The sequence below is a fragment of the Cryptomeria japonica genome, chromosome 10, assembly GCF_030272615.1.
Source record: "Cryptomeria japonica chromosome 10, Sugi_1.0, whole genome shotgun sequence".
NCBI lineage: Eukaryota > Viridiplantae > Streptophyta > Pinopsida > Cupressales > Cupressaceae > Cryptomeria > Cryptomeria japonica.
Window position 1 is genome coordinate 475,334,049 of NC_081414.1, and position 144,179 is coordinate 475,478,227.

The following is a 144,179-nucleotide window of genomic DNA, read 5'->3' on the forward strand; positions in this document are numbered from 1 at the left end:
CTGATTATCAATTATTTCCCTTAAATAATTACAATGCTGGAAAGGGTTTGGGTCACCTTGTATTGTTATCTCAATCCCATTAAATGGAAACTTAACACATTGATGAAATGTTGATGACATGACCTACATGGCATGTATCCATGAGTGACCAAGTAACATGTTATAGCCTATTTATTTGTCAAGCACTTGAAAAGTGACCTCAGTAGTTACAGGTCCTACTTGCACAGGCAAAGTAACCACACCTTTTGATGGACACTCCTCATCATCATATACCTTGATATTTATCCTTTTTGTTGGATCAATATGAAACTGTGAATAGCCCAAAGCTTTAATAAATTTGAGATTACATATATTGAGTCTAGATCCACATCTATCAATACCTTTTTGAATTTTGTCTTGTGCGCAAAAGCATGTAGATGTAAAGAATCATTATGACTAAGCTTGTCTGTTGGTACATCTAGTTCTGTAAATGCAACACAAGGAGAAGCTGCTAGATCCCCAACCATAGCTTGAAATGTGTTCTCATCGATGTCTCTAGAAACAATAGAGTCCTGAATTGCTTTATCTAAGATTTCTCTATGGTTTGGTGAAATACAAATCAATTCCAAGAGTGATATCTAAGCTAGAGTCTTCTTTAACTGATCCACAACATTATAGTTGCTTGTCGGTGGTGGTGGATTAGAAGCTACCCCTTGCAATGTGACCTTTGATCAGTGAGTAACAACTACACAATATCTATTTCTAGGGTTGATGGTGATTGTAGTAACTAATGCATCTCCTGCACTGAGGGTGTTGATTATGTAGTCGTATGCCACATTTGTGTAGTTTGCAGTATTGTTTTTTGTTGCAAAACTAGAGACTTTGCCTTTATCATGCTTGAAAAAAGGATCCTTAAGATAGTGTGATTTGTATTGGTAGATCCTTTATTAGCATCCATAATGATGTCACCTTGGTCTATGAGATCCTAAATCAAATTCTTAAGCTTATAGCAACTGGATGTCTTATGGCTTTTGGTGCAATGATAATCACAAAAGTCATTGTCATTCCAGCAAGTTGGTTTGAAGAAATCTAGTTCATATGACCTGATCTCTCACAAAGTAATCACATTGGTCTGTATTAGTTTCTTAAGTGCTGACTCAATCGGTTCACCAAGGGGTGTGTAATTTCTTCTTGGAGTGTTAACCCTTGGAGGTCTTGTATTAGTGGATTGCAATACATTTGCATTTGTTGAAGCTGTATTGTTCTCTTGAAACTGCTTTATGTTTGGAAAAGATGATTGAAATAGTCCTTTTAGTGACACCATTGGTTGAGCTTTGTTCACCACACAAGCATCCACAACCCCATCATTGGTCACATTTTTATTCTTGGACCAAAATTTTGGTTTCTCATTATTCACATTATTGGCCAAACCACCATACTTCAGAATGCCTTGTTCTATAAGTCCCTTCTCACATTTCAACTCTTTCTTAGTAATTTTCTTAAATGTGGATAGATATTGCATCTGTATCAGATACTTGATCTAACAGATTGAATTCTCTATAAAAAATGTCCACTTGTTCAATCTCTGGAATGTGACTTGGGCATCTGTCATAAATGGATCTCCCCTGTTGCAAAAATGATGCAAATGTTTCACTTTCTTTTTGTCGTGCAACACATAGATCCATTAAAGTCATTGGGGTGTCAATGTTGTGTGAGAAATTTGCTATAAACTGTTCAACTAGTTCTCCCCATGTAATTGTTGGTGGGAGGTGTGAGAACCATTTCAAGGTGGAACCTCCAAGACTTTTGGGGAATAACCTCATCAAGTACGTATCCTCATAGGAAACCTCAATGTAGGCGGTGAAAAATTCTCTGATATGATCCCTGGGTTTGCCTTTTCCTCTATATTTGTCAAATTTGGGAGTTACAAAATGAGGAGAAAAAGTTGGAATTTATAGTGCCCGATCAAAAGGATACAGACTTAAATCCTGCATTGTATACCTTTTCTTGTCATTTCCTAATTGAATATTTGTCATTTGTTGTCGAAGGTTTTGCACTTGTTGAGAAAAAAATCTCCATTTGAGTTAAAGGTGTATTTTGCATGTACATGTTGCCAACAAATGGATTAGTGTTGGTATATATCGGAGGTTGCTGAAATGTTTGGTAATTGTAACTTTGCATGCTTTGAGTCCAACTATGTGAAGTAAAATAAGAAAATTGTGTGCTAACATTTGGTTGAGTTATGGATTCACATTTTGATGACTATATGTTGATCCAATTGAAAGCGAAACCGGAGGTTGAGTTGTACTTGTTGGATTTGAAATTTGAGATACTTGTGTTTTACTCTACATAGGAGCACTTGATACCGTCAGTGCAATTTGGGTAGTGAAACTGGCATATGTTTGAGTGGTAACATTTACATTTGATGATGCCATGCCTGTTTGAATAATGATATATTTGTCATTAGTGAATAACACTTAGTGAAAACACTTATTCGATTTTGAATGCTTACCGAGCTCATCACTCAGTCCACAGCCTATACCGAGCATTCGGTAAAGCTTACCGATTAAACAGTTCATACCGAGCAGTAAGACTATTACCGAGCATATGAGACAAACAGCAGTAACCGAGAAGTCAGTTCTTACTGAGTTACCAGTGGTTACCGAGTGACACTATATCTACCGAGTCACCACAGCTACCGAGTTCCAAGCTACACTTCGGGACTAGTATGGACCGAGCTTCTACTCTTACCGAGAGCATGACGATGCCGAGTACTGTAGTGGACGCCGTGTATCAGAAGATCACCGAGCCAGCTTGAGGAACCGAGTATCTACTGACTCAGTAATATTTTGTTCACCTATGTAAGGCCGACTTAAGAATGAGTTTATGTTATTAATTTGTATGAGGCCGACTTTATGAAATGTAAATGTAATTATGGACGGTATATATATGTGATTTATTATACCATCTGTAATTGGTAATATGAAAAATGTATGTAAGATGTATGAATATGCGAAATTAGAAAGAGCAGAGCAGAAACTGCATTAAGGCAGCAGATCAGAACATTTTCGCAGAGTCAGTAAAGGAGCAGAATCGACATATCTATCTCAGAAGGAGATCAATACTCAAAAGATCTTATCAGCAATAAAGTTGTAAGTCAAGATCTACTGTTTCATCCTAACAGTTGAATCAGTTTGTAAATCCTTTTACCGGGTAGACTTAACAGTCTTTTGTAAATCTCTTAACCGAGTGCATACATCATTGTATGTTTGTAAATCCTCTAACAAGGTGGACCTAGCAGTCCAAATTTGCTTCTAATAGGGCAAATCATCAAAAGTGATCATTGTAAGCCTTAACCGGCCAACTTTTACTGCAGTACCAAAGTTTTGTGGGTACCATCCCCACCCCAGTTTTACTTTCTATTTGGAAGGTTTCTGGGTCACCAAATCTTTGTGTTAAGTGTTGTGAATGATTATACTTTCATGCATACAGTAGATTAAATGAATGAATGGTTTAATATATGCAAGTGCAGAAATGAATTAAAAGTTTTAAGTGTTACTGATTCACCCCTCCCCTCTCAGTAACTTGGTTAGTCCTGAATATTTTCAACAATGCCAGATTGCAATCTTTTAGTTGAAACTATTGCTGCTTGTGTTTAGGATATTTATGCACTTTAAGTAGTGTTTTGTGTGGAGCTTGAAGCTGCAACTTGTGTTTGTAAAATGTTTGGTGTTTGATTAGCACTTTGATTCAAAGTTACCCCTGGTGGCAAGATTGTTGTAATGTCAAAATTGGGGGTAATTTAGCCCCATTTTATATCAATAGGTAAATATACCTATCCCTGTCATGATTAATAAGTGCATTGAGAACCGTGAGGACCTGCAGATCTTGTTGGGTGACCTCAAGTTATTCGTGTGTCAAGTTTTATCGGATTTCTTTCATTGAAGGCATGTTGTTCAAGTTTACATTCATGTTAGGTTGACTATTTGACATGTCCATGTTCCAAGTGGGATTAAACAATGGGCACTGTTTGGATCCATCTTATTTTTAGCCTTTTTTTATCATGTTATGGGCATTATGAACTCCTAAGATGACTCTAAGATCTATGACAAGATATGATGCACCTAGGATGTAAATGGTGGACTTGACACTGATGAAGTATGATGAATGCAAACTATACTGACACCCTATTGAGGATGGGGAGGTTGTTGAGGACGTTGTTGAGGAGCTTGTTGAGGACGTTGTTGTTGTAGTGTAAGTCTTTAAAGTCTTTGTTGAATAATTTCTTGTGCGACTTCTCTCTCAATTATTTGAGCTTTCCTAAATTCGGCAAGCCCAAAATTACAGTATCAAATTCACATGTGCATGTCTATTTTAAGCACTAAATCAAAGTGTGAGATTTGTATGTGCATGTCCATTTTAAGCACTAAATCGAAGTGTGAGATTTGCATGCATGCCTATTTTAAGTACCAAAAATGAAGTATGAATTGCATGCATGTCCATTTTAACCACCAAACGAAATATGAATTGCATGCATGTCCATTTTAAAGCACTAAACCAAGTGTGAACTAAAAATCTAAGAGATCCTACAATCACACATGTTAGTAGTTTCACAAAAATATTGGACCAATTGAGCCTTCTCTATTTTCCTCCCCATAGACTATAGACAAAATACCAATAACACCAAAAAACCATAACAGAAAGGAAAACCTAGAAATAGAAAACTTCCTATTTTACTAGACGAATGCAAAAACCTATCTAGACGAATTCAAAATGATATCTACACTAATGCAAAATTTTGCTAATACCGATGCAAATTCTGACTGACGAATGCAAAATTATGTCAGAACAAATGCGATATAAAAGAAAAATGAATGCAAAATGAAAACCAGAGGACAAAACAAACTTAAGAAAACCTACAAAACAAAGGATTAAACTAGAATTTAGAATAGAGAAGATAGCTAGAATCTCAAATTTGTCCCCTGTATTGTCTTATATCTTTGAATGTATCCTAAGGCAATTTTTAGATAGAGGTAAAAACCAATTTGGTAATTTTGTTCTCTTTCTGTCAATTCCGCCTTCAAAGTTCTCTGGAAATTTTTCTGATGTCTTCTCTGTTCAGCCTTCCTTCGAGATCCTAAAATTTTGAATATCACTTTAGATGCCATAAGATTACATGCATGTTAGGTAATATATGAAAGTAATAAAAAAAATCTAGAATTATGAAAGTAAATGAAGGATGGAAGAAGAACAAAATCGCAAACACAGACGACAAAATTGACTGACTATAAATCTACCCTAAACGAATGCAAAATGAAAGAAAGATGAATGTGACATGGTGAATGGACGAATGCAAAATATGCAGTGAATGAATGCAAAAAGAAGTCTGGACAAATGCCAAATGATATGAGTGCCTGTGAAAATCTGTACAAAAACCTGCAAACCTACAAAAATACAGAAAAACACATGAAAAATCGGTAGCTGTAAGATTCACGTCGGGTCCACCAAATTTTTATTAGTAAAATTTGTTGACAATATGGATGAATTAATTATGTGTTGCATTGATGTTTTTTCATTGATGTCAACACTAGCTATTATGGTTGATTACCGACAGACATATTTTCGTTACCGATAGAAGATCTTGTGTTACCGGTATGGGTTTAAGGTTTAACTGACAAAGCTTTCACTGAGAATCCTTGACAGAATGTTAAGTGGTGCCAGTACGGCTTCTAGATGGAATTCAAGATGTAGAAGGTGATCCTTGATCATGCCTCAACTGATTGAAGATATCAATTTGGCACGGTGGACCCAGATTAGGTCTGGTACCTATCTAGGTTATGAACCGGTATCAAGTTAACGTTCTCTCTACACGTTACCGGGATGATTTATGGATTAGTTATTGTTGTTTTGGTCTAAAGACGACATGGCATATCATTGTATGGATGTATGTAATGATCTTATTGTAATATATTTTAGGTGGCTGACCTAATTGGTTTAGGCCTTAGGGTTTGTATAAATTGATGTAAGGTCTCATTGTAGATCATGGTATGGTATGGGAATGAAATAAGTGTGTCGTGGTCATGGAATGCAATACCATATGCGAAGGATATTTGGTCGATCATAGGTGATCGAATTGGGTTTAAGGAAGAGGTCAAAGGCCTCCGGTATTGAGCTTAACTAGGACTGTAATCAGGCATGGTAGATGCTATCTTTGGCAGTTCATTCTTCTAGATTGTTGTCCAATTATCTTGAGGTAGTTATAACCTCTCTATAGTTAGTGAGACTCTTTTGTAATGAGCAGTATGCTCTAGGCAGTGTGCCTTCCTGCATGTGCAGGCCCCTCATTGTATCACATACTTTCTGGAGAAGTATCATCTGAGTATGGGTAGGCTTCCCACTGTGGTTTCTCCATTTACTGGGTTTTCCACTTACAAATCATGGTGTTATGTGGTATGGTTGCATTGTGTTAATTCTCTGTTTCATTCTTAAGTTTTATTGCTTACCAATATCTATTTCTGCTATTCCGGTATTCAACGTTTGTGTGCTTCGGTTAAAGGTTATTAAGTGGTTTGATTGATATAATATGTTAACAACTGATTCACCCCCTGCCTCTCAGTTGTTCACTGATTATCCTAGCAATTGGTATCAGAGCTTTGGTCCTCCTTTGTAGAAGATTAACTGATTGAGGCATATCCTATGGTAGCTAATATTTCAAATCCACTGGTAACTATTTTCAGAAGAGAAATCCATAAGCTTGATGGAACAAACTATGGGATATGGAAAATCTTAATGGAGACTCATCTTAGATGTATTGGCAAGGACATTTGGGAGATCACTAAGAAAGGATATACACCTTATGATCCAGGATCTGGCAATCCTGCTCCTACAGACCTGGACAAGAATATTAAAAATGATTGCAGAGCTAGAGAAGCCCTCTTATGTGCACTTACAAACCAACAAATCATGGGATTGACTGATAAGTCATAGACAAAGGTCATGTGGGATAAATTGAAAACTTTGAATGAAGGTGATCCTATTGTCAAAATTGCTAAACTTGATGGTTAATGGGTAAGATATGAAAACTTGAAGATGGAAGATAATGAAAGAACTGCTACATTTGTGGAAAGAGTAAATGAGATTGTCATGGGAATTCAATGTTGTGGAGGATCTCTGAGTGAAGATGAAATAGTTTCCAAAGTCTTGAGAGCCCTTCCACTGGCTTACAAGATGAATGAAACTGCATTTAATGAATTGAGAACAATGGAAAACACTTCGGTTAACAAAGACATTTTGATTGGGAAATTATCTGCTTTTGAGCTTGAAGAATTTGGACCTTCTAGAGCTGCAAATTCTGAAACTACTTTTCATGCATCATCATCTATTGGCAAAAGTGATTGGAAAGCCTTATATGCAAAAGAATTGGAAGATATGAGGAAAGAGGATGAAGAATTTGAGCAGCTTGAAGCCTTATTTGCTAGAAGAGTACCTAAAGGACCGACAGGAAGTAAGTATGAAGGAAAAAAACCTTTTAAATGTTTTGCATGTAATAAGATTGGTCATTTTGCATCTAGATGTCCTGAAAGGAATGCAAGATTTGAAGAAAGAGTTAAGAAATCATTTAAGCCTAATCAAAATAGATATAGATTCAAGAAGAGAAAACAATGCTACATAGTGGATGAGGAAGGAGTATGTGATGACTTTAAGGATGAATCGGCAGCAGACTCTGCTAGTGGATCCAGCAATGGAAAGGAATGGGTATATTATGCTTTAAAGGAAGATGAACCAGAACCGGCTATCATGAATGAAGAAAAGGCCCTGGTAGAAAAAGTTGAAGACAAGGATGAATGGGTAATTGGTAGTGGATGCTCACATCATAAGACTGGAGATAAAAGAAAATTTATGTCCCTGTAAGAATACAATGGTGGTCAAGTAAGATTTGGAGATGACAAAGCATGTATGATCAAAGGTAGAGGTATTATTTCTCTGGATGGAAAGCATAATAATAATAATGTCTATTATGTAGAAGGTTTAAAGCATAATCTTTTAAGTTTTGGTCAATTGGTGGACAAGGGTTTCCAACTTCAGTTTAAAGATAGAAAATGCAAAATCATTAACAAAACTAGTTTGGAGATTGCAACCGGTAGTCAAACTAGAGGTAATATATTTCACTTGAACACTGGTAATAAGACATGTTTGATTGCTCATATTGATGAGAGTTGGTTATGGCATAAGAGGTTATGTCATGTTAATTTTGATTGTATTGTTAAGATCAGTTCAACAAAGGCAGTTAGAGATATACCTAAGATTATGAAGCCTCATAATCCGGTATGTAAGGAATGTCAATTAGGAAAGCAAGTTAGAACTTCTTTTAAGAGCATACTGATAAATCTAATTATGTGCTTGATTTGATTCACACTGACTTATGTGGTCCGGCAAGGACTAGAAGCTTTCAAGGTGATAGGTATTTCATGCTGATAATTGATGACTATTCTAGAATGATGTGGGTGACTTTTCTTAGGGAGAAGTCTGAAGCCTTTGAGAAATTCAAGATCTTTAAAGCAAAGGTGGAAACAAAAACTAGATTGAAAATCAAATGTCTAAGATTAGATCAAGGAGGTGAGTTCATTTCTCATGAATTTAATAGTTATTGTGAGACAAATGGAATTAGGAAACAGTTATATGCACCTCAGACTCCTCAGCAAAATGGAGTAGTGGAATGGAAGAACATAACCATTTTGGATGCAGCAATAACTATGATGATGGAAGCCAAATTTCCTCACATCTATTGGAGAGAAGTAGTGAGTACAATAGTCTACACATTTGATAGAGTTCACATCAAAGGTGAAACCGGTAAGACCCCTTATGAATTATGGTTTGGACATACACCTACTATTAAATATTTCAGAATTTTTGGAAGTAAATGTTATATCAAAAGGGATGATTCAATTGGGAAGTTTGATCCTAGATGAAAGAAGGATTATTTCTTGGTTATTCAATTCAAAGCAAAGCATATAGATGTTATAACAAAAGATTGCAGAAAATTGTGGAGAGCACAAACGTGAAAGTGGATGAGCAATACAAAAATCAATCTATATCATATGACAGGGAACCGATAATGGAAATGATCATAACTGAACCAGAAATGCCTCAACCGGTACAGGATACTGAGATAGTTACACCAATACAATCAGAAAATTCAACTGTGTCTGATGATCAGAATAGTGAACCCAAAGTTCAGAAGACACCAAGGTATGCAAGGTTAAATCATTCTGAAGATCAAATCATTGGAGATAGGAACCAGGGAATTATGACAAGAAGAAGACTGGCAAATGAAGAGGTATGTGTTATTTCTCAAATTGAACCAACATCTGTTATTGAAGCTTGTAAAGATAAACATTGGTTAAAGGCTATGGAAGATTAATTAGATCAGATAGAGAAGAATGAGACTTGGACCTTAGTTTCCCGATCTAAAAATAAGAATGTTATTGGAACTAAATAGGTTTTTAGGATGGAACTAAATGAGGATGGTCAATTTGTAAGAAGCAAGGCTAGATTGGTTTGTAAAGGATATTCTCAAATGGAAGGAATTGATTATGGTGAGACATTTGCACCTGTAGCTAGAATTGAAGTTGTTAGACTATTTCTTGCCTATGCAATTTATAAGAACTATAAGGTCTATCAAATGGATGTTAAATGTGCATTTTTGAATGTTGAACTCGAGGAAGAGGTATACATTGAGCATCCTAATGGATTTTACTGACATATGATAAAGATATGGTTTGTAGATTAAGGAAAGCTTTATATGGATTGAAACAAGCTCCTAGAGCTTGGTATGCAAGGTTGGATAAATATCTTTTGAAGCTTGGTTTTACTAAAGGCAATGCTGATAGTAATTTATATTATAAGATTACTGATGATGATATTCTGATTATTGAAGTATTTGTTGATGATATCATTTTTGGAGGTGAAGATAAATTGTGCATGGAATTCTCTAATAATTTGAAGAATGAATTTGAAATGTCCATGATTGGTGAGATGAATTTTTTCTTAGGTTTGCAGATTACTCAAACTGACAAAGGAATTTTTATCTATCAAACTAAGTATCTAAGGGAATTGTTGAAGAAGTTTGGTATGGATAATTCCAAGCCAGTAAGTACTCCTATGGTGACAAGTGAGAAATTATCTATCAAAGATACATCTACACCAGTAAATCCGACAAGGTATAAGTCTATGATTGGTGGCTTGTTACATCTAACTCAAACTAGACCAGACATTATGAATGCAGTAAGTATTGTTTCAAGATATCAAAGTAATCCTAAAGAAAATCATGAATGTGCAATAAAGAGGATATTTTGGTATTTGCAAGGAACAACAAAATATGGCTTATGGTATTCTAGAGATGATAACTTCACTTTATGTACATATACAGATTCAGATTGGACAGGAGATACCAATGATGGGAAGAGCACTTCTAGTGGAGCTTTCTTTCTTGGAAATAAATTGGTTTCATGGATCAGCAAAAAATAGTCATGCATTTATTTATCTACTGCAAAAGCTGAATATGTTGTAGCAAAAACTAATTGCACTCAAGTCTTGAGGATGAAGCAAATGTTGAAGGATATCAAGGTAAATTGTAGTGAACCGGTAGTTATCTATTGTGATAACTCTGCAACTATTGACATGTCTAAGAATCCAGTATTTCACTCTAAGATTAAGCACATATCAATAAAATATAACTTTTTGAAGGACAAGGTAAATGAAAAGGAAGTCAAATTGGTTTATGTGAACACTAAAGAACAAATTGTAGATATATTCACTAAACCATTATCCAAGGAATCATTTGAGTATTTGAGAGACAGGTTCAGGGTTTCTACCCCTCCGACAAAGACTTGATTAATGTGGTTTGGCATTAGTCTGAAATGTATTATCAGAGATACTATTCATTCTGGCACTGATGAGTGGTGCTACTACTTAGGGGGAGTAGTCAACTTTGAGATTTAGAGGTTTATATTATTGCTTTGATATTTTTGTCTAATTTGTGGCATTTATGTCAAAGGGGGAGAGATAGTGATGTGAAAAATAAATTTAGAACTTTACAAAGATATTATTCACAGGGGGGGAGTTATTGATATTCAGAGCTATATATAGGACATTTTTGGTTGTCATCCACAGGGGGAGACTTGTTTGGTATTTCTTGGTACTTAGATGTTTTTCACATCTAGTGTTGCCATCAATGCCAAAGGGGGAGATTGTTGGCAATATGGATGAATTAATTATGTGTTGCATTGATGTTTTGTCATTGATGTCAACACTAGCTGTTATGGTTGGTTATCAATAGACAGGTTATGGTTATCAGTAGAAGATCTTGTGTTACCAGTGTGGGTTTAAGGTTTAATCGGCAAAGCTTTCACTGATAATCCTTGACAGAATACTAAGTGGTGTTGGTGAGGCTTCTAGATGGAATTTAGGATGTAGAAGGTGATCCTTGATCGTGCCTCAACTGATTGAAGACATCACTTTGGCGTGGTGGACCCATATTAGGTCCGGTACCTATCTAGGTGAAGAGGGGAAAATAGATTTGAAAGGTAAACTGATCAAAACATAACAAAATAAACATGCAGAATGCTAAAATATCATAAAAAGACCATTTCACCTTGCTATTTTACCTTCTCCTTTGAATTGAGCTTGATGAAGTGAAGGCGCCCCTTGATAATGCTCCACTTGATGTGCTCCTTTGATTGCTAGATGTGGATGGCTCTCCAATATTGTGCACAAATGATAAGGATGAATGATAAGGATGAGATGATCAAGTTGCCAAGATGATTTCCTGGGCTCAAAAGGGTAGCATAAGCTTACTGGATTTCAAGATGTTGTGAATGAAGGGATGAAGCCCTATTTTATAGGAAGAGGAGAGGAAAATGAATGGCTAGGATGAATTCGAGATGAAGGGCTACGATTTACTTGTGAGCTCACACAAGCTCCAAGAGAGGGTGTGGAGACCAAGAAATATACCCTAAAGTCATTTCGTATCTCCACACTCTACAAGATGCATTGGAGGAATTAAAATTTCTCCAAAAATGGATATTATGGGGATTAGAAGAATAAAAAGGAATTAAAAATTCCTTGGGAGAAGGAAATGTCTAGAGGAATGTGAGATTTCGAAAATCTTACATTCATCTAGAAAAAGAGCAGTTAAAGCTAGTGGCTGGATGAAAGGACAACGAGTTGACTTTGTGGCTAATCATGATGATTAGCCATTAATGACTCATTAGGAGGGGAATTAGAGGAAATGTTAGGTGGGATTTATATTTGTAGGAGAATTTGACTAGGAGAGAGAATGAGTGGAGGGAATAAAAAATTAGAAGAATAATGTTAAGTGAGTTTAGGGAGTTTCTAGAAGAATTTATTAGGTTAATGATGAATTAAGAAGATGATTTGTAGGAATCATGTAGGTTAACTAATTAATTGAAATTAATTAGCTAAGAGGAAGCTTTGTGAGGATTTGATTTTTTAGAAGAATAAAGAAAGGGATTGATTTATTAAATAAATCAATCATATGCTATAGTGACAATATTAATTATATTTAATTAATATTGAGAAGAATTTTAATTAACATAATTAATTAATTAATTATGTGAGGAATTAAAAATAATTAAAATAATTATTTTCAAGTGTCTACGTTTTGCCCCTCTTTGAAGTGAGGTGTGATGACGCATTGATTCAAAGAATAATCTTGTTTTGATGTTGATATTGGTTTGATAGGATGCCCTAGCTCTTGATTTATAGATTACAGTATGGTGATGCCCCCTCGGGAGATCAATTGAGGTATTTGATCTTTGGAGTTTTGCGAAATTGATATCCCGATAGATTTGATTTGATTCAATTGATAAGATCCAAATTCAGTCTGGTTTCAAGAAGAATTCATCCTGTATAAGACAAAGATGATCAAAGTGTCTGGTTTCAGGAAGGATTCATCCTGTATAAGACATGATTGATCACAACGTCTGGTTTCAGAAAGGATTCATCCTATATAAGACATGATAAGAGCGTCTGGTTTCAGGAAGGATTCATCCTGTATAAGACATGATTGATCACAACGTCTGGTTTCAGGAAGGATTCATCCTGTATAAGACATGATCGATCACAATGAACATCTGGTTTCAGGAAGGATTCATCCTTTATAAGACATGATCAGAGCGTCTGGTTTCAGGAAGGATTCATCCTGTATAAGACATGATCAGCTCATCTGGTTTCAGGAAGGATTCATCCTGTATAAGACATGATCAGATCACAACGTCTGGTTTCAGGAAGGATTCATCCTGTATAAGACATGATCAGGTCACAACGTCTGGTTTTAGGAAGGCTACATCCTATATAAGACATGATCAGAATCAAAATTGATTATGTGAGGAAAAAAAAAGAAAAATAGAGGAAGGAAAATTAGGGTGGAAGGGATAAATGAGGAAGATATATGAAGTAGTCGTGAGGTATTTAGAAAGAAGAATAAGAGATGCGAGACTGCAGAGGAAAATGGGGGCAATTGAGAACTCCATGGGATTATTGAGTTTAGGATTTGATGAAATGATGGTGAGATTTTGTGCACAACAAATGTGGAGAGCCAACCTAGTTTGATGTTGCCCTGAGTGACTTGCACCACTGATTATAGAAATCAGGATGCCATGAGAAACCCAGGGTGTGGACTGACTCTGCAGACAAACAGGAATTTCTTGCACACAACAATGGAAGTGTTAAGAAACACTAATACAAAGTTGTGGGTTCATGCAAGGAAACCCTCAAACACACTGATACCTCTTGTACATGAGAAGGTAAGTGTTGATAAACACTAGTACCAGGTCGCTGGTTTATACAAGAAGGATCCAAAACATGCCATACTATGAAATATGCCCCAGTATGCACCTATCATAACATACCTAGATATGGAAGCACCTAGGCAGTCATAAATAGTGGCAGTCATAGGGCAAAAGATGCAAGACTATATGAAAAGATCTAACAAAATCTAACAAGTCTCTTCCTTGCGACCAAATGATACCTCTTGCCAAGAGTAGAACTAGGATGGACTTGGGATTGTTTCTCAAGACTTCTTGAAGCTTATATAGAGGCATAAAAGCTCAGTTTCACTGGGACATTTCTTGTTCATGACTTAGGCGAAGACTCATCATCATACGCATGTTTTATTGGGAGGCAAAAAAGAAGGAATGTTGTGCATGGGTGGGCTGGATGGGAGATGATTTGTAGTATCGACATGATAGACAGTGGATCCGATTATTTACCTTGGTGCATGCACAGAGGTTTTCACCAAGATACTTGCCCATAGCGCCACAAATTGTTTTTCTTTCTTTTTCTGATTTTTTTCTTTTTTTCTTAATTTTTTTTTATCATAAGGTGCTTGTTTGCTAGGTTTGCACCAAAGTGACAATTTTTTCAGGATCTTTTTTTTTTCTTTTTTTTATTTTTTTGACAATTTAAGACTTTCTGAGGACTAAGCATAAAACCTTTTGAGGTGCATGATATTCATCGGATCATCCAAAGGATCGCCTTCAGGAGTAGCCAACTAATAAGCTCCTGATCCATATTTCGCTGTGATTACATATGGTCCAAGCCAATTAGGCTCGAACTTGCCTTTCTTTTCTCTTTCTTGTAGATTTTTCTGATTCTCCATGAGGACAAGATCACCAACTTGGAATTCTCGGGTTCTGACTTTTTTATGATAACTCATGCGCAGACGGTTTTGATATACCCGGAGATGATTCAAGGCCTTGAGGTGCCTTTCATCTAACAATTCTAGCTCTTGTAAGCGAGCAATTCTGTATTCTTCCTCTGGTAGGATGTTTTGCAACGATACCCTTAGAGAGGGGATCTCGATCTCAAGGGGAAGGATAGCTTCAAAACCAAATACTAGGGAATAAGGAGTGGCACTTGTGGGGGTGCGGATGGAGGTGCGGTAGGCCCACAATGTAGGATGGATTTGGAGGTGCCAATCACGACCCGCTTCATTGACTGTCTTTTTGAGGATTTTTATTAGGGTTTTATTAGAAGCCTCAACTTGGCCATTGCCTTGGGGATAATATGGAGTGGAGAAGCAGTGTTGGATGTTGAATTTTTGGCAGAGTTCTTTGACATCCTGGTTTTTAAATTCTTTACCATTATCTGTGATGATAACTTTTGGGATGCCATATCGGCAGATTAGGTAGTTCAGGATGAATTTGGATATTTGCTTGTCAGTGGTGAAAGTAAGAGGGATAGCCTCTACCCACTTGGTGAAGTATTCGGTGGCGGTGATAATGAATTTATGTCTGTTGGAAGATGAAGGGTCGATTTTCCCAATGAGATTGAGCCCCCACTGCGAGAAGGGCCATGGTGTAATGAATGGCTGCAATTCTTGTGACGGTGCATGAATCTTGTCGCCATGCTGCTGGCAAGGGATGCATTTCTTCACATAGTTGTATGCATCTTCTTCCATTTTAGGCCAATAGTATCCTGTTCTCAAAAGTTTTTTAGCCAATGTGAGTCCACTTGAGTGTGCCCCACAGATGCCCTCATGTACTTCGCGTAATGCCCATTCGGCTTCTTGTTTATCTAAACACCTTAGGAGGGAACCATCAAAATGCCTTCTGAACAAGGTGTCTACAAGGATGGTGTAACGGGCACATCGGCGGATGAAAGTTTGTTGTTGGGTTTTGGTGAGATGTGGGGGAATGGTGTTGTCTTTGAGGAAAGTGAAGGTTTCTTGATACCAAGGGGACTCGGGACCAACAAGAACACACACCATTTCAGACTCTAGTAGGTCGTATGCCGGTATAAACAATTGCTCCACCAAGAACTCACACTTCTGATTGTGTGCTGGAATTTGAAGGAGGGAGCCAATGGTAGCCATTGCATCTGTAGCCCTGTTGTTTGTTCGTGGGATTTGATCAAACTTGATTGCCGTGAAATGTTGCTTAAGATCTTCAACCATGGTATGGTAGGGAAGGAGTTTATCATCTTTTGTCTAGTATTCATCATTGACTTGTTTTATGACGAGCTGGGAATCACCATAGACTTGTAATTCCTTTATTTTCCAGTGGATAGCCAAGCGTAAACCTATGATGAGGGCCTCGTATTCTGCTATGTTATTAGTACATGCAAAGGCTATCTTGTATGATTTGGGGATGTGATCTCCTTGAGGTGTGACAAATAATATTCCTGCCCTCGATCCATTTTGAGTGTAGGAGCCATCAAAATACAATTTCCATGTGGAGGATGTGGCAACAGTCATAATGAACTCATCTGGTAATTCTATGAGAAGAGGATGGTTGCCTGGAAGTGGAGCTTCAGCCAATTGATCTGCAATAACTTGTCCCTTGATTGCCTTTCTGTCCACATATTCGATGTCAAACTCACTTAGAAGCATGACCCATTTAGCCATTCTGCCAGTGAGAGCAACTTTTGATAGGAGATATTTAAGTGGATCAATTTTAGCAATTAATTTTGTCTTGTTTAGCATATAGTGTCATAGTTTTTGTGTGTTGAATACTAATGCCAAACATGCTCTTTCAATGGGAGTGTAATTGAGTTCATATCCTACCAATGTCTGACTGATGTAGTAAATGGCATGTTCCTTCCCTTGATCATCTGTTTGCGCCAGTAATGCCCCCAATGCCACTGTAGTAGCACATATGTACAAAATGAGGGGTTTTCCAGGGGTAGGTGGCATCAAAACTGGAGGTGATGCTAGATATTCTTTTAATTTTTCAAAGGCCTTTTGATAGAGGCAATCCCATTTGAATTTTGTGTCTTTACATAACAAATGTGCAAATGGATGGCACTTGTCAGCTAGCTATGAAATGAAATGCCTGACAGACTGGAGTTTTCCCTGGAGACTGCGTAGTTGTCTGAGAGTTTTTGGCAGAGGCATTTCCATAATAGCTTTTACTTTTGCGGGATCAACCTCGATGCCTCTGCGGGAAACAATGAATCCTAGTAGTTTTCCTGATGTGACGCCAAACACACACTTTTTGGGATTTAGGCACAGCTTGTATTTTTCCAATCTTTCGAAGATCTGTTTTAGAATAGGGATGTGCTCTTGTCTTGTCTTGGATTTGCCTAGCAGATCATCCACATAGTCCTCCATAATTTTGTGCAAGAGGTCATGAAAAATTGTTGTCATTGCCCGTTGATATGTAGCTCCAGCATTTTTAAGGCCAAAAGGCATGACCCGGTAACAGAAAGTACCCCATGGTGTTGTGAATGCGGTTTTATGCTGATCCTCATTTGCTATCCTGATTTGGTTGTATCCAGAAAACCCATCCATTAGCGATAGCATTTCATGTCCTGCTGTAAGATCCACAACCATATCTATGTTTGGGAGTGGGAAATCATCTTTAGGACAAGCTATATTTAGATCTCAAAAATTTGTGCAAATGCGGATGCCCCCAGCAGGTTTGGTGACAAGCACAATGTTGGAGACCCATTCAGCGTAGTCTATGGGTTTGATAAATTCTGTGTCTAACAACTTTTGAAGTTCTGCCTTGACCAAGAGAGCAATATGCAGGTGCATTTTGTGGAGTTTTTGTTTTACAGGTTTTGCATCTGGGCGGACGACGATATTGTGAACCACCAAGGCAGGATCCAACCCTAGCATATCGAAATAGGACCATGCAAAATTGATTTTAACCTCTGTAAGGAAGTTGATGAAGTCTTGTTTCTCAATTTCGGTGAGGGATTTGGCAATGAGCACATTTTTTGGAATGACTTCGGTGCCCATGTTGATGCTGTCTATTTCTTCTATCAACAAATTTGATTTGTCCTGTGGAAGGTAATCAATGGTAGGGAGGTCAAATCCCTCATCGTCAAGTGCCTTTTTCAGGTTTTCACTTTCAGATACGCCCTTTGTTTTTATTTCTTGTTCATCCAAAGGCGCCTCAAAGAGGTTTTCACCTAGGAAATCATATCTTTTTCTTTTATTATCTTTTTTGTGGATAAGGGCATTGACTTGACTACCAAAGTATCCCTTTTCATGTAGTTGAATACCCTCAATTCTATTACAATCTTCCATATTTTGTGCTGTTAGGAGAGCAATGAGAGCATTATCGTCGGCACAGATATCTAAAGTGAGTTTGTCTCATTGGCCCCAGTCAATGAGTTCAGGATGGACAAGATGTAGCTCATGTGAAGTGGGAGGGGTTACGGGGGTGATGGTATTGATGTAAGCATCGAAGAAGGTATCTTTCTCGTATTCATAAGGCATTTCATGGAATTCCTCTTCGTCAGCGCTTTCGATATCCAAAGAAGGACTAGAAGGGGCACCAACAATAGTAATCTTAGGCACCAGGGTGTACCCCAAGCCTCTGTTGTATCTGTAGGAGATAGGATTTATGGGTGCTTTTCTTCCTTTCTCCTCTGGTCTCAGACCGTGTCCTTTGTAACCCATTTTTTCAACTATGGCAAATGCTTTTGGGTACCTTTCTTTGGATATTCTTGTTGGATCATCGTCCTCTTCCCGGTACAGCCATGAAGAGATATATGCTTTGAGGTTCTCATTATCAAGTGGGCCCCATTGCTAGAAGGTGGTGTTTTGGCATTGCATGACTGGTTTTGGGTCCTTTTTTAGCTCTTTTGGTTTTCCAAATGATTTAGGAGAGAGAGGGAGGTTGCCTATTAATAAGACGTCCTCCAATTTCTATTCTCCCTAGCCATTGTCCAAGATCTTGATTTGATTATTTGGTTGGGATGATGTGGAGGCAACATTCGATGTGTCAGATGGAGGTGTTGGCGAAGGTCTATTTAGTGGGCAATGATACAGATGCTTCCCTTCTAATAGTTTACAATATTGAAAAGGTTGGGGATCACCTTTGATAGTGATCACTTTTCCATTATAGGGGAATTTGATGCATTGGTGATAGGTGGAGGGTATGGCCTACAAGGAATGAATCCATGGCCTCCCAAGGAGAATGTTGTAGGGGAGATCAAGATCGAGTACTTGGCAAGGGGTTTCAATTGTAATGGGGCGTACTTGAAGAGGTAAGGTGATCACGCCCTTTGAAATTCTTTCTGCATCATCATATGCCTTTATTGTTATCCTTCCTGATGTGTCTATCAGATCCTCAGAAAGTCCCAATTGTTTTATCAATTTGTATGTACATAGATTAAGCCCAGATCCACCGTCTATCAGGATACGTTTGACCTTGTGCTTGTGGATGAGAGCTTCAATGTGCAAAGGTTTGTTATGGTCCACATCTGCGGGAGCATCTTTGGAGTTAAATACAATGTGCTGTTGGGCAGCAAGGTTTCCAATGAGGATTTGAAATTGGGTGGCATTGATGTTATCAGGCACACGTGATTGGAGAAGGGCTTGTTCCAAAATTTCTTTATGGATCGGAGAAGTCTTGAGAAGTTCCAAAATGGAGATCTACGCAGGTGTCTTCCCAAGTTGATCAAGGAGGTCATATTGGCGGGTGGAAGACATGGGTGGGGGGTTTGGTGGGGAAGGAACTCCTTGGATGGTGACTCTTCCTCAGTGTGTAGTTGCATTACAGTCATTCTGGAAATGGGAGGTGGAAGGCGTGGCACCTTGAATGACTATTCTAGCCGGATTTGGTCTACTTTGGGAAGGAGGATTAACTCCTTGGATGGTTATGACATTGACATGATTGTTTGCAGGTTCAATGCGACTTACTAAAAAATCAAAACCGGTTACGTGATTAGCGTAGTCATAATCCATTGCATTAGATGATGAGCCTTTTCCTTTATCATGCTTTGGGAAGGGTTCCTGGTACATTTTGAGTTTGTCATTGTTATTACCAGGTTTTGCATTTGCTACCTCAATCTCACCTCTATCAATGAGATCTTGTATGTAGATCTTTAGTTTCATACACTTTCATGTATCATGTCCCTTGATACGATGGTATTCACAATACTCATTTTCATTATACCATCTTGGTTTAGGTTGATTGGGATCAAATGGGCGAGTGATTGGAAAAACCACTATACCTTCTTGGACAAGTTTTTGAAACACCACTTCAATAGGCTCAACAAGAGGAGTGAAATCTCTTGGAGTCCTGTTATTTGATCGGGGTGGTCATCCTTGGATTGAGACATTGTTGTGAGATTTTTGAGATTGATTTGAATTGTTTTGATTGTTGAATTGATGAATATTGGTGGTGGATTTTGGGGGAGCGGCCACAGTTTGGACCCGCTTTGCATCAGTTACACCATTATTGACCACATTTTTATTTTTAGCCCAGAATTTTAGCTTGTCGTTATGATAAGAGGAAGAACTTTGTGATGACTTCTGGTAATGTTTCAAGGTTCCTTCCTCCAACAAGACACGTTCAAGGGCGAGGCCCTTATCGGTCAATTTTTGGAAGGATTTGATACATTGAGATATTAAAGGTCTTGAAAGTTCAGACACCAAGTTCTTTTGAAATAGTTCAATTTGATGTTGTTCTGGCATGTCCCACTAGAATTTTTTGATAAGATGTCGACATCTTTGTAGGAAATTGGTGAAGGTTTCTCTAGGCCTTTGTTTTTTATTACATAGGTCCATCATAGAAACATCATTACCCATGTTGTATGCATAGTGGGCCACAAATTTTTCTACCAAGTCTAGAAAAGAGACAATGGAACCTCGTGGTAAAGATGAGAACCATGCCAGGGCGTCTCCCGTGAGACTCTTGGGAAAGAGTCTGCAAAGATAAAGGTCACTATAGGAGACTTCTTGGCATAAGATGTGGAATTCTTGGATATGGTCGCGGGGGTCTCCTTTGCCTTCATACTTGGTGAATTTAGGGATCTCAAATCCCGGGGGATACGATGCAACTGAAATAGATGGGTCGTAAGGACAAGGGAAAAACTCTTTGAATGAGTAAGCTTTCCTTTTATTAGTCTTTTCTTTCATGTTTTTGATGATATTCTTCATGTCTTGAATTTCCTTGATGAGGTCTTGTTGTGGACTTTGATATTAATGGATTGTATTTGCCCCAAGAATTGGATGAACCAAAGAAGGTGCACCACCACCAATATATTGATATGATGAGGAGGTGGGAATGTGGGATGTGATGACCGATGTCATTGGGGTTTGTGTGATAGTTGGTTGCGGTCTACCAACTGTTGTGACAGGATTGAATGTAGTCTGGATAAAATTTGCGACATTGTTGGGAGAAAGGGAAGTTTGTGGAATAGAAATATGTGGTTGAATAGAAGGAGGCGGTATAGAAGTTTGTTGGAGAATGGATGAGATTGAATTTGATAGTGGTATGGATGGTAAGGAGGAAGAAGGCGGGATGGAGACCATGGTGAGAGGTGTCGCGGGTGGCATTGATTGGGCTTGGATGATTGATGGGGCTGCAATTGATTGAGTTTGAATAGTAGGTGCAGCACTTTGTGTGGGAGCGAGGTCTCCTTGTGGTTGTTGGACGAGAGCAGATCTATTAAATTCTGGTGGAAGTTGAGCTCCATGTCCAAAAAGAGTTTTCAGAAGTGCAGTAGGATTGTGTTTAATAAAATTTTCTATCATTTCTTGGTTATAAGAATCCGCTAGGAAAGTTTGCACTTCCGAACAAAGTTCATCTTGGTTAACCATGTCAAGATTTTGGCTTTGATCTTGATCGCTTGGTTGCCCACTTTGTGTATGATCTTGTGTGGGATCTTCATATAGGACACCAATGTCTGGCATGCCATATTGTTGATCAGCCATCTTTTTCTTTTGGGATCGAGTTGCGACCATACACGATATTTGTGATGAAAAGACTTACGAAAAATGTGATGAAATGACTTAGAAAATTTGTGATGGAAGGATTTTAGAAACTTGTGATGAAAGGACTTAAGAAATTTGAGGATGAAAGGACTTAAGAAATTTGTGATGAAAGGACTTAATAAATTTGAGGATGAAAGGACTTAAGAAATTTGTGATGAAAGGACTTAAGAAATTTGAGGATGAAAGGACTTAAGAAATTTGAGGATGATTGATGAAGAAGGTATGGTAGTGATGGTTTAGAAGAAAACTTGATGACTAAGTTGTCTTTGGCATGAACATGAAGGATCTATTTAAATGGCAAGTTGTATGAAGGGATATGACCACCCTGATTTGGACGATAGTAGGTGTTTCAAAGGACAAACTTGAATGTTGACGTAGAGGATAAACTCTTAGCTTCTCTCTTAGGCTTATGAAAAATGGGACGGATGAAGTTTTGACGCAAATTTGGACTTGGTGTGGGTAATGACTTGGACAATTTGTTTGTGTCTTGACAAATATTTTTGCAAAGTTTTTGGGGATAGTGATGTGTTTTTAGTCCACTCTTGGCAAGTATCTATCAAACAAAGCAAACACAGTGATCAAATGCATATTATATCAAAGAAACTCATGCTCATATACAACATTCTTAAGGATGGCAAGGACAATAGTCATTAAATCCCAATTGGTTTCCCATCTACACTTACCCAGAGCGGACACTTAAATGCTTGACCCCACTGGCTCCCCTCCACGACACTCACTTCTCAGGGCAGCCAAGAATCTGTTGGGTCTCAAATCAACAGATTGGATAGGTTCTAAGGAAATGCCAACTCCTATGATCAAACCCTCCAATTGACTTGGCCAACATGTAGAGTGAACCTATTTGGTTGCTAACTCTCTCACTTTAGGCTCTGCAGGACCTAGGCGGGTATACCTATTCACTGAATGTCTCTGATAACCAGTGCTTTTTATAGCAGATGTATTATCCTAATCTGATATCTCCTGATCTTTGAAATGGCATGAGTTCCTTGGATGGAGATATAGCAGATGAGTTCAAGATTGTTGTTGTAGAAGCTATTCGATCTATGTTTCCTAACTACTTCTGTTTGCTTTTTAAAATAACAAATGGTGAAATATAATGATGAGTGTAATCTGTTTTGACCAGTGCCTTCTTTGCTGTTTGGGCTACAGAGTCATTGCACTTTCTTCAAGACTTATTATGCGAGCCTGTGAGATAGTTTTTTAATCTACCCTTTTGTAGACCTATCAGTTATTATTTCTTTTGAGATCAATTTGAATGCTTATATCATGTGTTGATTGAATGAATGTTAACCCTACCTTTAAGGGACCAATCAATGAAGTACTGCAAGGAACAATTACAATTCGCAAACAAAACTTTTGTTTCAACGTTATAACATGAAGCACAGATTTGATTTCAAGAATATGAATAACCTTATCACTTTAGATAATATCACAGACGATTGCCAAGACAAAGTGAAATAATCCACAACACATACGCAAAGAAAAGCAATAGTTCATAGCATGTATTCCATCGAAATTTGTAAAACTTACAGGCTGTCATACATCGCCATTTTCTTCTTATCTAATCTATCTCTCCCTTTACATTACAAAAATCATTCTCATATATATATGAGGATGAAGGCTTTTCACGAAGAGACACGACTTTTCAAAATACTAGTCGTTAACTTGAGTGTTTCTAAACTTAAGCAAAAAGAGATTTAGAAGTCCTAGATGATGAATATAGTCGTCGTCTCTGAAGGTTTTGATTCGAGGAGTGTGTTTTTTCAATTCATCTCCCAGTGACAAATATTTGAATATTATCTGGTTGACAGTAGGGGCCATATCTTTACTTCGATCTATCTCTGATAAGGCCCAATCCTTGACGCTGGTAAGCTCTTTTCGCAAATCCTCCAAAGATATCACTTCTCCTTCTTTGTAGACGGAGGGCATTCCAACAGGTTTCTCATCATCTAATTCTTTTAAGTCTCTTCTCAGCGTATCTTCAAGTTTGACATGATTTTCCATATACGCATTCCCCTCAGCCTTTTCCTCTGGTGTCATGGTATCGACATTGTTTAGTACTTCCTGCAATCGTGCTCTTAACCTTTCATGCTCTGTTAGCACTTTTATCATTCCGTTGTATACTATCCAATATGGTTCGACCTGTAAGAGCATGGTGTTAAACCGATGTCCTATGATGTCATTGACCAATTTGTCCATCTTTTGTTGGATATTGTCTGCGCGTTTATTGGCCTTTTCTGCTTGATACTTCCAGTACAGAGCATCGGAGACATTGTCCAAGCTGCGTCCCGCGGGGTATGAGGTGTATTCGCTGATAGGAGTCCCCGTCTCTAGTTGCAATACTTTTGCATGCAGCTTCTGATTTTCCTCCTTAGATTTTTCATACAGTCCCTTATATGTGACGTTCTCTCTGATCAAAAACTCTGTCTGGTCCAGGTTCAATCTTGCAACATCCAAGTTGAGCTTTGCAGTGACCCTAGGATCAGTTTTCCCAACTTGATGAACCATGAGGTGTCCAAAGGTTTCTTCAATGTCTACAATGATAGGCATCTTCCCCTTTGGATATAGTGCCCACTGTAGGAGAGCTTTCTTGTCTGGATCATATCCAGAGCCTAGGAACAATTTATCTACCTCCTGGGGCAACACCTGTTGATTCAAATCTTGTCTCTTCAGGAAGCCATCAAATAAGAGTGCTGAGTTAATATCCCAACCGGAGAAGATGATTACACCGGCCTCTTTTAATAGTTTCCTCCCTTTCTCAGGAGTCATGTCTTTCATGAGGACATCAATTTCATCCTGTAATCTCTTCATCTGTTCCTCCTCTGGTCTTCCAGCCATGCTTCGTTTTACATGAGCTCCTTTGTATTGGTACAAAAATGAGAGGAACTCCCTAGAAGAGGCAAATCCATCATCAGCAACAAAGTCTTCATGCTCAGTCATTCTAATATCAACAACATCCTTGATGTTAATCTCGCCAGTGTCCATATTCATTTCTACTTCAAAACGAGGGGGATAATCTTCCCTAGGAGAATCAGGTGGGATACTACTGGCAGTCGACTTTGGTGAGATGTGAGCTAGGGGCTGACTGTCCTTCTCAGTATTAATAAAATGAAGGAATTGCGAAGGCACTCTGTGCATAATTTCTGCTTCATGTTGAAGCAGCCTTTTAGCTACTTCCAGAGGATCTTGGAGATTTCCAATTAGGTCTCCATCTATCATTCCCCTTGCCCTTTTCCATTTGTAGGCCTCCCAAACTAACTCACTCTTTCCTTTTAAAGCTTTGGCCTCCTCTCATTCAAGGTTCTTGATTAGGTCATCTAGCATTTTGGCCACATGTATTCCAGCTTTGAGTTTCTGTGAGGCTCTGGCGGCTCTTATATATCCTTCAGGATCAAAATTCTCCCTAGGCTCACCCAGAGTCATACCATAATAGTCTAATTTATTCTGAAGTAAATGATAACTTTTTGAACTTTTGACAATGAAATCAGAAAAAACTAATAAACCTGGAACAATAGATTGTTTACCGAAATCAGTTAAGTGTTTAGCACTGGCAATAGACAATTGCCTTATAATCTCCAAGATAGCCACTCTGTTTGGTACCGTAATTGGAAGCATATGGGGTTGCCCTTCATATCCAAATACCCTTATTTCTGTGTGATTATCATGGCAATACCAATCACCTCAATTATGTTCAATCTGTGACTCTGGAGAGAAGTCCTTTGGTCTGAGAAATCTCTTGATTTCAGGAGACAAAGTGTAATCCCTGTGTTGCCCAAAAGCCGCACTGAGAGGTTTCACAAAGTATTCTTGAAAATGCCAATATTGGTTATTCATGAACCTCTGGTCCCATGCTGATACCCATAACTGAACCGGCTTCTTCAGACCATTCTTATCATAAGATCTAATGCTGAACTCATCTGGCTAGAAGTTAATTTCTTGTCCACAATAAAGAAGGATATGCATTAACATGGAGTATAATGAAAAATGAACATTCACAAGGTCTCCTTTCAATTTCTCCAGCCCATGATTCAAGGCATCTGCAACATAAGTGGCAAAATCAAATGACCTAGGGTCTTTTGATTGCAAGTCGGCACACAGAACCATAACCCCAATATCCATGAGTGGATGAGCCTCTAGGCCTAGTACTTGGGCTGCAGCATAATATGTATACTTGAAATATGGATGGAAGTGGTTGACATCAAACTGAACCTTGTCATCTTTGCCGAACTGAACAAATGACCCACCCACTTTTGGCCTGTGAACAGGTAGTCTCCAAGTCCTGTAGATATTTTCCAAACTAAAGAATTCTTGTGAAAGTTTCTTCATATCGATACTCTCCTCTACTTCCCAGTCCAAATCAAAAACCATATCAATAGTCTGTTTGTTAATTACTACTAATGTATTCCCTCTATAATCACATATGGTTTTGGTTCTTGGGTTGTAGCAATCTACCAGAGCTTTCATTAATTCTACATCTACAAACACATTTGGGACTACTAATTTGCCTAAGTTCTTCTTCCATAGATTGCTTATGGGTTCAGGTGCATCCCTTCTTTTGTAACCAAACAAAAATAACTCATGCCCTCTTATCTCAGTCCAAATGTCTCCTAGATTTTCAAATCTGTCCTCTAATCCTTCTTCTTCACTTTTAATCTTCTTGGACCTTACACTAGATGATGGACACTAGTCTAACAAATCCTGAGTCAGAGCTCTCCCTTCTTTCTTCTGTCTCTTGGGCTTCTCTTCAGGGTTCAGCTCTTTTCCTTTCCTACTCTTTTTAGAAGAAGAAGACGAAGGTTCCATAATCACAGTAAATAAGAGAGACAACACTTACTTGGTGGAATGCTCAATTCTTCTGGTTATCGTTCACAAGTCTCCGCAAGTTCTTCGCAGTTTTCAATCTTTTAGCATCGATCTGGTTCTTACGAAAATTCACTCAGTTCAACTGTAATCGTATGGGCAACTTGTGCACAGTTAATGTTCTGCATCTACAACGGCTACTCAAGTGTTTAAACTTAATTGCAGATGTGACACTCTTCAGTTGGGCCTTTAACTCTTTCGTGGGAAGTACAGTTCGCTCAAAAGTGCTCATATTTCAAGTTATCGATGAAACCCTTGACTTCGGCCGAGTGTTTAAATCTTCCATCGAAAGCTCATTTTCTTTGATACAATTGTTTCGGTGAAAAGCTTATGTCGAGAAGCCGCTTTTAAGACTCATCGAAATCACTCTTTCATCGATAGTCCCCTTTTTTGATAAGTCACATGTAATTTCCATCGAAATCATTCTTTTCGGTGAGTTTCTTTCTTCGGTGAAGGCCTATGTATGTTCATCGATATCCCTTTTTCATCGATATCTCTTTATCGATGAAACAATTTTGCCTTTGCTCGACATCATGTTCATCGATGAAAACTTGTATTTCGATGGATGCCTTTTGAGTTTCTTCGGTAATGATATTCCTTCGAAATCACCTTTTTGCCTTTTCGCCTTTTGTTTTCACTTTTTCGATGAAACTTAGAGTATCGATGAGTGGTTTTCTACGTTCATCGAAGGTAACCTTTTGCCGAAATACCTTTGCTTAGTGCTTGTGTCGATGAAAACACTCTTTCGATGAAACTTCCTTTGCAGTGCTCGATACAGTTTGCTGGTCGAAATATCCATTAGTCTTCATGCTTATGGAAACATACATTTTTTTTTTTATATATTTTTATTTTCAAATATAGTGCTCAACAGAATCAATTCCCATGAAAACTCCTCATGGTGAACTTTGTGTCTCTACTAAGGACCATAAGAATATGGGCCGCTTCAGAGGTCCGACCTCCTACACCAATGACTAGAGGGTTTTTGGCCACTATGAACAAGGTGTTTAGTAAGTCTTCCCGTTAGGAGCTACCCTTCGAAGTTGCGCAAGCGCAATTGAGGCCTATAGCCCAATGAAGCACCAAGAACTTAGTAGTCACGCAAGCATGATTGAGATCTCTAGGATCCTACTAAGCACCCAATGTGAGAGTGAACTCTCATATAGCCCCAACCATTAACCCTTTCGTAGTCAATGGCCTATTTATTATAGTGAGTTGGGAACCCCAGGTCCGGGTGTACACACTTGGGTCGTTCCCCTCTTACCTTCTCAAAGAGCAAGTTGGGAGGGCAGGCCCACTAGAGGTAAACACACAATCAAACAAGAAAAGGTTGGAGGGTCTGGATTTCTAATCGTCTAGTAAGATGAGAGCATACTTTCCTACCTTTACGCTTTTCTTAAAGACACATAAGACAATGGTTCATTCCATTTTAATTAATATCTAGGTGCCTAATTTAAATAAATGCACAATATTTGGTTGAATCAGCTAGGCAACCTGCAAAACCACTTGATTAGTAGTTTGAAAAATGGAGTCTTCAAAAAGCATCTTGCAAAACAACTTGATTAGTAGTTTGGAAAAATAGTCTTCAACAAGCGTCCTGCAAAAATCAACAAAATGACAAAAATATTAATTTTTTTTATTTTTTGGGAATGAATAGAAAAACATGAATAAATTTTTTTTTACTAATGACAAATGTGGATTTGAAGAAAGCTTTGATGGGTAAATGGGGTTTGACTAGGTTTTTACCACTTTCTGAGGGATAGGCAAGCGAAAAATGGGGATTTTGGAGGAGAGATGAAGGAATGGGAAAATTTGTCCAAGAGGGACAAAGAAGCAAAAGTTGAAGATGGATAATATGGGAAAAATTTGGAGGTGATTGGATGAAAAGGAAAGAAGTTATGGCAAACCCTAAAAATAGAGAAATATGGGATTTTGGGCTTCAAAAAGTGGATTTTTGAGATAAGGCCTCCAAGGAAGAAAATGTGGAAAATGGCAATGTGGAGAATCTGGTGAAGTTTGAAGGGAAATGGTGTCAAGATAAAGAAGATATGGCAAAAAAATGGAAAAAAATTTAACCCTAGATTTAACGGGACAAACCCTAAATTTAACAGAACAGAAACCCTAAATTTAACAAAATAGAAACCCTAAATTTAACAGAGCAGACACAAACCCTAGATTTAACAGAACAAACAATCGTACTAGACAGAATAAAAATAAAAAATGTCAAAGGTCCTACTTTCACACTTTCTTGCGGGCGGACAGATTATATTTAAACAAAGCAAATAACAGGAAATAAATAAATTAAATGCAGACTACAGTTAGTGCCTAAAATTTTCAAACAGATTAGCAAAGCAGACAGTAGCACTACATAGATAGAAAAGTGTCAAAGGTCCGGATTTCTAATTGTCTAGATAGACGAGCATACTCTCCTATTTTCACACTTTCCTACAGTCAGAGCATACAGTCGTGCTAAACAGAATAGAAAAGTGAAAGGTTTGGATTTCTGATTGTCTATATAGACAAGAGCATACTCTCCTACTTTCACATAGATTATACTAAAACAGAACAGACAACAAATCAAATAACAAATCAGATAACAAAGCCGTCGTGTTGCAATAGAAACATAAACATTAAAAAAAAAAAAACAGGAACAAAACAGAATAAGGAGGAGCTATCACGCAGAAATGCAGAGCCGCGATTCTGGAACCTGCGGAAAAGATATATATATATATATATATATATATATATATATATATATAGATATATATATATATATATATATTTACAGTCGCGCTATTCTAGAACCTGCGTCTCACAACTCACAAAAACCTAAAAAAAACAACAACATTAGTTCTCAGGGACGTGAGTCCCACCGGGCGTGCCAAAATGAAAAGGGGAAAACAGATTTGAAAGGTAAACTGATCAAAACATAACGAAATAAACATGCAGAATGCTAAAATATAATAAAAAGACCATTTCACCTTGCTATTTTACCTTCTCCTTTGGATTGAGCTTGATGAAGTGAAGGCACCCCTTGATAATGCTCCACTTGATGTGCTCCTTTGATTGCTAGATGTGGATGGCTCTCCAATATTGTGCACAAATGATAAGGATGAATGATAAGGATGAGATGATCAAGTTGCCAGGATGATTTCCTAGGCTCAAAAGGGCAGCATAAGCTTACTGGATTTCAAGATGTTGTGAATGAAGGGATGGAGCCCTATTTTATAGGAAGAGGAGAGGAAAATGAATGGCTAGGATGAATTTGAGATGAAGGGCTACGATTTACTTGTGAGCTCACACAAGCTCCAAGAGAGGGTGTGGAGACCAAGAAATATGCCCTAAAGGCATTTCGTATCTCCACACTCTACAAGATGCATTGGAGGAATTAAAAATTCTCCAAAAATGGATATTATGGGGATTAGAAGAATAAAAAGGAATTAAAAATTCCTTGGGAGAAGGAAATGTCTAGAGGAATGTGAGATTTCAAAAATCTTACATTCATCTAGAAAAAGAGCATTTAAAGCTAGTGGCTGGATGAAAGGACAACAAGTTGACTTTGTGGCTAATCATGATGATTAGCCATTAACGACTCATTAGGAGGGGAATTAGAGGAAATGTTAGGTGGGATTTATATTTGTAGGAGAATTTGACTAGGAGAGAGAATGAGTGGAGGGAATAAAAAATTAGAAGAATAATGTTAAGTGAGTTTAGGGAGTTTCTAGAAGAATTTATTAGGTTAATGATGAATTAAGAAGATGATTTGTAGGAATCATGTAGGTTAACTAATTAATTGAAATTAATTAGCTAAGAGGAAGATTTGTGAGGATTTGATTTTTTAGAAGAATAAAGAAAGGGATTGATTTATTAAATAAATCAATCATATGCTATAGTGACAATATTAATTATATTTAATTAATATTGAGAAGAATTTTAATTAACATAATTAATTAATTAATTATGTGAGGAATTAAAAATAATTAAAATAATTATTTTTAAGTGTCTACACTAGGTTATGGACCGGTATCATGTTAACATGTTCTCTATACGTTACCAGGATGATTTATGGATTGGTTATTGTTGTTTTGGTCTAACGGCATGGCATATCATTGTAATATGGATGTATGTAATGATCTTATTGTAATATCTTTTAGGTGGCCGACCTAATTGGTTTAGGCCTTAGGGTTTGTATAAATTTATGTAAGATCTCATTGTAGATCATGGTATGGTATGGGAATGAAATAAGTGTGTCGTGGTCATGAAATGCAATATCATATGTGAAGGAGATTTGGTCGATCATAGGTGATCGAATTGGGTTTAAGGAAGAGGTCAAAGGCCTCCGGTATTGAGCTTAACGAGGACTGTAATCAGGCATGGTGGATGCTATCTCTGGTAGTTCATTATTCTGGATTGTTATCCAATTATCTTGATGTGTTTATAACCTCTCTGTAGTCAGTGAGACTCTTTTGTAATAAGCAGTATGCTCTGGGTAGTGTACCTTCCTGCATGTGCACACCCCTCATTGTATCACATACTTTCTGCAGAAGTATCATCTAACCGTGGGTAGGCTTCCCACCGTGGTTTTTTCCTTTACCGGGTTTTCCACGTACAAATCATGGTGTTATGTGGTATGGTTGCATTGTGTTAATTCTATATTTCATTCTTAAGTTTTATTGCTTATCGATATTTGTTTCTGCTATTCTGGTATTCAACGTTTATGTGCTTCGATTAAAGGTTATTAGGTGGTTTGATTGATATAATTTGTTAACAACTAATTCACCCCCCCTCTCAGTTGTTCACCGGTTATCCTAAGAATCAGTAGTTGTAAGATTCATGTCAGGTTTACCAAATTTTTATCAGTAAAATTCACCATAGCTAACTAGAATAATAGGAAATCACGAATCTTATATAGCTAACGAATTCTAATAAATATCAATGAAAGTAAACATTCAAAACAATAAGGTTATAAAAATAATGAATCAAAACCCCCTGTTGCACAGATGCAAATCTCTTCTATTGTTCTTCTTCTTCTTATGGTATGATGGCTATCAAATATTGTGCTGCTAACCTACATAAAAGATGGCACAAGATTTTGAAGTTCGTGGTTATTGAAAATGGAGAATTGATGCTGAATTTATGGTTTTTTAGAAGAGATTGATTAAGATCTGGAACTCAAGTGAGCTCACATGTTTATTGATAGTTGAATTGTTGATTGAGAGGTGGAACTCAATTGATTGATTTGATGACTGGATAGATTGAATGGTTAATTGAGTTAACTAGGGAGATGACTGATTGAATGCTTTATAGAAAAGCTAATTTGGAGTTAGATAAGGTGATTGGTGAGTTAACAGATTTGATTGATTAGTTATGATTTTAGCATGTGTTGTAGGATTTTTATTTGAAATTCAATGTAGAACACAATATATCACTGAGAGGGGGGGTGAATAAGTGATTATAAATAATTTCAAACAATGTGTGCAACCGGTAGGATAATGAAAACACTAACAAGAAACCACACATAAGAGAACATCACATAACATCGGATATACGAAGAAAACCCAATGTGGGAAAAACCTCGTGAGAAATGCTGCTGGAGATCTACTGCTCCAATCTAGCCTCACAATGAAATAATAGTTTTACAATATTTAGGGCACCAACCCCTAAATATTTATGGGAACCTACCCAATGGAGAACCAACCCCTAATTTATTTCCTAAGCACCAACCCCTGCATCGAGCACCAACTCAGTGAAAAACAATGAGATATAAAATCAAGACAATGATAAAAACCTTGTTACAAATGAGTTTTGTAACTGCTGCAACCAATTCTCTCTATCGGTTGAACTCTTTTATGTCACACTGCTTCTTCTCTACCGGTCCTCTGTTCTTTCTGTCTAAATCCTCTACAACTCAGTTTCTACCTTGCCAGATCTCCTCTCACACTTTCTCTGCTCTCCTTCACTTTCTTCTGCTACCTTACCGGTTTAGTCTTTGTTGGTTTAATAGACTATTATGCTCTATAACAGTTTACCAGTTACCTTAAGCCTTGTCGGTTAAGCCCTTCTAGCTGGTTCTTCTTCTATCACTTAGTCACTTGAATATTTAGCTATCAATACTCAGACTAATCAACTCTCATTTAACAGAATCACACTTTCTCATCACTCATCTGACATCCTCAATTAGCTTAAGTCTTTGATTTGCCCATTTTTACACATGCTTTCCCACCAAAACAAAAACTCAAACTTTACGCACTAAGGGTTTTCTTCACCAAACACGATCCATATCAAATCGGATCTCATCTTCTTGAATCGACAACTTGCAACAGTTCAACAAAAAGCTCTATCCTTTTTTATTCCTCCTATAAATGTTTACTATATTTAGCAAACTAGATCCTATTCATCGGTCTTGATTTTATAGATCATGATAAATGATGTAGCTATTTCTTTCTTCAGATCAACAAGAAGATCAGAGATCCTTCTTCGATCATAATACCAAAAATAAAATCTCCGCCTTTTTATCTGCTTTGAACCACAATCCTCTGCAATCGATCCGTGATTTCCATAGTCTTCATTTAATACCGACCTAGTCAACAACTACCTCACCGACGCACCAGTCTTCTACCACTACATGTTCACCACCTGGAGTCCATGTGACATCTCTATCAATATCTATCTCACTTGATTGTGTCAGTTCAAACTCTATCACCAACCAAACATGCTACTGATATACACTAACTGGTTAACCTTCATATCGTTCACTTCTCTATTATGCCGATTAGGACATGTTAACATACTATCGGTGACAGTCCTCAATCATTTTTCCAAAGTGGCAAACACTTCACATCCTTTCATATTCTTATCCGAGTCCTTCAATTTGTCTCTTTGATTGCTTACCAGTTGACATACTTATCGGTTGACATCAACATGCCAATAATTTGCAATACCAGTAACATCAACTTGCATACTGGTAACATCAATCTGCATACCGGTAACATCAATCTACATAACGATAATATCAACTTGCATACCGGTTGACATCCCATACCAGTTGAAATCAATGACAACACAATGGAAACAATCTCCCCCTTTAGCATTGATGTCAATACACATATTATTCATAATCCGACCTCTTTCTCTCCCTTTGACAACAATGACAAAGGGTTCAGACAATAATTTCTGGTAGGTCAGATCATTGTACTCTTTCTCCCGGCAAGCCAGTTGAGACATTTGTAAGATAGAAAAATTGAATAGACAACTATTAAACTCAGAAACAAGGATTGATGATCAAGTTCTCCCCCTGTGAAGCTACTCTCCTCGTCAAATTGATTGTGACTTTGGTAGATAAACAAATTGAATAAACAACTTCCTAAAGTCTCAAACCTGCTAGAACTACAACGCAAACACCTGATCTCCCCCTGTGTCCAACATATGGTCCAAGAGTAAAAAATGTATGGTTGTGAACTCCCCCTGAACCATAGACCTCTATATAAATTTAAGTGCAGAAAGTTGGTGAGATAACTCCTAATATGTATCTTAGATATTCAAATGTGTTTACCAGTAGAGGTTTTGTGAAGATATCAACAACTTGTTCACTCGTAGGAACATATTCTACCTTCACTTCTTTCTCTGCAACCTTCTCCCTCAGAAAATGGTATTTCATGGCAATGTGCTTTGTCCTTGAGTGCATAACCAGATTCCTTGAAATGTTGATCGCACTTGATTTATCACACCAGATAGAAATCGGGTCAGATATTTCTATCTGAATGTCCTTGAGGGTTTGCTTCATCCATAACACCTGAGAACAACATGTAGCAGCAACAATATATTCTGCCTTAGCAGTAGATAAGGAGACTGAATCCTGCTTCTTGCTATGCCATGAAACTAACCGGTTACCTAAAAAGAATGCTCCACCACTTGTGCTTTTCTAGTCATCAATGCAACCTGCCCAATCGGCATCAGTGTTGGCTTGTAGAGTGAAATCTCCTTGCTTCCGATACCATAAGCCATAATTAAGTGTTCCTTGTAGGTACTTGAAGATCCTTCTGACTGCATTCACATGTGACTATTTAGGTGCAGCTTGAAATCTTGCCACCATACATACTGCCTACACTATATCCGGTCTTGAGGCAGCAAGATATAACAGACTACCAGTCATGAATCTATACAAGGTCTGATCCACTACCAGTGACTCATCAACCTTGCTCAACTTGCATCTAGTCACCATAGGGGTACTTACCGGTTTGTTTTCCTCCATCTAAGAATTCTTCAACATATCTCTAGAAAACTTGATTTGAGAGATAAATATTCCTTTAGATTGTACACATTTCCATCTATCATTTTTCCTTCTGGAACAATCTATCCGATACTCTTCTTTCTTATCTGATAACTAGTAGAGTCAAAAGTGAACTTATATCCTTTGTCTGACATCTAACTCACACTCAAAAAATTATGTTTTAGGCCTTCCACATAGTAAACATCATGTGCTTTTAATTTACCATCTATGTTAAGAGTAACTTTTCCTTTTATCTTGATGGAAGAGTTGTCTCCAAACCTCACTGAACCTCCATTCCAATCTTCAAACTTGATGAACTTATTTTTGTCTCTGGTAATGTGATTGGAACATCCACTATCTACAACCCATAAATTTATTCTTTCTGTATGTAGGGTAGTCTATACAATCAACCTTGATTATGGTTTATTCTTATTCTTCTCAACCCAAACGGGTTTGGCTTCTATCTCCTTTCTTACAACACCTTTTTGCTCTAGTTTTGGTTCCAATCTCTAATCCGGTACAAACTTCTTTTGCTTAATTATTCTGAGTTTTCAATTCTTTGCAATGTGGCCAAACTTTTGACAATGATAGCATTTCACATTGACATTGAATGATGAATTTGAAAAACTATTGTAGGACACCAATAAAATTGTCCTACATTCATAATTCCTATGACTAAACCCATTACATTGATAACAAATAACATTTATCTCCCGAAGTGCAGCAAATGGGTTTCTACTTTCAAAACTATGAGGGGGCTTACACATCAAACTACACTCAACAATTCTATATCCAAACTTATTACACCGATAACAATAACCATGGAATTTGGGTACATACCATTCTTGTCTCTTTGAACTGACAAACCTTTGTCTCACCAAGTGTCTTCTACTCATGTTGTTGACTTTAGTAAACCCATCATTATCAACCTTGGCCTTGCCTCTAGAATTTGCATTCTGGTACAATGAGTGAGCCTTCCGGTTCAAAGTTTGAGCATTTCGGTTCACAGGCTGATTTCTAGTAACTTCAGAATAGGTCTTCTTCTCAGTAACTTTGCTAACTATAAAGGTCTATTTTTCTTTACTTTCACTTGAAGAAGTAAACTGTATTTCCTTGCAAGATATGTCTTTGCTATTGTAACTCTGTCCTTATTCAAATTCTATACTGCCTACTTGAGAATACCCTTTACACACTAATCTTTGTTTATGCGGGACAATCTTACCTTCTTCATTTATCTGTTGGTCTAGGAACTAACTCCCAAGTCTTATTCTTTTCAATCTACTACAACTCTTCTTCCATTTCATCCTATTAAACATGGTCTTCCTTATACATGTAGCATCCTCTCCTTTTAAAAAATTTTGGGGGCAAAAAGGTATGACCAATGTGTAGCTCCCCCTAAAATAATGCATCTCCTTTAAGCCTTAGAAGATGTCATTTGTGCATTGAATGCATAGTGCCTGCCCATGGCCATATCCTCTTGTGTCATTTTCCACACTTTTTGGACTTCCCTTCTTTTCTCAGGTGCAACATTTTGGGCGACACCTTTCTTGATTTGGCAATTCTTGCCTTACAATACTTTGTAGTGTGGCCAAATTTGTTGTAGTAGTAGCATACTGTGTTCTCACCAAACAAATGATTAGAGGGCCTTCTATCAACCTGATTTGATCTTCTTCTCCAAATATTGTCATTGTGACCAACAACTGATGGAACAAATTGATTTCTTGACATTCTAGGAGCATTTTTCATTTTGTTCCATACATGTCTCTATTTCTCATATGCTCTGCTTCTTCCATACTGACCATAGTTGTTATACCTTACATTTCTATTGAAGGAGGAAGCGTAGGGTCTACCATAATTCTAGAGTGATTTTCTTCTACATTCATGACTTCTATGACAAACTTTATTGTATCTATAACATACAACATCTACATTTCTTGGAGCAACAAAAGGACTCTTACTATCATAGATGGGAGCATGTCTATACATGTGTCTACAACATGACATAATGTGTCTATATGCATTACATCTTTGACAAATTACATTTTTATTTCTAGAAAATGCACCTTGATCATTCCTAGACCCTTTCCTACATTCACTTGCCCTATGGCCATAAATTTTACATGAAAGACAATAACCTGAGAAGGATGGATTATTACTTACAAATTTATTTTTCCAATCAAGTGGAGATCTTGCAGGCTTGGTTGCTCCATTCCTTCTTCCTTTGTTGTTGATCTTGGGATGCTCATTTATAGCAGACATATGTCTTGGCCTTCTCCTATTCTTAGTTTTGTGTGCAACAATATTGTTTGATCTTCTTCTAGTAGGAGGTCTTCTAGACTTTCTTGTGCTCTCATATCTGATGGAACCATCAACATTCAGCTTGATTTTTCCTTTTGGAAATGCATTATTCTTCTTTGTTGTAGCAGTCTGAGTCTTCAAACTTTTAGCAGTAGTGGTCAAGTCAATCTTCTTCCTTGGAGCATTTCTGACTATGAAAGTTTTCCTACTACCATTATCATTTGAAGAGACAAAATTTATGTCACTTTTTGATGATTCCTCACTGGTAGAACATTTTCCAACCGCGCATCCTAATCTGATGGTATCTTTTGAGTACTTTTGTTTACTCAACATTTCATCCAATGCTTTGGTGCCACCATCATACTTCTTCCTCAATTTGAGCTCATCTGGACACTTCTCAAGCTCTATTATGAGCTTTTCTATTTCATCTTTTAGGTTCTTACACTCCTTTCCCTTTGTTTCCACTTTTGATTCCAACTCTTTACACCTGCACTTCTTGGTATCAAAATCTAATTTTGATCCTTCATTTACACTATTAGCATAATCCACTTGAGCTTTCAGATTGGCAATAGTTTGTTCTGATTCTTGAAGACATTTGTTTAATCTATCTTGTTTCTCTATAGCAGCATTCTTATACTTTTTGTATTATTTCCTTAGTTTACTAAGTTCATCAAGTGCACTCACTAGTTCTCCTTCAAGATCTACCTTAGCTTCAACTTCTTCTTCATCTTCTTCATCGCTGCCAAACACATCTTGAATTTTAGATTGAGTTTCATTATCATTCTTTGATGTATGCATCTCACTTTGTGTCTCTTGTGCCATAAATATATGAGTTTCCTCTTCATCTCTGCTGCAACAACTAACTAATCTACTTATATCAACTCCACATTCATTTTCTATATAAATCTTCTTGCTTCCACAATCTGATTCAGTGGTGTAAGGTTCTTCACCATAAAGTTTCTTCAGTCTATCCCACAAGCTCTTTGCAGATTTGCATCTGTCCACCTTTGAAGATACATCATCAGAAAGCCCACTAAGAATAGCCTTCATGGCTTCAGCATTGCAATCATAACTACTTTTTGCTTCAGGATCAATAGGAGGACTAGCAGGAATAAAGTAACGATTAACAACTGACATCCAAACATCATAACCTAACGAGGACAAATAGACTTCCATTCTAAAAGACCAAGTGAAATATTTTGAACCATCAAACAAAGGGGCAAGAATTGACTCAAACTTGACCATTGTGCTCATACACCAGAATCTACCCAAGCTAGAGAAAGATTTTCAACTAGGGAACCTATGGCTCTGATACCAATTGCAGAACACAAGATATCACTGAGAGGGGGGGGGTGAATAAGTGATTATAAACAATTTCAAACAATGTGTGCAATAGTAGGATAATGAAAACACTAACAAGCAACCACACACAAGAGAAAATCACATAACACCAGATATACGAGGAAAACCTAATGTGGGAAAAGCCTTGGTGAGAAGTGCTACTAGATATCTACTGCTCCAATCCAGCCTCACAATGAAATAATAGTTTTAAAATATTTAGGGCACCCACCCCTAACAATTTATGGGCACCTACCCAAAGGAGAACCAACCCTTAATCTATTCTGAGCACCAACTCAAGGAGCACCAACCCCTGCACCGAGCACCCACTTAGTGAAAGACAATGAGATATAAAATCAATACAATGATAAACACCTTGTTACAAATGAGTTTTGCAACCACTACAACCAATTCTCTCTACTGGTTGAACTCTTTTCAGTCACACTGCTTCTTCTCTACCGATCCTTTGTTCTCTCTGTCTGAATCCTCTACAACTCAGTTTCTGCCTTCTTGGATCTCCTCTCACACTTTCTCTGCTCTCCTTCACTCTCTGCTGCTACCTTACCAATTCAGTCTCTGTTGGTTTAATAGACTATTATGCTCTATAATAGTTTACCAGTTACCTTAAGCCTTCCTGGTTAAGCCCTTCTAGTCGGTTCTTCTTCTATCACTCAGTCACTTGAATATTTAGCTATCAATACTGAGACTGATCATCTCTCATTTAACAGAATCACACTTTCTCATCACTCATCTGACATCCTCAATCAGTTTAAGTCTTTGACCTACACATTTATACACATGCTTTCCCACCAAAATAAAAACTCAAACTTTACGCGCCTAGGGTTTTCTTCACTGACCATGATCCATATCAAATCAGATCTCATCTTCTTGAATCAAAAACCTGCAAAAGTTCAAGAAAAAGCTTTGTCCTTTTTTATTCTTCCTATAAACATTTACTATATTTAGCAAATTGGATCCTATTCATCTGTCTTGATTTTGTAGATCACAATAAATGATCTAGTTGTTTCTTTCTCCAGATCAACAAGAAGATCAGATATCCTGCTTCGATCATAATACCAAAAATAAAATCTTTGCCTTTTGATCTTCTTTGAGCCGCAATCCTCTACAATCAATCTGTGATTTTTGTAGTCTTCATTTAATACTGACCTAGTCGATAACTACCTCGTTGACACACCATTCACCTACCACTACATGTTCACCCCTTGGATTCCACACGACATCTGTGTCAGCATCTAACTCACTTGATTATGTCGGTTCAATCTCGGTCACCAACCGAACATGCTACCTGTATACAGTAACCGGTTAACCTTCATATTATGAACTTCTTTGTTCTGCTAGTTAGGACATGTTAACATACTACCAGTGATAGTCCTCAATCATTTTGCCAAAGTGGCAAACACTTCACATCCTTTCATCTTCTTATTTGGGTCCTTCAATTTGTCTCTTTGATTTCTTATCGATTGACATCAACATGTCAACAATATGCAATACCGGTAACATCAACTTGCATACTGGTAACATCAATCTGCATACTGGTAACATGAATCTAACATCAATCTGCATACTGATAATATCAACTTGCATACTAGTTGACATCAATGAAAACACAATGCCAACATTTAATTTGATTTTGCATTTGACTTAAATTTTGAATTTCAAAATTCAATTTTTATTTGAATTTAGATTTTTGAAATCATGAAATTGAAATGTACATTTATTTGAAATTAGATGAAATTGGAATTTGGGAAAATTCAACTTTGAATTTGAATTGGGAAGAATATTTGAAATTAGATGAAATCTAGATTTTTGAATCGTGGGATGGGTGCATGGAGCACTAGGGTTTCAGAGTAGGGACCAGTTACGACAATCAGGAAATGGAAGATGGTGGCAAGGCTACAGTGATTTTCAGCAGACAAATTTAGGGCAGGGCAAAGGTGTCCTTCATTTGGCTCATAAACCATATTTTGCTAATAATCCCTTCACCAAAATTTTTGGAGAAAAACCTTTTGTTCAAGCGGCTTCAAACTTACCTTCAGGGAAACAATGGTTGAATCATTTTGCATGTCTTGATGAAGATTACATAAGAAAGGCAGCTAATCGGGGATCCCAAGCTCATCAGAATATTTATGACATATTCTACAATTGACCAATTGTTCAACCAGCTCACTCATTACATAAATTTTTTTGCAAAGAACAAGGATATTTGCAGAATTATTCGAATCTTAACAACTATGAACGGGTAGAGTCATCCAAACAAGGGGCTCAAAATGTTATCAGAGGGCATACAGGCCATCGATCATTTATTTTTCAAAAATCATTTGGGCTAGAAAAAAAAATTCAAAATACTCTCAAAAAGTTTCAACCTTTGAAAGCTTATCGGCCAAAGCAAAAAGGAAAACAACCTATTTTTGATATTTGTGAAGAAACTCCATCTGTATCCCAACAATATTTGCAAAAGGAATATTTAGTTGAAGGGGATAATGAAATAGAACATCATGGTGACCATGGAGGTCCCTTCAATCCAAAATCTGTGCCTCTTGTGTAGAGAAGAAAACAGGTCAATCTCAAGGAGGCAAAAATACCTCTTTCCAAATCAAATCAGGTAGAGAACGCCTCTATCATTAATATTACTTTTCCTGAGCATGTCCTCTCTCAATCTGTATCATTTCTCCAAAATTCAGCTCTCATCAGTAAGTTTAGTTCATCGATCCCTTATCAATCTTTACTTTCATGGGCTAAAAGCCAATGGTCGGGTTTTCATGACCTTTTTTATGTTGATAGCCATTCGGGGTTTTTTGTCATTCTATTTTCTTCACCCGAAGATAGAGATGTAGTCCATAAATTCAAAGGTTGGTTTTGTCAAGGGGATGGTCTATTTACCATGCCTTGGATTCCAAACTTTAAGCTAGATGCTAATTTATGTAGATTTTACCCTTATTGGATTTCTTTCTCGAGTCTGCCTTTGGAATACAGAGATCCGGAAATTATGGAGATCGTGGCTAATCAACTAGGTGTTTTTGTTTCTCATGATCTTATACGCTTTGAAGTAATTCAAAGAGATGTTAGAGTTTGCCTACTTCTTGATTCAAATAAAACCCTTCCAAGGCAAATCTCTATCACATCAAAATGGGGTTTATGGTAGCAAGACATCGTGGTGGATAATGCAAAGGACATTTGCAAATATCAACATAAACTAGGGCATTTTACTAATGCTTATAGTGGTCTTGAGTGTTCAGAGATTCTAGTTTGTAAAAATCATTTCTCAAACCCTTTATTGTGCACCGTTCATCAGCATGAGGCAGATTTGCCATCTAATTCTATACAAGCATGTAGTGTCATCTCTGTGCCTCATGATGACTCAAAATTTGAGTTATCTTATGTTCACTGGCTTATTCAGCTGACCAATTTTTTCAACATGTATAGCTAGATTCAGTTTTTCTATATCTTTACATCTTGCTTTAGGCTCACATCGATTCTTCAAATATGTGATAAAACAACTAATGACAGAGAGCTTGTAGTTCAGGACCTAATGTATAATGAATCCCCGATTGATATACAAAGTTTAATGCAGAATTTTTCAGATTCAGGGGTAGTTATTTCAAAAATGAAGGACATATTCAGGGGTTAGCAGATGATATTTCTTTACATTAACTTCCACTATGATTGAGGAAATTGCAGAATTGGAAGGTGTTAGTATGACAAATGTAATGTGTCCTTACGAAAGGTAATGTGTTGTTGCCCAACAATTGATTTTTCAGTGGAAGGGAAACTTCCCTTGGGTAAGGAAACTCCTGGTCTAAGTAAATTTGTTTCCCAGTAAAGTCTATCTTTAATACAAACTTTTCATTTGTTCTTCACCCTTTCGGTATTAAGGACTCTTTTTCCTTTTATAGACCTTTAAACCACCTGCATATTGGATCAGGATTAAGTTTTACAAACAAGATTCAGCAAAATGTCACTCTGATCTCCCCACACTTAGATATCCCTTCACAAAAAATTATGCAGGTTGATATGGAAGTTCCTCAGCAAGATGATGAGACAAACAAGTAACTTTGATTATTCACTGTCATTATTGGTCGAGCAAAGTCCAAGTATGAAGACAAAAGTGTTTAGAACTCCTAAGAAAAGAGGTAGAAAACCGAAATCTATCAAGATTCAAGAGGAAATAGAGGCAGGTGTTCAGAGTACATTAGATGGAAAATTCAAGGTGGCAAAAAGAGTTACAAGGAGTGCAAAAGGCACTCCTTATTTGCAATGAAAGTGATTTCATGGAATGTTAGGGGCATTAATGCTCCTAACAAAAGAGGTATAATTAAGCTTCATCTTGATTCTACAAAGGCCGACATCTACATACTTCAATAAATGAAGTTATCGGAGGAAATGTATCTCAAAACAGTGGCTAAATGGACACAATTTGGATCTGCACATATGCAAGGTGCTAGGGCCTCGAGAGGATTTCTCACATTATGGAACCCTAAAAGAGTTCAAGTCCAACTACTAGATCAAGATCATAATTGGCAAATGTTGAAAGTAGTATGTTATGATATTACCTTTATGCTATTCAATGTGTATGGTCCTACCCCTTCTCAAGAAAAGAAAGTTTATGGGATAAACTGACTCAATTGCTCCAACAAGAAGAAGATCAAAATTTTCTCATAGGGGGAGACTTTAATGCAATTTTGTCTCATAAGGAGAAACAGGGAGGAATCTTCCCACCTCCACGAACTATGTAGGATTTTATAAATTTCACCACAGATAACAACTTATTGGATGTGATTCCCAATAATAGTCTCTTCACTTGGAATAATAGGAGATCAAGGTTTCTTTAGATTGTAGAGAGACTTGATAGGTTTTTTATACCTTTGGAGTGGTGACTCAAACAATTCAGTTATTGCTCCAAAATTATTCCTATATCAGAATCAGACCATTTTCCTGTTCATATTGCACTTGAATGGGAAAATCAAAACCTGATGCCTTGTTTTGGTTCTTCTTTTAAATTTGAACGTATGTGGTTTAGATATCCACACTTTCAGGCATTATTAAAGCAGTGGTGGGTATCTGCCCCTATATTCAGAGGAACAAAGATTTACCAATTCTTCAAGAAAATTCAGTTTATCAAGGTTAAGGCAAAATAATGGAATGGAAAGGTCTTCAAGAATGTATTTGAACAAAAAAAAATCATTGAACAACAGTTGGAAGAAGCTAATCAAAATATAATCTCCAAGGAATTGGATCAACTTTTGTACTCTACACAGAAGGGTCTTCAAAGTGAATGGGAAGAGGTTTGTAAGAGAGAAGAAGAATATTGGAGATAGAAGTCTAGAGAGATTTGGCTAAAGCAAGGAGACAAGAATACAATTTTTTTTCATGCATCCACAAAACAAAGAAAAGCATCAAATGTTATATTCTCAATCAAGCATGCAGACACAAGGTTATTGATTGAAAATTTGGCAGATATTCAAGATAAAGGATTTAGTTTTTTTAAGAATCTTTTAGCCCCTGTACCTTCTGATTTAGATTCTTCTTGGAATGATAAAGTTGAGCAGTTACTGCATTCTATTCCTCCTCTAATTATTGACTTGGATAATAGAGCTTTATTGGCCCCTTTCACCTTAGGGGAAGTCCACAAAGTGGTATTCTCCCTTTCCCCGGATAAAGCTCCAGGTCTGGATGGATTCACTGCTCTCTTCTTCCAAAAGTGTTGGGATGTGATAGGGATAGACCTTTTAATGGTAATGGAAGATTCCAGGAAAAGGGGTACAATGTTAAAAAGTTTCAATGCAACAAATATTGCTCTTATTCCAAAAACAACCTCTCCATCAACATTTGCAGAGTTCAGACCTATTTCACTCTACAACATGATCTATAAGATAGTAACTAAGGCAATTTACCTCAGACTACATCATCTCATACCTAAGATCATCTTGCAAGAACAAGGGGGCTTTGTTCGAGGAAGGGAGACTATGGAAGGGGCTTTAATAGCACATGAGGTTTTAAATTCTATCAATGAAAATCAACAAGAAAATTTTGTTGTCAAACTCGACATTATGAAAGCTTATGACAGGGTTAAGTGGGAGTTTCTCTTTAAGGTATTATCTAAATTTGGCTTCTTAGACAAATGGTGCAAATGGATCAAAGCCTATGTCTCAGGTGCATACTTTTCGGTTCTAGTAAGTAAATGGACATCCCTCAGGGTTGTTTCAGGGTACATAGGGAGTAAGACAAGGTGACCCTTTATCACCCTTCCTTTTTATTCTTATGGCAGATGCCTTTAGTAGAAGCATTAATCTTGAGTCATCAAAAGGGATTTGGCATGGAGCTAGTCTTCCAGGTACTTCAATTGTAGTTACTCACTCTCTTTTTGTTGATGACACATTGTTATTTGGTAAGTCTTCTCTAAAAGAAGCTAGGCATATTAAGCAAACTTTGGAAGTCTATTCATCAACTTCGGGTCAGAAAATTAATGTTGCTAAGTCTAAGCTTTTCATTTTCAATACAAATCTAATTTTGTCACTAAAAATATCCAAGATTTTGGACTTCCCAATGGATCAATTGCCATCTTCTTACCTTGGTATTCCATTCTTTATGGGGACAAACAAATCTTCTTATTGGTCTACTATTATTGGAAGAATCAAGGCACAAATCTTGGCATGGAAAGTAAGGTGGCTATCATTATCTGGTAGAATTCTTCTTATAAAGACAATGTTAACAGCAATACCAAACTACTACATGTATGTTCTCAAAGCACCTTCATTTGTCATTCAACAGTTAGAGAAACTTGTAAGAAATTTTCTATGGAATGATAATATGACAAATGAAAGGAAAATCCCCTTAGTGTCTTTGGAAAATATGTCATTACAAAAGTCTCAAGGAGGAGTAGGTCTTGATAACTTAAAACATCGCAACAAGGCTTTTGAGGAAAACTGATTTGGAAATTGTATACTAATCTTGCTTCAAAATGGTGTCAGATCATGCAAGCCAAATATTTGGACAACAACCAACCATCCAGAGTTTTGACAATTTTGGATCCTCCAAAAGGGTCAGCTATATGGAATTTTATGATTGATTCAAAAGTCTAGTAACTAAGTATATTACATGGGAAGTCAATAATGGTTTTAGTGTTAACTTTTGGACAGACTCATGGTGTGGGAATCCTCCAATTGCTCAAATGAATAATATGGAAGATATTATGAATATAGCTATAGCTCACTGGGGTATAAAATTGAGTGACTATGTGTCAGCTATAGAAATATTTTCAGGTAAAACAATATGGAAAGACCTGGCTCTTCTTCCTATATCCAATCAGCAATCCTCTTCCTTGGCAGATATCTTCTTGAATAGAATAGTTTTCATGTCTAATAGGGAAGATGTGATAATTTGGGCAGCTTCTAAATCAGGGCAATATTCAATTAAAGAAGGCTACAAAGCCACACAACAGGGATGTAGTAGTAAGGTGAGTAGTCGGGCATACTCATTTTGTTGGAATGATATTGTTTTGCCAAAAGCAGGTTGTTTCGCACGGTTAACATTGAACAAAAGAATCCTAACAACATATAGACTAGTAAAATTGGGCATCTCAGAAGTTTTCAAATGTGTGCTTTGTGGCTTAGAAGAAGAATCAGTGGATCACTTGTTTTTACACTGCACTTTTGCCTCTCAATGTTGGTTCTTCATCATGAATAAACTCCAAGTTCTTATGCCCTTCCCAAAATCACTTTGGGATATGTTTAACTCTTGGCCTCTTCTATTTTCATCTTCAACTTTCTCAAGCATTTGGAAATGTGCCCCTGATCTCACCATTTGGGCCATCTGGTGGGAGAGAAATAAAACAATTTTCAGAAAAGAATCCTCCTCCCTCGATTGAGTTTTAGCCAAGTTGGAAAATTCAATTGCTGAAATCATAAATTCTTCTCTCTAATTCCAAGGACAATCATTCATTTACCAAGTGGGATAAGGTAATTGCAAAATCATGGAATGGTATTATTATACCAATTGGGATTCCTCCGAATTGGTCATCAGCTCATGTTAAAGATCAATCTTCCATAAAATGGTTACCCCGAGCACCTAATTTCTTTAAGATCAACTTCGATGGCTCTTCTCATGGAAATCTAGGGAAGTTGGGAATTGGAGTTTGCATTCAAGATCATCACGGGAAAATATGTGCTTTCCAAGAATCTCCCATCTCCTCGGGTACCAACAATTTGGCAGAGGCAAATGCTTTACTAGCCAACCTGGTGTTAGCAAGGAAATGCAGTCTCTGCAACATACATTTAGAAGGGGATTCATTAGTTATCATCAATGCAATTACATAGAAAATGTCTAATACATGGCACTTATTGTATGTTTTAAAGCGTATCTGGGATTTACTTGAGTAATTTTCAGATTACATTGTTAGCCATACATTAAGGGAAGGCAATTCCATAGCTGACAAATTAGCAAACATGGGTTGTGATGGCATTTCAGTTGAGTCTATTAACTCTCCCATCAAACTGTCTTCATACCCCAATTTTCTTGAATTAGTACAAAAGGAAATTATAGCACTTTAATGCCAAATTATACCTCAATGAGTACTCACATGTATGCACTTAAAATGAAGCCTGCGGATTGTATGAATGATAGGACACTCACATGTATGCACTTAAAATGAAGCCTATGGATTGTATGAATGATAGGACAGTGTGAGTACTTTGAGAGGTTGATGATGTTGGCTCACATAGGGAAAGGAGATTTTTGGCTTCTCACACACTCCCTCAGCTATGCTAATGTCAGATGTTAATGCAAGAAATTTTGAGTGTGGTTTTTAATAGTATGACTAATTATTGCAACACAAATATTGCCTTGATGCAATCCTTCCGGAAACTATTTTTGCGTGGCAAGCTATTTTTGTTTATAAAAGGAAACTTGAATGCATTAGTTCACAGTTATCAGCCGAAGTGTTTGAAAGTTTTAGCAATTTAGTGAGTGGAAAATGGAGAATTTTTCTTGCGAAGGTTACAGGCAATTGCACTAGGAGTACATGCCATGGAACAACCAAGTGGTAGTGCATATTGAAGAGCCCTCTACAACATTCCATGGCTACATTAATGATGGGGACCTTGACCAACTATTTCATCTGCAAAACCCACGACTAAGGAGAGCAGTTAGAAACTTCATTGGTGAGGAGATATTGTCCCCTCAAGCCAAAAGAATTTTATTTACCTATCAAATTCTCAGTTCTTTTATGTCGAATGCTTTTGATCTTTTGCAATCAATTCCTCTACTCGAAATAGTGTTTTTTAAGTTGGTAAGGCAGAATGTGATTGAATCTTGCAAGTTCTATGAAGCTTTGGCCAACTATAATCTGTGGCAGGGCTCGGCTCTCCTAGGGGGTCTATTTCCATGACATTTCATCTAAACTAGTCATGCATACATGGTGCTCTATGACCGAATAAAGCATGCCCTTGAAAGGCAAAATTTCCACCATGTGAAGAATGGCCTGCAACAACTTGGCAGACAATTGGATGAGCACATTGTGCATAGAGTCAGGATTAAAGTTGGGGCTCTTATGATGATTTTGGAGCTAGAAAACATCGACTCCAAACTGCCAATATTGCAACCAAAGGAAAGGGGATGGACTCCAAAAAGGGTGCCATAACTTAATGCACCTTTGCATGACCTGGCCTTGGGTTGGACAAGTAGGTTTTCACAGTCCAAAGTGGCAGAGGAGTGGGGGAATATTGCATCGACTTCAAGGAGGGAAGCAAGGTCTCAACTGCCCACAGAGATAAATGTATGGGAGGTCATTCATCACCCACAAGAGGAAGCAGAGCCCGTGCGATAGGAGGATGACACTTCAGACCTCAATGCCCTCGAAAATCAAACCCTGGATAATTCCGCCATAGAAGAGTAAAAAGATAGTTTTTTTTTTGTTTTTTTGGTACCAAGAACATTTCCTTGATTCGATGTAAAAGGGAATTCGATGTCAACCGATATGGCATGCTAATTTTGGCTTCTTTTTTGATATTTTGATATATTATATCAAATTATACATAGCAACTATAGGCTTCCGAGAAAAATGTATATTTTGATGAAGCTTATTTTGTAAAATTGGGTGACTAGACCCTTTATAGCGTAGGTTTGGATTTTTGCATTTGTATTCGAGCTACGATTCAAAGTTTTCTTGCTAGTTATTTCTCCGATGAGCTCTCAAACTAGATTTTATAAATATTAATATATTAAGCGCTCACCACTTTTTGTTTAAAAAAAAATGAATTTGGGGATTTGGATTTGAAGAATAAATTAGCTAATTAAATAATTTAAAGAAACTATTTAATTATTTAGAAATTGAATTTAATTAAATAATAAAGATTATTTAATTAAAGGTACTAAATTCAATTTATTAAATAATAAATATTTAATTAATATTAGGAAGGGAGGTTAAATGATTAATCGATCAAGATAGAAATATAAATTGAGTAATTAGTAAGATGAAGCGTGATGATTATAATTAATTTAGAAGAATAAGAATTAGCTTAATTAAATAATTAAAGAATTATTTAACTAATAAAGATGAATAATTAGTAATTCGGCGATGAGACATTTTTAGGTGTCTACACATGTCACCTTCTATTCATTTCAATAACCTTTCCCCTATAGTTGAAGTGTCAATGAGATATGATTGTCCCTTTCCTAATGTTTTTCATGAAGATACATTTGAATAAGAGGATAATAACATTTCCTAACATATTTCAGATACTCTCTCTCCTAAAGATGAAGAACCTAATAAAGATCAAATCAATATCACTCATATTGCTGAGAAGCCTAAGGTTGTTGTCCACCTTCCTCAAGATGTATCTCAACCTCATAAAAAATAAAAAATAAATGTTGGGGATGAAGTGAACCATAAACTTGATTATCATGCGGTGCCTTACATATATAAAAATGAAGCTTTTACTTTAGAAGCTGACAACGACATACAAATTGAAGCACAATACACTTTGTTAGTTCCTACAATCCTTTCTCCAATTCAAAAAAGTACACCATCTTCTACTAAAGATGATCTTAAAGAATAGCTCTTGGAGGATGATTGGGGATCATTAGATTTCACACCTTCTTTTTGTATAAAATCTAAGATGCCTGAATTTGATACTCAAAATTTTTGTCCTAACACATGTTTGGATGTTGATTGGGCCTCTTTAAACTTCAATCCAATTCTACCTAAGAGAAAACCCTCTCTAGATCCTATCTATAGATGCAATGGACCAATTTTATGATGTTCACAATAAAGTCTTAAAATTCATGAGAAATCACACTTTTCTAATGAGAAGCTAGGTTTCCAACCTCTTCCTTTGTCAACATCCCTTCCTCCATTGTCAAGTAAATCCATATCCTCGCATTCCAATATGGCATTACAACAAGATATTGTTTTGTCTGATCTTCTTCATGCCAATTTAATTCCTCTTCTTTGGCCTAAATGAAGAACAAAACATAGACAACATCTTGAAAATTCTACTTTTTGAAAGTATCAACAAATCCATGGCCATTTTACTAATGCATGTTAAGCCTTGCAAATTAAAATACAACAATATATTGATTTAGGCATCATTAAAGTAACAGGTGACAATGAATGACATATTTCTAATAATCATTTCAAATAACATTCAAGTTCCTATTATGTTGCTCCTCACTATGTGGCATTGTTAGCTTATCTATTGGGGGCTCATTGTCATTCATGGTGGTAAAATTTCAAGTGCAATCATACTTAGTGAGCAACATAATTTAGTCTATTTATTCTTGTCTCTATGCTTGGGGGGCAAGACTATTTTTCTCTCTTTCCTCTTTCTAAGGATCCACTTTTTCCTTTATGAGTTGTATTTTTTATAACATGGTGTCCTTTCTTGCATAGAATTATGCTTCATGCAAGTACATGTGTGTTCCTTGGTTAGGATCTATGCCTTGGTTTAAATGATACATCTCTTATGAACAATATCTTTTTGTGGAGGTGTGATATACTTTATCATGGTTGTCATTGTCTCCCTTGTATTCCAAACATTTCCTTTTCCTTTATGAGTTGCATTTTTTTATAACATGATGTCCTTTCTTGCATAGCATTATCCTTCATGCGATTACATGTGCATTCCTTGGGTAGGACCTATTCCTTGCTTGAAACTGTATGTCTATTATGAATAAATTTATCCTTAGAGGTTGTGTAATCCTTCTCATTGTCCCTACACTTTGGGGGCATTGATCTTTCTCCTATCCTTTCTAAGGATCAACTTTTCCTTTGTTGAGTGGTGTTGTCTTATGATACAATTTCATTCCTTGTTTGAAGTTGTTTGTTTTGTCAAGGATTCTCTCTTATGCAAGAGGCATGTATCCTTGACTACAACCTCTTTTATACTTTTAAATGTTTGTCTATTATAAATAAACCCCTTACTTAGGGTCAAAGTGTGTCATCCTTCATCAAGAATTCCTTCACTTAGCAATAGGGGGAAGGTATGAATTCTTGTTCTCCTCCCTCTTGATGATGTTAATTTTGTTCAAGAACTCCTCTTGGAGGTAGATGTCTTTTGAGTAAAGATCTCTTCCCCTCCAAGGATTCCATTTACACTTGTTGCAAGATATCTCTTTTTCAACTATCTTGTCCTTGCTTCTAAGATTATTGCCTCTTTACTTGGATTTACGAACATTTTTTGGCTAAAAGGATATCTCCTTGGTTTTGAAGGTGTGTATCCTTGTTTCTATCTTCCTTAAGACATCAACATAGGACTATGTTGATATCTTAAGTGGGGGCATTGCATATCGCCCTCTTTGTACTATATTTTTGCATGTCTTAAATGGGGTGTTTATTCTCAAAACTAAAGAAAACAAACTCTTATACGAGATGCTTCATGCTCGAAACTAGACACAACATTTACATATGTCTTATATGGGGTTACACATTCTCGAAACTAGACAAAACAAATTCTCACGTGAGATGTTCCCAAAACCAGGCATATATTTGTCTTACATGGGGTTACACATACTTGAAACCATACAAAACAAAGTCTTACATGAGATGTTCCTGAAAATAGACATTTTTTTGCATTTATAGGTCATGTCTTATACAGGTTGTTGCATGCTCGAAACCAGAGAAAACAAACTCTTATGTGGGATGCTTAACACATAAATCCAAACAATTGCATACACAACAAGATGAGTGGAACTAGCAAAACAAAGCTAGACTATTCTGACTCTCCTCCCTAACATGGATCACCTAGAAAAACATAGCTAGCCCATGGCATCCATGTCCTCTCTCACTCTTCTTCTCATGGATCACCTAGTAAAAAACAATTAGAATGTGATATCCATGTCTTGCCTTTCTTCTAAGCATGAGATCATAGCTTTTATATGTTGTGGTTCATTGTTAATACATGCTCTTTCTCTTTTTATGTGATCGCTTGTGTTCTTGTGATGGTGTTTCAAGAATGATATTAGTAGTTGAGACATTTTGATTATCGAGGTCTCTTTGGATAGTTGACTTGAGGTCTTGTTTTGGTTTTTAGTTTTTGTGTTGTTTATCTTTTTTCCTTTTTGTCTTTGTCTTGTTTTGTGTGCCTTTGCATGCGATTGTCTGAGTTAAGACCCTAATATTGGGGGCTTGGTTCCTCAAAATTAGTGATGTCTTTGTATATGTGAGAAATGGTTAGGGTTAAATTAAGATAATAAAGCCACTAATAATCCTAATTAACTATTACATTAGGGAGGAGCAAAATCTAATAGATCTAGCCTTGATAGATCTAGATTCTGATCTAATTCTAGGCCTCCTTGATAGGGCTCTTTCCTCCTTAAATTGAATTGAATTTGAATTGTTGAACATTAGGGAAAGATAATGAATTATTAATCTGATAGAAACAATGAGCTACAAATGTTGTACAGATCCACCAACCTGGACCTGAGAAGAAGAAGATGTTTGAGATTTGTCCTCTGGAATTCGAGCTATTTTTTCAAGACCGTGTTGCTCCACTTCAGCTTGGTCAAAGTTTCTTGCCATTGAAAGCTGAACCTATTCATTTCTATGAATCTTGTTGATCCTCTTGAGTATAGCTCTATACCTATTTTGTTCACATATAAAGAAGGGAAAAATTGTTGGGAATATGGGTTTGCCTTAGGTCAAACCCAAATTACCCTAGTTTTGGAATTAACCATGAAATTGAATTAAAAATATAAATGAAGTACTGTAGTAAAATCTTTCCTTTTGAGGGAAAGGTTGATAATGAATGAAACACTAATGATATACCTTTAATGAATTTTTGTTTGTCTCCACCAAGGAATTAGGGTTTCATGTAGATTGTCTTCATAAAATATAAAACATGAATTTCATCTCCAATGCTTGAATCTTGACTTCACTTGTACTCCAATGCTTGATAGAAGAATGATTGCTTACTCACTTGAGTTTTCTAGAGTGTAATTGAGATCTTTAATTCATGGTCTTAAAATGGGAGGGGTAGATATACTTTTATACTTGCTGGTGAAAAAACAAAATGAATTTCCAACATGAGCCGACATGGGATCTAGGTCCTCGCCCAAATTAGGTGACCATTATGAGGCCCCAAAATGGGCCCTTTTTGAAAGGACTAGGATGTTGGAACCATGGTGTTGGTGCCATGGTCCTAGAAATCAGGGCTCTAGGATCAAGGGTAGATAGTGTAGAAAGTGAAAAATATGTTTAAAAGTTGGTGTGAGCAGAATCAATGCTCAGTCAGGTCTTGGAAGTTGGAATGCCAAAGTGAGGCCTAAGTGAGGACAAAATTGTATGCAAGTACAATTTAACATGTTACATTTAGCCCCCACTTTAGCGAGAGTATGAGACTAAGCATACTCATGATAAAGTATAAAGGTTTGCATTGAAAACTTTTATCAAGACATCAAAGAGATAAGACACACCAAACTGTGCAGCTAACAGAAAACTTGGCAAACAGGACTTTAAATGGTAAACATGAACTATGCAGCTGACAGAAAACTTGGCAAGTAGGACTTTAATCAGTAAACATGAAACAGTGTTATACTTAAGCAATTGGTTCTGAAGATTGATGAGGAATTAGGTATTGTGGTTTGAAACATGTGTTTATATAGTTATAATGAGTCTATGACTAGAACTGCATCATGTTTTGATAACTAAAAGTCATGTTTGTGATTTACTGTTATATTTTTAGTAGGGTTTTAGAACCGGTAACAAGATCTCTTAACCGATGATGCTTTATGGTTTGGCGGTGAATTTCATTATGTTCATAACTTGATGGTGACGTATCACAACCCATGTGAGAAATTAAAATATTGTTTTGGCATGATTAAGGATGGAATTTCTTAAGAAATAGCAAAGAGCATAGAAGAATGTTTTAAGGATTTGACTGCTTATCAGATCGATGTGCCATGTCGTGTTATGATTATTCAACGGTTGAAATTGTCTTGATATTTGTTGTAATAATCTGTATGATGATTTGTAATGATCTGTGATGATCTATGATGCAAATTCATTTGAATCTTGATGTATCTAGGGTTTTGTAATCGACAAAGATGTAAAGTGTATTTAGGTTATTTTTGATGAAGTTTATTGCACTGGTAATCTGAGAAAAGAGTGTGTAGCTGAACCAGAGGTGTGTGTCTACAAGAGTGAAGCAGATTGGAGCTGAACAAGCAAGCAGGAAGTGCTATTTCTATCTTGTTCATCCATTGTTCCCTAATAGTTGCAGCAGGTTCAAAATCCCTTAACCAAGTAGGTCCTAACAAGCCTTGTTCATGTAAATCCCTTAATAGGGTAGCTCAACAACTTGAGTTTAAATCCTCCTAAGAGGTTGCTTCTAATAGGGAAAAGCTTCTAATAAAGCTCATATTGTAAATCCCTTGACCGGGTGACTCCTAACAAGGTTTGCTCCTAACCGGGCATCATTGTAAGCTCATAACTGGGCTAGGCTCCTAAGAGGGCACATTCTGAAAGAGTGCATTATCTTGTGGGTACCAATTCCCACCGTGGTTTTTCCCATTTAGGTTTCCACGTGAAAATCTCGGTGTTCATATGGTGGTTGATTTGTGTTTGTGTTAAGTTGATATCTTTCTATTGTATGTATGATATGGAACAATTAAATGAGCAGTTTGGTAAAATTGATTAGTAGATTGATTTCAGTGGCTACCGGTATTGGTTATGATCTGTTTTGGTGAAGTATTGATAAGTTTGGTTTAATATTTTAGTTTGTTGTTAATACTGATTCACCCCCATCTCAGTATTAATCGGATCCTCTAAATAACACTATCCTAGTAATATTTTCTTACTATGAGTCATGGCAACAAAAAATACTAAATTACAAAGAAAAAGGTTTAGTTTATAAAGTAACTTGAGTATCATAACATGTCATGATGTGTGCATAAAGTGTAAGAATACCAAAATGTAATGGTGATAAAATTAAGGGTTAAGGTTAAAATTAAGATAATAAAACCACTAACAAGGCTAATTAACCATTACATTAGGGAGGAGCAAAATTGAATAGATATGGCCCTGATAGATCTAGATTTTGATTTGATTCCATGCATCCTTGATGGGTCTCTTTCCTCTTTAAATTTAATTGAATTTGAATTGTTGAAGATTAGGGAAAGATAATGAATTATTTAAGTAATATGATAGAAATAGTGATCTAGAGATATCGTACATAGACACTAACTTGGATCTGAGTAGAAAAAGATGTTTGAGATCTATCCTCCAGAATTTGAGCTGATTTTTCAGGACCGTGCTACTCTAATTCTGCTTGGTCCTCTTAGTTTCTCACTATCGAAAGATGAACCTATTCATATCTATGAATCCTATTGATCCTCTTGAATGCAACTTTATACCTTGTTAGACAGTTCAAATAACCAGAAGACAACTGAGAGGGGGGGGTGAATCAGTTGTCACCAAATTACCAGAACCTTAAGCAATTAAAACTTTAATACCGGAACACATAAGATCAATACTGGAATACGTAAACCAATTACCGAGATAGAAGATATACCAATTAAGAACAAGAAACAATTAGAGAATAGATACCATCCACATGACACAAAGATTTGTATGTGGAAAACCCGATAAATGAAAAAACCACAGTGGGAAGCCTACCCATAGTCAGATAATAATTTTGCAATAAGTATGTGAATAAAAATTGAGGGGCCTGCACTTGCAGGAAGGCCAACATCCAAGAGCACACTGCTCATTACAAAAGGAGTCTCACTAACTACATAAAAATCCAGACTACAATCCAGAAGGAAGAATGAACTGCAATGATAACATCTCCTATGCCTGAATACAGTTTCAGTTAAGCTCAATACCGGAGGACTTAATCCTCTTACATAAACCCAACTTGATCACCAATGATCGACCAAATCCTCTGCATGAATTATTATTACATTATTCACTCCTATACATCCTTTCCTTATCCCTTACATTCCATACATGATCTACAATGAGATCTTACATCATATATATACAAACCCTCGACCATAAACAATAAGGTTGGCCACCAGACAATAAAGAAATTACATAATTACAAAACATGTTGGCCTGAGACCAAACAAATAATATCTAATCGATAAGGAATCTTAGAAACACATCGAGAAGTCCCAACAACACGTTACATTAAGTCGGTCCATAACCTAGATAGTATCGAACCCAATTTAGGTCCACACATGCTAAAGCAACGATCCCAATCAGCCAAGTCTTGAACACGATCACCATCAACATCCTAAATCTCTATTAGAAGTCACACCAACACCACTTATGCATAACATCAAAGATCTTCAACAAAGATCTGCCGGTGAAACCCTCACCGGATCAACAAACCAAGCTTACCAGCATATAAGATAACATCCAATCACCAAATCAAAACCAACTGACTGAACATGAATATGAGTAGCATGAATAGAAAAGATAAGCCAGTTCGATAAGCCAAATCATACCAAATCAACATGATCTAATTAAACCAGAAACCAAACAACTTACCAGGACCAAAAGGATACCGGTAAAGCAGCCAAAATAGCTAGTGTTGACATCAATGGCAAAACATAAATGCAACACATAATCAATTACTCCAAATGGCCAACATACCTATTTTATGTACACATAAAGAAGGGGGAATTTGTTGGGAATAGGGGTTTTCCTCAGGTCAAACCCTGATTTTGGAATTAACCATGAAATTGAATTGAAAATATAAATAAGTACTACAGTAAATACTTTCCTTTTGAGGGAAAGGATAAGAATGAATGAAACACTAATGATATACCTTTAATGAATTTTTGTTTGTCTCCACCAAGGAATTAGGGTTTCATGTAGATTGTCTTTATAAAATATAGAACATGAATGTCATCTCCAATGCTTGAATTTTGACTTCACTTTTGCTCCAATGCTTGATAGAAGACTGATTGCTTTCTCACTTGAATTTTATAGAGTGTAATTGAGATCTTGAATTCGTTAGGTCCTAAAATGAGAGGGGTAGACCTCCTTTTATACTTGTTGGTCGAAAAAAAAATTGAATTCTTTACATGGGATCTAGGTCCCCACCCAAATTATGTGACTGTTATGAGGCCCCAAAATGGGCCCTTTTTTTAGAGGACCAAGATACTGACACCCTGGTCCTATAAATCAAGGCTCCAAGACCTAGGGAAGATTGTGTAGAAAGTAAAAAAATATGTTTGATAGTTAGTGTGAGTAGAATTAGTGCTTTAGCTAGGCCTTGGAAGCTCCAATGCCAAAGTGAGGCCTAAGTGAGGATAAAATTGTAGGCAAGTACAATTTAGGATGCTAAAGTCTTATACTCCTTGTGACCTCGCTCCTAATTGCTCCTCTCTTATCTTTCATTTACATTATCACGAGTGTTTGTGTAGGCTCATACTCCCATTAAAGTGGGGGCTAAATTTAATGTTGTAAATTGTCACCGGTATCTTACACCTCATTTTTGTGCTCCTACAATAGTGTGTTCTATCCCCATCCCCTCTCTAGGTCTGATTTGTACTTATTACCCAGCTTGATGTCATGTACAACCTATTGTGGGTTCCACAAAGGGGTACCCACCTCCCTAGCACCCTATATTGGTCCCATTTATAGTGGGACCAGGGCATGGTACATCTTGGTCTAGACCATGGCACCCTAAAATTCCATGGTTCCCCTCAAAGGGGCTCCAATTTGAATTGGGGCAAACCTGGTCTATGTCTCCCTGCCAAGATTTGACCCCCCAAAGTTATAAATGATCATTAGAGGTCTACCTTATCAGTAATTTACCTAGAGAACCATATATAAAGACATCATATCAATTCATTTCACACAAGTTTTAAACATATCCTAATATTCGTGCATCCATGAAGCATTCATTAGCAAGCATTTTCAAAGATCTTCAAGACTGCATATTCATCATCAAGCATTGTCGAGAAAATTCATGTCAATTTTTATGCAAGCATGTGTGTGTGATTAGGATTTTTCTTGTTCATGTGTTTGTCATGCCAATACATACAATATTTTTATTACATTCAAAGAGCATTGCATCATCAACAACAACTGCAAATCTGAGGCATTTTTCCATAAATAGTTATTTCAGTATTCATATTATTTCATTCAAGGTTGATTCCAAACCAAGGTTTGACTTAGAAAAAACCCTATTCCCAAAATATCTCCCCTTTTCTCTATGTGCAAGAACATGTACACAATTGTAATCAGGGGGGATCAACATAATTCATAGAGATGAACAAATTCAACTTTCAAAGGTAGATAATTTGGAGGACCATGGTGAATTGATACTATTCAATCTTAAAAAAATTAGCTCAAAATTCTAGAAATAGATCCAAAACATATTGTTTTGCCCAGATCTAGGTTAGTGGCTCTGTGCAACATTTGTAGCTCACTATTTCTATCAATTTACATTAAAAATTCCTTGTTTTATTGTAATTTTAACATTCACAAATACACCCTTCAATATAGAAAGAGTGGCAAACAAACTAGGTGAACCGAATCAAAATTTTAGTCTTTTTTCCTCTTGGGATTAAGCCTAGATATATTAGGTCAATCCCTCTTTCAATGTGGTGGTCTCTCAAGTAAAATTAGTGGTTTTCTTACCTTAATTGGTGAAACCCTAATTTTCACTATTACAATACTAGGAATGTTGTTGTTGGATAGAATGATTTACATCCAAATAGAGACAAAGTTTGAAATCTTAAGCATAAATAAGGCATAAACAAGGCACATCAAATGTATGACAAAATGCAATACATGCAAACATAGACAAAGCACATTAAGTGTTAAACAAAATGCAATACCTGCAAACATAGACAAGGCAAGTTAACTGTTGGACAAATAAACACACAAATATCAAATAAACACAAATGTGTAAACACAATCATAGGATGTAGAATCAAACCATTCAAATGCACATATTAAGCATTGAATGCATGGATTTGTCCCACCATGCGTGCCAAATGTTATGATGCTGAAATTAGAAAACTAATCTCTGAATCTGAAATCCACCATCATAGAAATAAAGTATATATTCTCAAATGCAAACATAAAATCAAATACAAAGTAGAACACTTGCAATCAAGAACTTTTCACTCTATTGCCCTCCTATCAACTAATATTCTTGCATTCAATATTTTTCTCTCAGATTAGAAGCAGAAATGCACAAGAAAGCTATAGTGAATGGAGAAGATCAATCACAATGTAAAAGATTTCAAAATGACACTACGACAAGATGTTTCAAGATGTGTGTGTGTGTGTGTGTGTGAGAGAGAGAGAGAGAGAGAGAGAGAGAGAGAGAGAGAGAGAGAGAGAGAGAGAGAGAGAGAGAGAGAGAGAGAGAGAGAGAGAGAGAGAGAGAGAGAGAGAGCCCAATGTGAGAGGGAAAAATGACTTTTATAGGTGTCATCATAGGCAAAACAAGTTGTAGGGAGAATGTGGGATTCAAGGAATTAGGTGGGGGAATAATCATTTATCCTATATTCACTAAATGGTTGTGTTTGACGGGGGTAGAGGGAGATAAATTGAATGAGTAGGATATGGTGGAGATTAGAGATTTATTTAGAGGTGGATTTGTGTCGAGAGTTTAATGTGCTAGGTAAATGAAATGAGGTAAATAAAGAAAATAGTAATGAATTAATCAAATACATAATAAAATCCATTTAATTAATAGAGAAAATATGATTATCATGAGGACATTTTGATGGAAAATATTTATGTTTTTACAAATAGATTAAAATATTAAATATTAATACACATTTAAATTACAAATAAACTAAATCACTTTCAAATTCATAAAATTAAACAGTGCAAAGAAAATAATAAACATTTGGCAATGTATCTCTTTTACTTATTAATTTTGGAAATTATATGTTTTACATATTTTGATATTTACAAAAATACTTTATTTAAGCACATGGTGTAGGAGAAAGAGAAGAAAGCCAAGACACCTGGCATAATAAGAAAATGAAAATTTTAAAAGAAAAGAATAAATCTAATATAGACATATTAAATGACAAGTGGAAGTCTTAATAATTATTTGGAAAGGATTACATGTTTTAAATTTCAAAATGGAAGCTATTCTTAGAATATGTTATAGTGTTTTAATTGTAATTTGGAAGTTAAATAAGTGGAAGCGATTCTTTAGAAAAAAGTGATAGAAGTGGAAACTATTAATAGTATTTGAAAAGTCTATTTTTTGAATGTAATCTTCTGTAATAATACTATTTTTTTAAAGAGAATATCTTTCCAATTTCTATATATTGATAGCTGTGAAATTTTCATATTATGAAGTTAATTTTAGTTTTGAAGAAATTTTGTGAACAAGTTTTGATAGAAGATTTTGACGAGTTAGTTTTAGTTTTGAAGAAACAATTTTAAGTGTTGTTAGAGATTTGATGAAAGATTAGTAGAATATAGAGGTTCTATTTGGAAGCAAATTGCTATCAAGATTGTAGGAGTTTAAAAATTTGATGTATCAGAAGGAGTTTAGTTAAAAAAAAATAGGAAATTGATTTCTAATCCAACTTTTTTGAATCCTTCCTATTTAATCCTTTAAAGAAGTCATAATATTTTATATATCTACATTTTAAAATGAAATGTTGAATGCATTAATTTTTAATTGGAAATTTTGTAAAGGAATGTTGAATGCATATAGTTCATTTGAAAAATTAAAAAAGGGAACACATGAAGTTCTTTTCTAATTTATTTGAGTGAATGTATGAAGCTTCTTTGAGAATTTGGATGTATGCATATTTATTTTAATTTGGAAAGAAAAGTTTGCATTATTATATCATTTGATAGAGTGACCCTTCTTTTTTGATGAATAGGCCTTCTTTATTAGATAATAATATTAAAGTACATATTCACAAAAAAAGGCCAGGGGATACAAGATCACCCCACGAGAGTCACATGGAAAGAAGCCGAAGTCAAAAAACAAAGTTATTCATCAAAAAACTTCCTCAAACCGCCAAAGAAGAGGCAGCCAAGGGGGGAGGATCTGGATCATCTTTCTTTCCCCATACATCAGCAGAGCTAGGAGTTGGGTCCGGCACAGACCATCCATCTTCAGGGTCTTTTTCTTCTTCTCCTTCCTCTTGCTTGGGAGGTGAAATAGCCTGAGCCGGGTCTGGAAACTTGGGGGTGGTGGCAGTAGGCCACCTAGAGCCATCACCGACAATAGGAGCCAAAGTAATAGGAGTAGCAGAAGGCCACCCTGAGGCAGAGCCATGACATGTAGGAGAAGCCAAGCGATGCCTTCACACGTCGTCTCTCCCATGAGAGGAGAGGCGAGGAGCCTAGGACCATGGGGTCTAAGAGCATCGGGCAGAGGAACTTCAGCCACGGGGCAGAGTGCGGTTGGCACAAACAAAATCCAGTGACACTTTGGCAACCGCACAAGGGGAAATACCCCAATGCTGAAGGAGCTCTTGTAAGTGGCCCACCTCAAGAGCCACTTTATCTTCTTGTACTTGAATCTGCATTAATACATTATTACAAATGCAAGCTTTAGCATAAAGTCAGACGTTAATATCCAAAGAGTTGTGAGTAAAAAGAACTGCATTTCTATCTTTCCAAAGAGTAAATAGGATCTCTATTCTGAAAGCATGCCATATCTAGGAAAATTTGAAGGGGATTCTAGGCGAATCTCTCAGAAGAGCCATATGCTAAGAAAAGGGCTCAGACTGAAAAGGCCAAAAGAAATCATGGATCCAACTCCAATACTGTTGAACTCTTCTACAGAACCAAAAAATATGCATAAAAGTTTTTGGGTGACCACAAAAAGGGCACCGGGGATCAAGAACCCCCAAATGCTTAAGTCTGGAACCCAAAGGCAACCCTTGAAAAAGCACACACCAAGAAAAGTGTGCAATCTTGGGTTTAGTGGTAGCGGACCAGACAACAAGAAACCTAAGCCTCAAGGATTTCTGAGAAGACTGGAAATGCCACCGTTGGTTAAGAATATGGACCATAGGAAAATGGGGTACCAACCAGAGATAACCCATTTTGGGTTTGTAGCTAGTGAAAGGAGTCCAAGGATACCACTTTCAATCCTTCCACCAAGGTCTGACATACTAAATGCCAAGCTTATACAACAAATGTGAGGGTAAGGCCAAAACCACAAGGTCATAATTTTGTTGATCAGGTTGAGATAGATGAAACTAGACCTGGAGGTCATCCCATGATCAGAGACTCATAGAAAATATGGAAAAAAAATCCTTAGGTGTTCAAATGCCACGTTTGTGAAAATGCAAAGCACTAACACCTTTGATTTTGGCTAGCGGTAACCCTTGCACCTGAAAAAGAGGTGACCACCAGAGCTTGTGTTGATTCATGGAGATCCCATCACAAAAACCATCACCCACCCACCAAAGCCAAGGCTTAATAGCTTCTCAGGCACGCTAGATGCTTTTAACAATAAAAGTACCCTGGATCTGAACTAGGTCTTTCATAATGAGCAGGGTTTGAAAACCAATCCCCTTCCAAGCTAGCCTATTGGTAGGAAACCTCGAAGAAATGCAATGTCAAAGAAGGATTTTCCAAGCCTCGTCACCAGATAAGGCTCTAATGATCCATTTAGCACATAAGGAAAGCCCTTGTTTTTGGGTAGAAATAAGGCTGAGCCCTCCGGACTCCTTGGGAAGGCAACAATACTCCCGAGCAACTCTGTGAAAACCTTGATGGTCGGAACTAGAGGCCCAAAGAAAATCCCGCAAAAGTCTTTCCAACTTCATGTAAGAGGCCTTAGAAGGAGCCCAACATGAAGAGTAATAGACATGAGTGGCAGCCAAAACCTTCGAACAAATTTGAAATTTACTAGTCAAAGAGAGAGGCTTGGTTATCCAATAAGCTAATTTTTTCTCAATCTTGGCTAAAACAACATTCCAAAGATCCACAGGCAAAGCTTGAAAGGCAAAAGCAATGCCCAGAAAGTGAAAAATTTTGACGTGATGAAGCCATTTCCAGCCATATTGAAGAATCCAAGGTGGGGTGGGAAGAAAAGATTGCCTATAACATTGCATCTTATGCCATTGAATGGTCAAGCTAGAAGCCAAGCAAAAAGTGTCTAGACATTGAAGAGCACCCTGAACATTATCTTCTTCCTCAATGAGAGTGAGAAAGGAGTCATCCGCAAAATGGCCATTGACAAGTTGAGAAGGTGACTCAGGCAGGGAGATTCCATGGAGACGCCCAACAAAGATGGCATTAGCAAGTAAGTACCCAAAACCCTCCGCCACAAGAACATATAAAGCAGGAGCCAAAGGACAACCCTTGCGAATGGATCTGAAAAGACCAAAAGCCTCAGACTGATGACCATTGATGGTGGTGTAGGCCAAGGCATCTCCGAATAACATCTGGACATACTGCATAAATGTAGGGCCAAAGCCAAGTGCTTTGAGCATAGCCAAAATAAATGGCCACTCAATGCGATCATACGCTTTAGCAAAGTCAATCTTAAGGAAGATTGCCTGCAGTTCAGAGCATCGGGCCTAGTCCATCCCTTCCTAAACCACAATAATATTATCTAGAATAAACCTTGACTTGATAAATCTAGTTTTCTCTGGATGAACAATCAAGGGCAGGAGATGACAAATCTTGAGAGCCAAGGCTTTGAAAATGATCTTATACGAGACATTAAGAAAGGTAATATGCCTCTAATTGCAAATGTCCTCTGGATCCGTAGCCTTAGGGATAAATTTGATGTTACCCTAGTTAAGCATCTTTCACAGGGACTAGGAGTGAAAATATTCAAGGTAGACCTTATGTAGGTCAGGACCAACACAAGGCCAAAGGGCTTTGTATAACGTGCAAGGGAAACCATCACACCCAGAGGCTTTATCATCCACCACAGAAAAAAAGGCTTCCTTGAGATCATCAATGGTCAGTAAGAGATCACAAAAGGTCTATTGAGACTTGGAAATCCTTTTGGAAACAACAGCTAAGCAATATTGCAAATCTTGGGCTCTGGATGTAGAGTTTCCCTGTGCTGTGAACACCATCACATAATAACAGACAAAGGCTTGCAAAATTTCAGGCAGCTCGATGAGAAAAGGATGCCCTTCTTTGATTTTCTTAATCCCTATAGAGGTATGATGGGCATGCAAAGCCAAGAAAAATTCTTTGGAGGCCCTGTCACCCATCTTGAGCCAATGTAACTTGGCTTTGATTTGAGCTCCTCTGGCAGAGTAGTTATTTGCAACTTGTTTCTGATGACCGAGCTGGGCTAATCAAAGTTGCAGGTTAGAATCAAAAGGATTTGAGGCCAGATCTTTGGTGGTCGCGTCATACAAGTGCCTGCGATACATGGCAAGTTGTCTATCATAAATTCACAGAAACCTCCCAGAGTGGGTAATGGGGTCATTCCATCATGCAATCCAACCAGTGTGATGATGAGGCCTTGGTTCCAAATTTGAATGTGGGCCATCGTGCCTTGATGATGCATGAGAGATGTGTTGAGGTAAAACTACATCTTGGAAATACACAACCTAGCTAGCTTCCATTCAATGCTAAACTTTATGGGGAAGTGATCAGATAGCGTCACATCAACGAGAGGAGTGACGGGCAGATCTTGATCTTCAGAAAAAGAAAAAAAAGATTCCGCAGTTATCATAGCATGATCAAGTCTTTTAAATATTGTGTCTGAGCTAGCTTTGAAATTAGACCAAGTGTGCCAAAACCCACCTCGGCGGCGGTGGTTGGTGTTGGGCTCAAAAATACCCAACTTATTACGCATATAGTACTAGGCTTCCCTTTTGCCAGTTGTCCATCAAAAAGAATAATTTTGTCCTTATCAATCACCACGTCAACCATTTTGAAGTCACCACACATGACCCAAGTTGTAGGTGGCAGATTGTCAGCAATCCAGTGCCATAAGTGTGATCTATCAACTACATCATTGGGAGCATAAACATTAAAGATCCCAATGAAATGACTATCAATTGACAACAAAACCCATACATTGCGTTGTATGGGATCAAAACCGTGAGAAATAACCGTAGAAAGACAACAAGGTGAAATGAGAGTAGAAACTCCACCTCGACCAGCCTCATGCTGGGAAGAAAAAACAAGGCTATCTGACCAAATAACATGACATGCAGCAGTAAGCATGAAACCAACAATTTTAACTTCCTGAAGGCAAAGAACATCTAGGCCTAAAACACATTGACGAACATCTCTAATAGAATACTTTCTGGTGAGGTCTGTGAGACCTCAAACATTCCATTAGATGTAATTCATGAAAAATATTGCATGGCATCCTTGTCCCCAAGAGAGGAGAAGCTATTGCACGAAAAATATAAACTGAGACAAGGAAGAGAGTCCCCACCGGAAATAAATCATCTTTTTTCTGAACCACCATCTACAATCTCAGCATGCCCAGTAGGGCTGTGAGAGAAATGCAAAGAGTGTGGAGCATAAATTGTAGCCTGAGGAGTGGGAACCCAAGGGGATCGAGCAACACCCTCAGAAGAATCCTTTCCCTGCTGGCCAGGGTTGGAAATCAAAGAGAACATCGTAGAGACCACCTGAGCAGATGGTGTCTACGTAGGAGGCTCCATCGTTGGTTGAGAACTTGATCCAATGGGTGGCTTTTGGGCTGAACCCCCAGAGTTTTTACCTTTGCTAACCACAGTGGTCCATTCATCCTTATTATCTCCCTCCATAGGTTGAGAGCTAGTCTCCTTAACAAGGGGGTTTTATTTTTGATATAGCCAAGGGAAAATCCTTGATTTTGTGTTTCGTCAACTGGCAATGATAGAAAGTGTTGGGAAGGTTCAAATAAAACACCTTTTGGGTGAAGGTATTGCCACCCACTTGAATATCAACAGTTTCTTTTAGGTCACGGGAATTATCGACCTCAACACAGACCCTCTTTTGAGGGCAAGAATTAAAAAAAATGGTCTGGTTCAAGACAAATAACTTTTCCAATAGACTGAGCAATAGTTTGCATGAAAGGCCAACAAGGCAAAGGAAGACCAGGGAACTCAACTCAGACTAGGACTCACAACTTTTTGTCATCTGAGATAGAAAAGTCTCAAGACCAATGTTGGAAAACCAAAAGGGAAGACCGAATGGTCCATGGCCCATGAGAGAGGATAACGTCAACATGGGAAGGGTTCAAGAAGCGAAACAAAAAGAAGCCCTTGGTGAGGCTTTGGACGCCATCAAGCCAGACTCCATGAGGAGACTAGGCTTGGGCAACCCAGTCATGAAGCATGCTTTTAGGAGGGATCCTGCCAACAAAATAACCTATCAAAGTGCATTTTTCAAGCCACTCATAGGCATTATCAAAATATTGAATAGGAAGCACAACATCAGGCGAGGACATACCTCATGAAACATTTTCAAAACAAATTTGTGAGGGTGCTTGTTTTGAAGCACCATGAGGGTCCATCATAGCAACTCTAGCACCAACATCAATTGTTGGGATAAAGTTGGCCGGATCCATAATAAACTCTAGAGTCCCGCAGTAAATGCAATCTGAAAAAAGCAATACGCAACCTCAAACCCTAGTAGAGCTCATTCTCCACCAAAGCACCTAGTCTTCTTTGTTTGCATTTTTACTCGTGACCCTTTTTTTGTCTTTATAGTCTTTCATATTTTATAATAGAAAAGTGATATAAAAAATAGATTTTAAAAAAGATGTAATAAAGTATTTATTCTACTTTATGTTTTCACCCTTGCGAGTTTCTATTTTCATTTAATTTGAATAATATACATAAATCTGAAATAGTATTTTATTATAGAAATACAAATACTATATTATAAAATATTTAAATATTCAAAGCACGCTATATACAATTTACCAACTCATATGACAATATTTCTGATATCATACGAGTACAGAAACAAGATCGTATGACAAAGAAATGAGCTCATATGACAGAGAAAATATTTTCATCCCAGATCACAAAGTAGTTCGTACGAGCCAGAAAAGGAGCTCGTACAATATTCTGAGCCAGATCCGGGCATAGATGAAAGTTTATGAAGCTTAAGAGGCCAAAAATGATGATTCCGGCCCCACGGTGGGCGCCAAAATGTCATGCCTATGAAGTGTAGACCTACAGCTGCAACACAAAACACTTAATAGATCATTACAACCATGGTTAATGAATTTAAAGCAAAGAAAGATAAAACCATAACGAAGCGATCTATCACCTCCTAGTAAATGCGAGTATGAATTTTGCTCTCAGATCTGATTAGGCAAATTCCAGTGACTTGACTACACCTAGATGGAGGATTTAAATGATAAATAATACATTTAAGCTAACAATGATAATGATTAAGCTACATGATTCCATGATTATGCTAGAAAATATGCTAAAATGATGTAATCAAGCTACGATAACAATGCTCAAATGATAAACTAAGATTGCATATGCCTATAGTAACAATGCCTGAAATGAAAATGAGATGGGATCCTTATTGCTCAAAAATGGGGTCTATTTATAGGATTTCCAAGGCCAACGATGAGGTGGCAGGAAGCAATGATCAATATTAAGTCTAAAGATATCAATGGTGAAATTGGAGGAGATTGGAAAACAGGTTGGATGAAAGGGAACATTTGCCATCTCTATGGTGACAAGTGTCAAGAAGCTTCTAGAAGAGGTTGGATGAAAGGGAACATTTGTCATCTCTATGGTGACAAGTGTCATGTAATGCCCCGCCAGGAAACCCCTAAGGGTTTAAATTAAAAACACTCAAATAGAGTGTAAATTTTTTTTTTTTATAATAATTATTTAGAGCGTTAATGAAAAGTTACATTTTTAAGATAAATTGAAGTTAACTCAATTCATTATTAGACACGACATTAAAATACAATGGAGATTGTCTGTCAACTTAGATATCACAACGGAAGGCTCAGCCAATCCTAAGGAGTTTCCTAACGCGATTACACAACCTTACACCTAACTCAACTTGCGTCATTAGATCCATTAAACTGGATATCTTAATTACGAGGTAATGCATAGTTCTTAATTACATATGTGTTCATTGGGTTGTCATCTTATAAATTTTAGGAAGTGTCCATTTGCTTTGGTTGATGAGGAGACCATCGAGAGGTTAATTTACTCAAAGCACTTTAATTCATAATTACATTAGGAGGTCTCCAAATGGGTTCTAGCGTTTTAAATATAACAAAGTTCATTCGTTAGAGTTTTAAAATAACCATCCACACTTGACATCATCCTTTAATGCTATAAATGTGCTTAATGAGATACGATCGTTTAGGATCAAACTATGATTTGTAAAGCGAAGGTTCCATCATTTGATTTAAAGTATTCACTCACATTTGATATATATATTTCTTAAATATTAAAAAAAATATGGTTAATAAGATAAATTTGTTTCTTTCGGATTAAACTTCCACGAGTAGAGTGAGGTCTCTTCATTTGTTATCATGCGTAGCCTACTAATGAGTTGAAGTTCTTTTATGAAAGGTAAAATATGAGTAGCCATAGGATACATTTGAAGTTTTAATAATGCAAGTAAATGGGCTAATTTTCATTAAGATAGGTCTGCATTAGAACACACGAGAGCATCCTTCAATTTAAAGATTCGTTAACTAGATGACATTTGTCATTTCAAGATTAGAGAGATAAGATCATAATGACGTCCTTCTATTCGGATTAAAATACCATTATCTTATTGCATATCTCTTTTTTTTGTTAGATGAAAGTAATATGCGAGAGATACTTTTACTAGGATTAATGTGTAAACAACAAATCGATTACTTTCCCATTTTAGATTAATTTTAGTAATCGTGAGGGATTCCTTTTATAAGGGATTAAAATATGGATATCTAATTGAGTTCACCCAATTATAAAATAAATCTGGTGAGGATTATTGATTAAAATTACAACATAAATTACTAAGTATACTCATCCAATATACAACATGAATTACCTAATTGAGTCCACACGATTATCATTTTACTCTAGTGAGGAATATAGTTAAGGTTAGAGCATGAAATAACTTAATGAATCATCCAATGCAATGAAGCATAATTAACATGGCGTGAATTTCATTCACTAATGCAAAAGGATAGATGTTGATATGATGTTCAACCTTTAGATTCAATCTAGGAATGGTGACATAAATTTTAACTTTGTTTCCTTTTTACGTCCATTCCATTTATATACTTAATAACAAGTTAATCCAATAAAGAAAACTAGCAAGGTTCCTTCCATTATTACTACGTTCATTTAACCTTATCAAAATACTCCTTTCCACAACTCTAATTACAATATTTTAAATGCTTGCCATAACCATGATTCACCAAGTTTTATGAACTTAAATAACTACATTTATCCATATGAATAATGTCATGCACTTAAATTTGAATTCATTAAATTTCCACCATACACTCATGCAAGAAATACAACCATCCATGAAAATTTAAAACATAAAACAAGCACGCTAAAAACATCACATAACACAGGTATGATCTCGGAGTTCACCCCGGATGGGCTACATCTCCGGGTCTGCTCAACTGCAAGACCCCTTTGGTATTATATAGTTAAAGTTACATATTTACATGTCTCTACAACTCTGCCTTTTAGGCGAACCCATACACTATTCAACATTTACCTCGTTAAATTATTACATAGTGGACCCTTTTAAAAGCGGGCCATTTGAAGCATAATAAAAGAAAACAAATAAACCTAGATTCTCTTGTTTGACGATATCCTTACCAGGGCTTGACCTACTTCCAACCAAACACTGTCATGCCAAGTCTTACCAATACATAACCAAATTCAATATTAGAAGTTTAATTTCAGCATAGGCATTATCGGGTAGAGATATTCGTTATGTCATTTTGCTCTGACGGATAATATCGATACTTCGGTACACAACTAAATTAACTCTTCTTTAAAACTTGTATTAAACCACCTTCACTATTTGTTCCATGTTAATAATGAGTTTTAACCCGAGTACGATGAAATCAGTATGAGATTAAATACTTGTTCATTAGTATAGATTTTCTATATGTTGAATTCTCTAAAATCCGAATATATCATTTGGCAATCTGAGATGAGATAAATAAACAAACATAAAAGAACTAAATTTAGGATTAAATAATAAAGAAGGGCTAAGTTTAATTTCCTTTTATTAATTCTAAGTTCACTTATCATTCTGACTCTTCTTGACTTTTACATATCATATACAACTTCGTGCTTAACCCCCACTCACGCATATAAGTACAAATATATATATATACATATATATATATATATACATATATATATATATATATATACATACATATATATCTATATAAATGTATATAAACATAATTCACTAAAATTAAAACTCCCAACTCCTTTTTTTTTATATCATAAATATTACTTGAAATAAAGCTATTTTAACTAAGCATCCCTTTCTTAATAGTTACCATGTAATAAAACCCCAAACCGAGTTTAATCCATGCCTAAAATACCGAATGAAAATACAATTAATACAACAAAACATTTTTTTTTTTTTTAGTTAAGTAAAAGGCATAGCGCCCAAACCCCAAGCGAAGCCCTAACGCAGGGGATTTTAGCGTGGCGGCGCCACTGCGGTGCCCGCAGGCCCGCGGCGCCCTACGGCCACCGCGGCCCCTGCGGCCACCGCAGTGCCGCGGCCACCGGCAGCGTTCACATGCGAGCGGGAGGTCTACAGGGAGTTAGCGGGGAGAGAGGGGAGTTAGCGCGGGAGGGGAGGAGGAGCGGGTGGAGCTCCGCTCCCCGCCCTTCAACCCCAAAACAAAGGCTTCTTCTACATAAGCCCTCCGCCCAGTGCGATAACCCATATCCCCTTTTTTTTTTTCAACATACAGGTTCGATATAATGTAAAAAAGAAGACAACACGCCGCCACAATATGACAATAAAGGAATAAAACGCACAGACTCGAAATAACCAGTTCGTTTTGAACGAACTGTATTTTGGGTATTCATGATATTGACGATAAGCATTCTTTTTTTTTTTAAAAATGCAAATAGGTTTATACACACAAAGATATGAGGAATTACAACACCTCAAAGACATTTCCAGATTCATAACAAAATCTCCATTATGGAGATAGTTTTCCTACCAAATTTAAAATCACAAAATCCATCAAAATGAGGTTTGATTTCTAGCACAACCAAGTCTGAAAGTACACTGAAAACTAAACCCCCAAATCATTCAAGGATAAGACTATTTTTGTATTCCACAAATGAATAAGGTAGTGGATTCGAATCCTACCTCGTAATGATATTTCCGGGCATGAGTCTTGAAGAAGAGCTTTCCCAATCTGCTGCTACAATGCAAATCCCTCCATTTTTCCCCCAAAAGAACTCCCAAGCCAAGAACCCCCAAAATGTCTCCAAAACTAGGTTAAAAAGAAAAAACCCTAATTTTGCCCTAATTTCAATTTCGAATTTAGGGTTTTATTTCTAAAATACAATAAATGAAAATCCAAATGGGAATCATTCATTCCCTCCTTGTTCATTTTTCTTTTAAAATTTAAAAGCTTCTATTTCATATTCAACTTTAATTTAATTTACTGAAAATCAAACTTTTATATTTTATCAACTATACAAGTAAGAAGAAATAATTTCTTTTAAATAATAATAATTTTCCCTTTTCCCTCCAAATGCGAAAATGCGTAATTTATTGCTATCTCCCAAATGTCTTTTAAATTTTTCCTTTCCAAAAACGCATAATCTCATTAAATTCATTATTTTAAAATTAGCTATTAAATTAACTCGCTACAACATAATAAAACGACATTTTTAAATAAATGACTAATCTAATGCAAGAGTTTAATTTATTCTAATTTCTTGACTACAAATGCATAAAAGTTACAAATGCGTAAATGAGCACACTAACCTCAGTTAAATACCTTAAACTTGCTACAATAATAATTTAAAGCAAATCTCTTTAATTACTGATTAATCGTATAAATAAGCTACCTATTTAAATTTCTATATCTCTAATGTGTACGTTTAATCATAATTTTAAATTTAATACTTAGGATAACAAACCTCACTTACCTCGTGCAAGGCACGCAAATCGAGGTAGTCCTCCAAATCTCTCGACACGCATCCCAATGAAAGGAAAGCTCCACGAATCCACGCACGATGCTCACCTAACCATGGCTAAGGCAAGACGAGCGTTATATGACCACTAATTCCGAATTCAAAAGATGAAAGAGCATACTCAACCTTGCAAGTTCCAAAGGAGGTGAACCTTGCCCTAAGCGGTGTTGTACCTACAATCTTCTGCACCCATGAACTCATACAAGCATGCATATACATATACATATTCAATGAAGGCGTTAGCTCGAGATTTATCTCAAGGGTTAGGGAACAATTGCATTTACACGAGAATCGATGCAAAAGCACAATAATAAGTATGCACAATTTATTTATATTATCTAAACTACACATAGCATATCGGTTAATCTACCATTCAAGAATGCCACATAGGTAGTCAATCAAGGTTAAACGGGTTTTAAAAGTCCGACTAGGGTATGGGCATTACATTCTTCCCCCCTAGGTTCCGACTTACTCCTGGAAGTCGCAAAGTTAAACGGAAGTCCTGCAACACTTGTTAGTCCTTAAACTCAATTAACAATTATCAATTTGCACAAACAACTATTTTGTCAACAATTTAAAACATTATTCACCAATAAAAATGCATCTAACACCATTCACACCTTCAAACACTCTATAATTTACACTCGATCATAGCAAGGACATGAGACTTTTTCCCTTTTTATTTCACCAAATTAAAGCAATTAAAATATATAAGCACAGTTATCATACTCATTTATCAAACATGACAAGAAAAATACGTTTTCAAGGTCAATTTCTTTCACCAATTCATTCCTTTCACAAAACTTTATCACATAAAACTAGCCTCAAATAACAATTTCTACCACCAAGTTAACTTTTCAACAAATAAGAATAACGTAAGAACTCAATTGTTACATTTTTCAGACATACAAGATCCTTTCCAATGACTATGCCCCATAACATAGTGACAAGTTAGTACCATTTAATCCATGATCACACATAATATCCATCCACAAGACTGGTTGGCACAACACAATAGGCTACATGTGAGCATGTCTAATGCTCGGTCAAAGGTAACATATATGATCCACATCTCTATGTCTGCTCTCAGAATAAATACATGATCAACAATTATCCAACATCTCACTCAAGGACTTGATGGTGCTAGGGTACACCATAGCGGTGCCACCTTCCATACAAGTCCCTCGTGAATATCCCTTGTTGTGTAAGGTGTTTAGCCTCCAAGAGATAGTCACCACTCATAGGTAGGTAGTGGATCTTAGCTGTTTTCACAGCCTCACATACCTCCATCCTCAAGGTTCCTTGCGTCTACTTCCTCGTATACACTCATCCAAGCCCGTCTCCCACGTTCTTGGAGAGGAGTTCACATCACAACACGAGACCAGCATTCAAAAACAACAAGAATTATCCGGTTTAGCCACCAAAGTACAAAAGATTAAGGGTAATATTTGTCAATTCCAACAATAAAACAAGAAAATAATTTCCGGATTTGCAACATCAAATCAAGTAAAATCAAGATCGCAAGTTCATGGCTAAACTGTCAAGGTCAAAGTAAAATAAATTGCTGGCCCACAAGATAATCAATAAATAAATAAATAAAAGAAATTCATAAGTGCACATTACATCACTATGTGACTAGTAGCTAGCCACCAACGAGGAAGGAAGGAACAATCGTCTAGCTATCCTAGTAGCTCATCATGTGGTGTGACCAAGTCACACATCCACATGGCATGGCAGTGTGCACCTCGGCATCACCCCGCATCACGTCGTCACGTGGCATGGCTCTACCCAATACATAGCGGTAGACCGCATGGAATGTCTACTACATCCCGCATCGTGTCTCAGCACGGCATGGCAATACTCCGAGCGGACAAGGCACGCAATGGACGTATCCCGCATGGCAGTGTACCCCGCGGACTAGGCACGCGCTGGTCACACTCCGCATAGCGATGTTCCTCTCAGGATACTCGCCGTAAGCCAGAGGTATACATGGCTAAGGTCTACCCATAAGTCTACCAACACTAACCAGTTGGTAATTTATGTAGAACAATAACACGCCTCTCATGAAGACAAGGCAACAAATGCTCCAACATGTAAGAAAGTACCACGCCTCTCATGAAGACAAGGCAATAAATGCTCCAATGGAATCCAACAATATGCTCAAAAACTGTCATCTATATGCTCAAGATAAAGGATAGGAATAAGGCTGGCACACATGAACCTCATAAATCGGTTCATCACAAGGGGAAGTATTGAGTACACCTATGTTATAGTTTCGTTACAAAACCATACTTTTCCTCAAAATAGGGAAGCTAAAGTCGCTTCGCGTCGACATTACTCATACGCTGTTCATACTATTCAAGGAATGGTGACTTCTACTACTACCCCTTCACATACTGACTTATCAACAACCCGTGGGTTGGCACTCAGTAAGGGAACAAATAAGCAACATCACATAGATAGGTATGGTTTCCCATACTCATAAACAAACATATTCCCCATGGTTGATTACTTCACCATCCCATGGGCACACAAAACGGTACGGGTTTTCTCACAACACACACAGGATAGCACCATTACTGGTTTAGTCACATTTACGGGGAGTACTTTACATTATGCTAACATATACTTAAGGGAAGTTTTAATTATGCTTTACACATGAATCACCAACAAAGTTTACTCTAGATCCACGTACTGAAATTTCCAACAATTCAAATTTACACAACGAGATAACATCATTCTAATATCTTTCTCAATCTTCCCTAAGCATTTTCATTCACATTATTAACTATGCAATTTCCCTTTTCAAGATGAAAAACTTTCCCCTTTCAATTAGAAGCCCAAAGCAACATAAAATTTCACATGCATTATAGCAAAACTTCTTCTTAAATCACTGCATTCTAAATAGTGTTTCAAAAACAACAATTCCTATATTTTAAACGAGAGGAGGAAGAGAGTTGGAAAATCAACTATTTCCTACGAATACACAAGAATTTCAAAATCACACCATATGCTCGGACATAAGTTTATCATTTGAGTTGCACGGTTTTCATTTTGCTATCTCTTAGGAAGGTGTCAAAGCATCCTAACATGACATTTCTAATCATTATTGCTGCACTATAATGTTCTAGTTTTCCGAACAAGAATTCAAAATGACCAAATTTTCTTTTTGTAATACAAGTCTTCTAGAGCACAATCACTATTCGTAATACAATACAATACAATAATACATCAAATCTAACATTGGAAATTCATAATATAACAAGGAGGTAAATGAAGAGCTATCTCCTAGATTTTTACACATGTAATGCATACAAATCAGCAAGTCTTTTATTTACTCATTTTGAAACATAATAAGACAATTACCCATATCCAAAGTAAGTTAAAAATGCGTCCCTTAATAGGTTCTAAATCACACTAGTTGAATAAACACATAAAACAATCTTTCGATGAGCACATTAGTTCACTCTTGAAGCTACTACAACATGTCCTCTTTTGGTTTTCCTTTCACATCAAGCAATTTGCACAAAAACGTTATGAAACTCACACAAGGCTCAAGAAATATCATCCTTTCTCTTGCAATTAGAAAACTTAACTAAGAGGTAACTACACATATCAATTCATTTTAATTTACTTAGAGAAAGAGAAAAAGGAGATGAGTCATATGCACTCAATGCACTACATGATAAGCATTAACATTTGTCATACTAGTCCTTAAAGTGGACAATCATTAAAATAGAGCCAAAACCACAAACAACACATTTCGTACTTTTAGGTTCAAGACATTAACAACCAACTTAGATGGATTAGTCAAAGAGTAAAACCAAGCAAGAACGAAGGTACATGCGAATCCTTTTAAAAGTAAGAGAAGTCATAGACCGAGACCTCAATAAGCAGACAAAACACCCATAATTATTTCCAAAACACCCACATCAATAAGGTGAAAGCAAAGTGTGGACACACATGTTACACACAAATAGGGTTTGTTAAATCACACCCTCACATCAAGGTGGACAAGCATACAACATATGATAGACACATGCATAACAACTAAGGGCACAAGCGAAACCAGAGATCCCAGTGTTGCAACATGGGCTCTGATACCAAATGTAATGCCCCGCCAGGAAACCCCTAAGGGTTTAAATTAAAAACACTCAAATAGAGTGTAAATTTTTTTTTTTTATAATAATTATTTAGAGCGTTAATGAAAAGTTACATTTTTAAGATAAATTGAAGTTAACTCAATTCATTATTAGACACGACATTAAAATACAATGGAGATTGTCTGTCAACTTAGATATCACAGCGGAAGGCTCAGCCAATCCTAAGGAGTTTCCTAACGCGATTACACAACCTTACACCTAACTCAACTTGCGTCATTAGATCCATTAAACTGGATATCTTAATTACGAGGTAATGCATAGTTCTTAATTACATATGTGTTCATTGGGTTGTCATCTTATAAATTTTAGGAAGTGTCCATTTGCTTTGGTTGATGAGGAGACCATCGAGAGGTTAATTTACTCAAAGCACTTTAATTCATAATTACATTAGGAGGTCTCCAAATGGGTTCTAGCGTTTTAAATATAACAAAGTTCATTCGTTAGAGTTTTAAAATAACCATCCACACTTGACATCATCCTTTAATGCTATAAATGTGCTTAATGAGATACGATCGTTTAGGATCAAACTATGATTTGTAAAGCGAAGGTTCCATCATTTGATTTAAAGTATTCACTCACATTTGATATATATATTTCTTAAATATTAAAAAAAATATGGTTAATAAGATAAATTTGTTTCTTTCGGATTAAACTTCCACGAGTAGAGTGAGGTCTCTTCATTTGTTATCATGCGTAGCCTACTAATGAGTTGAAGTTCTTTTATGAAAGGTAAAATATGAGTAGCCATAGGATACATTTGAAGTTTTAATAATGCAAGTAAATGGGCTAATTTTCATTAAGATAGGTCTGCATTAGAACACACGAGAGCATCCTTCAATTTAAAGATTCGTTAACTAGATGACATTTGTCATTTCAAGATTAGAGAGATAAGATCATAATGACGTCCTTCTATTCGGATTAAAATACCATTATCTTATTGCATATCTCTTTTTTTTGTTAGATGAAAGTAATATGCGAGAGATACTTTTACTAGGATTAATGTGTAAACAACAAATCGATTACTTTCCCATTTTAGATTAATTTTAGTAATCGTGAGGGATTCCTTTTATAAGGGATTAAAATATGGATATCTAATTGAGTTCACCCAATTATAAAATAAATCTGGTGAGGATTATTGATTAAAATTACAACATAAATTACTAAGTATACTCATCCAATATACAACATGAATTACCTAATTGAGTCCACACGATTATCATTTTACTCTAGTGAGGAATATAGTTAAGGTTAGAGCATGAAATAACTTAATGAATCATCCAATGCAATGAAGCATAATTAACATGGCGTGAATTTCATTCACTAATGCAAAAGGATAGATGTTGATATGATGTTCAACCTTTAGATTCAATCTAGGAATGGTGACATAAATTTTAACTTTGTTTCCTTTTTACGTCCATTCCATTTATATACTTAATAACAAGTTAATCCAATAAAGAAAACTAGCAAGGTTCCTTCCATTATTACTACGTTCATTTAACCTTATCAAAATACTCCTTTCCACAACTCTAATTACAATATTTTAAATGCTTGCCATAACCATGATTCACCAAGTTTTATGAACTTAAATAACTACATTTATCCATATGAATAATGTCATGCACTTAAATTTGAATTCATTAAATTTCCACCATACACTCATGCAAGAAATACAACCATCCATGAAAATTTAAAACATAAAACAAGCACGCTAAAAACATCACATAACACAGGTATGATCTCGGAGTTCACCCCGGATGGGCTACATCTCCGGGTCTGCTCAACTGCAAGACCCCTTTGGTATTATATAGTTAAAGTTACATATTTACATGTCTCTACAACTCTGCCTTTTAGGCGAACCCATACACTATTCAACATTTACCTCGTTAAATTATTACATAGTGGACCCTTTTAAAAGCGGGCCATTTGAAGCATAATAAAAGAAAACAAATAAACCTAGATTCTCTTGTTTGACGATATCCTTACCAGGGCTTGACCTACTTCCAACCAAACACTGTCATGCCAAGTCTTACCAATACATAACCAAATTCAATATTAGAAGTTTAATTTCAGCATAGGCATTATCGGGTAGAGATATTCGTTATGTCATTTTGCTCTGACGGATAATATCGATACTTCGGTACACAACTAAATTAACTCTTCTTTAAAACTTGTATTAAACCACCTTCACTATTTGTTCCATGTTAATAATGAGTTTTAACCCGAGTACGATGAAATCAGTATGAGATTAAATACTTGTTCATTAGTATAGATTTTCTATATGTTGAATTCTCTAAAATCCGAATATATCATTTGGCAATCTGAGATGAGATAAATAAACAAACATAAAAGAACTAAATTTAGGATTAAATAATAAAGAAGGGCTAAGTTTAATTTCCTTTTATTAATTCTAAGTTCACTTATCATTCTGACTCTTCTTGACTTTTACATATCATATACAACTTCGTGCTTAACCCCCACTCACGCATATAAGTACAAATATATATATATACATATATATATATATATACATATATATATATATATATATATACATACATATATATCTATATAAATGTATATAAACATAATTCACTAAAATTAAAACTCCCAACTCCTTTTTTTTTATATCATAAATATTACTTGAAATAAAGCTATTTTAACTAAGCATCCCTTTCTTAATAGTTACCATGTAATAAAACCCCAAACCGAGTTTAATCCATGCCTAAAATACCGAATGAAAATACAATTAATACAACAAAACATTTTTATTTTTTTTAGTTAAGTAAAAGGCATAGCGCCCAAACCCCAAGCGAAGCCCTAACGCAGGGGATTTTAGCGTGGCGGCGCCACTGCGGTGCCCGCAGGCCCGCGGCGCCCTGCGGCCACCGCGGCCCCTGCGGCCACCGCAGTGCCGCGGCCACCGGCAGCGTTCACATGCGAGCGGGAGGTCTACAGGGAGTTAGCGGGGAGAGAGGGGAGTTAGCGCGGGAGGGGAGGAGGAGCGGGTGGAGCTCCGCTCCCCGCCCTTCAACCCCAAAACAAAGGCTTCTTCTACATAAGCCCTCCGCCCAGTGCGATAACCCATATCCCCTTTTTTTTTTTCAACATACAGGTTCGATATAATGTAAAAAAGAAGACAACACGCCGCCACAATATGACAATAAAGGAATAAAACGCACAGACTCGAAATAACCAGTTCGTTTTGAACGAACTGTATTTTGGGTATTCATGATATTGACGATAAGCATTCTTTTTTTTTTAAAAAATGCAAACAGGTTTATACACACAAAGATATGAGGAATTACAACACCTCAAAGACATTTCCAGATTCATAACAAAATCTCCATTATGGAGATAGTTTTCCTACCAAATTTAAAATCACAAAATCCATCAAAATGAGGTTTGATTTCTAGCACAACCAAGTCTGAAAGTACACTGAAAACTAAACCCCCAAATCATTCAAGGATAAGACTATTTTTGTATTCCACAAATGAATAAGGTAGTGGATTCGAATCCTACCTCGTAATGATATTTTCGAGCATGAGTCTTGAAGAAGAGCTTTCCCAATCTGCTGCTACAATGCAAATCCCTCCATTTTTCCCCCAAAAGAACTCCCAAGCCAAGAACCCCCAAAATGTCTCCAAAACTAGGTTAAAAAGAAAAAACCCTAATTTTGCCCTAATTTCAATTTCGAATTTAGGGTTTTATTTCTAAAATACAATAAATGAAAATCCAAATGGGAATCATTCATTCCCTCCTTGTTCATTTTTCTTTTAAAATTTAAAAGCTTCTATTTCATATTCAACTTTAATTTAATTTACTGAAAATCAAACTTTTATATTTTATCAACTATACAAGTAAGAAGAAATAATTTCTTTTAAATAATAATAATTTTCCCTTTTCCCTCCAAATGCGAAAATGCGTAATTTATTGCTATCTCCCAAATGTCTTTTAAATTTTTCCTTTCCAAAAACGCATAATCTCATTAAATTCATTATTTTAAAATTAGCTATTAAATTAACTCGCTACAACATAATAAAACGACATTTTTAAATAAATGACTAATCTAATGCAAGAGTTTAATTTATTCTAATTTCTTGACTACAAATGCATAAAAGTTACAAATGCGTAAATGAGCACACTAACCTCAGTTAAATACCTTAAACTTGCTACAATAATAATTTAAAGCAAATCTCTTTAATTACTGATTAATCGTATAAATAAGCTACCTATTTAAATTTCTATATCTCTAATGTGTACGTTTAATCATAATTTTAAATTTAATACTTAGGATAACAAACCTCACTTACCTCGTGCAAGGCACGCAAATCGAGGTAGTCCTCCAAATCTCTCGACACGCATCCCAATGAAAGGAAAGCTCCACGAATCCACGCACGATGCTCACCTAACCATGGCTAAGGCAAGACGAGCGTTATATGACCACTAATTCCGAATTCAAAAGATGAAAGAGCATACTCAACCTTGCAAGTTCCAAAGGAGGTGAACCTTGCCCTAAGCGGTGTTGTACCTGCAATCTCCTGCACCCATGAACTCATACAAGCATGCATATACATATACATATTCAATGAAGGCGTTAGCTCGAGATTTATCTCAAGGGTTAGGGAACAATTGCATTTACACGAGAATCGATGCAAAAGCACAATAATAAGTATGCACAATTTATTTATATTATCTAAACTACACATAGCATATCGGTTAATCTACCATTCAAGAATGCCACATAGGTAGTCAATCAAGGTTAAACGGGTTTTAAAAGTCCGACTAGGGTATGGGCATTACATTCTTCCCCCCTAGGTTCCGACTTACTCCTGGAAGTCGCAAAGTTAAACGGAAGTCCTGCAACACTTGTTAGTCCTTAAACTCAATTAACAATTATCAATTTGCACAAACAACTATTTTGTCAACAATTTAAAACATTATTCACCAATAAAAATGCATCTAACACCATTCACACCTTCAAACACTCTATAATTTACACTCGATCATAGCAAGGACATGAGACTTTTTCCCTTTTTATTTCACCAAATTAAAGCAATTAAAATATATAAGCACAGTTATCATACTCATTTATCAAACATGACAAGAAAAATATGTTTTCAAGGTCAATTTCTTTCACCAATTCATTCCTTTCACAAAACTTTATCACATAAAACTAGCCTCAAATAACAATTTCTACCACCAAGTTAACTTTTCAACAAATAAGAATAACGTAAGAACTCAATTGTTACATTTTTCAGACATACAAGATCCTTTCCAATGACTATGCCCCATAACATAGTGACAAGTTAGTACCATTTAATCCATGATCACACATAATATCCATCCACAAGACTGGTTTGCACAACACAATAGGCTACATGTGAGCATGTCTAATGCTCGGTCAAAGGTAACATATATGATCCACATCTCTATGTCTGCTCTCAGAATAAATACATGATCAACAATTATCCAACATCTCACTCAAGGACTTGATGGTGCTAGGGTACACCATAGCGGTGCCACCTTCCATACAAGTCCCTCGTGAATATCCCTTGTTGTGTAAGGTGTTTAGCCTCCAAGAGATAGTCACCACTCATAGGTAGGTAGTGGATCTTAGCTGTTTTCACAGCCTCACATACCTCCATCCTCAAGGTTCCTTGCGTCTACTTCCTCGTATACACTCATCCAAGCCCGTCTCCCACGTTCTTGGAGAGGAGTTCACATCACAACACGAGACCAGCATTCAAAAACAACAAGAATTATCCGGTTTAGCCACCAAAGTACAAAAGATTAAGGGTAATATTTGTCAATTCCAACAATAAAACAAGAAAATAATTTCCGGATTTGCAACATCAAATCAAGTAAAATCAAGATCGCAAGTTCATGGCTAAACTGTCAAGGTCAAAGTAAAATAAATTGCTGGCCCACAAGATAATCAATAAATAAATAAATAAAAGAAATTCATAAGTGCACATTACATCACTATGTGACTAGTAGCTAGCCACCAACGAGGAAGGAAGGAACAATCGTCTAGCTATCCTAGTAGCTCATCATGTGGTGTGACCAAGTCACACATCCACATGGCATGGCAGTGTGCACCTCGGCATCACCCCGCATCACGTCGTCACGTGGCATGGCTCTACCCAATACATAGCGGTAGACCGCATGGAATGTCTACTACATCCCGCATCGTGTCTCAGCACGGCATGGCAATACTCCGAGCGGACAAGGCACGCAATGGACGTATCCCGCATGGCAGTGTACCCCGCGGACTAGGCACGCGCTGGTCACACTCCGCATAGCGATGTTCCTCTCAGGATACTCGCCGTAAGCCAGAGGTATACATGGCTAAGGTCTACCCATAAGTCTACCAACACTAACCAGTTGGTAATTTATGTAGAACAATAACACGCCTCTCATGAAGACAAGGCAACAAATGCTCCAACATGTAAGAAAGTACCACGCCTCTCATGAAGACAAGGCAATAAATGCTCCAATGGAATCCAACAATATGCTCAAAAACTGTCATCTATATGCTCAAGATAAAGGATAGGAATAAGGCTGGCACACATGAACCTCATAAATCGGTTCATCACAAGGGGAAGTATTGAGTACACCTATGTTATAGTTTCGTTACAAAACCATACTTTTCCTCAAAATAGGGAAGCTAAAGTCGCTTCGCGTCGACATTACTCATACGCTGTTCATACTATTCAAGGAATGGTGACTTCTACTACTACCCCTTCACATACTGACTTATCAACAACCCGTGGGTTGGCACTCAGTAAGGGAACAAATAAGCAACATCACATAGATAGGTATGGTTTCCCATACTCATAAACAAACATATTCCCCATGGTTGATTACTTCACCATCCCATGGGCACACAAAACGGTACGGGTTTTCTCACAACACACACAGGATAGCACCATTACTGGTTTAGTCACATTTACGGGGAGTACTTTACATTATGCTAACATATACTTAAGGGAAGTTTTAATTATGCTTTACACATGAATCACCAACAAAGTTTACTCTAGATCCACGTACTGAAATTTCCAACAATTCAAATTTACACAACGAGATAACATCATTCTAATATCTTTCTCAATCTTCCCTAAGCATTTTCATTCACATTATTAACTATGCAATTTCCCTTTTCAAGATGAAAAACTTTCCCCTTTCAATTAGAAGCCCAAAGCAACATAAAATTTCACATGCATTATAGCAAAACTTCTTCTTAAATCACTGCATTCTAAATAGTGTTTCAAAAACAACAATTCCTATATTTTAAACGAGAGGAGGAAGAGAGTTGGAAAATCAACTATTTCCTACGAATACACAAGAATTTCAAAATCACACCATATGCTCGGACATAAGTTTATCATTTGAGTTGCACGGTTTTCATTTTGCTATCTCTTAGGAAGGTGTCAAAGCATCCTAACATGACATTTCTAATCATTATTGCTGCACTATAATGTTCTAGTTTTCCGAACAAGAATTCAAAATGACCAAATTTTCTTTTTGTAATACAAGTCTTCTAGAGCACAATCACTATTCGTAATACAATACAATACAATAATACATCAAATCTAACATTGGAAATTCATAATATAACAAGGAGGTAAATGAAGAGCTATCTCCTAGATTTTTACACATGTAATGCATACAAATCAGCAAGTCTTTTATTTACTCATTTTGAAACATAATAAGACAATTACCCATATCCAAAGTAAGTTAAAAATGCGTCCCTTAATAGGTTCTAAATCACACTAGTTGAATAAACACATAAAACAATCTTTCGATGAGCACATTAGTTCACTCTTGAAGCTACTACAACATGTCCTCTTTTGGTTTTCCTTTCACATCAAGCAATTTGCACAAAAACGTTATGAAACTCACACAAGGCTCAAGAAATATCATCCTTTCTCTTGCAATTAGAAAACTTAACTAAGAGGTAACTACACATATCAATTCATTTTAATTTACTTAGAGAAAGAGAAAAAGGAGATGAGTCATATGCACTCAATGCACTACATGATAAGCATTAACATTTGTCATACTAGTCCTTAAAGTGGACAATCATTAAAATAGAGCCAAAACCACAAACAACACATTTCGTACTTTTAGGTTCAAGACATTAACAACCAACTTAGATGGATTAGTCAAAGAGTAAAACCAAGCAAGAACGAAGGTACATGCGAATCCTTTTAAAAGTAAGAGAAGTCATAGACCGAGACCTCAATAAGCAGACAAAACACCCATAATTATTTCCAAAACACCCACATCAATAAGGTGAAAGCAAAGTGTGGACACACATGTTACACACAAATAGGGTTTGTTAAATCACACCCTCACATCAAGGTGGACAAGCATACAACATATGATAGACACATGCATAACAACTAAGGGCACAAGCGAAACCAGAGATCCCAGTGTTGCAACATGGGCTCTGATACCAAATGTAATGCCCCGCCAGGAAACCCCTAAGGGTTTAAATTAAAAACACTCAAATAGAGTGTAAATTTTTTTTTTTTATAATAATTATTTAGAGCGTTAATGAAAAGTTACATTTTTAAGATAAATTGAAGTTAACTCAATTCATTATTAGACACGACATTAAAATACAATGGAGATTGTCTGTCAACTTAGATATCACAGCGGAAGGCTCAGCCAATCCTAAGGAGTTTCCTAACGCGATTACACAACCTTACACCTAACTCAACTTGCGTCATTAGATCCATTAAACTGGATATCTTAATTACGAGGTAATGCATAGTTCTTAATTACATATGTGTTCATTGGGTTGTCATCTTATAAATTTTAGGAAGTGTCCATTTGCTTTGGTTGATGAGGAGACCATCGAGAGGTTAATTTACTCAAAGCACTTTAATTCATAATTACATTAGGAGGTCTCCAAATGGGTTCTAGCGTTTTAAATATAACAAAGTTCATTCGTTAGAGTTTTAAAATAACCATCCACACTTGACATCATCCTTTAATGCTATAAATGTGCTTAATGAGATACGATCGTTTAGGATCAAACTATGATTTGTAAAGCGAAGGTTCCATCATTTGATTTAAAGTATTCACTCACATTTGATATATATATTTCTTAAATATTAAAAAAAATATGGTTAATAAGATAAATTTGTTTCTTTCGGATTAAACTTCCACGAGTAGAGTGAGGTCTCTTCATTTGTTATCATGCGTAGCCTACTAATGAGTTGAAGTTCTTTTATGAAAGGTAAAATATGAGTAGCCATAGGATACATTTGAAGTTTTAATAATGCAAGTAAATGGGCTAATTTTCATTAAGATAGGTCTGCATTAGAACACACGAGAGCATCCTTCAATTTAAAGATTCGTTAACTAGATGACATTTGTCATTTCAAGATTAGAGAGATAAGATCATAATGACGTCCTTCTATTCGGATTAAAATACCATTATCTTATTGCATATCTCTTTTTTTTGTTAGATGAAAGTAATATGCGAGAGATACTTTTACTAGGATTAATGTGTAAACAACAAATCGATTACTTTCCCATTTTAGATTAATTTTAGTAATCGTGAGGGATTCCTTTTATAAGGGATTAAAATATGGATATCTAATTGAGTTCACCCAATTATAAAATAAATCTGGTGAGGATTATTGATTAAAATTACAACATAAATTACTAAGTATACTCATCCAATATACAACATGAATTACCTAATTGAGTCCACACGATTATCATTTTACTCTAGTGAGGAATATAGTTAAGGTTAGAGCGTGAAATAACTTAATGAATCATCCAATGCAATGAAGCATAATTAACATGGCGTGAATTTCATTCACTAATGCAAAAGGATAGATGTTGATATGATGTTCAACCTTTAGATTCAATCTAGGAATGGTGACATAAATTTTAACTTTGTTTCCTTTTTACGTCCATTCCATTTATATACTTAATAACAAGTTAATCCAATAAAGAAAACTAGCAAGGTTCCTTCCATTATTACTACGTTCATTTAACCTTATCAAAATACTCCTTTCCACAACTCTAATTACAATATTTTAAATGCTTGCCATAACCATGATTCACCAAGTTTTATGAACTTAAATAACTACATTTATCCATATGAATAATGTCATGCACTTAAATTTGAATTCATTAAATTTCCACCATACACTCATGCAAGAAATACAACCATCCATGAAAATTTAAAACATAAAACAAGCACGCTAAAAACATCACATAACACAGGTATGATCTCGGAGTTCACCCCGGATGGGCTACATCTCCGGGTCTGCTCAACTGCAAGACCCCTTTGGTATTATATAGTTAAAGTTACATATTTACATGTCTCTACAACTCTGCCTTTTAGGCGAACCCATACACTATTCAACATTTACCTCGTTAAATTATTACATAGTGGACCCTTTTAAAAGCGGGCCATTTGAAGCATAATAAAAGAAAACAAATAAACCTAGATTCTCTTGTTTGACGATATCCTTACCAGGGCTTGACCTACTTCCAACCAAACACTGTCATGCCAAGTCTTACCAATACATAACCAAATTCAATATTAGAAGTTTAATTTCAGCATAGGCATTATCGGGTAGAGATATTCGTTATGTCATTTTGCTCTGACGGATAATATCGATACTTCGGTACACAACTAAATTAACTCTTCTTTAAAACTTGTATTAAACCACCTTCACTATTTGTTCCATGTTAATAATGAGTTTTAACCCGAGTACGATGAAATCAGTATGAGATTAAATACTTGTTCATTAGTATAGATTTTCTATATGTTGAATTCTCTAAAATCCGAATATATCATTTGGCAATCTGAGATGAGATAAATAAACAAACATAAAAGAACTAAATTTAGGATTAAATAATAAAGAAGGGCTAAGTTTAATTTCCTTTTATTAATTCTAAGTTCACTTATCATTCTGACTCTTCTTGACTTTTACATATCATATACAACTTCGTGCTTAACCCCCACTCACGCATATAAGTACATATATATATATATACATATATATATATATATACATATATATATATATATATATATATACATACATATATATCTATATAAATGTATATAAACATAATTCACTAAAATTAAAACTCCCAACTCCTTTTTTTTTATATCATAAATATTACTTGAAATAAAGCTATTTTAACTAAGCATCCCTTTCTTAATAGTTACCATGTAATAAAACCCCAAACCGAGTTTAATCCATGCCTAAAATACCGAATGAAAATACAATTAATACAACAAAACATTTTTTTTTTTTTTAGTTAAGTAAAAGGCATAGCGCCCAAACCCCAAGCGAAGCCCTAACGCAGGGGATTTTAGCGTGGCGGCGCCACTGCGGTGCCCGCAGGCCCGCGGCGCCCTGCGGCCACCGCGGCCCCTGCGGCCACCGCAGTGCCGCGGCCACCGGCAGCGTTCACATGCGAGCGGGAGGTCTACAGGGAGTTAGCGGGGAGAGAGGGGAGTTGCAGAAAGATTTGGATATGTTGATGTTGGTTCTAATGAGACGGTAACATAAGATGTTTGTTGGGTCGACAATATCTGGAGAGATATGAGTCATCAGTCTAATTGCGTATATACTTGTGATGATACATTGATGATTCCTGCAATAGATTTAACCTTGGATAAGAGGAGCATGCGGGATCCCATGCAAGAATGAAATGCAAGCTAAATGTAAATGGAAATGCAAAGCTACAACCGGACCAGTCACTGGATTATTGTGTTTTTGTCATCATTGAGCTTTTTAAAATGTGGGAAGTGAGTGTAAACATCGATGGTATAATTAACCATGATGACCTGAGCACTGCTTTCCTGGATTTTGATATGGCAAGTTAGCACAAGCATCAAGGTATAATTGAACCGAGATGACCTGAGTGTTGCTTGTGTAAAATAGGCAGTATTAACCATTTCAATACGTAAATCGAAAATGTCTTTGATGATACTCTGATGATCATGTCCTGAGATAAATTTGCACATATTAATGATCAATTTTCAAACATCAGACAAGAAAAATATCATGTTTCTTCCTTGTTCCTCTAGTCAAAGACATCTTGGAGTCACTTAGAAGTCATGATAGAAAAAATCAATATAGCAAAGTTGAACAATTATGATCCAAAAGATATCATCCATACGTTTAGACTGACTTTGTGATAGTTTGATGGTTGATAATTTGATCTAATGTTCAATGTTGGATATGTCACAGTTTTCACTTGATAAGAGTTGTCTAACCGTTTGTTCTACCTGTTTGATTAAGAGGTTTGCCCCGAGCTAAGTGTAGGATTTTCCCCAAGCCTAGAAACAAATCGGTATGATATACCCAATGATCCAAACCATGGTGAGAAGCCACTCGGGATGCTTGGGTATGTACAAGGATTTATGATGCTTTTTGCTTTTTCACTATTTTTTGTTTTTTCTCTCTACTTTTTCAGACATAAAACTTCTTCAAATGCATGCTATTGATGGGTTCTTCAAGTTAATCTCCGTCTTGTGTTAATAGCTGGTATGCTCCTGATCCAAATACTGTTTTGATCACAAACGGACCTAACCTATTTGGTTCAAACTTTCCTTTCTTTTCTTGATCTGCCTGATTGCATGGATTTTCTTTTAGTACTAGTTCCCCTACTTGAAATGTTTGTGGTTTCACCCTGTGATTATAGCTCCGACACATTCTTTGTTGATATACCTTTAAATGATCAAAGGCATTTTGTCTTTGTTCATGGATCAGTTCTAACTCTTGTAATCTAGATACTCGTTGTTCTTCATCTGGGATGAGACCTTTTAATGATACTCATAGAGAAGGTATCTCTACTTCTATTGGTAGTATTGCTTCTAATCCATAAACAAGAGAGAAAGGTGTGGCACTTGTTGGTGTGTGGATACTAGTATGGTAGGCCCATAGAGCAGGGTTCAATTGAATATGCCAATCTTTTCCAACATCATTCGCTGTCTTTTTGAGGATTTTCATAATAGTTTTGTTTGATGCTTCTTCTTGCCCATACCCTTGTGGATAGTAGGGTGTGGAAAATCTATGTTGGATCTTTAATTTCTCACATAGCTCTTGTACATCTTGATTCTTGAATGGTCGCCCATTATCAGTGATAATGGTCATTGGTATTCCATAGCGACAGATGATATAGTTCAAGATAAATGCAGCAATTTGTTTTCTTGTGATATTTATGAGAGGTATTGCCTCAATCAATTTTGTGAAATATTATGTAGCTACAAGGATGAATTTGTGACCATTGGATGAAGGAGGATTTATCTTTCCTACTAGATCAAGACCCCATTGATAAAAAGACCAAGATGTTGCCAAAGTATGAAGTTCTTGTGTTGGTGCATGAATCAAATTCCCATGGATCTGACATTGTTTGCATGTTCTAGCTATTTGAAAAGAATCCCATTCCATAGTCGGCCAATAATAGCCCAAGCGTATGAGTTTTTTCAAAAGGGTAAGACCACTTGAATGAGTGCCACAAATGACATTATGGACTTCATGTAAGGCCTTCTCAGATTCTTCTTGTTTGAAACATCTTAAAAGAGTACCGTCTAGACCTCATTTAAACAGGGTATCCACGACGAGAGTAAAATGGGAGGATTGGCGAATAAAGTTTCTCTTTTGGTTTTTCAATAAGCCAGGAGGTATGGTGTTATCTTTCAGGTTTGAGTAAGTTTGGTCATAGCATGAGGAATCATGCCCCACAAGGTGACAGACAGTTTGGGAATCAGAACAATTATGAGTAGGGTGAAACAACTCTTCCACTAGGAATTAGGGTGAAACAACTCTTCCACTAGGAATTCATAACGTTGTTGATTTTCTTGTGTTTGAAGTAGAGAAGCAAGTGTAGCCATGACATCTGTTGCTTTTTTTTCATTTCTTAGAATCTTCTCAAAAGTTATTTCTACAAAGTATTTGTTGATATCATCAACCATCTTTTTATAAGGCATTAACTTTTCATCCTTTGTTTGATAGTCATCATTAATTTGATTGATTACGAGCTGAGAGTCTCCAAAGACTTGAAGTTGTGTAATGTTCCATTCTAATCTGTTGTGTTATTGGTGCATGGAAAGCTTAATTTGTATGCTTTTGGGATTGTATGACCTTGTGGTGTGATAAATAGAATACCTGCTCTTGATCCATGTTGTGCATATGAACCATCAAAGTATAATTGCCATGGTTTTTTTGTGACTATTAGGATATCCGCATTGGGAAATTCAATTTGTAAAGGATGATCATCTTGAAGTGGTGCCTTTGCTAGTTGGTCTGCAATGACTTGTCCTTTTATATCTTTTCTATCAACATACTCAATATCAAACTCACTCAGGATCATGATCCATTTTGCTAGTCGTCCTATTAATGTTGCCTTGCTGAGTAAATATTTCAGAGGATCAATTTTATCTATTAACTTGATGGAGTGAGATAATAGATAGTGTCATAATTTTTGAGAAGCAAAAACTACTACCAAGCATGCTTTTTTTGTTGGTGAATAGTTGATCTCATATCCTACTAGTGTTCTACTGATGTAGTAGATGGCTCATTCTTTTCCTTCATTATCTTGTTGTGCGAGCAAAACTCCTAATGATGCTTCAGTGGTTGATACATGGAGTAATAATGGATTTCTTGGAATTGGTGACATTAGTACAGGTGGTTGCATGAGATATGCCTTGATCTTGTTGAATGCATCCTCACATTGATGGTCCCACTTGAAATGAACATTTTTGTGCAATAGATGAGTAAATGGTTGACATTTATCTGCTAGTTGAGCAACAAATCTTCTGATTGACTGGAGTTTTCCTTGGAGTGATCTGAGTTGACTTATATTCTTGGGAGATGTCATTTCCATGATTTCTTTTACCTTAGCTGGATCCACTTTGATACCTCTAGCTGAAACAATGTATCCCAATAGCTTGCCTGAAGTGACACCAAAGGCACATTTCTTAGGGTTTAGTCGTAGCTTGTATTGTTCTAACCTATCAAAGATCTTTTCCAGTATCTCTATATGTTCTTCTATGTTGTATGATTTAGCCAATATGTCATCTACATAGTCTTCCATGAATGTATGCATCATGTCATGAAATATAGTTGTCATAACTCTTTAATATGTAGCAACTGCATTATGTAATCCAAAAGGCATGACGTTCCAGCAGAAAGTACCCCATGGACATGTGAAAGCTGTCTTTTCTTGATCTTCGGGTGCTATTTTGATCTGATTGTATTTGGACAAATCATCCATTAGAGAAGACATGGAGTGTCCAACAGTTAAATTTACAATGATGTCGATGTTAGGCTAAGGAAAATCATCCTTTGGACATGCATTATTAAGATCTCTAAAGTCTATGCATATTCTGATGCTTTTATCTGGTTTTGAAATAGGAACGATGTTGGATACCCATTGAGGATATGCTACAGGTTTGATGAATCCTACATCCAGTAATTTCTTTAGTTATGTTTTGACTAGAAGGGCGATATGAGGATGCATTTTCCTTAACTTTTGTTTAACTGGTTTGGCTTCTGGACTAACATTTAAGTGATGCATAATAAGCTTTGGATCTAACCCTGGTATGTCTACATATGACCAAGCAAAATCGATTTGTCATAATTTTATGTATTATTGCATTTCTTCTTTTGATAGAGAAGTCGCTGGATGAAGAATCTTTGGTTCCTTTGTTGTGCCAATGTTAACTACCTCTGTTGGTTCGATCAAAATGGATGACCTTTCTTGATAGTGCTCAGGTAAAGTGTCAAATCTCCCATCTTCTGGCACCTCAAGGAGGTTTTCACTGTTAGATGCATCCTTTCTTTTTACTTTTTCCTAATCTAATGTTGCCAATAAATGGTTTTCAGCATTAGACGATATTATTTTCATTATTTTCACTTTTGCGACTAGGAGATTTGGCACCCACTTGACTAGAGGATGCATTGTTGACATTCCTGGTGAGAGTTGTTATGGGTTTCATTGCATTAAGATATACAGATATGGCATGGTCATTTGGAAAGGTATCAATGATGGTATGTCCTTCATTTTCCCAATCAATAAGCTCGGGGTGGATTAGAGGTAGGGGATCTTCAGGTTGGGATGTTTTGAGGGTATCAAGGGTCATGATGGATGTATCAAAGTTTTCAATATGTATGTCGATGTCTAGAATGGTACTCTCATCAGAATGACCTCGTGTAAGGAGTTCTTGATCGTCCTTGGTTAAGTCCAAGTCAGCTGAATGTGATTCTAATTCAAGTGAACTATTTCCTGACATTTTTCCTGCATACGTGTGAACTACATCGACTCCTACATCTCCTTCAAAGCAATTTTCTTCAGCTGATTCTTCAGAGTGATAGGAATCCCATTCCCATTTATTAGAATATGTATCACTTGCAACCTGTAATCTACAAATTTGTTCATATAATATTTCTTCTTCTTTTCTTGTTATATCTTTTCTTCTTTCATATTCAACTTCTTTAGGACTGAGATTGAGTTCTGTCAACTTTGCTATGAGCTCTCCTTGACTTATATTAGCTTCTTTCTTGTTTTGATTGAGATTTAATGTTTCTTGAGAGGTTCTTTTAGTTTGTTTCCCTTGTTGATTTGAAGCTTGCTTCTTTTCCCATTTCATGTTTGCTTTTGTTTGTTGCTTAGCTGATGTTTCTTCTCTTTCAATTGCCAGTTGTTCTTGTCTATTTTCATATTCCTCTTATTGTTGACTAAAAGATGTGTCTTCTGGTAGATTAACTTGTCCATGCCCTAAGCCTATTTTGTCAGTAGTCTACTAAGTGTAAGGTTGAATAGGTTCTGAGATACCTTCTTTTCTTTTTCCTATAGGACCTATTCCAGTGTATCCCATTCTTTTGAGAATGTTAAATCCTTTTCCATGCTTTTCTATAGGTATTCTGACATTGTTGATCTTTTGTTGACATTTTTCATCCTTGTATAGCCATTGTAGCACATCTTTGTCTTTTGTTTCCTCTGATAAGCTTCTAGCACTAACAAATGCTCCATCAAATATCGAAAGATATTTTACAATTGGTTGTTGTTTAGAGTTTGATGGTTTTCCAAAGGATTTAGGAGAAAGTGGTAATTGTGATATTGAATATTCTCCATTCCCTCGATCTCTTAGTTGCATTTGTTTTTCCATACTTGATAAAATAGAGGCAAATGATTGTTCCTTGGATTGTGTGTTCAAAGATGATGCCTCCCTGTTATGAGGAACAATGACTTCTTGGGCCATTTTTAGATTGTTGCAGTATTGAAATGGATTTGAATCTGCAAATATTGTGATTTCCTGCCCATTGTAGGGAAATTTTACACACCGATGATATGTTGATGGGACAGCTTCCAAGTCATGTATCCATGGTCTTCCCAAGAGTATGTTGTATGATAAATCTAAGTCTAGAACTTGGCATGCTGTGTCTTTCTGTAAAGGTCACTCTGATGGGAAAATTTCACAATTCCCTAAGAGGAACATTCTTCTTCATCATAGGATTTAATGGTGATCTTTTTCCGGGGATCAACTACATCTTTTGAATAACCCAAAGCACTGACAAGACTCAAAGAGAAGATGTTTAAGCTAGTTCCCCCATCTATCAGGACATGTTTAACTTGCATCTTATGAATGATGACTTCGATATGCAAGGGAGCGTTGTGGGGATGTTGTAGGGACATGTCGTCTTCTTCAGTGAATGATAAGAAGTGAGGGGTTGTGAGGTGTCCCACCATGGTTTAGAATTGATCGATATCAAGATCTTTGGAAACTGTCATAGCTACTAATGCTGATTCAAGAATTTCTTTGTGTGCAGGTGAAAGCTTTAAAAGTTGTAAGATGGATATTTGTGCGGGTGTTTTCTACAATTGCTCCACTAGGTTGTATTGTTTGGTAGTGGATGATGTGTTTTTCGTAGGGCCTGACAAAACAACTTTGGATTTGCTTCTTGTGATAACATGAGCATGTTATTGATTTTTCTTTTCTTTAACTACAATCATGTTTACCACATTATCATATGTATGAGCGTAGTTTACCTTTGCTTTACCCTTACCATTATTTGTTGCTGATGATTCACCTTTCTCATAGTTTGGAAGCAGAGTTTTAAAATCTGTATGAGATTCATTTGTTGTATGTCCATCCACTGTTATTACCCCATTATCAATCAAATCTTGGATGACATGTTTCAACCACTGACAACTATCTGTGTGATGTCCCTTGTTTCCATGGAAATCGCAATAATGGTGATCATTCCACCAAGGTGGTTTTATTTGAGGTTCGTAGTTCCTTTCTTCTGGCAAAGTGATCAATTTGTTTGCGAGAAGCGTCTTTAGTGCTGATCCAAGGGGTTCACCAATGTTTGTAAATTGTCTACGAAAGAAAGTTTTGATAGTTGCTTTTTGGTGATGGTTGTTTTGCTAAGCCGTTGCTGAGTGAGTGGATAAATTAAAAACCGGTTGCTTTGGTTTCACATTGTTGTTATCCACTATTCCATCGTTGATGAAATATCAATTTCTATTCCAAAACTTTGGTTTATCATTGTGATTGTTATTATTGGTGTTGTTAGGAGGATGGACTCCTTCTTTGTATATTTTCAATTCACCTTTCTTTATCATGGCTTCCTCCATTCTGATTCCATTATCAATCATTTTTCCAAAACTTTGATTTCCTTCCATTTTTTAGTAATAACTCATTTGATCATTTAAGTTTTTGATGAATATATCCATTTTTTTGTACTCTAGCACTGTACGAGGATACCACGAAGCTAATCCTCTCCATCATTGTAAAAATGTCATGAAAGGTTCTCTAGCCTTTTATTTGGCATTACATAGGTCTAGCATTGTTACTTCATGTTGTATGTTGTAAGAGTATTGTGAAACAAACTTATCCACCAATTCTGAGAATGATCTGATTCTAGGTGAAAGTTTGGAGAACCATTCCATAGCTAGTCCAGTTAAGCTTTTCGGAAATAATCTCATCAAGTATCCTCATGTGCAAACTTCATACTTATTGTGCAAAATTCTCGTATATGATCTTGAGGGTCATTGCTTCCATCATATTTTTTTGTATCTAAGAGTTTCAAAACCTATAGGAAATGGTATCATGTTTAGGTTTCTGTCAAATGGATAAGGACATATTTCTTGAAGTGAGTATCTTCTAACATTTCCTCTCTGCATATCTTGAATTTATGTTTGTAGTTGTTGTGTGAGAGTTGTGATAGGATTATCAACATGATTTTTTCTTGCATGACCATGATTTTGCATTCTAGGAGGATCTAGATCTCGTCTTGTTTCATCTCTAGTCCTTCTTGTATCTTCATTGGGTTGAATGTTATTCAGAATTTCCACTTCATCTCTTTTGGGTATGTAAGTTTCTTTATTGGTTATGGTATTATTGGGGATTGATGTTTCATTCATTTTGAGAACAAAAATATCCTCATATTGTTCGTGATTAGGGGGAGGGTCACTTTTCTTTTGTGTCAATTTGTTCACATTAAAATATTGGGGAAGTGTAGCACCAGATTTTGCTAACATTAGAAAATATTTTTATTTTTCTCCCTCCAATAATTTTTGCATAAATTTATTGAATTAAGGATCCTTTTTGATGTCTCTGATGTTTTGTTTTTTTATTTCTCCTTTAACTTGTATTTCATCTTCATGTTCCATGGTTATATGGTCTTCAGTTGTTTCCAATGTTTCAATTTTTGTCTCTGTGATTCTTTGTCTCTGAGCTCTAGTTAGAATGGGCATACACGTGTGTTATTTTGCTAGGATTTGATTGTCCAAAAAGTTGTTTTGATAAGTGATCAATTGTCAAGGTAAATATGATAGCGTGATATGACATGAAAAGATGGTTCAAGTGTTTAAAGGTTTGCAAGTTTTTTGATCTTCAGTTTTGGAGTGCAATGATGATGATTTGATAAAAACCAAGTCCAGTAGGAACAATATATCCTAGGATGTGGGACGAGATTATCCTGACCAAATGTTTCAGTTTCATGATAAAGGATGATAGATCGTGATGGGAAACTATGTTTGAGTGATCAGTTTATCAAAGAGGGTGATAATGCACTTTGAGATGTTTAGATCTTGAACTTGTTGAGGGTGAGCACTTGAAAATCTTGAGGTGTTTATGTTCTAGAGTCTAATTTCGACGGATGATAACTTGACCAAGCGAACAAAGGAGACAATCCAAGCACAGACTAATAGAGAACAAATGTTTATGATTACTGCAAATTGATCAAGCAAATATGACAAATCTGAAACAGGCATGCAGGACACAACTCTAGACTGGCAGAAACAAAGACTTGTACGACAAACTATATAGCCCCAAATGACAAAAGATACAAGGCCATATGACAAACTGAGATTTTCAAGTGCAAAAGAACAGGATCGTATGACAAACTTTTCTGAACCATATGATAAAAAAGATTATTCGTACAACAAGGAATACTCAGCAATACGACAAATCACCTGTTGGTACGACAGACTTTTTTGAATCATACGACAAGATAAATGACTCGTACGACTAAGAGCAGAATAGAGGTAAATGTGTTTGTTTGGTCGAATTTTGATCAATGAATTCTGATGTTTTGCTTATGTTTCCCAGTTTTAGATGTTTGATTTTTCAATTTAGGGATGAATACACAACAAACACACGATATGTTAAGTGACCACAAGCATGCTAACCCTAAGGAAGTTGGCTAAGGAGAGAAAACCTTTGCTTGCAAACTTAGGTACACACCCAATAGCTAATCAGAATATGGCTGTTGAGTCTCATGCAATGGATTCTCAATGTTGTATTATCCGACTCCAAACGCTAATGGGGGCATGATATGCCAAGTATCTTGGGAGAGTTACTATCTCTCTATGAATCGCGTAGCTTCTAATTTAAACCGACACTAGTAAGGGATCCATTCAGTGCGCTAGGGTATAATACTCAATTAAGAGGTCTCCCAGCCTTGAAAACCAAGGTTTTCTATACCCGAAGGTACAGAGGAGAGCTATTCCCGAGCACTGTCGTTGACTTGATTTTCATCAAATCACATTTATTTTATAGTGGGTTGGATTACTTAGTGTTAGCCATTCCCACTTAGGTTGTTCCCCTCTCACCAACCTTAATGGCTAAGAGTTATTACTCCTCGGGAGGGCAGACCTGCTAAAGAAATGCACTAATGAAAGCAAAAGATGAGTCTAGCTTTCTGATCACCTAAGAAAGGTGAGAGCATACTCGCCTATCATTAAAAACACAAAATACATGATTGTTCATTCCTTTAGCAAAAGATAAGTGTGCCTAAAAAAACTTTAAGGAATACACAAAGTTTTGTTGAATTATTTTAGGCAACCTGCAAAATAACTCTGTTAGTAGTCATTGATGTGTCTTGAATTTGGTCTTTGACTAGCGTATCTTTGACAATCATCCTACAAAAAAGAGTTAGGCTGCCAAAAATCTCACAAACCAATCAGGGTTAGCATTAGTAATGATCGGATTAAAATTTGAAACCCTGAAAAATGCAGTCTATTTAAAAACATAGAGGTAGAGTGTCGTATGACACAATTTACCAGCTCGTACGACAATATTTCTGATATCATATGAGTACAGAAACAGGATCGTACGACAAAGAAATGAGCTCATACGACAGAGAAAATATTTTCATCCCAGATCACAAAGTAGTTCGTACGAGCCAGAAAAGGAGCTCGTACAATATTCTAAGCCAGATCCGGGCAGAGATGAAAGTTTATGAAGCTTAAGAGGCCAAAAATGATTATTCCGGCCCCACGGTGGGTGCCAAAATGTCATGCCTATGAAGTGTAGACCTATAGCTGTAACACAAAACACTTAATAGATCATTACAACCATGGTTAATGAATTTAAAGCAAAGAAAGATAAAACCATAGCGAAGCGATCTATCACCTCCTAATAAATGCGAGTATGAATTTTTCTCTCAGATCTGATTAGGTAAATTCCAGTGAATTGACTACACCTAGATGGAGGATTTAAATGATAAATCGTGCATTTAAGCTAGCAATGATAATGATTAAGCTACATGATTCCATGATTATGCTAGAAAATATGCTAAAATGATATAATTAAGCTACGATAACAATATTCAAATGATAAACTAAGATTGCATATGCCTATAGTAACAATGCCTGAAATGCAAATGAGATGGGATCCTTATTGCTCCAAAATAGGGTCTATTTATAGGATTTCCAAGGCCAGGGGTGAGATGGCAGGAATCAACGATCAAGATTAAGTCTGAAGATATCAATGGTAAAATTGGAGGAGATTGGAAAAGAGGTTAGATGAAAGGGAACATTTTCCATCTCTATGGTGACAAGTGTCATGAAGCTTCTAGAAGAGGTTGGATGAAAGGGAACATTTGTCATCTCTATGGTGTTAAGTGTCAAGATACTTTTCTCATGAGAGAGAAAGTGTCTAAGGAAAGGGGACATGGTGGTTAGGATATGCAAGCTAGGATGGGGTTAGTTAAACCTGAGGTTAAATGGAAGAGGTTAGGTTTAGAAGGGGTTGGGTTAGGTGGTTAGAATTTAGGAGAATTTGAATTTAAAAATTGAAATAATAGGAAAAGGCTAATTAACCTCAACAACTCATAAATTGATTTTCTTTAATTAATTAGGGGATTTAGAAGAAATGAATTTGATGATGAATTTGATGGGGGGAATTAATTAATTAAAGGGGATTATGAAAATGAACCTATTAAATAAATCCTTAGATTTATTAATAAGTAGCTGAAAGGGGGAATTTAATCAAATTGCCTAATGAATTCAATTAAATTAGGAAGTGGGATTAATTAAATAATTGCTTATTTAATTCATTATCTTCAAACCATTTTTCGGTGTATACATTAATAATAATAATAATATATATATATTTGGTTGGTAATAAAGTTTGTATTTTATTAATAGTTCAAAAAATTACATCCACCTTTTATGAGTATATTTTCATCCAATATCGGGCATTAAGCAAAAAACTAGAGCCATATACAGTTAGTACAAAAAACCTCCCATCACCCACATTAAACCTAGACAACCTTCAACTAACTACCCATTACAGTAAAGGTATGAACCCAGAGTTGCCATCCATATTCACATACCCAAAATCCAAAAATTCATTCACCAAATAATGTAAGCCCAATACATAGAGGGCCAAAACATCCATGGCCAAGATATAAAAAAAGAGACCAAAATTGAAGACTCTATATCAACGAGCATGACACCACTTGAGTCGCCGACCTGCCACTTCCACTTTCCCACCCCATTGCGGATTTTTCCTTGCATTCCCCTGCCTTCATTTACACCCCCTGCTACCACTATTGCACCACCCCCCGTGGCCTCCCTCTGCTAGAGTAGGGCCTTTAGTGAATCCCAGACAATTAGAGCCTTCGCCTGACGCTCATTCCAGTTGTAGCCAACTGGCCACCGCATAAAAGTAACTAATTCATGCAACTTAGCTAGAGACGGGTCCTGAAAACCTTCACTGACATTAAATCCTACCCTAGGGATAGCCCATTCTAGGTTTGAATTCAAACCCACCAACCACTCATCGTCCAAAATCAATTGAACCACCCACAACACATTATCCGTCAATTATCCCAACTACGGGCCCAAAGCAACCACCATTGTCACTTTATCCATATTACTCCTATACCAATGCTTCATTTACAAAAACACATCTCCTAGTAGCATTTGCATGAGCCAAATGAATCTATCATCACCCAGTTTGAAGAGACCCTTCATTCGTCTCGCCGATACCAAACCAAAAAAATCTGCTTGAGGTTTGGAAATGATGAGAGGTAAATTCACTTTCATGATTTTCCTTGTCACCCAAGTTTTCTGAAGAACATAAAGAAAGGCATCACAAAAAACAACCTCTCTCAATATATTCCAACACAACACCTCAAGTCTGGTCAATTACATTCCTAACATTCTAATAAATGCTGATATCAATAAACTACAAGCCAAGGATCATGATCATAAAGAGGAAGGGTGAGAAAATTGTTACACCCCATTTTGACATTACTATTTATTGCTACTTGTTTTCATTAAAAAACTTTAACAACATAAATATGCTTTGAATATATATTTATCTTGATTTGGAAATCGGATGAATGAATGTGCAATCATTCTTATATTTTGAATATTTAAAGTTAAAGTATATATATATATATATATAATATTTTAATAATAGTTGACTACTATTGTAATGTGTTGAATTGGATGAAGGAAATGAATGATCCTCCAAAGGGGAGGAAGAGTATCACTCAGGAGAGGAATTTGGTTCAGTAATCTTACATATGTGCCTTATTGAGCTATCACACACTCACAACCTAGTTGGTCTAGTTGGGTAGTGATAAGATGCTTTCTATCATTTGGGTGTTGTTTTGTATTGGTGATGATTAGTGAAGCATCACAATATCTTGGTTTGTGTATCCATGTTTGGAATGCTAGATTTAATCTCTGAGATAGGTTTTTATCTCTATGCTTTCATATCTATCTACCTATATATTATCAGTGAAAATATAAGTACTTCATGGAAATTAGGAAGCATGGGAGTGGGGGGGCTAGAGCACCCACCATAAAATGCGGCACACCCTACTCCAAAGGGAGGTGGTGGATTGACTCCCAGCTTTCCCTTCTTTCTTTGCATGGTAAGTGCCATGTACTTTGTGTATCAACCCCCCACTTTATTATGAGTTTCATTTACATGTGGTATGCATATCACCTTGACCAACATTGACCCCATTTAATAGGGCCAATGCCTATGTAAGCCGCCACCTCAACAAGTACATGAGAGGGAGATTGAAGTATTTGAAATACCCAATTAAAATGTAATTTTTTCATTGACTTCATCGACCCTGTATTATAGTGGGAGAATGTGTGTAAGCACTATTAAAGGGGAAAGCATGTAAATATTAATATGTCAAGTGTTATCGACACCTTATAATAAGGGAATGGTAATGTGAATAGGTCAACTAGGCATCGACCTAGTTAATAAGGGAAACAATAATATTCATGGGAAGTTTGTAATAAGTTAATGTTATTTGTACTGCCCAAACATTTGGGCAAAAAACACAACATTTTTTTTTAAAACGCTTAATTACTTGTGATTTATGTAATGTATAGGTGTGGTTGTTCTCTTAGTTCCACTAGTTTGATAACTTAAGTTTCAACTTAATGAGATTTATAATGCGAGCAATTAAATATTTTTTGAATAAAATCTAGAGGGGTAGCATGAGATTAAATTAAACTAAATAGAGTAAATTATGTTAGACAGTTCAGATAACCAGAAGACAACTGAGAGGGGGGGTGAATCAGTTGTCACAGATTACCGAAAGCATTAGCAATTTAAACTTTAATATCGGAACCCAAAACAATAATACCGGAATAGTAGTTAATCCAATTAAGCATAAACAATAATCACATAATAAAAGCCATCCACATAACACCAAGATTTGTAAGTGGAAAACCTGGTAAAGGGAAAAACCATAGTGGGAAGCCTACCCACAGTCTGATAATACTTCTACAGTAAGTATGCGAATTACAATGTAGGAGCTTGCACTTGCAAGAAGGCCAACAGCCTAGAGCGCACTGCTCATCAAAAAAGGAGCCTCATTGACTACATATAAATCCAGACTATAATGCAGAGAAGTGTTGAACTGCAAAAGATAGCATCTCCTATGCCTGAGTACAGTTCCAGTTAAGCTCAATACCAGAGGACTAAATCCTCTTATACAAACCCAATTCGATCTCTAATGATTGACCAACTCCTCTGCCAAAATGATATTACATTATTCGCACATTACATTCCTTGACCATGACCTCTTACAATAACCATGATGATCTACAATGAGATCTTACATCTTATTCATACAAACCCTCAACCATAAACAATCAGGTCGGCAACCAGACAATAAACCAATTACATAATTACAAACCATGTCGGCCTTAGACCAAAACAAATAATATCCAACACATAAAACATCTCAAAAATACAACAATAGGTCATATCCACAGGTTACATTAATGTCGATCCATAACCTAGATCAACTGGGACCAAGCATAGGTCCACACACTTCAGCAATGATCTCCAAACTCAAGTCTCGAACATGATCACCAACATCCTGAAACTCCATCAGAAGCTGCACCAACACCAATTATGGAAATGCTTCAAAGATCTCCACCAAAAGCTCTGCCGGTGAAACCCTCACTAGAACTAAAAACCAATCTTCTCAGTAAGCAGGATAGCATCCAATCACAAGACCAAAACTAATTGACCAAATATGAGTATTTGTATCATGAACAAGCCAATTCCATCACCAGATTATACCGAAGTCTACCGGATCATGGCGGATCCAAGTTAACCCTAAGCCACTCAATCTATCGGGACCATAAGGGTGCCGATAAAGCATCCAAACATCTAGTGTTAACATGAATGACAAAACATCAATGCAACACATAATCAATTCCACCAAATGGACAACAAATTGAACCCCTAAGTCATTACACTAATTTTCCCTCATTAGGGAAAAACTCCTTAGAATTTAATTATAGAGTCTATCCCTAGAGTAGACTTTAATATTTTAATTTAATTAATTAATTCACCTAATAAATAGGGCTAAGTACTTGAAATAACGTTCGACACTTAAATATAATCTCACAATAGTTTTATTTACTCCACGTAATTTCCATAAAAATACTCAATTTCGCTAAGGGATAATTGAAATATATCTAACATTGTTATGTTAACATTAAGGTTATTAATCGTTTATTATTAAAACAATTCTATAACCTACTATATTAATATTAATACAAATTCATTATATTAATATTAATTAAATGAACAATTGTATTTATTGGCCCAAAAAGTAATTATAATATTAAATCATTAATATTGTTTCCCATTTGGACTAATATAAATCTATGATTAAAATGCCCATTTATTTCTTAATTTACATTAGCTTATTTCTATATTTTCATTTGTATTTACATGACCAAATACATTTCCTTTATTTAAAATTTGGGAGCTTTTCCCCCCAATTCTTAATTTTTTATGCCCTCTTCTATTTAAAAAAAATTTGACCTAATCTTTATTATTTTAAAAATCCCCTTTTTCGGGTTTCTCATAACCACATGGGTTATTCTTATCTCCTCCGCATATTTTCTTTTTACTATTTCTTTACCCTAAATCGGATTAGGATTTCACCATGAAATATTTTCATGGTGAATATTTTTTTTGCAAGGCCTTTTTGTTACCATGGTGGCCGATTTATTTTTTGTTTGTAGGGCCTTGAATGTCACCATGGCGGATGATTTATTTGCTGCAGGTATCGGTGAGGGAATGGCAGAAAAGTGTTTTACCGGACGGTGGGAAGGAGGAGTGTGGGGAGGTGGACCGTCATGGCGGTCATAGCCCACAGTGCAAGGTTTACCCCTACGGCTATGGGGATGCCCCCCACCGCCATGGAGCCTCAAACCTGTGACTATGGGGTGGCCTCCCTACAGTCATAGGAGTAAACCCCTACAACTATGGGTGGCCACGACCCCCACAGCTCGCAGCCCTCCCAACAGTGATGCCCGTAATTTTTGTTATTAGTTTTTTTTTTAATTTAGAATGTGGTTAAACGCGTTTTTTTTATATTTACACACACACACACACACACACACACACACACACACACATATATATATATTTATATATGTATATATGTAAATATATGTATATGTATATATATGTATATATATGTATATATATGTATATATCTACATATATATCTATATATACATATACATATGTATATGTATATATATTTATAAATATATACTTACACACTATGTAAACACAGTGGTTTCTCAGACCATTTTATTTTACAACAGCATTTGTTATGCAATGTATATCTATATATATATGTGTGTGTGTGTGTGTGTACAAATATATATGTATGTATATATATATATATTTGTATATATATACACATGATATATACACACTATTTTCTGAGAACAGTTTATTTTAGCAGCAATATTTTTTTATTAAATGTACTATGTATATATATATTCATGGTTAATATGAAGCTTATTATGATTTCAAATATCAGCAGGGTATTTAAATTCCAAATGCAGGGTTAAATGATGATTTTTATTTATATGTATATATATACACACACATATACATTTCTATTTGCACAAATATATGCTTTATAGCATGAAGTTATTTTCTGTTTAATCTATATTCTATTTTTTTTAAACAATAGGTATAATGTGATGTCCATATATATATATATTTTATATTACCATAAATATACATGTATTCATACTAGATAAATATGAACAAATAGCTTCACTAATTTTCTAATTTAAAAATCTTTCTTCTAACAGATTTACTACTAGAAAGTTGAAACATATAGAAGTGTTGTTAAATAATTAAATGAATGAAAATATACTATTTAAATCATAATGTTTAGACTAACTAGTAAATAGATTTAAAAACAAATAAAAATATAGATAAAACTGAATCTATTTATATACAATGCTACACTTTTCTTTTCTTTTTTCTTTTCTCTTTTGCAAAAATAAATCTATAACTAATTTTTTGTTCTAAATAATAAATGATTCAACTCAAACACATCTGAGCTTTAAAACTCTTTATTTCTTTTTCTCGATAAGGAATTACAACTGCAAAACAAAACTACATATTTAACTTCTTTTACATGTTAATGAATGAACTAAATAGAGGAAGTAATACACTTTTTTTTAAATATATTGAATACAAGGAGTTCGTTGTCTTTTTCCTTCTTACAACTTTTTCAGAAATACAACCAAATGTAATAGGAGAAAATAATCTGAAAATGAACAATGAGGCGCAAATGCAATCACGCTTTGATAACCACTTAGAAGTCTTTTGGGAATACTACAAGATATTTGAAAATGCATAGGGCTTCACAATTTCCCTCCCAAGGACATGCCATATGCCAACTCACAACACATCACAAGTGTCAAGTGAGACCATTAAATACTCATCACAAAATACACTTGGCATGTCCTTTTACGGAATAATTAAAATTAACAAATACAAATTTGAACATACACTCAAGAACTCACTAATGCAAAATTGAACACATCACATACGAGGTATTGTCTCTCCAAATAGATAAACCTTGGCTTTACTATCGCACATAGGTTTGACCTTAGTTCTCCGTGTATTTCCATGGTCACATGGATTAATTTCCTGCACATCTCATTTCACACATCAGTAGTCCAAAATCACATGCATATATAAGTAAATGAAAGGAAATACATATCAGACACATAACATCCAATTCACAACATCTCATAAATTGATCCAAATCAAAGAACAATAAAGATAGTATCCAATTGCCATTTCTCCTAGCAATCCATATGTAATCAATTACTCAATTGCATCATCATAGTAATCATATAAATCAACTTTCCATAAGACATGCATAACTGTATCATATCACCATCAACATAACTATTGAAATCAACATAAGATGGGATACATCATATCCAATGATATCAAATCACCTGTCAAATAGTAGCTAAATCCATAATGCATCAAAATAGTGTATCAAATAATAAGTCTATCATGAAAATAAATTAAGTGCTATGTCGAGCTCGGGGTAGGGCCTCACACCCTCCCCCACTAGGCATGAACTTCCTCTTGGAGTTCATAAAAAAGATGGGGATACTGAGATCTCATTCATGTTGCGTCCTCCCATGATGTCGTAACCTCGTCATAACAATCCCATTGGACCCTAACCTGATCCAACTCTTGACCTCGAAGAGATAGCGTTCGATGAGCCAAAATGCAAATGGGCTCCAAATCCAGCTACCTGTCCCACTCCACCTGCAAGGCATACCAATCTAGAATATGAGACATCATAAATATATTTCCTCAGTACAGACACTTGAAACACATTGTGGATGCTTGACATGCTAGGTGTAAAAGCTAGACGATAAGCAACTAGTCCTATCCTATCAAGGATCTCAAATTGTCCAACAAAGCGAGGTGCGAGCTTAGAAAACTTTCCATAACAGATTGGACTCTTATGCGGTCACACTCTCAAGAAAAATTTGTCTCCAACCATGTAGCTACGATCTATCCTCTTCGCATCCGCATACTTCTTCTGTCTATCCAGAGCATCTCTAAGGCGTTGTTTAATCAAATCCACCTACTGGTCCATATCTTGAACTAACTCATGACCAATGGCTACTCTATCCTCAATACGATCCCAACTCAAAGGTGTTCTACAAGGTCTTCCATACAATGCCTGATAAGGCGACATCCCCAAGGAAGTGTGATGCCCATTATTATAGGAAAATTCTACCAAGTGAAGATACTCTTCCCATCTAGTCTGATGATCCATGACATACATATGGAGCATATCCTCCAGTCGCTAGTTCACCCTCTCTATCTGTCCATCCATTTCTAGATGATAGGTTGTGCTAAAGTTGAGTTTGATACCCAACACTGCCTATAATGCCTTCCAAAAGGAAGAAGTAAAGAGGGGATCCCTATGTGAAATGATCTTGTATGGAACGTCGTGAAGTCTTACAATATCCCGCAAGAACACCTATGCCACTGCTGGTGTTGTAAAAGTAGTTCGAACTGGTGAGAAGTGAGCTACTTTGGTCAACTTGTCAACTATCACCATGATGGCATCATGACGATGAGATGACATAGGAAGACCAATGATGAAATCCATCAAAATTGTGTCCCACTTCCACTCTGGTATCGCATTAGACTAGAGCAACCCACCTGGATGGTGGTGCTCCGCCTTAACTCTCTAGCACTCAAGGCATTAGTCTATTAGTTTTGCAATGAGTTGCCGCATACCTGACCAGTGATACAACTGTCTCAAATATGCATGCATCTTCTTAACCCTGGGATGTGTTGCATAGGGTGCTCTATGAGCCTCAATCACAATGAAATCATGCAATTTCCCAAAAGAAGGTACATAAATGCACCCTCTATGGCACAGTAGTCCATCAGAATCCAATGAATAATTTGCATATTTCCCTTCTAGGGCCCCCTGAGATTGCACTACCTGACACACCTCTAAATACCACTCATCCTCAGGAAAGTGTTGCAATATGAAATCTCTCAAATTTGTAATATCTATAGACATGGAGTATATCTCATGGTGTCTCCTACTCAATGTATCTACAACTATAATTTCCTTCCCCTTGATGTAGTGGACAATAAAATCATACTCGCACAAGAACTCCATCCATCTCCTCTGACGAGCATTAAGGTTAGGCTGAGTAAATATGTACTACAAGATCTGATGGTCAGAATGAAGCTCAAAGCGATGTCCTAAAAAAAAATGTCTCCATCTCACTAGTGCATGCACCACTGCTGCAAGCTCAAGGTCATGAGTAGGGTAGTTAAGCTCATGAGTCTTAAGTTTCCTAGACTCATATGTAATAGATCAACCATCCTGCATAAATACTACTCCCAAAACATACAAGGAAGCATCTATGCATACCATAAAATCAGCTGAGGTATCCAACACAACAAGAATAGGTGCGCTAGTAAGTGCCTTTTTGAATTCCTGAAATGCCCTCTCACACTTTTTTGTCCACTCAAATTTATTTCCCTTTTGCTGAAGAGATGTGATAGGGTGTGCAACCCTAGATAATCCCTCAATGAAGCATCTATAATACCCTACTAAGCCCATGAAACTCCTGACCTCTGTCAAATTGGTTGGCATTGGCCAATCCATGATAACTCTAATCTTTTATGGGTCCACTAAGATCCCATCACCTGATATGACATGTCCTAAATATCGGACCTCTGTACAGAAGAAGACACACTTATACAAGCTTCCATACAATTGATTCTCTCTCAAACATTGCAATAACTGACGCAATTGCTCTTCATGCTCTTCCTCATTCCGAGAATATATCAATATATCATCGAGGAACACAATCACAAATCTATCTAGGAAGGTGTGGAATGCACCATTCATGAGAGTCATGAATACTGTTGGAGCATTCATAAGGCCAAAAGGTACTACTATGAACTCATAGTGGCCATACCTAGTTCAAAAAGCGGTTTTGTGAATATCGCTCTCCACTATCCTCAATTGATGATACCTTGACTTCAGATCTATCTTTGAAAACACTTTGGTACCCTGTAAATGATCAAATAAATCATCGATCTTGGGAAATGGATGCCAGTTCTTAATGGTAACTTTGTTTAACTGCCTGTAGTCCATACACAAATGTAGGGATCCATCCTTCTTCTTTACAAAGATGACTGGTGTGCCCCAAGGGGAGATGCTAGGATGAATGTGCCCTTTCTTTAAAAGTTCCTCAAGCTGGATCTTGAGCTCATTAAGCTCATTAGTGGTCATTCTATATGATACTCTCAAAACTGGCTCAACTCCTAGTATAAGATCTATATGGAAATCAATCTCTCTACGAGGTGGCATACCAGATAGCTCGACAGGAAAAACATCTACAAATTCCTTTAGGATAGGATGATAGACAAGTGAGGGTTCCTTCTCATCCTCTTCTTCTTTGTCACTAATAATGATGGCAAATAACTAACATCCCTTTCACGTGCTCTGCTTAAGATGCATAGCGAAGATCATATGAAGTGATATGAGTCTCTGAACTCCTGAAATCACTATGGAAGTACCATGATCGTCCACAAACTTGATCTTTTTCTATAGATAATTCATCTTGGCTTGGTGGGCATATAACCAATCCATGCCAAGAACAATGCCATAAGATCCTAGTGGTGTAACTCAAAGGTTTTCTATGGTGTTCATACTCCCAATCTAAAGCTGACAATCCCTAACCATTGATTCAATGGACAATCTAGCTCCTGAAGCTAACTCAACTTCCCAATTAACATCTTGCCTAGTTTCCACTAGCCCGCAACGCTCCACAAACAATGGAGAAATAAAAGAATCTATAGCTTCTAAATCAAATAGGATAGTAACACTACTACCTCTGATCATACCTGTGGCCTCTATAACTTTGGCCTGATGCTCAGCTTGGCAGTTATCAACCTCTACGAAAACTCTGTGGGACTTACCCATGTCCCCAACTATAGGTTTTGAACCTGCCATACACTGACTACCTGCCATCTATTCCTGTGGGAACTCTCTCGCCATGTCTCCCATGGATCTATAAGTAAAACAAGTGCCATGTGTCTAAATCTGAACACCCTATGGCCTAGAATATTGTTGTCCCCCTGTCCTACTAGATCCACTATAACCACCCCTGGTGGACTGTTGAGTCTGAGCCGGAGGTGTGTATGGAACCTATGGCCATTGATCACGTCTAGGACCCTATGTCTACCATTGTTTGGGCTTAAAGCCCTGATGTCCCTATGGAGGGCTATGCCTTTGATTGTGTTGAGTCTATTGCGGAGGGAGAGGGGGTTTGTAGGACCCCGAAGAATGTCTATGATTTCCCTTCCAACGGGGTTTTTGAAACCCAAATGATTATGGTGCAGGGTTTTGGTTCTAGAACTGATCTCGCATATCCTACGGTTTACCCTGAATCTCCTCTACTAATAAGGCCTTCTCCATGACAACTTGAAGACTTCCTGGAGCTTCCATGCATATGGGTCCTGCTATCTTGATATTCAGCCCTCTGATAAAATGGTTAACTAGTAGTTTATCATCCTTCATGTAATCCACATAAGGTAGGAGCTCAAATAACTTTCTCTCATAGTGTGACATTATGAGTCCCTTTTGCTGAAGGTCATGGAACTCATCAATCTGGCACCGCCTAAATTGCTCTAACAAGTATTTATCTGTGAACCTCTCCAAGAAGGTGCCCCAAGTGATGGTGTCAACAACTATGTCATTCTTATATTCCTCTTTCCTCCACCATGTGGAAGATGACCCTCTCAGAAGGTGAATATCAAACAATTATTTCAAATTGATCTCATTGGGATGCAATTTGAAATACCTCTCTAAGCTCAAAAGCCATGAATCAACTTCTACCCCATTGGTAGATCCTGCAAATGATGGTGGTTGTAGGTGTAGAAGCTCTTTGATATGATCTCCCAGATCACGAGGTGCTCTCTACAACCACTAGTGCTATAACTGGTGGTGGCTCTGGTTGGTGAACTGACTCAGACTCATGTTGAGCCTATCCCTCTACATGGCTAGGAGGTGGACTACTCCATTCTCTAGTTGTTGATCTATGACTCTTTGAAACTTATTGTTCTGCCTAATGACTTGCTAAAGGTAGTCTATCTTATACTATCCCTATCAGATTCTGCAGTGCATTCAAAATATCTTGGTTTGGGTCTATAGGTTGTTTGAGAGGAACTTCCTGATTCATTTCAGGAACTGACTCTTCTTGCCCAATGTCTCTGTGTGCCATATGAGCATGTCTAGGACCTCTTCCGCCTCTATGAGCTTGTCGCGTAGCTAGAGGCATCCTACACAAGTAAATAAAATAAATAAATAAATAAAAATAATAAAAAAATAATTTTAAGGGAAACGTAATGAAGAAAGGTTCCTAGTGTTGAAAACCTTGCTCTGATACCAAAATGTAGTGCCCAAACTTTTGGGCAAAAAAAACACAACAACATTTTTTTTTAAAACACTTAATTACTTGTGATTTATGTAATGTATAGGTGTGATTGTTCTCTTAGTTCCACTAGTTTGATAACTTAAGTTTCAACTTAATGAGATATATAATGTGAGTGATTAAATATTTTTTTGAATCAAATCTAGAGGGGTGACATGAGAGTAAATTAAACTAAATGGGGTAAATTCAACCCCTAAGTCATTACACTAATTTTCCCTCATTAGGCAATAGCCCCTTAGAATTTAAATACAAAGTCTATCCCTAGAGTAGAGTTTAATATTTTTATTTAATTAATTAATTTGCCTAATAAATAGGACTAATTACTTGAAATAAAGTTCCACACTTAAATATAATTTTACAATAGTTTTATTTACTCCTACACTTAATTTCCATAAAAATACTCAATTTCGCTAAGGGATAATTGAAATATATCTAACATTGTTATGTTAACATTAAGGTTATTAATTGTTTATTATTAAAACAATTCTATAACCTACTATATTAATATTAATACAAATTCATTATAAGCTCCGCAATGCTTATGTCCAAGAGTTGTGCAATTCTGCCCTGTGTTTGTCTGTTGGTATTGAAGAAGAACAGTTGGGATTTCATTTTGTTCATAACTTGTCCCGAAGCCAGAGTATACTCTTCTAGGGTGTTCCTAATGTTGGTATTTTGGATATGTTGATATGGTTCTATCATTGATGTCAACACCTATTAACACTTATCAACTCTGGCACTTTGGAGGATTGGCAATGTTCACCGACAAGCAAGTGACTTTATGCACAGTCACCGGTATCTAGTTCACTGGCAGGATATATTGTTCACCAGCACTTGAAATGACATGGAAAACACTTAGTTATGTTGAAGAGATCATTTGGACACTTTGTCTTGGAGATTTGTTCATTGGTATATTCGTGTTTGCATATTTGTTGTTACCAGCAAATAGGTCAAGAATAAGCACTAGTAGGCTTATCTATTCCAAATCAGCATGACACACTTTGGAGATGATTTTGTTGTTATTGTAAATGCATTAAGCCGACATGTTGAATTGGATATTGCATCGGTTATTGATTTACTTTTAATTGATTTTATTGGAATATCTTTTAGAGATGACCTACTAAAATTGGTCTTAGGTTATGGTATATATGTAAGATCTTATTTGTAAGATCAATATGTGATTGGGAAAAGGAATTGTAAGAAGGTATATGCGAGAATAAGTAGAGCTATACACGCAGACATCATTTGAAGGTGAAGCAAGGTTTTTGTGAAGGCATATCAGAACTGAACCGGTACTGAATCCAACATATGAAGATGCTATTTTGAGCAGTACATCATTATTGGATTTAATCATCCAATTGTAGTTAGTGTGACTCCTATTTGTGTTTGAGCAGTGAGCTCTAGGCGCTTGGTCTTTCTGCATGTGCAGACCCCATTTGTATACACATATATCTGCAGTAGTATCTGATTGTGGGTAAGGTTTCCCACTATGGTTTTTCCCCTTACAAGGTTTCCACATACAAATATTGGTGTTATGTGTTGTGGATGATATTGTCTTTATGTTTCATGCATTAATCTTTACCGGTACTGCAATTAACTAATAAACTGTCTACCGGCATAAAGTTTGGTTTACCGGTATTAAGCATCAAGGTTGGTTAGGTTATTTTTTGTTTGAATTTATTTGACAACTGATTCACCCCCCCCCCTCTCAGTTATCTTCGAGACCTAACAATTAGTATCAGAGCTTAGTCCTCTTTTTGCAGAAGTTTAATAGCTTGAGGAGATCCAATGTCTACTAACTATTTCAGGAAGGACAGTCCTAAACTTGATGGAACCAACTATGGCGTATGGAAGATCAGGATGGAGACATGTCTAAATTGCATTGGAAAGGACATCTAGGATGTTACAAAGAATGGTTATATTGCTCCTACTCAAAGTCGGCCTAATCCACCTACCTTAGGAAAAGATGAGGAAAATGATTGCAAAGCAAGAGAATCACTTTTGAACACATTATCAGATCAGCAAATCATGGGATTATCAAATAGATATACTGCTAAAGCTATTTGGGACTATTTGGAAATATTAAATGAAGGAGATTCCACAGTCAAAATTGCAAAACTTGAAAGCTTCCAGGTCAGGTATGAAAATCTGAAAATGGAAGAAGATGAAAGGATTTCTGCTTTTATGTAAAGAGTAAATGAAATTGTTTTGGGTATTAAATGTTGTGGAGGAACCTTAAGTGAAGATGAAATTGTTTCAAAAAATTTAAGAGGATTGCCACTGGCATATAAAATGAAAGTTACTGCTATAAATGAGTTAAGAACAATGCCTAATACATCAGTAACTAGGGACACATTGATTGGAAAACTTTCAGCGTTTGAAATTGACGAATTTGGTCTTGTTGCTACTATAAAGACAGATTTAGCTTTTAAGGCATCAACATCATCTGCACCATCATTTTACAAATCTGATTGGAAAGCCTTTTATGCAAGAGAACTTGAAGAAAGCAAGAGAGAAAATGAAGAACTTGAAGAACTTGAAGCACTATTTGCAAGGAAAATGCCTAAAGGTCTAGTTGGAAGTAAGTATGAAGGTAAAGCACCCTTTAAATGTTTTAACTGTAATAAGATTGGTCATATGGATTCAAGATGCCTTGATAGACATGTTAGATTAAGAGAAGAAGCTAGAAGAACATACAAGCCTAACCCTGAATATCAGAGATACAGATTTAAGAAGAATAAAGATAAATCTTGTTATCTTGCTGATGAAGGAGTCACTGATGATTCTGATGAGGATCCGGCAGACAATGGATGGGTCTTTGTTGCTATAACAGAAGATCAACCGGCACCTACTGTTCAATCGGTAGACCAAGCCCTGGCAGCTAAAGTTGAAGTTAAGGATGAATGGATCATTGATTCAAGATGTTCACATCATATGACTAGTGAAAAAAGTAAATTCTTGAACTTTCAGGAATATAATGGAGGTCTGGTAAGATTTGGAGATGATAAAGCTTGTTCAATCAAAGGAAAAGGTACTATATCTCATGATGGTAAGCATAATACCGACAATGTTTACTATGTTGAAGGCTTAAAGCATAATCTTTTGAGTGTTGATCAATTACTTGAGAAAGGATTTCAGTTACAATTCAAGAACGGAAAAAGAAAAATTATGAACATAACTGGTTTGGAAATTGCAACCGATAATCAAACTAGAGGTAATATCTTTCATTTGAATAACAGTGAAAAGACATGCTTGATTGCACATATTGATGAAAGTTGGCTATGGCATAAGAGACTCTGTCATGTAAATTTTGATTGCATTGTGAAAATCAGTACTACTAAGGTAGTTAGAGATTTACCTAAGATTGTTAAACCTCACAATCTGGTATGTAAGGAATGTCAATTTGGAAAACAAGTTAGAGCATCTTTTAAAAGTATTCCAAAAAAATCCAATAATGCTCTTGACTTAAATCATACTGATTTATGTGGTCCAGCTAGAACTAAAAGATTACGAGGTGAAAGATATTTCATGCTAATCATTGATGACTATTCTAGAATGTGTTGGGTTACTTTTCTCAGAGAAAAAACAGAAGCACTTGGGAAGTTCAAACTATTCAAGGTGATGGTAGAAAATGAAACCGGCAAGAAAATCAAATGTCTGAGATTAGATCAAGGAGGTGAATTCACATCTAAGGAATTTAATACATTCTGTGAAGTGAATAGAATTAGAAGATAGTTATCAGCACCTCAGACACCACAGCAAAATGGATTTGTAGAAAGGAAAAATAGAACTATCTTGGATGCAGCTAGAAGTATGTTATCAGAAGCAAATCTACCACATGTATATTGGAGAGAGGCAGTAAGCACAATGGTCTATACATTCAACAAAGTTCACATCAAAGTTGAAACTGGTAAGACCCCTCATGATCTATGGTTTGGTATTACTCCTACTCTTAAATATTTCAGAATATTTGGAAGTAAATGCTATATTAGGAGAGATGAGTATATTGGCAAATTTGATCCTAGAAGTGATGAAGGAATATTTCTTGGTTATTCATCTAAGAGCAAAGCATATAGATGTTTTAACAAGAGATTGCAGAAAATTGTTGAGAGTACAAATGTGAAGATTGATGAACAGTTTAGAGGAACTTCAAGGTATATATACTTTGAACCGAAAACAAAGATATTGACAAATGAACCTACACTAAATCCACAGGTACAGAATGAAGATCCAGTTACACCGGTATCATCTGAAAATTCCACTATAACTGAGGAACAATAGCAAATGAAGACACCCTGGTATGTAAGACTGAATCACTCTAATAATCAGATAATTGGGAACAAGTATCAAGGAGTTATGACAAGAGGAAGACTAGCAAATGAAGAGGTACGTCATATTTCTCAAATTGAACCATCATCAATTAATGAGGCATGTGAAGATAAGCACTGGATTAAAGCTATGGAAGAGGAATTAGAACAAATTGAAAAGAATAACACATGGACATTAGTTCCCCGACCTAAAGACAAAAATGTAATTGGAACAAAATGGGTATTCAAAAACAAACATAATGAAGATGGTAAGGTAATCAAAAATAAAGCAAGACTAGTGTGTAAGGGATATTCTAAGAAAGAAGGAATTGATTATAATGAAACCTTTGCACCGGTAGCTAGAATTGAGGTAGTCAGATTATTCTTGGCTTTTGCAGCACACAAGAACTACAAAGATATTAAATGTGCATTTTTGAATGGAGATCTTGAAGAAGAAGTTTTAATTGAGCAACCTGATGGATTTTCTTTGACAGATAACAAAGATATGGTTTGCAGGTTAAGGAAAGCTTTGTATGGGTTGAAGCAAGCTCCAAGAGCTTGGTATGCTAGATTGGATAAATATCTTTTGAAGATTGGTTTTTCTAAAGGTAATGTTGACAACAACTTATACTATAAAGTGACTAATGATGACATCTTGGTTATAGAAGTTTTTGTTGATGATATAATCTTTGGAGGAGAAGATGGACTATGTAAAGACTTTTCTATTGAAATGCAGCAAGAATTTGAAATGTCTATGATTGGAGAGATAAATTATTTTTAGGATTGTTGATTTCACAGACTGATAAAGGTATATTCTTGAGTCAATCCAAGTACTTGAAGGAGTTACTAAAGAAATTTGGGATGGAAAACTCTAAACCAGTAAGCACACCTATGACTACAAATGACAAATTATCACTAAGGGATGAATCTACACCTGTTAATCCGACTAGGTACAAATATATGATAGGAGGCCTACTGTATTTGACACAAACAAGACCTTATATTATGAATGCAGTATGTATTGTTTCAATATTTCAGAGTAATCCTAGAGAAAATCATGAATCAACAATAAAAAGGATTTTCTGGTACTTACAAGGCACTACAAATCTTGGCTTATGGTATCCTAGAGATGAAAACTTTGAATTATGTGCATACACAAATGCAAATTGGGCAGGAGACATGGATGACATAAAAAGCACCACCGGCGGAGCATTTTTCTTGGAAGAAGATTAATTTCTTGGTTGAGTAAGAAACAAAGTTGCACATCTTTATCAATGACAGAATCAAAATATGTCACAGCAGCAACTAACTGTACATAGGTATTATGGCTTAAGAAAATGTTGAAGGACATAAAGGTAAAATGCAAGGAACCTATAACTATCTATTGTGATAACACTGCAGCAATTGATATATCTAAAAATCCGGTACTACATTCCAAAACCAAACATGTTTCTATCAAACTAAATTTTCTAAAAGAGGATGTTGAAGCAAAAGAAGTAAAACTGGTTTATGTGAATACTAAAGAGAAAATTGCAGATATTTTCACTAAGTCTTTGCCTAAGGAGACTTTTGAATATCTCAGAGACCAGCTTGGGGTCATACCCCCACTGGTAGAGACTTAGACAGTTGATGTTTGTCATCAACCGACAAAATTAACAGAGAAATATTTTACTCTGGCTTTGATGAGGAGAGCTACTTCTCAAGGGGAGTAGTTGGTATATTGAATTGGTTGGTATTTTGTATTTGAACCTAGTTTTTGTATTGACTTTGGCATTTGATGTCAAAGGGGGAGAGATTGATATGGAAAAACACAAGGATAACACATGTTACCCCTAGGAGGAGAGACTTTGGGGGAGAGATTGTTACTTTGGGAGAGATTGATTACTCTATTTATCTAAATTTTGATTTCTGGTTATGATCTCTTTTGGGAGATTGTTGGTTTTTGGTATTTGGCATTTCTATTTTGGCACTTTGATGGTTTTTCCATCTTGTGTTGCCATCAATCCCAAAGGGGGAGATTGTTGGTATTTTGGATATGTTGATATGGTTTTGTCATTGATGTCAACACCTATTAACACTTATCAACTATGGCACTCTGGAGGATTGGCAATGTTCACCAGCAAGCAAGTGACTTTATGCACAGCCATCGGTATCTAGTTCACCGGCAGGATATATTGTTCACCGACACTTGGAATGACATGGAAAACACTTAGTTATGTTGAAGACATCGTTTGGACACTTTGTCTTGGAGATTTGTTCATTGGTATATTCATGTTTGCATATTTGTTGTTACTGGCAAATAGGTCCAGAATAAGCACCGGCAAGCTTATCTATTCTAGATTAGCACAACACACTTTGGAGATGATTTTGTTGTTATTGTAAATGCATTAAGCTGACATGTTTTGATTGATTGAAAAATAGGTTTTAAGGACCCAAAACCATTACAACATAGTTAAAATAAAAAGATGAGAAAATAGAGTCCTCATACAAAGCGACTGGTCCAAAAAACTAGCGAACAGAAAAAACAGCTAAACAACAAAAAATAGCAAAGAACCCAAGGAGACACTACATAGTAATTTTCTTCAGCAGATCCTCTACCTTAGTCACCAGTTCATCATAGGTTTCCCTAACTATTTTTAGCTCCTCCAGGTCCTTATTCACTTTCTTTTCCTTCCTCTTTCCACGGGTGTGAGTTCTGGGACCTTGGGCTTCCCTGGTTCCTTCTGCATCCAAGTCAATTTCCTGGGTTTCCTTTTCATCATCGAGCTTGCTGATGAGGGTATGGGTGTTGTTGGCTAAGATTTTCAAAATGCTGAGACTCTGCTCCACAATGTTCTTGAGGCACTCCTCTATCTTGTCCACTTTGGCAACTGTATCCGAGAGCATTTTTTCATTAGTTTCCTCCAGGGTTTTTCTATCCTGTATCTCCTTTTCAATTTTCTCAAACCAGGGATTAAAGGCATCTCTGATGTCTTTCGCTTTGGCAATTGTGTTCTTCAAATCTTCAATATAATTGGCCATAGTGTTCCCCTCTCCAATGTTAATGGTCTCCAGGATCATGACTCTGTTGCAGAGTTTTTGGTATTCATCCACAGTATTCTTATTCCCATCAATAAGCCATTCAATGGTTTTCATAAAACCCTTCAAGGCCTCGGGGTGAGGACCAGGAGAAGGAGTAACTTTACCAAGGGTTATCTGTTCATCTTTAGCAATATGGAGGGCAGAAATAGTGTCAGCGGCCCTGAGGGTCTCCTCCATAGTCTCCATCTCTAGGCTTTGTTCAGCTTCCAGGGTTCTTGTTTGCTTGTCCTCTTCCGATTCCTTGCCTGTGTCCTCCGGATCTTTGCCAGTCTCCTCTATTTTCTTTTGCTTCTTCCTAGGTTGGGCTTGGATTTTACTTTTTTCCTTCAACACTCCCTTAGGGTTCTTCTTCTCCTCAGGGAAATCAGAGTCCTCTTCTTCCGAAGAAATACTAATCAAGGGTTTGCTTTGGGGTTTTTTACTCTTAGAAGAAGAGGGTCTTGATTTCCTCTTCTTGCTCCTCTCATACTCTGAGTCGTCAGAGCTTTCCTCATTTTCAGTCGAGGAATCATTATCTGAATCCTCCTCCTCCGAGAAATCAGAATCAGACATTTCTTCTTCCGAATCCATAAAGAGCTGCATTCGATTGATTTTATTGGCCTTAAGATGATCATAAATGAGGACCATAAGTCCCTGGTGCATTGTAGTGTCACCCTGAGGATTTTCTTTATATGCTTTTAGGGATGCATTCATAGAACAGAGCAAGAAATAAGGGAAATTCACCTTATCATTATGCCTAAAATGATTTAAGAGGACAAAGTGATATCCATATACTTTCGTAAACCTGCCATCTAGAGTTATATACCTCATTAAAACAAAGAGAATTTCTCGCCAGGGCTTTGCAAAATCCCTAGGCGGGTAATAGGTTTTGCTCAACTTTACCAGTCTTTTCTTCTCTTTCTCTGTGACCAGGTACCTTTCAATGGCTTCCCTGCTGACCTTCCTGTCTCTGTAGAAATTGCAGCCCTCCCTTTTAAGTCCTGTAGCTTTAGCTATTAACTCTTCGTCAATTTCCACCAGTTGGTCACCCATTTTAAGCTTTCCCTTCTTCCAATTTTTGTAGAAGAAGCTAGTTATCTTTCCATCACGGCCATGGAGTCTCTCAAGGAAGCTCGAAAGACCACCCTTCTTCAAAATTTCCCACACCTCTTCTTTCTGTTTCCACTCCTTGCAACTTCCTGGCTCATATCTTCTCCTATTTCCGCCCATGGTGTCGTTTCTCACAATCAAGTTTAGGTTATAGAGCTGGTGAAACAGAAAGCTTTTCGAAGCTAAAACAAAAGCCCAGAAAGCGTACGTAGCATTAATGATTTGACAAGTTATAATGCACGTTCTGCTAACTTTGATGTTATAATGAGTAATTCCCTCATTATCGAAGTAACTCAAAGTGCTTACTTCAGTACATATCATAATTGCCTTGTCAATCAAGATTCTTTTGGGTACTTCAATATCTTTCATTTATTATGATTTGTCTTACATCTCCGGGAAGACCGCTCTCACCTGTCCACATGGTTATTGTATCATTCTTCACCGCCATGTTTGCAGCCCAATCAGCAGAACAGTTGGCCTCCCGATATATATGGGATATGTGGCATTTTTTGAAGGTTTTGATGATGTCAATGGTAGAAAAAATTATATTGTGGATCGACCAAGAGGGCTGAGAGGTCCCATTGAGACACTTAATAATATTGTTGGAATCCCCTTCAATCCAGAGATGGGTACAGTTCCATTTTTTGGCTAGAATAATGCCTTGAAGGGCTGCCATAGCTTCCGCCTTATGATTGGTTTGAATGCCAATAGGGATAGCAACCATACCTTTGCAAATGCCTCTGTCATCTCTGAGAATAGCTCCACAGCCTAAAGGACCTGGATTTCCTTTGGCTGCTCCATCAAAATTGATTTTAAGCCAACCATGGGGAGGGGTTTGCCATTTAACTTCAAGCCTTTTATTGTGGCTGATATTATGACCATCAGTGATCTTCATATTCTGGGCTCTTAAGATATTTGACTCCAAAGAGTTGTTTGAGTAACAAGAGACCTCCATACTTCCCATATTTTCCTGAATAGCCCTTTGAATTTTCTAAAAAAAAATGTCTTGATTTAAGGACACATCCCTAAAAATTCAGTTGTTGCTTTCCTTCCAGAGACCCCACAGAATGTGAGGCAGAGAGAGCTACCACATACACCTCAGAAAAGAGTTGGTCCAATGAATTTCCCAAGAAGAGAACAAATCTCTGATGTTACTAGGAAACACCCAAGCAAGACTAAAGCTTTTGAGGAAGCTTTCCCAAACAGAGGTTGAGAAAGAACAGTGGAGGGAAAGATGGTCCACTAACTCTTCCTCTTGAAAGTACAACACACACCTATTTGGAAGGGCAAAACCTCTGCATTTAAGGTTGTCAACAGTAAAGATCTTATTCTGGAGAATAGTCCAGAAGAACATGTTTATTTTAGGAGTTAGCCCTTTTAACCAAGCTTTAGACTAGAAAGGATTCATAGGAGGGGAGGGGGAGAGGATACAATACATCGAAGATATAGTAAAGGTACCTTTGGGGTTATATCTTCAGATCAGGGAATCCTCTTCCTTATTCAACCAGATAGCAGACAGTTGGGTTTTGAGCTTGGAGAGACTGGGATGAATACTATCAATGTTTTGCCAATTGTTCCCATCCCAGTAATCTGCCACTAAGGTACCAAAAGAGCCAATAAAAGAGGGGGCATGGGAAGCCCACTCATAGAAATCCATTAGGGGTTTGTCAAAAAGCCAGGGATCCTCCCAAAATCTCAATTTTCTACCATTTCCAAGTTTCCATGTCACACCTTTAGCAATCACCTCTTTACATTTAGAAACATGGTTCCAGATATGAGATCCATTTATACTAAGATCTGAATTAAGAAAAGAAGATAGAGAATAGGACAAAAGAGAATACTTACTTCTCAAAATTTTGCACCATTCAGAATCAGAGTTAAACCATCTCCAAACTTGTTTTGACAAGAGAGCTTCATTTAAAGTGTGAATCCTCCTAAGCCCCAGACCACCTTTGCTTTTTGGCTTGCAGACCTGATCCCATGCCACCAAGGAAATTCTTTGCTTTTCCTCCACCCCAAACCATAGGAATCTTCTTTGAATTTTCTCTATAGCTTCATCATACTTGACTAGAATTCTGAATAAGCTAAGAGCATAAATAGCGATACTTTGAAGAGTAGCCTTAAGAAGAAGGAGCTTACCAGCTTGACTTAAGAGAGCCCCTTTCCAACCTGCAAGTTTTTTGTGTAATTTATAACCTAGCGAACTCCAATAGGAGTCAGGAGGGGCAATCCCCATGGGGAGACCAAGGTAGGTAGCAGGAAGGTCAGCAATCTTACACTCCAGAATTCTGCTGATCCTTTGTTGTCTTCTCTCCGGAGTGTTAATGAAAAAGACATCACTTTAGGCCCAGTTAATAAGCTGCCCCATTGTAGAAGCATATTTACACAAGGTATTCTTCAGAACTTTAGCTTCTGAGATGCTTGAATCCCCCATAATTATTGTATCATCAACAAACTGCTAGTGTGAACAAATAAGGTCAGCAGAAGAAGGTTGGAGACCCTTAAAGGATCCTATCTGCACCAAATTTTCCATGGTCCGTCCAAAGCATTCTGCCATAATAATGAATAGGATGGGGGAGATAGGATCTCCTTTCCTAAGACCTCTCGAAGCTTGGAAAAAGGTTGAAGGAGAACCATTGACAAGAACAACAAAGGATGCAGTAGTTGTAAGCTGGGATAAAAGATCCACAACTCTTGGGGCAAACCCAAAAGCAGTGAGGACTTTCTGTAGAAGAGACCAGTCCACCCTATCATAGGCTTTGGAGAGATCTAGCTTAAGGATGAGACCTTGCTTCTTCGCTTTAACAAGAGAGTGAATATTCTAATGAACAGTAATAATGGAATTGAGAATTTGTCTTCCAGGAACAAACCCATTCTGCTAGTGTTTAATAAAAGCCAGGAGAATAGACAAGAGTCTAGAGGTCAGGACCTTAGATATGATCTTGTAAAAGGAATTACAGAGGCTAATAGGTCTAAACTTGTCCAGAGAATCAGCACCTTGAATCTTGGGGATAAGAGCAATAAAAGTACCATTTATTTCCTTCAAGAGTTTTCTAGCCCCAAAGAATTCCTTAACCCCATTAGCAACATCAGTCCCGATAATGTCCCAGAATTATTGAAAAAAGAGCATTGGGAAGTCGTCAGGACCAGGAGCTTTGATTCCATCAAAGGAGAAAACAGCAATTTTAATTTCTAAGGTGGAAGGAATGGAAGAGAGAAAAACATTAATTTGGGCATCAATGAGATGAGGAATGTTCTGAAGAAAAGAGGACTGAGCTTCAGCATCCAGACTTTGATCCCTCAAAAGGAGGTCCGAGAAATACCTCTTAGCTTCATTCCTTATTTCATCTTCCTTGACCAACTCCCCACTGTCCACAACTAACTTGTTCATCCTGTTGGCAGCTTTATGTTTGATAGTTGACATATGGAAGAATCTTGTATTCCTGTCTCCTTCCTTGAGCCATTTGCATCTCGATCTCTGCTTCCAGAACATTTCCTCTTTAGTAATAATATCATGGTATTTCTTAAGAATCTCATTCTCCTCAGCAATAGAAACAGTACTAAAACCATCCTTCTGGATCTAGTCCTGTATCTCTTTTAGGTTTTCCTGAATTTTACTCTTAGCCTCAAATATATTCCCAAAGTTGTTCTTATTCTAGATTCGGATGTTGTCCTTCACAATTTTGAGCTTCTTAACCACTTTGAACATTGTCGTTCCCTCAACTTGTATACTCCACCATTTTTTAATATACTTTTTAATATTAGGGTGAAGAGTCCACATTTTTTCAAATCTAAAGGGATAGTTTTTTCTTCTGTTGATCAAATAGCATTAAAAGTAATTGGAAAGTGATCAGAACCAACTTGAATATGTGCAGATAAAGAACAAAAATACTAACTGTACCAATCATCAGAAATAAGAGTTCGGTCAAGGTGCACTTGAATAAGGTCATTACCATTTCTTCTATTTGTCCATGTGAAATTACAACCCTGTATCTCCAAATCATTAAGAGCTAGAGAATTAATAAAATCCATGAGAGCCATTCTACTTTCCAACTGAGGCGGGCTGCCTCCAAATTTTTCCTCCTCTTTTAAAGGTGTATTGAAATCCCCCATAACCATCCAACTAAGATTTTTGAAACTTTCCCTAGCCTATTTTATCCTTTTCCAAAAAGAGTTTCAAGCCTTTAAGGTATTAGGAGCATAGATGTTTGTGAGAACCCATGAAAAACCATCTTTAAGATGCTCAAATTTAATACAAGAAAAATTACCTTCCTGAATAATGACCTGGCCTTTAATAGTGTTAAGATTCCAGATGGTTGCAATGCCTCCAGAAGCACCCTCAGAACTTCCCCCACTAATTTTACCATTTTTGAAAAACTTCAAAGATTCAGTTTTTTCTCTACTCATTTTGGTTTCTTGAATGAGAAAAATGTCAGGATTGCTATCTCTTATCATATTCCTAATAATATCATGTTTATGGGGATTGTTTAGACCCCTTAAATTCCAAGAGATTATCTTCATAGTTACTTACCAATTCCCAGCTCCTTGAGAGTTTTCTGAGTTCCATCTGCTATGTTATTGCTGGCCTCCATGTCTCTAACTTTGTGATTAGATGGTCACCCTGTGGAAGAGGAGACGTATCCCACATCAACTTAAGCTATTCTGCTGGATTTCCTAATCAAGGATATCGAGGGTGTTGCTGCTTTCTTACTCCTGTGTTTAGGCTGCTTCCATTCCATTTCTGACACAGGAGCCACTTCTGGACTGGTTAGGATTTTGGAAATTTCATCTTCATTACCCCATTTAGGAGTTCTAGACTCAATTGAAATAATGTTTGCTGTTCTTGAATGCTGATCCGAATCCGAAAGACTCAATCCCAAAATTGCACACTTTTGGGCTTCTTGTATTTCAAAACTAGGTATGGCTACATAAGAGTCTGTCCTTTCAACTTGTGGATCTGGGATCTCACCTTCCTCCGGTTGATAGTCTCTAGCTTCTACTGCTTGATTTCATATGTGTCATCCACCACTTCATCTTTTACTTTTGGAGGATCATTCTGATCGTTCAAATCCATTTTCTATGTAATTTTTATGGGACTAGCTTTGGTTGTTTCATTCCTATCTGCCTCCTGAATAGTGGGACTGAGGATAGAGTTTGAGGCTTCCTTTTGTTCCCCCAAAGGAGAAAAGCGATTTGGATTTTTTTCCTTATTTTCTATGTTTTTAACTTGCCACACCCTTTTCTCTGGCATATTCTTACTTTCAATCTGAGGTTTTAACTGATTAGGCTCCACCTTTTGCTTTTTCGGACAAGATTTTGCCCAATGACCTACTTTCTTACAATGGAAACAAGCAAAAGGAATAGTTTCATATTCTATATGTTGCTTCCAGGTTCCCAGTTTTGAAACTAGATCAATCTGTTCTGGCATATCTGCCCCAGGGGCTACTCCAACACAGAACCTTGCATGGGTTAATCTTCTTTTTGAAGCAGTGACTGGGTCAATAGAGAGCAGCTCACCAAAAGAACTTGCTATTCCAGAGAAGATGCTTTCTGCCCAATACTCGAGAGGCAATCCTAGGAGTTTTATCCACACTGGAACCTGCACCAGAATAGAATCATTCATATTTAATTTCGGATGCCATTTTCTTAGAACCAGGGTTGTCTTTCCCACCATCCAGGGACTCCTGCACAAGATCTTAACCTTATCTTCTTCACATGAAAAAGAGAAAGATAGAAGACCTTTGGGAAGAGCCGAGACCTCTACATTTCCTTTTAGTGCCCATTTTTGATTAACAAAGGCCCTAACAACTTCAATATTTGGGCGCAGACCCATAAACATCCCTACCAAGGAGTTTGACATACTGTTGATATTATGGTCTAGAACCTAGTCAGGGATGGAGATAGCAAACTTACCACCAGAAGGGTCAGAAATGTTCTTAATAGGAGGAAGGGAGGATTTACCAGTTGGTCTAGATCCAAAAAGGGAAGACCATTTTTTTCCCTCCCTCCCATTATCCATGGAATCTACAAGTGGCATAGGCCCCCCCATTGGACCCTACCCCCAGATGCCCTGAAGAATCCGCTGTCACGGCAAATAGAGTACCACCAGACTGTGAGTCAGCAACCGGAACTAGGAGGTCTGGGGGCTTGTCCTTATCATCCATAGGACCAGCACCATTGATCTGGCCGCTCTCACCATTGGAACCAGGGTTCCCGCCTTGATGGAAATTTGAAATTTGAGCTCCCACTCCTCCCTCTCCTCCCGCTCCTCCTGCTTCTCCCATCTCAATTCTTCGCACTAAGCCGACTTGTTGAATCAGATATTGCTTCGGTTATTGATTTACTTGTAATTGATTTTATTGTAATATCTTTTAGAGCCGACCTACTAAAATTGGTCTTAGGTTATGGTATATATGTAAGATCTTATTTGTAAGATCGATATGTGATTAGGAAAAGGAATTGTAAGAAGGTATATGCTAGAATAAGCAGAGCTATACACGCAGACATCATTTGAAGGTGAAGCAAGGTTTTTGTGAAGGCATATCATAACTAAATCGGTACTGAATTCAGCATATGAAGATGCTATTTTGAGAAGCACATCGTTATTGGATTTAACCATCCAATTGTAGTTAGTGTGACTCCTATTTGTGTTTGAGTAGTGAGCTCTAGGTGCTTGGCCTTTCTGCATGTGCAGACCCCATTTGTATATACATACTATTTGCAATAGTATCATTCGATTGTGGGTAAGGTTTCCCACCATGGTTTTTCCCCTTATAAGGTTTCCAAGTACAAATATTGGTCTTATGTGTTATGGATGATATTGTCTTTTTGTTTCATGCATTAATCTTTACTGGTACTGCAATTAACTAATAAATTGTCCACCGGCATAAAGTTTGGTTTACCGGTATTAAGCATTAAGGTTGGTTAAGTTGTTTTTGGTTTGAATTTATTTCACAACTGATTCACCCCCCCTCTCAGTTATCTTCGGGACCTAACACCCCCGAAGCTTCTCAGTGTTGGAAAATGCACACTCCAATGAGACATTGTAGGTGATTGAAGGTTTTGTCATTAATGGAAACCTTACAATCCTATGACACCAACAAGGCACTCCATCGGTGTGTGTGTGAAAAAGTGAACCTGTAGCTGCAAGCACAACACTTCAATTAAGTCATTATATGCATGGTTAGTAATCAATAATCAATAAGTAATAAACCATAGCAAAGCGACTAATTGCCTTCTAAAAGATGCGAGTATAAGATTGCTCTCAGATTTTTATAAGCAATACCAATGACTAGACTACACCAAGACAAAGGATTTAATCTATATGATATTAAGCTATATGGATGCAAGATGGATGAATAATTCAAGTAAATAATCAATTCAAGCAAAAAAAGATGCAAGCAATAATGGATGTAAAATGGATGCAAATAATCTAAAAAGCACAATAATCTTCAATGACTCCAGAGCAAAATTAGCATAATAATAATCTCCAAGTGTGTTCTCAAAAATCTCTGGGGTAAATTGGAATGAGAGTTGAAGACTGAATTTATAGAGAATCACAAGAGAAAAAGCTCAATTTAGGATTAATTGAAAATAATTGAGAAATCAGATTCAGTTAACCTTGAGATAGATTCCAATTATAGTTTAATTGAAATGCATTCAAATTAGAAGTTCAAGTTGCATTGGAAAATAATAATAAATTAATTCCATGCATATCTGATAAAAATAGATAATTCTTTAATTTATTCAAGAAAAAGGTCTTTTCAATGTAACTGAACTTCTTTTTCTGAAAAGCTTTGAATTCCAATTTTAGAGAATAATTCAATAATTCAATTAAATTGCTTTTCTGATTTCAAGCTCTAAATTTAGAAAAAGAAATAATATCTCAAGTGTGATTTCTCTCTCAATTCAATTCTTTTTGTTTTATTTTCAATTCAACTCTTTGTAATAAATTAATTCATCTTTTGTAATAAATTAATCCTTTTTGCATGATTGAATGGCAAATTTATTAACTAATTAAATATGCAAGGATATTTAATAAATTAAAATGGGATAATTGATCAAAATGATATTATTGGAAATGATTTGATTAATTAAATAAATATTTAATTAATATTGAGTAGTTGATTTGCCATGTGATATTTGATGATTTGAGAATTAATAATGTGCTCAAGATTGATTTAATTGCCTTTGGTTAGGACCTTGGTGATGTTGTCGAGATTAGGGGCCCATGGTTTAGATGACCAATTTTAGGGTATTACATTTTCCCCTCTTTGAATTAATGTGCGAGCAGTGCGTTGGTTCAAAGAATGTGTGATGTCTAGGAGATGCCAGCTCTGAACTTGATTGATCACAAACTAGATGAAAAGCAAGGTGTTTATCTTGATTCGAAGTGACAAAGCTAAATGAAGTCTGATTAAAGTGATACCAATCCCAAACTTGATTGAACTGAGGAACGATAGAAAACAAAGATATCAAACTTGAACTTGATTGATCAAGAAGCAGATCCTACTGATCTAGAACTTGATTGAACTTAGATGCAGTGAGTGATGATAAAAATCGATCTTGAACTTGATTGATCAAGACACGATGAGCGAAGAATAAACCATTCAACTTGATCAAGAAATGAATACTGAACACCTTCTTAGATTTAGTGTGATCAAAGATACTCTTGAAACTTTTGATTGAGTTTAAATGAATAATCAGGTTCATTTGAAGCGATGAAACTGATTAACATTAAGAGATTAATTCAGATGATTGAGAGATATCAGCTTTATTTGAAGCGATGAAACTAATATGCCCCTAGTGATTGATTCGATTCAGATGATCAAGAGATCTCAACTTGATGTGAAGCGATGAAGCTGAGATGCCCCTTAGCAATAAGGATTGATTTTCTTTAATTGAAAATATTTTGCTCGACTTTTGATGAAGATTTGAAAAAATTTCTCGACTTGTGAGATGTGAAGTCATAAGGTCGTGAGTATGCCCCCTCAGGAGCGAAATTGAAAGATAACGAGGGATTGATTATAGGCAATTGTTTGGCGAAAATAAGTAATTTTAGCACAAATTGATTCTGAGGATTTTTATAAAATTTTGAGGATGATTGATGAGAAATTGAGCATATAGTTGATTGAAATGTTGATGTGTAGAATGAAATTGAATTTAGATTCAGCATTGAAATTGAGCGCAATTTGAAGAAAGAATGAGCATTTAATGAAAAGAGTGCTAAGTGGTCAAAATTGTGAAATTGACTAGCAAAATGATCTCGAATTTCGATTTCGATCCTGAAAATGGAATCAAAGCAGGAAAATTAGCTAAGGGTACAATTTTCATAACCATCAGAGAAAGTTGAAAAATTAGGTTTTAGGCTATATATGGGATGAAAGTGTCATTTTCAAATCATTTTAACCCTCCAAGTTTGAAAATTCAAAAAGCCTTCTGCGAAGAAAATGGTGGTCCCTACTTGTCAGCATCGATTTGAGCACCAGAGAAGACATAATCGACCCCAAAACTATGAGCCAGCAGTAAGTGATCGAACTTATGCCTCTTTATGTTTCCAATTTTGAATTTTTTTATGCTTTTTCAAATTTTTTCACGGGTTTTGGGTCAGGTGTCTCGATTTATCATGCGAGATAGGATCCTGTCTCATATGAGAAACTGGTAAAAAATCTTTTTTCATTTGAGCCTACTAGTTTTGTCATACGGGGTCCATCCTTGTGTCGTAAGACAGGTCTGTTAAAAGACCATTTTGTCGTGTTAGGTCTGTTAAATTGTCATTTGAGGATGTTTTCTTGTACAAAAGCCATTCCTAACTCGTACGAGATGTTTCTTGACTGTGTTTTGTCATTTGAAAGATAGTGATCATTTTTGAAAGTGTAAACACAAAATTTTGGTTTTGGATTTGTGTGATGTTTAACTTCTCTTATAGGCTCATTTGGAATGTTTTCTGATGATTGTTGTTGGGGTTTTGCAGGTTCGATTACCACCTGTGCTCTTCAGATGTGTATATCCACCTATGATGGCATTATTTCATCATCTATCTGAGGTTGAGCAGGCTCATGTTGATTTATGTGACTTGACTCATTTATTGCGATTACCTGATATCCATGTGAACCACAGAATGCTCACGGCATTGGTTGAGCATTTTCATTTGGAGAAGAATACATTTCATTTGCTAGTTGGGTAGTTGACTATCACTCCCGAGGATGTGTACAGGATCCTTCATATCCCTTTTATTGGGGATAAGGTGGATTATGATACTACGTTGTTACCTGGACTACAGGCTCTTAGGAACGTATTCAGGGACCCCGACATTTTGACTCATTCCATGAGTTGGGACATTCTTATGAGCAGGTATAGCAAGGAGTATCCCCTAGCATGTGTTCTAGCAGGGTTCATTGGTTGCTTCTTGATGCCGGACAGAGGGCAGCAGGGTTTCCAGAGCGGATGGGGCCGGATGTTAAAGAGGTTGATAGAGACCCCTCAGAGACTTGGTTGGGGTTCTTGTTTATTGGCCCACATGTATCAGGAGATGCATGAGATTGTTTACAGAGATGGACGGAGCATGGCCACTGGTGTATACATTTTACAGGTGTGGGCTTGGGAGAACCTTCCCATTTGTTGGCTGATAGTTGATGATAGTAGAGAGCCAGGGTAGCTAATTATTTACAGGTATGCCGGATATATCACACAACCCCATCTGGGCAAGACAATTTTTTGGCGACGACAGCTCGATGACCTTATAGAAGTTGTCTAGAGATCATATAGAGGATTGGAGTTGTGGGATGACTGGTGGAGGGTTCACAAGGACCTTTTTGTGACACGCCCACTGATCAGGAGATCACAGACTATTGTGGAGTGATTCGTCATTTCATGAGTGATGAGGCAATATGGCTGGCCTCAGGGGAACTCGCAGGAGTATACAACATATGCTCGCTATGCTGATGAGGAGAGGTAGGGATGGTCTCCACAGTTGTCATATTCTTTGGCTATGCAGGAGCTGACAGGTTTACATTGCTTGAGATGGGATTACCTGGAGGATGTAGCAGATGCGGGGGTATTGCCCCAGTATAGGGATTACTTTCAGCAGCATCCATTCCCTCAATTTATAGATCTGGGAGAGCAGGATCCTCATATTGAGGATGTGGCGAATGATGCCCCCGCACCAACATAGGGACAGGGCCAAAGGCAGAGGCAGGGCCATAGGAAGGGACAGGCACAAAGATTAGAGACTCCACGACGGACTGGTGGTGATCTTAGTGCTAGCAGCACCGGGTTGCCAGCTAATGTTGGACAGCAGAGGGGTGAGGGTGGATCCCTTGGGAGAGTAGGCGTGAGGTTGGGTGGCGGAGAGGAGGAGCGATCAGCTCTGAGGTAGGTCCGGTAGTGGCGGGATGAGCAAGGTGAAGCCACAAGTGGAGATGGTGACAGAGATGGTGGCGGAGAGCCTGCGAGAGAGCAGGGGGCTGACACAGGATGGTCGATGAGAGCACGTCTTGCAGAGCTATAGTCACAATTGACAATGGCTCAGACTCAGCTGGTGGAGCGAGACTAACAGCTAGTTGAGGTGAGGGTTGAGCATGACTGCCAGATCACAGCATTGAGAGCAGAGTCGAGAGCAGAGATAGAGTCTCTATGACAGGAGGTGCTTCTTCAGAGTAGTAGGGCAGCATATTATGTGGTGGCATATAGTGTCACAGTTCCTGTTGCACAACAAGTGCAACCCTATTCGCAGTATATGGCTAGATCAGAGGGAGTACGAGCACCTCGACAAGATCCCGGGCATTAGGCTCCTGCTCCTCCACCAGGCGATGAGGGAGAGGATGCCAGCTAGATGATTCATTTTTTTTTGTAGCTCGGATATATATTTTTTTGTAGACACACCCAATTTTTTGTAACCTATACAATTCTTGCTCTGATGGGAGTTTGTATATGTCATTGGACATCATTTTGTACTCTTATACTTGACATTATATATATACGAGATTTGATTCGACTTCATCGTACTTGTGTTGATTCGCTTATGAGATGTCTCTTATATGCTTTATTCTATATGTATGCATTTCTTTTCCATATAAATGTATGTAATGCAAATGATTATGAATGTATATTTTTGTTTCTTTGATATGCAAATGAGTAATAATGAAATATATGAAGCTATATGAAATGTTATGTATGCAGCTAAACATCTCAAAACACAAGTACTCGATCGGAGAAATAATGATAAATAGACCACTTAGCATAAGAAATGATGATGCTTTCAGCTCTCCTTTAGAAAATAAAGAAATTATTACCATACCGAAATCACTCTAAATTCACAAAAATGCGAAATAATATGCAAAATGATATGCGAAATGCAACCTAAACCTAGTCACTGGATTTAAAATACTTAAGATTCATCACTGAGAATAACGAACACAACAGGCAGGTTAGAGTTCCTTTCTTTTTCAATGTGCAATATTAATTATCTTGTCTGCAATGACCCTTTTTTCATTCATATCCTTGGACAGAGTTCGCAAGGACCCGAATTGCATCATAAAGAAATTCCCTCAAAACAAACAAAGAAATGATATGGACCTCCCTGTAACATACAAATAAGCGGAGTCGAGGTATGTGAGGTGATTTCACCTTGATGTGAAGGCTCTTATCACAGACACCCAACTAATTTATATGTTTCCAGATCATCAGGATCATTCATACAAGCAGAAAATAAAGAAAATATTATGCCCCCAATCCTTGCTCCTCTTAGTCACAATAGACTTCCTCGAGTTACTCAAAGGGACAATAATCAAAAATCAATATAAAAGACAGCATACAAAGAAAATTTTCATTCATAGCTCAAATTGTTTAGTGATTGTTTTCCGTTATGTTGTTTTTCTTGTGAACTCAGTGATAAACTCTTTGGTAGTTAGGAGACAGATGACTGACTCGGAGTGGATGACCAGGTTTCACTGACGGAAGAATGACTTGGTTGACACTTCTTAGGATATGTAATGTGCTATGTCAAGTAACCTAACACTAGAATGTTGATCAGTTTCAAGTCATGAAGGTTCCAACGAACCAAGATGTCACAAAAGTGACTGAAAATATGTACAAATGAAAGCAAAAGATGCATGAAAGCGGGAAATGCCAACGTTGCGTTGATAGATGGAGCGCTTGAGTACAAGAGGTGCCTGTTTGCCAGGTTTTCACCTGCTTGGCAGAGATTCATTTTTTTTTACCAAAGTGCCTGTTTACCAGGTTTTCACAAGGCAAATCCTCTCTTTATATATGTTTTTCTTTTCTTTTCTTTGTTTTTGTTTTTTTGGATTTCTTCAGGACTTTTTTAGATTTTTAGGATTTTTTTCAGGACTTTTTTCAGTTGTACATGTTTGCTGGAGCAGAGAATGCTAAGCGAAGAATTTCTTCAAGTGGATGGTGTTAATCGGTTCATGGAGTTGTTCTCCTTCTGAGTTTGAGAGTTGATAGGCACCAGAGCCGTAAGCTACAGTAACAATGTAGGGACCCAGCCAGTTGGGTTCAAACTTTCCTTTATTATCGCGAAACTGTTGATTTTTTGGATTTTCTCTCAGAACTAGGTCACCAACTTGAAATTCTCTTTGTCGAACCTTCTTGTTATATCCTCTGGACATTCTCTTCTGATACACTTTGAGATGATCAAATGCCACTTGTCGATGCTCATCCAACAATTCGAGTTCTTGCAATCTAGATATTCTATAATCTTCATCAGTAAGAAGACCTTGCAATGAAATTCTTAGAGATGGTATTTCTACTTCAATAGGTAATACTTCTTTAGACCCATACACCAAAGAGAAAGGTGTAGCCCCAGTAGGTGTTCTGATAATGGTTCTGTAAGCCCATAGTGCAGGATTGAGCTGCAGATGTCAATCCTTCCCAGACTTGTTCACTGTTCTATGCAAGATAGTCAGTAGGTTTTTGTTAGACGCCTCAGCTTGTCCATTACCTTGAGGGTAATATACTGATGACCAGTGTTGCTTTATTTTGAATTTCTCACAAAGCTCATCCAGATCTTTACTCTTGAATTGTCTTCCATTATCAGTCACGATAGACGAAGGTATCCCATACTTGCAAATGATATAGTTTAGGATGAACAAGGCGACTTGTTTACCAGTTGCTTTGATGAGCGGAACTGCCTCTACCCACTTGGTGAAATACCCAGTGGCAGTTATGATGAATTTATGTCTGTTGGATGATGCAGGATATATTTGACCAATGAGATCAAAGGCCCATTGCTGAAAAGGCCAGTGTGTTATAAACGGTATGAGATCCCTTGCTGGGGCATGTATGAGATTTCCATGAAGCTGACATTTCTCACAAGTCTTAGCAAATTTTATGGCATCTTTTTCCATATCTGGCCAGTAGTAGCCAGCCCGTAATAGTTTCTGAGCTAAAGTAAAACCATTCAAATGAGATCCACAAATACCTTCATGGACTTCTGATAATGCACGTTTAGATTCTTTAGTTTCTAGACATTTAATCAATGTACCATCCAAACCTCATCTAAATAAATCATTAGCTATGATAACATACCATGAAGCGTTTCGAGTTAGGTTTCTTTTCTCGTTACAAGTAAGGTTTTCAGGGTTAATTTGATCACATAGATAGGAATAAATGTGGTTGTATCGGGATGAGTCATGTCCAATAATAGAACAGACTATTTGGGTCTCAGGAGAATCATAAGCAGGGTAATATAACTCTTCCACCAGGAAATCAAAGCAAAAATTGGACTCATGTAACTCGGGTATAGATGCCAAGGTGGTCATAGCATTTTCTGCTCTATTCGTTGATCTAGGAATCTGTTGGAATGATACAAAAGCAAATTACTTCTTGAGATCGTCCAGCATCCTCTTGTAAGGCATCAATTTCTCATCTCAAGTCTGATATGTATTGTTGATCTGATTGATAACCAGCTGAGAATCTCCATAGATATGGAATTCAGCAACCTTCCATTCAATGGCTAGTTTTATCCCATTCACCAAAGCTTCATATTCTACAATGTTGTTTGTGCAAGGGAATATAATCTTATAAGACTTTGGGATTGAATACTTCTGAGGAGTAATGAATAGTATGCCAGCACCTGAACCATTTTGAGTAAAGGAACCATCGAAGAACATCTTCCAGGGTTGTTGAGTAAGATGCATTATTGATTCATCTGGGAACTCGATGTGTAGTGGTTGAGTATCCTCAAGTGGAGCTTCAGCAAGTTGATCAGCAATTACCTGTCCTTTTATGGCTTTGCGTTCCACATATTCAATGTCAAACTCTGTAAGGATCATAACCCATTTCGCCAATCTTCCTGTGAGTGTTGCTTTATTAAGAAGATACTTGAGTGGATCGATTTTGGCCACCAACTTGACTGAATGTGCTAGCATATAGTGCCTCAGTTTATGTGATGCAAAGACTAATGCCAAGCATGCTTTTTCTATTATACTATAGCTCATTTCATAAGACACCAATGTCCTACTAATGTAATAAATAGCTCTTTCCTTTTTGTTGTCATCTTGTTGCACCAGAAGTGCCCCCAATGATGAATCAGTTGCTGATATATATAAGATTAGTAGCTTACCCTAAATAGGTGGCATCAATATCGGTGGATTAGACAGGTACTCTTTTATCTGCTGAAGATGTTGTTCACACTGCTGATCCCAGTTGTATATTATTCCTTTTCTCAATACTTTTGTAAAAGGTTGAGTCTTGTTTGCTAGCTGAGAAATGAATCTTCTAATGGATTGGAGACGTCCCTGTAGACTTCTCATTTGACTAATGTTCTTTGGAGGCGGCATTTCTATTATAGCTTGGACCTTCTCAAGATCAACCTCGATTCCCTTCTTTGAAATGATGTAGCCAAGTAGTTTACCCGATGTCACTCTGAATGCACACTTCTTTGGATTTAATCGGAGCTTGAATTTTTCCATTCTGTCAAGTATAGGACCTAACTCTTGAATGTGCGTTGATCTTTTCATAGTCTTCACTAAGGTGTCATCAACATAATATTCCATATTCTTATACATCATGTCATGAAAGATAGTTGTAAGTGCTCTTTGATAGGTCGCCCCTGCATTCTTTAACCCAAATGGCATAACGTTCCAGCAAAAGGTTCCCCATGCATAGGTGAAAGTTGTCTTTTCTTGATCTCCAGGAGCGATTTTAATCTGATTGTAGCCAAAAAATCCGTCCATTAGTGAGTACATCTCATACCCAGTTGTCATGTCAACTATCATATCAATATTTGGCAATGGAAAGTCATCTTTCAGACATGCTTTGTTGAGATCTCTAAAATCTGTACAAACTCTGATAGATTTATCTGCCTTTGACATAGGCACTATGTTGGAAATCCATTTAGCATAATCCATTGCTCTGATAAATCTAGCTTTGAGCAATTTCTCTAGTTCAGCTTTGACCAATAGTGCTACATGTGGGTGCATCTTACGGAGTTTTTGTTTAACTGGTTTTACTCCTGGTGTGATTGAGAGATGGTGCATAATGAGATCAGGATCCAAGCCTGGCATATCAGAGTACGTCCATGCAAAGTTTATTTTCTTTTCTAAGAATAGCTGAGTGAACTCCTTCAATTCTTCTGTTGATAGTGATTGAGCTACGTGAATGAACTGTGGTGTCTCTTGATTCCCGATATTCACAGGTTGAGTTGGCTTGATCAATATGGAAGACTGCTCCTAGAAATGACTAGGCAATATACCAAGTATCTCACCTTCAGGTGCCTCAAAGTGGTTTTCACCTTTAGGTACATCCTTTATTTTCTCTTTTTTAGATTCTAACACCGCCATAATATGGTTTTCACCATCAGATCTTTTATTTTTATTTTTCTTGTTTTTGCGACTAAGATACTTGATATCCGCCTCAGTCATATTTTCACTCTGTTCACTAGTGGAAGAGTTTATAGGTTCGACTGTGTTGAGATAATAGGATAATGTATAGTCATTGACAAAAGTAGGTATATCCATGGTTGATTCTCTAAAGTATAGTCAATCAATTTGGGATGTACTAAGGACAAATTTTGGATAGGTTCAAGAGCGTTCACAGTATTGTTATCACAGCTATAGATCAAAAAGTTGAGTTCCAGAATGATACCTTGCGTAAGTGTCTCGAGACCAGGAAAAGTCAGATCATGATTATTAAAGTTCACGTTCATATTTAATCGATCTAATCCAATAGACATACTTGTAACATCGTTTACTACGCCAGAGTGGACATCATATCGTGGTTTAACAGCAATAAGACTAGTAGGCAACTTTTTATTGTTTGTATCAGATGATTCAAAATTTGAGGCTGAGTGGATATCATCATGAACTGGACTGTCATCAGAGTCATTAGAGTCATTGGATGAAGTTTCCAAGTCTCTTTCAAGTGATTTAGTAAGCATATGTATGGTATAAATACTAACATCTTTAATGCTACAAGTTCCTTCATGTTATGGTTCATTTGTCATTTGTATCTGACACGCCTATTGACATGATCTCATTGTTTCTGTGATTTGTTGTCGTCTACTCCATTCAACTTCTTCTGGACTGATGACTGGTTCTTGTTTTATAGCTTCTAACTCTTCCTATGTAGTGCTATAACTGATTTGTTCAATTTTAGGATAAGGGCACATAGATGAGAAGCTTTCTGGTATTCTTCCTTCTTTCGATCCTTGTTCGTAATTTTCTTGCCTCTTTTGTCTAATTTCTTGTATTTCTTTCTCTACTTTTATGCGCATCAGCTCTTGAGTATCATCTATGACACCACTAGATTCTTCTAGAGTTTTTGTAGTGGATGTGTCTAAAAGATAGTCAGGACCCCATTCATACTCATTTGAATCAGTCTCTGAATCATCTACTTGTTGCCTACCAGTATATGTGACTGGAACTTTTAATGGTGCAAACAATTCTCTGATTCTTACCATTTCATCTCTTATATCCTTAGGAACCTCAACTTCTTGTATTATCGTAGCTGATACCGTCGAAGCTTGAGCACAAACTATTTCTTCTTTCTTGACTGTTGATTCCTCTTTCTCTTTTCTACACTATACTTTTGTTTGTTTAGTGTCTGCTTCATGTAATGTTAAAGGTGATATCTTTTTCAAGAACTTAGACTTAGAAACATGTTTTTGTTATGATGTCTTTTTCGGATTGTATCCCAGTCCAGCCTCATCATGTGTGGATTTGGTTTGTAGCTGAATTGGTTCAGTAATACCTTATTTTTGCTTGCCTAGAGGACCAGTACCTGGGTACCCCATGCACTGAATCATTTTGTAACCATGACCATATTGGTTTGAGGAAATCTCACAATTTCGTACCTCCTCATTTGGACTATCTTCCTTAAAGAGCCAGTTAAGCACAACATCCTCTTCTATTTCATCCGCCAAGGAGGCAGAAGACTGTATAAAGAGACCATCATATATAGTATTCGGAGCTGAAGTTTGTGTTCTCATAGCCTCTGATGGTTTGCCCAACTGTTTTGGTGATGGAGGGAGAGAAACTAATGATAGTACCGGTTCTATCTTGTAGCCATCCATGCCGGTATCTGTAATCTTCAATCTCTTTTCTAAGTCTTTCATCAATGTTTCTGGATCTTCATTTGGAGAGGTTGCCCTATTATGAGGCACAAAAGTATCTGCATCTTTTGTCAATGCATTACAGATGACATTTGTATCAGTAGGAATACTAACTTTAGCTCCATTATAAGGAAACTTTAAGCATTTGTGATATGTTGATGGTACTGCCTTCATTTCATGAATCCACGGCCTGCCCAATAATATATTGTATGACAATGGAATATCAAGAACCTGGAAAAGGACTTCTCTCTCTACCAGTCCCACTCTAATTGGTAATGATACCAGACCTTTGGAGGTCCTCTCTTCCTCATCATAGGCTTTAATTGTTATTTTCTTTCCTGGATCAATGACATTTTCAGAGAATCCTAGTTGTGTAAGCAGATGATAAGTACAGATATTCAACCCCGCGCCTCCATCTATCAAAACACGTTTGACTTTGTGTTTGTGGATCATGGCTTCAATATGCAATGGCTGGTTATGTGGATGATTTAATGAATTGTCATCTTCTTCAGAGAAGGTCAACTAGTAAGGTGAAGTCAGATGACCCACCATAGACTGAAATCGATCAATGTCTAAATCTTTTGGAACGTTGGTAGTGAGCATTGATTTTTCTAGGATTTCCTTGTGAGCAGATGAGAATTGTAACAATTCAAAAATTGAAATTTGAGCATTTTTCCTTTTTAACTGTTCAACCATGCTGTATCCAGAGGATGATGATGAGGTTAACCTTTTAAATTTGTCCAAGGTTGATTCCTTTTGTTTGTTTGGCAAGGCTGTTGGATTTGATGTTTCTTGAGCCGGGTTGGAAGAACTAGCTCCTTGGAGGGTAACTTTCTTTTGATATCAGGTCAGAGCTCTTGCATATCGTGATTCATTTGGTTTATCTTGAACTATAATCGCATTGCAATATTCCGAGTGTGAAGGCTCAATCATGTTGATAACGTTGTCCTGGCTGGCATAAGTATAATTTACCTTGGCACCTCCTTTGGTCTTTGAGGAATCACCTTGTTCGTAAGTAGGAAAAGGGTCTTTAAATTCTTTATGATCAGCATTGGTTGGATGATTCCCAACAACAACTTTACCAATGTCTATGAGATCTTGAATCTCATGTTTTAACTTCATGCAATTGTTTATGTTATGACCCTTATTTCTATGGAAGTCACAATATTCATTTTCTCTCCACCATCTTGGTTTGACATCTGGATCATATGGTCTGGAGTTATCTGGTAGTGTTATCAGGTTGTTTGCCAATAGAGTATTGAAAGAGGATTCATATGATTCTTCAAGAGGAGTAAAATCACACCTAGGTTTGGAAAGCCAAGGCTTTTCTTTGAACCATTCCTTTGTTTTCTTTGGCGGATTCTCTGCTACAATCTCAGCAGCTTTAAGTGCTTGTGTACCACTAGCCAAGTTGAATATTGTGGATTTTGAGTTGGTTTTGATAGTGTCTACTACTCCATCATTAACAACACTCTTGTTGTTGTCTTTGGCAAATTTCCAATACTTGTTCTTCTCTTTAGAGCTAGATCTTGTTTGTGTTTCTTTCCAAGGTGTGATATCTCCCTTCTTTATGAGCACATCTTCCATTCGAATGGCATTATCTACCATTTTGTTAAATGATGGGTGTACTTGCATTTGTACGCTATATTTCAGTTCAAGGACCAAGTTATTGACAAATATATCCATTTTCTCAGAGTTTGGAATAGGTCGTGGGTACCTAGAGAACATCTGTCTCCAGCATTGGAGAAAAGTAAGAAGAGGTTCCCCTGTTTTCTATTGAGTATTACAAAGATCGATCATAGTTACAGGATGTAGAATGTTGTATGAGTATTATTGTAAAAATAGTTGGATTAGTTCTTCAAATGTTTTTATTCCTTTGGGTAGACTTGAGAACCATTCCATTGCTTGACCCCCTAAACTCCTTGGGAAGAGACGCATGAGGTATGTTTGATCGTGCATGAACTCCATACAAGAAGCACTAAATTCTCTAACATGATCTTGAGGATCTGAGGTACCATCATATTTGTCAAATTTTGGGATTTCCACTTGTGAAGGAAATGGAGCCATGTGTAGATTCTTGTCAAATGGAAAGGGACATATTGTTTCCAAAGAATATTGTTTTGGGGACTTGTCCTTATTCTTCAGTTTTGTGACCTCCATCTACAAAGCTAGTAACTGTTTGTGTACCATGAGTATAGGTGAGTCTTCCTTTTTAGTAACAAGTGTCTGGACATCATATCCAATAGGAAGTTTGGCACCTTGTTTTGCGAGTTCTAAGAAATAGTCTTCCTTCTCTCAAGTCATGATAGTTTTCATCATTTTTCTAAAGTCTTTGTCTTTCTGACAGTCAAGGATTTCTTTTTCTGGAGGTTCAACGTCTTCGTCAATATCACTTGATGATGAGGATTCATTATGATTTTTGGGAATATTACGGTCATTTTTGTTTCCATCATTGTATTCTATCTCATGTATGGTGGGAGATTCAGGTTCATCAAAAATTGGTCCGCCTAATGACGACGGCATGTCAGTGAGTGGATCCTTCGCGTAGAATGGATTATCTTGATAGGTGAAGGTTTGTTCTTTGCCTTTGGCTTGTTTCTTACGAGAACTCCTGGTTTGAATAGGAATCTTTATGGATTTATGTGACCTAGAGTTGTTTGTGATGCAGAGGTCAAGATCAATTTCAGAGCTAGTTGTTATGTTTAGAGTATTGTTTAGGAGAAACAACTGAGATTTAGTCTAATTTTAGGAATGATCTATCATGTCTAAGATGTTATCTAAGTTGATTCTAAGCATAGTGTAAGATTCAGTCTGGTTTCAGGAACGATCTATCATGTATAAGACGTTATCTAAGTGACTAAAAATTTGATAGGTAGTTGATTGAACTAGCTGAAAGGTGATCGACCAAATCGTGCAACGCAAATGGCAAAGGTACACTGTCTTGATCTTTTTATGCTTAGGAAAATGATAACCAGTATTATGTTTGTTGTAAGCTATTTTTAGGCAAGTTTGACTATTTTGTTCTGACAAAACCAGAGACTCGTACGATAGGATTTTCTGGACCGGATGATAATTTAGTAGCTACAGGATGACAATAGTTCTATTTCGTACGAGTTGTTGCCTCGTACCATACAACAAATGGGCATGTGCAGGACGACAAAAGACTGAAGGCAATTCTATCTCGTATGAGACATGATATAGTGCAGGACGATAAATGACTCAGACTCGTATGACAGATAATCTGGTATAGGATGACAAATTAGTAGACTCGTACGACACAAGACTTGGTTCAGCACGATGGATTATCAGACTCGGACGACTGTTCACAGGACAAAGCCTAAAAATTTTGAGTTTTTCTGGTTGCTGAGTATGATAATTAAGTAAGACTAATTCTGAGATGGACTGATTTTTTACCAGGATAAACTAGTTTCTGACTCGGACAGATTTCTGACTTAAAATGGACTAGTTTCTGACATAGACAGAGTTTCGACTTAGGATGGACTAGTTTCTGACACAGTCAGAGTTTCGACTAAGGATGGACTAGTTTTTGACATGGATAGAGTTTCGACTTAGGATGGACTAGTTTCTGACATGGACAAAGTTTCAACTTACTGAGTTGTTTCTAGTCTTCACCAATTTTTGGTATTTTAGTTTTTGCTTCAGAGATGAAAACACAAAAAACAAGTAGTATGTATAGTGACTCCAATCATAGCATGCAAACCCTAAGGAATTTGGTGTGGAAAGAAAACCTTTTCTTTTAGACTTAGGTACACACCCAATAGCTAATCAGAATACGGTCGTTGAGTCTCACGCAATGGATTCTCAATGTTGTATTATCCGACTCCAAACACTAATGGGGGCACGAAATGACAAGTATCTTGGAAGAGTTACTATCTCTCTTGCACAAAGATTATCCCCCTTTCAGAGATGAACCGGGTAGCTTCTAATTTTAAATTAGATTTAGTCAAGGATTCGTTCGGCGCATCGAGCTATAAACTCAATTAAGAGGTATCCCAGCCTTGAAAACCAAGGTTTAATATACCCAAAGGTACGGAGGAGAGCTATTTCCAATCACTGTCGTTGACTTGATTTTCATCAAATCACATTTATTTTATAGTGGGTTGGAGTACTTGGCATCTATTTGTTCCCACTTAGGTCATTCCCCTCACACCGGTCGTAACGGCTTTAAGAGTTTTTCAACCCCTCGGGAGGGCAGGCCTGCTAAAGATGTACAAATCTCAAACACAAAAAAAGCTTCAAGGGTCTGGATTTCTGATTATCTAGAAAAAGACAAGAGCATACTCTCCTACCTCTCAGAATCTTCTAAAACACAAAAGACAGATTTTGTTCATTAACCAAATAGCAAGTTAGGTGCCTAAAAATGAATTTAAAGAATACACGATGTTTACTCGATTCTCCTCAGGCAACCTATAAAGACAACGAATCAGTAGTCATATTGTTTTTGTGCGACAAGCATATTCTTCGACAAGCGTTCTACAAAAACTAGTTAGGTTGTGAAAAACTCTGAGATAGACAAATAAACAGTCAGGGTCAGTCATCAGAATAATCAATCAGAAATGAAAAAATTATGAAATTTGCCTCTTTTACTAGAAAATACAGAATCGTACGACAGGCACTTAACTCATACGAGACAGGATTCAGTATCATACGAAAGAAGATTGTTGATGATGTCTGCTTGTATGACAGAGGATTTCTGCTCGTGCGATAGAGGATCTACTCATATGATAGGATATTTGCAATTCGTGCAACACTTGCAGTTTGTCACTTCAGCCTGTAAAAATTATCGTACGAGATGTACGGACGAAAAAAACCAAAAAATCTGAAATCTGGAAAATAACAAAAAAAAGTGGTCAGTCTTGGAGGCCAAAAAAATGTAGTCTTCGGGCCCCACGGTGGGCGCCAGAGATGTGTGTGTGAAAAAGTGAACCTGTAGCTGCAAGCACAGCACTTCAATTAAGTCATTATATGCATGGTTAGTAATTAGTAATCAATAAGTAATAAACCATAGCAAAGCGACTAATTGCCTTCTAAAAGATGCGAGTATAAGATTGTTCTTAGATATTTATAAGCAATACCAGTGACTAGACTACACCAAGACGAAGGATTTAATCTATATGATATTAAGCTATATGGATGCAAGATGGATGAATAATTCAAGCAAATAATCAATTCAAGCAACAATGGATGCAAGCAATAATGGATGTAAAATGGATGCAAATAATCTAAAAAGCACAATAATCTTCAATGACTCCAGAGCGAAATTAGCGTGATAATAATCTCCAAGCATGTTCTCAAAAATCTCTGGGGTAAATTGGAATGAGAGCTAAAGACTGAATTTATAGAGAATCACAAGAGAAAAAGCTCAATTTAGGATTAATTGAAAATAATTGAGAAATCAAATTCAGTGAACCTTGAGATAGATTCCAATTATAGTTTAATTGAAATGTATTCAAATTAGAAGTTCAAGTTGCATTGGAAAATAATAATAAATTAATTCCATGCATATCTGATAAAAATAGATAATTCTTTAATTTATTCAAGAAAAATGTCTTTTCAATGCAACTGAACTTCTTTTTCTAAAAAGCTTTGAATTCCAATTTTAAAGAATAATTCAATAATTCAATTAAATTGCTTTTCTGATTTCAAGTTCTAAATTTAGAAAAAGAAATAATATCTCAAGTTTGATTTCTCTCTCAATTCAATTCTTTTTGTTTTATTTTCAATTCAACTCTTTGTAATAAATTAATTCATCTTTTGTAATAAATTAATCCTTTTTGCATGATTGAATGGAAAATTTATTAATTAATTAAATATGCAAGGATATTTAATAAATTAAAATGGGATAATTGATCAAAATAATATTATTGGAAATGATTTGATTAATTAAATAAATATTTAATTAATATTGTGTAGTTGATTTGTCATGTGATATTTGATGATTTGAGAATTAATAATGTGCTCAAGATTGATTTAATTGCCTTTGGTGATGTTGTCGAGATTAGGGGCCCATGGTTTAGATGACCAATTTTAGGGTATTACAACCAGCACCAGCAAAGTTAGATTCTACACCGACACATAGACCACCGGCACCAGCAGTGAAAGGAAGCATACCGGCATAGAAGCCGACAGGAATTCTATTTGTAATTTATTTTGTTTATTATTGTAAAATCATTGTAAGCCGACTTGGCAAATTGTAAAATGACTCATATATATAAGAGATCATTGTAGAATAATTATGTAAGCATGGAGGAATGTAATTAGGCAA